Source organism: Grammomys surdaster, unplaced genomic scaffold, assembly GCF_004785775.1.
Source record: "Grammomys surdaster isolate TR1022 unplaced genomic scaffold, NIH_TR_1.0 332635, whole genome shotgun sequence".
NCBI classification, from domain to species: domain Eukaryota; kingdom Metazoa; phylum Chordata; class Mammalia; order Rodentia; family Muridae; genus Grammomys; species Grammomys surdaster.
Genome location: NW_021627860.1, coordinates 1 through 127,828, shown reverse-complemented (window position 1 = coordinate 127,828; position 127,828 = coordinate 1). Strand labels below are relative to the sequence as shown.

The following is a 127,828-nucleotide window of genomic DNA, read 5'->3' as shown; positions in this document are numbered from 1 at the left end:
GTGTTTACATGTGTATGTGTGTATATGTGTGTCTGCATGTGTATATGAGTGTGTGTGAGTGCAAATGTATGTGTATATGTGTGTTTGTATGTGTGTGTGTGTATGTTTATATGTATGTAATGCATGTGTGTGCATGTGTATGTGTGTACACGTGTGTTTACATATGTATGTGTGTATAGGTGTGTGCATGTGTGTATATGTGTATGTGTGTGTGGTATGTGTATATATGTGTGTATGTATATGTGTATATGTGTGTGTATGTGTATGTATGTGTATATGTGTGTATGTGTATATGTGTGTGTATGTACGTGTGTATATGAGTATATGTGTGTGTGAGTCTGTGGTATGTATATATGTATGTATGTGTGTGTTTACAATGTGTGTATGTATGTGTGAATATGTGTGTATATGTGCATTGTGTACACATGTGTGTATATATGTATGTGTATATGTATGTACATGTGTGTTTATAATGTATATTTGTATATGTGTGTATGCATGTGTATATGTGTGTATGCATGTGTATATGTGTATGTGTGTGTGTGTTCTCAGATTGTATCTTAAACCACAGAGCAGGGAAAGCAAGATGAGGAAGGCACCAGGGGTCTAAAACTCCTCTGTCTGATTCTCCCAGCTTAGTCCAGCTCTGGAAGGGTTGGAAAGAATTTCACAGAGGGGTTAACTAACTGCTTGGCAGATTGATTTATGACTGCTTAATGATGGAGAAAATGTGTGAGGGTGCATCTCACAAAACTACAACCCCCCAAAGTTTTTGTCTTACATGCTCCAATCAGGCATAGAAAAATGTCTGTCTAGCCGACAAGGAGCCGATGCCGACACCGATCCATGTGGCAGCTGCGCCAGGAAAGCCATTTATTAGTAAAGGGAGGACAGAGAACAGGCCTGGGTGTCTGGTACCAGCCTCCCCACCCAGTCCTGCTGGCCCAGCTCCAGGTGCTGACAGCCAGAGGCTGGGCAGTGAGGGAGTAGACACTGGCAGGCGTTCCCAGCCAGCAGCAATGCTGTTGAGATAAGCAGGCTGGGTGGCTGCCTGGGTCCCCTCTCTGTCTCCAGGAAGGCAGACGATGGCAGCCAGAGCAAGAGACTCCTGGTCCAGAAAGCCTGCTTTTGTCTACATTCATTGGCTGGACTCTCTGCATCCTTGGCTGTGCTGGCTTTCTACATGGTCAGCAAAGAGGATGTTAATAGAAACAACAGATATGTTTTGGCTCACCAGTTCCCATTACAAAGTGTGGAACTCTCCACCTCTAGCCAAGCAGTTGTTTTCAGTTCTTTTGCCCCCAGCTGCCCCTCTGAAGTCTCTTCTGTTTCTCCATACATCATAAATGAAGACTGAGTGCACAGAGTCAGCCTTAGCATTGGGAAGCCTGGTTTGGGCCCTGGTACTAAGGGTGTTTGCTATTTAGAGTATTGCAAGGTCTTTAAGGACATCCCTAATCTATCCACTAGGTTCCAGCAGTGTTCCCTCTAGCTGTGACCATCAGGAACCTTGTGAACTAACTAAATGTCCCCTTGACAGCAAAGCACCTGTCATTCATTCATTCATTCATTCATTCATTCATTCATTCATTCAGTGGTGCTGGGCTTAAACCCAAAGCTTCAAGTGAATGCTAGACAACCACTCTCCCACTGAACTACATACATGTCAAGCCCTCAGACTTAGGTTTTCCTTCCAACTACTCTGTTTCTGTCCTATTTTATTGCCACATGAAATATTTTCTATGGGGCTGGAAAGTGCCTGATATATAAGCATAAAAACTTGAGTTCGAGCCCTGGCTCGCATCTGAAAGCCAGGCCCTGTGGTGTTCATCTGTTAACCTAGTCACTGTAGAAGTGGAGACATATGGATTCCTGGACTCACTGGTCAGCCTGCAGGGCAAATACATAATCTATCTCCAGGTTCAGTGAGTCTACCTCAACGCATAAGGTGGGAAGATACCTGACATTGGTTTCTGTCCTCCACATATAGGCATACGTATGGGCACATGCTCTCATGAGCATGTACACACACACACACACACAGATGTCAATGTTTTCTTCAGTTGCTATAAAAACTGCAGAAAAGTTGATTACCTCCTGCTGTGGCATTCCTCCAACATCGCTCTTTACTTTTGTCATTTCAGGGTTCTGGTGACAGAATGGCTGGAGAAAGGTGACAGAACCGGCAGAAAGCTCCTTGGCTCTGTAGCCTGAGAGTTTAGTGATCACCTAAGGCATAGCCTGGGGCCTCTGTCTGGGAAAGCTACTGCTCTTCCCTTTCCTGAAGAATGGAGTCAGATGCCACAGGAGCAGGGAGAGGCTCTGCCCTTGCACTGTGGCTCTGAGGTTTGAATTTTGGCCTTCTTTCTTATGAGTAGTTGGATCACTCATGGTTTCCAAGGCCCAGATTTTAATTCTACAAACTTCTTGAGTCAGGATTTAGAGTGACTTCAAACTGACACAGCAGGAAAGTTCTCAATGGGTTGAGAGGAAGGATCATTTCTTAAGGAGATGTAACTTTGGAAAGACCAAAGTTTAAGGCCTTTCAGAGCTGTTGATCAGGCTTTAAGGAACTTCCATTCTTAGTGCCCATCTACCACATCTACCTGGTTCTCATCCTGAAAAATATCACACTGAAGTGTGTTCATCAAGCAATTAGTGTTCTCTTTTCGGTTTATAAAAATGGAAAACAGGAAGGAGCACATAAAGATGGGGTACGTTTTGAAGTTCATCAGAAGTATGAAGCGGTGCTCCAGATATGACTGAATGGTCAAGAGTTTCCTCTGTTCTTGCATAGGATCAGGGGGAAGTGTCCTCAAATTCACATAGTGGCTTATAACCATCTGTGACTCTAGTTCCAGGGGATCTGAGCCCTTCTTCTGACTTTCAAGCAGCATGTACTAACACTGTACACATGTATACGTGCAGGCAAAGCACTCATGCACACTGAATAAATCTTTTAAAAAGGAGTATAAAGTGGCACACCACCTTTCCCTTCTATGTTCCTCCCCGGCCTGTCCCTCCCTCCTCACCTGTCTCCATCCTTCTTCTAGGTCTCCTTTTGGTTACGATCTGCCACTCAGGACATCTCAGAGGGAAGACAAAATAGCAGAGAAAGCATGGAAGGGAGAACTTTTCCATTTCACTGGAACGAGCCATGTGTATGTCAGTTTTATAAAAAACGAGGTGAATGCTTTACTTTCTGAGAGGAATAAATGTTAAGTGCCCAGGATCCAAGAGTAAAGCAGATAGGAGAGGATATGCAAAAGAGCTGTGATGATTTAATTAGGAAATGAATGGATATTAAATTCAATTAGAAACTAATTAGAACAGTGCTCAGGTAGACAAAGTGGTCAACGAATTTCAGGAGAAAGGAAAGTGGAACGAAGGATTCTACAAGGGAGTAAATGTTCACTAAAAACACGAGAAGGAAAGATGACTCCTCAAGAATTCAGAGGCTCTTCCAGGCTTGGGTGAGTCAGAGGAAACTCTCTGAGGTAAACATGGAGAAGCATGTGCAATGTCTAGTTGAGTAGAAACAGAGACCTCAAGCCAGCCAATATTTAAGAACTCCTAAGAGACAGACACTCATGAGACAACGTCCCATTAAACACAACCTCTCGAATTGCTAGAATTTTTTTCTCAGCTCCTTAAACTCTCAGGATAGTGCAGGAAACAAGAGTCAGTGCTTCTTGTCTTAACTAGTGTATTTTTAGAATGTGGGAGCACAAGGCGTGCTTGTGAGATGTGTGTTCTCGAAGGCAAGCAGAGGAAGAAACCCAGCTGCCTTCTACAGGGAGACTGGAAGGAGGCACTCCCTGTCTCCCTACTCAGCCTGGCCAGGGCCCTCAGTGTGGTGTTAGATGTTCTTTAGTTGCTCCAGACAGGCAGGTTGTAAGTCCCTGTATCGTTCCTAATGATACCTGGTTTGGACTTATGGGTTGTATCTGAGTTCTTGAATATTCAATTTCTAATCCCTAAGTACACAGTTTCCCATAAGAGAATGAACAAATCCAACTCTGTGTTTTTCTTTGACCTGTTGGCCAGCACTGTTGATGTGTGCCCAAATATGGTCTTACAGTCACCTGATCAGTTCTTTATTACTGTTTAAGGCAGGACAGTCTAGATTCGGCTCATCTGTGGAAATGACACCTAGAAGCTCTGGACCCAGGCTGTGAGGCTTGGAAAAGGTGCATAACTTGTCTTTTCCTCCTTGGTCTATTTGTTTAGTCAGTGTTTTAAAAAAATGAGTAGGTATTGAAAAAAATTTAAAAGATTCTATTTACTTACTAGGTGTACAGTGTTCTGCCTGCATGTATGCCTGTACACCACAAGAGGGCACCAGATCTCGATAGAGATGGTTATGAACCACCATGTAGTTGCTGGGAATTGAACTTAAGACCTTTGGAACACCAGCCAGAACTTTTAACCTCTGAGCCATCTTTCCAGCCTCTGATTTTTTTTATATTAATGAAAGTTGCATACTTCTTTCTTAGTGCTCAAAATTAAGACTAAAGTACATGTTAAATATAAAGCCTTTTTAATTTATTTTTTGACATCTTTGTAGTTGTCTATAAATTTTCCTTTTCTGGTCTATTTACTGAGATGCATAGTAGAGTATCTGCAGATGATAAAATAATTGACTGACCAATTGTTCTTGGTAAATATGCTGTTCCCTCTGGTCTCAGAAAACTATAGTTGTCACTGGCTGCCCACTGGTTTGAACATCTGTATTGGATGGTCAGTGTTTGGGGTGCAATTATTTCTAAAATTTTCCTTGAATTATCTATTCTGTCAAAAGAGGGATCTATTTATACTTTAGCAGTGTGGTCTGTGCATTGTGTTCTGGATAGCAACAAACAAATCAGGCCCCATGTTTCAAATGTATCCTCTATAGCTGGAGGCATTATTATGCCATATACCTGGATGGCAAATCAGGCCACTGGCTCTGTAGGGCTCAGTGGCATCCATCTGCCTCTTGTCTCTAATTACTCACTGTATGGAGCTTGACCTCGAGTGACTGAACGTCTTAGTAACTTTTCCTGCTGAGGTAACAAAGCATCCTGCTGAAAGCAGCTTAAGGTTTGTGTCAGCTCATAGTTTAAGGGTACGATTGTCATATCAGGGAAGTCAAGCCAGCAGAAGCTTGAAGAGGTTCATCAAGTTATATCCACCAACAGGAAGCCAGGGACAATGCTTATGCTCAGCTAGCTTCTTCCTCTTTTGGTGAAGTCCTAGACTTAAGCCTAGGGGATGGTGCTGCCTTTTACTGTGAATCTTCTCATCTCAACTGATCTAATTAACATAATTCCCTCCAAGCACACCCAGAGGCTAACCTAATCCAAATAATCCCTTACAGGTGTATTGAGAGGTATCTCCTAGGTGACTCCAGACTCTTTCCAGTTGACAATGAGCACCAACCATCAACTGAAGGTCCAGAAGCTTCTCTGTGCAGATGTGAAATATAGCCTTGAGTGCACAATTAGTAGAAAGCAGTAGTTAAGCGTTGGAGAGAGATAATTGCACTCAGATCCTATGGTGTCTTCCATGGTTTACACATCCCAGGTAAATCTCCCCTTGTGCCACTTTCCTTTCAGGGCTTCTTTAGCCAACCATGCCTCTTTGGGGGTTGTTTCTCTTTCATGCATCGTGCTGTTGTTCTGTGGCCTGATTTATAATGTACAACAACTGGGTCTCTGTGGATGTGGGTACACTATAACTTCAGAAACAGAGACCTATTCAGTACCATCAGAGGTGTCCTGTGTGGTAGGCTGGGATGAGTCCTCTCTCTGATTTGGGGGTTGGCTTGTCCCTCCATTGCCTTCATGGCCTTTGTGTCACTACAGGCTATGCCTTGCTGGCTCGTTACTGGATTGCCCCTGCTATGATTCTGCCTCACTCTCTCTCACTCAAAATGAACTCCAGAGGCATCCATGCTCTTTCTTAAAGATTCCCATGCTTCGGGCTTTGGCTGGAATAACGCCTCAAGAATTCCACTTCCTTCTTTCTCTCCTTTCATTATCTTGTCTCATTGCCTACCTTTTGAAGTCTTTTCTAGTGTCTCCATCTGAGTCAGTTGCTGATGCTACTGGGACTTTTTGTTTACTTTTTTATTTAAATCACTCTTAGATGTTTCGGTACTTATTTATGTATTTGTGTCCATTACTCTAGTTAGAGCATAAATTCACAGGGGAGTGTGTTTATGTTTTTACGCTTTATGTTTTAGTTTTACTATTCTATGTCTTGAGTTCAAAAAAAGCATGTTTAGAGACACTATGAAGAACTATAACTTATATAGCAAGAAGCTACAGAGACAATTCAAGCAAGCCAATATTAATATAAATTCACAGCCACCAGCCCCGAGTTGGAGAAAAAGGAAGCTTGGTTCTCAAGGGCCTGTCTGTCTCTAGTTCCTTCTGATTCCTGGTATGTAGTCTAGGCTTAATCATATATATTTTGCATACATAGCTTAATATGTGAAATTAAGAGTCTGGACTAGACTTTTTCCGATGTCATTTCTAGTTCTAAAACTTTGAAATGTGACGAGTCCTAGAAATGTCATTAACATGGTAAAACAGGAAAAACAGCCCTTGGGATTCTTCTGAGCTCTTTGGCTAGGAGAATTCTGTTACTATCATTTTGACAAGAGGGAATGTTTAGGGAAGTAACAAGTCTGACATTGGTTGTTCCTTTTGCTAAAGAGAGTTGGGAAGACATACAGAAACAGAATGTTTCACTAGCAAGAACTGCACCGAATTCTGGCATATGTATACTCTGTCTTCCGGAGTAATCGTGGTGTGTGTGAGTACTAGCAGCCGTTGCCAGGGTCCCAGTAAAGCCACAGAGAAGGTCGGTCCTGCGCTCTGCGTTCCAAATCGCCCAGTTCTGAGTTCGCGTCTCACCCCATTTATTGTTCTCGAGCTATTGAGTTTTCTCCAGCTGTCATCTGCCTTCTAAACTCTCTCCTTTCCCTCCTTGCTCTACCCATGCACACAGAGACTTGCCTCATCTCTTTGCTGAGTTAATGTTGGGTCCCATGAGCTTTCGACTACTGCGATTGATTAAAACACACGTTAAAGGGTGAATAAGACCGGAGCAGGATTTGCAGTTTCGAAGAGGTCTAATGTCGTACCTGGTCTTCTAGGACCTGCAAAATGTAGACAGGAAGTCTCCCGTGTATATGAAGTCCCCTTTGTAAGCTAGGGGCTGCTACCTAAAGCCTTGCTTTTGTGGAAGTCACAATCATAGCTCTCTACGTGACGAGAATCTCGTGTACATTCCGAAGTCATGGTTTTGGAGGGACAATTGTTGATGATTTTCTAACCAGATCAAGTAGCAAACGATGGCTTTCAGACAAAGGGATTTCCTAACCACTGTGACTTTTTTTTTTTTTTTTTTTTTTTTTTTTTTGTGGTCTTGCAGTGCAGACTACAGAAAACGCATGCTGTGATTTAACAAAATAGTTAAATAATAAGAATTCCTTAGTCATCGTGACCAGAGCAGAGTCTCTCCTTAATTTTCCATTAGGGGATTTCATCCTCAATCCCAGGTCTCTGGGGGTAACTCAGAGAGCCCACTCTTCTGCCAAGCACTGACAGAGAGCTGGAGGGTTGCCTTTGCAAACGTCATCTCTCCCGCTAGAGGCCCAGGATTACCAAAAGGACAGGGCCCAAGACAAAGCATGGGTTTTCTGTTGGTTTGTCTCAGAGCCATCACAATTTTGTGAATAAATGATAGGAGTGATGTCATTTGTCTTTTGAGCTGCTTAACTGAGGAAAACAGTTGTTCTTCAAGAAGTGGGGGTTAGGGACCAACAGCAGTCTCAGACACTAGGGGGCGTGGAGCTTCAGCACACAGCCTTCCTTGCAGCAGTAACTTCAGATCTGACACAGAGGAGGTGTGAGTGAGCAAGGAACACAGGTCCCTGTGCTGCCTGGGATTGCATAATTCAGGTCAGAATTCCCAGGAATAGCACTCAGGAATCTGTATTTTCAGTATACCCATAAGTACTCTTTTAGGACAGCAGACAAGAGCTGAGGGATAGTGGGCTGGTCCTTAGTGTGCAAGAAGCAAGAAAGGCTAAGAGCTTTCAGCTGCTGATTATTTCACCAGGCAAGAGATCTATGCACATGCAAGAAAATGCATTTTGGTGTGGTTTGATGGATCTATCTATCTATCTATCTATCTATCTATCTATCTACTATTTATCTATCATCTATCTGTCTGTCTATCATCTATCTGTCTATCTTCTATCATCTATCTATCTATCTATCTATCTATCTATCTATCTATCTACTATTTATCTATCTACTACTTATCTATCTATCATCTATCTATCTATCTGTCTACTATTTATCTATCATCTATCTGTCTGTCTATCTATCTATCTACTATCACCTTCATCATTGATCATCTACAATTTACATCTGTGTAATAAAGAACCTACTCCACAGTACAGAAGATTTCCAGTTAACTTACAAATTCCCGCATCTTACTTTGTGGTGGATGTGCTACTGATCCTTTCCACATACTCAGTAACCTCTCCCTTCCCATTTTACAAACAGTATAGTCTTATCGGTTCTTGAAATATACACAAGGATATATGGTTTTGTGTCAGGCCCTGTTTGCTCAGAGTAATAGTTTTCAAATTATTCTATATTGCATATATCAGTAGTTTGGGTTTATCTTTTGTCTTGTTTCACTGTGTTTTCATGTCTCTTGAATTAATTAGTCCTTAGTAGAAGTTTTGGTGCATATGGTAGGTATATGTTCAACATAAAAATTATAAATTTTCTAAAGAGGCCATATTGTTTTATATCCCCACAACCATGCTGCGTATAAGTGAAGTACTTGATTCCTTTTGAAGTTTGTTCTGGTGACTAGATACAAATGTCTCATTGTCTTTTCATCTGTCATTTCTCCTAATAAATGATGATTGTGAATATTTTTTTTCAAAAATATGTTCACCATATGCATATTTTCATTTGCAAAGTACTGGCTCAAGTATTTTGCCTATATTTTGGAGGAAGAGTTTGGTTTGTAATTTTGACTTCTCAGATTGCCAATGTAAATTCTTTGCTAGAAATATACATTGTGGGTATTTTGTAAGGCATTTTATAAATTTAGGATTTGACTTTCAGTTTTTTTAGTGATGACTCTTAAAACCAATTTTTTAAATAACAGTGTTGCTTAAAATTATAAATTTTGTCTTTTATTGTAAAGACGTTATGGTTCCTGTCTAAAACAAAGTTTTGCTTATATCCAGTCACAATTATTTTTCTTCATGTTCTTTTATCCTATGTGTTTGGGTCGTCCAGCGAACTAGAGCCAACAGTGTGTGTGTGTGTGTGTGTGTGTGTGTAGTACAGAGAAGAGGAAGAGAGAGTGTGATAGTGAGTCTTTTAAAGATAATGGCTTATAGAATGAGACAGTTGGTGGTATGGTGAGCCTAAAATTTGCTGAGGTAAGCTAGTAGGCCAGAAATTCTAGGAAGAGTAGCAATTCAAGGTCGGGGGCAATCTACTAACGGAAGCACAGAATTTCTCTTTGTTTGGTGTTATACTCGGGACCTCAATGGATTGGGCAAGAGCCACTTCCATCGTGGAAGGCAATTTGCTTTACTTAAAGTTCACTGATATCATTTTAATCTCATATCACAAAGCACCACCTAGAATGTTTGATTAAACATCTGGAAATGGAGGCTCAGCTAAATTGACACAAAAGAAATAATGATACTCATGTAGACATCAGATTGTTCTAGGGCTCCCCACTAGAAAAAAAAAAACCACCATCAAAAAACACTTTCCCCCATGATTTACTTGGGAATGTTGTTAAAAATAGCAATTAGCCATATACAATTGGGTCTATTTCTGGAGTCTGTTCCATTGGTCATGTCTCTACCACATCATTTTTTGTTGCTTATGCCTTCCTCAGCTTTTCCCAACAATGTCTTGTTGTTTTCTATGAATAAATATTATACATATTTTTGTTAAATTTGCTTCTAAATTGTTTGTTTTGAGATATAACTAAAATATTTTAGAATATCATTTCTAGCTATTCATTGCTAGTTTATAGAGAGTCAATTCCTTTTTAAAATTAATCTTCCTGAGGACTTAAAAAGGTGACTATTAATTCTAGTTTATTTGTGAATTTTATAGGATTTGCTATAGCAATCTGTGAGTGAAAACAATTTTACTATCGTCCCCCAAACTAGCATCTTGCATCTCTTTGATTGCTTTGTCCTGCTATACTGTGTTGACTGGAACTTTCAGCACAACCTAAAGAATTATGAATATTTTTGCTACAAATGTTAATCTCAGGAAAGGCCGTGAGCCTTTTGTCATCACACAGGGTATTAACTTCATGCCTTTTCTAGACGTCCTTTACATGTTAACATTCCTTTCTCATTTACTAAAGGTCACAACATATCTTTTAAAAATAAATGAATGGGCCATGAGAGAGCTCTGGGGCACCGTGAAAATACTAAATCTTTGAATTATTGGCATTTATAAGAAGGAGAACATTTCACCAAAGGCATAGAAAATATATTCAATAAAATTATAGAAGAAAGATCCCAAAATATATAGAAAAATATTCCCAGTTTGGTACAAGAAGCCCAGAGAACATCAAATTCAAAGTCTATGACACATTATGCTAAAACAACACTAAAAACACAGAGAAAAGAAGGTGTATCAGAAGCTACAAAAGAGATGGGTCAGGTCACTAGTAGAGGAAGATGCATCAGAATATTGTCTGCTTATTCAACAGAAATTTAGAGCCAAAGATTTATTTTGAGTTCTGCTTAGAATTTATCCACAACTGCTATCCAAGACCACTATATGAAGCAAAACTATCTACCAAAACTTTGAAGAAGAAATAAAAATCTTTCCATGATATAAATAGACTAAAGAAAGTTATGACCACTAGACAAGATTTAAAGAGGATCCTGGAAGGATACTTAGATCTGAAGAGAAGGATAAACAATATGTCACTAGAATAAATAAACAATATGAGGACAATTAATCCTACGAGGACGAAGAAAACATTAGAAAATCGGCAAGATGACAGGAGCCAACACACATCCTTCAAAAGCAATCTAAACATCAGTGGTTTCAATTCCACATAAAGATACAGTCTGGCAAACTGGATTAGAGAATGGATTCTATTTATTTGCATTGCTTCCAAGAAACATACCTCAACCAACAAAGATAGATACCATTTTAGGGCAAGTGGATCAAGGGCCTGTAAGCCAGTCACAATAAAATGTTGTCCTTTATAAGAGTTACCTTGGTCATGGTGTCTCTTCATAGGAATGGAAATCCTAACTAAGTCAGAGGGTTAACCCAAAGAAAGAATATAAAAAGCCCCTAGTGGGCTGGGGTTTCTTACATCAACTAGCAATCAAGACAATGCCCCTATAGAGATACCTACAGGCCAATCTGACTTAAATAATTCTTTGAGGTTTCTCAACTCTTCCCAGCTGAATGTAGGTTGTGTTAAGTCGACAGCTAACATGACCTAGGGCATGTAAATACTTTGCTCATGCTCACCCTCTCCATTATCCGCGCTTGCTCTCCCACTCCTTGATTTCATCTCACCCACCTAAAAGTCCCCTTCCCTCCAACACATATATTTAAATCTAGATCCTGTAATGAGAGGAAACGTGGCCTTTATCTTTCTGAGTCAGGATTATTTTGCTTAGCACAATAATCTCCAGTTTCATCCACGTTTCTGCAGATGACACAATCAAATGTCACACATTTGTTCTTTATGGCTGACTTAACTCCACCGTGTGTGCATGTACATGAGTGTGTTGTGCACCACATCTTCCTCATCCGTCCTTCTGCTGATGGACAAGAGCTGGCTCTGTATCTTGGCTACTGTGAGTTGTATTTCAATAAACATGGATGTGGAGGTACCACTGTTGTATACTGACTTAAATTCCTTAGGGATCATCTAATAACAACAATTCTGCCAGCAGCATATCAGTGTTTCTTGGTTAACGTGCCTGGCTCTTGCCAACATCCCTTTAATCATAGCCATGCTGGCTAGGGTAAAGCACTGCTGTTCTTTTCTCAGCAACAAGAGAATGAAGTCAGCATAGACATCCATCAACAGAAATGGATAATGATACATGGTACATACCCACAATGCAATTTTTTTCAGATGAAAAGGAAAATGAAATTATTTGTAGGGAAATTGATGGAACTGGGAAAATGTTATTTTAAGTGAGATAACCCAGGCTTAGAAAGATGAATACTGTATATTCTTGCTCAAATGCAGATCCTAGCTTCTAACTGTTAAATGTACATATCTAGGTGGGAGAAATATGGGCCAAGGCCAGGAGACCAGAAAGGGGCCATGTAACTGATGTTTAATGTTTTAGTTCTTTGTTTATATTCTAGCTATAATCCCTGCAAGATGTAGGGCTGGCAAATGTTTCCGCTCACCCACAAGCTGTCATTTTACTCTCATGTCCTTTGCCATGCAGAAATGTGTTGTTTTTGTGCAACCCCATTGGTCAGTTCTTGATATTATTTATCATTTACGATTTTCAAAGGATTTCTCCCTTTCTTTCAGATGTTGTCCTCTTAGAATTGGTTACTATATTTTTGTTGTCTTTTTAATGGAATGATGATTTTCGTCTTTGACATTGATATTTTAGGTCTTTTCCTGATCTTGTGTTTGTTTTTTAATGCTGAGGATGCAACTCAGAGTCTTACATATGCAGGGCAGGCACTCTATCAACAGAATCACATCCCTAGCCCCCCCCCTCCTCTCTTTTCTATTTTTAAAAATTGAAAATAGATTTTTCATACAATATATTCTGTTTGTGGTTTCCCCTTCCTTATCTCTCCCCAGATTGTCCCCACGTCCCTACCCAGCCAACTCCAATCTTTCTTTGTCTGTCTCTTTAGAAAACAAACAAGAATAGAATAAAACAAACACTCAGAAAAAGCAAAAACAAGCCAACCTCCCTCCCCAACAACAACAAAAAGCAGGAACACATACACAGCAAAGACATGCACATATAGAAAACCCATAACAACACAACATCGGAAACCATAATATATAAGCAGGCTGTAAGGTTTAAAAAATGCCCAGATAAAGCATTATGAATCAAACCAAAACCAAAACAAACAAGAAAACCCCAAATCAAAAAAAAAAAGAAAAAGAAAAAGAAAAAGGAAAAGGAAAAAAAAAAAGAAAACCTCAAATCAACCAACCAAACAAAACCCAACCCAAACAAAAACCTTTCCAAATACACTGAGTTTGTTTTGTGTTGGCCATTTACTACAGGAGAAGGCCTGCCCTTGAATGTGGTTTGTATTTCCAGTGAAACTACATTGGATAACACTAATTTTTCCTTTGTGAGAGGTTGCTAATGGGGATAGCTTCTGGGTCAAGGATGGCAGATTATAATCACATGTTTTTTTATGGGGTTTAAGAGAAAAAGAAGTTTTGTTGTTAAGGGACACAGTATGGGTGGTTCTCTGTTTTGACTGACAGGCTTTTAAGTTATGTAACTTTCTCACTACTTGCCTTCCCACAATGCATTTTGATTTTAATCTTGTCCACTTCCAATACATAAGCAGGAGACAATGTCTTGGGTAATTTTTTTTTCCACTTGAGATAAGCCAGAGCTATCTGGAAAGGAGAAACTTAATTGAGAAAATGTCTCCACCATATTACCTGTAAAGGCAAGTGTGTAGGGCATTTAACTAATTAATGATTGGTGCTGGAGATACCACTGCTAGGCAGGTGGTCCTGGGTTGTATATGAAAGCAGGCTAACAAGGCAGGGGGATCAAAGCAGCAAGCTGTGTTCCTCCACAATCTCTGCTTCCGTTTCTGCCTCCAGGTTCCTGCCATGACATCCTTTCATGAAGAACTATAAACTGTGAGCTAAAACTGAACTCTTTGTTCCTCAAGTTGACTTTGGCCATGGTTGTTTATCACAGCGATATAAAGCAAACTAAGATGGTAAATAGGGGTTTCTCACTAAATCTTCATTTGGAGGACACAGTTTGTTTATTGGGCAGGGACCTAAAACCAGTCTAGACAGGATTTATCCTCCTTCCTGTTATATTTGGGATGTGGTTGAGTGGCAATTGTTCAAGGTTGATTGTCATCAGGGGCAGAGAAACTTAGCCATTGTTGGAGGAGGGTGTTTTAAGCAGCTCAGTGCAGATTGGGGCTCGAGGTTACCGCATGCATTGTCCAGAGTCAAGTGAATGTTCACAGTGTGTGTAGCTAAGGTCTCAGGCTGACAAGTGCATTACTAAAAGAGGTGTGTGTGTGTGTGTGTGTGTGTGTGTGTGTGTGTGTGTGTGTGTGCATAGCCCAAGGCAATTTCAGGTTGCTAAGCTAGTTGCACTGCCTGCCTCAATAGTGTCCTTGATTCTTCTACCTATTTGGGGTTGGTTCTTCTATGAAGGACAGCATCCTCACAGGAAAGCTCATAGTGTGTTAGCTTTTCTTCTTTCCTAGTAGAAGCAGTAAATAGCAGCCCACAGCCCTGTTATTGCGCCAGCTTGGGTGTATTTATCATTCGCTTCAAATTGTTTTCTGGTTTCCTTTATTTTTTTAACCTTTTATTCTAAGATATAATCATAAAAATATAAACACGTAAGAAAACAGAGAGATACATACTTGTAGCCCACTTCTTTCATTCTGACTTGTTAGCTATGAAATGACGTTTGGTAGTATCGTTGATAGCAAAGAGTCTTTGCACGCCTCTTGTGCAGACTGTACACAATGGACTCAAACCTAGCTCTGATTACTGCATAACTTAGTTATTTCTAGTGTTTTGGGAACAAACTGCTGTAATACATTCTTATATATTAATATGCTATAATCATGATTTTTAAAAATGTAATGTTATAAAGAAGAATGATTGGGTAAAGGTGTCTTCACTCAAGGGGGGTTTTAACCTAACTCTGAATTATTGGCCAGAGCCTATATACTTTTCATGGTTGACTAAATTCATTGACTTGGCAAAATTTCCATTTTATTTCCTTGAGGTCATTTTTGATTGTTGGTGGATGGTTTTTGCAGTATATTCTACTAAATATTAACACTGTATCTGATAAGAGTCCAAACATTTGTCCTCAATTTCTTGATAAGATTCCCTCGCCCTCACACACACTAAGCTTCTTGGCCTGTGAACTGCATAAATTCATAGGCATGAGTATCTGGCCTTCATATGTAGTTCAAATGTTAAACCATGGGCAGAAAGAATTTAGAGGTTATTACATATGGCTTTTTTTTTCTTATGCTGTTATGGCAAACAAAGTCTGGCAACCTTGGGCTGGCATTCCTATGTGGTAACAGTGACAGAGGGATGATTCCTTGTGTTCAGACAAGTCATAGTCTTGCCATTCTGCAAGATTTCTACTCATCCCGTGCCTCTGGGTGAAAATACAGTTGGACTCTTCCAGACACTGAATTCTCAACACTGTCACAGGAAGTGAGAATTCATTAGATGACTAATACCTGTGAATACATATTAGCCCCATCTCATCATCCCAAACCTTGGGACAATGGTTTCTACATATAGGCTTGATAACAACCCAGGGTTGTGGAATGACCTTCTGTTATGGCTCCTTTACTTTCCTTTACTTGAAAATTATAGATTCCACTAGGCAACATTCATTGTTCCAAAAGGGAACTTAACTGCTTAAGATATCGTGGTGTGTTTTTATAAATATGTTCCTCCAGTTAAACTTTTATTATTCTAAGACTATAATAATAGCATCATCCACATATTCCTGATATTTTTCATGTCTTAGTTTTGAGGTAAATTTGGTGTATGTTAGACAAGCACTCTAACATTGTTTTATATCCCAACCTAATCTTCACTTAGTTAAAAATTGTTTTAGATTTATTTCTTTTATGTGAATGAACATTTTGCATACATGTGTGTGCACTATGCCTAGTGCCCACTGAGGTCAGAATAGAACAATGTATTCTCGGAATTAGAGTTACAGGTGTTTGTGAGCCAACATGCGGGTCCTGAGAACTGAGCCCCCGTCTTCTGCAAGAGAAACAAACACTCTTAACCTCTGCACCATCTCTCCAACCCCTCTTTTGATAGTAATCTGCCTTGACTATTAAACATACATGTTGAGATCAAGCCATTAATACAGAATGTTTACCATCTATTTTCCTCTCTCCCCAGCTAAAGAAGAATTCTCTAATTACTGGATTAAATTCCTAATTCTGTAATTCTGTACTGTAAACAGAGATCCTTTCTTGCTAGGAAAGGCATGGGGTCTGTCTACATCATAAAGAGAACCAGGCTGAGAAAAGAACAGAGAACCATGGGCTGAGAGAAGTTATGGGAAGTCTGACTTGAAATGCTTGCTCTCATTGGCGGGGAATGAGAGTCAGGTGTGGAAGATGAAGTGGTTTAGATACTACTTGCTATGGGTTTTTAATTTGGATGTCTTTTATTAGTCCTAAGTAACAGATGTAAAGGGTGTGAGTGGCTTGAAAATTTCCTTGGCTATGGGAAGCTCTTCTTGACTAGAAACATTATATGAGACTAAACACTGTCTGTCCTCGGTTTATAAAGGTCCCAGAGGACTCTAGACGGAGAAACTTGAGCATGACCATCTTGGTTGTGCACCAAGATTATATGTATTTGTTCTTTCTGAGATAGCCAGTACTAGACACCTGTTTAAACAGACTTAAAGTTGTTCTTCATGTCCTGGGGTTTTGGTGTTTGGTGTGCACCCTCATCACAAAAATCCAATGTCTGGACAATTGGGACACATGTTTCTGTCTTCCTTTTGTTTACTTTTCGCATCCTATGGTTTTTCTAAGGTGGGGTGTCCGTGTAAAAGGTCATACTGCTTCTGGCTCAAGGATTTGATTTCTTAAACATATCCCAGGTCAACCAGAGTGCTAGAGTTTATTACTTTTCAAAAACCAAACTCCTGCCAAGTGAAAGGTGAGAAGGGCATGTTTAGATGAAAGTGTGTGATCTCCAAATCCCTTAGTTTGTTGACGTTTTATTGCTCGATGCGATTTCTCCTATCCTTCAGGGCATTTTGCTTAATGGTTTCCCAAGAACAGAACGATGAGGCTTCAAAGCAAACCCAGGTTTAAGCAACAATACTCTTATTACAGTTTATATGAGTCACATGTCTCAACCCTTGTATAAATCTAAAGTTTTTTTTCCCCATAAACACTTTTGCCTAGAAAGTATGGTGAGCTCTGTTAATAAGCCATATTATATATCAAGCACTAACATGGCAATAAACCAGGTAGATCCCACAGGCTAGGTCTCTGTGGGGGATAGAGGGAGGAGATGGAAGCCTAAACTAGATTTTAGATGTGCAGTACAAAAGTCACTCAACAATATCTATCTATAGTGGTGGACAGCACTAATGCTAGATATGAATTCCTCAATAACAGTTGACTGCCTCAAAGAGATGCCTTAAAACATTGAATTATTATAAATATACCCAAAGAAGGATGCATAACCCCCAAAAGTTTGACCTTCATGATTACCTACTTCATGGGTCAAAGGGAATATTAGCCATTTATTAGCTTTAAAGTGGTTTTCACATCACTGAACCACATATATATCAAGAAAACATGGCTTTATGAGGGAAATATATTTGAGTTCTTTTTATGGTTAAAAGACAGAGTGCCAATTTTTACACTTATAGAGCTATTCAATACTTCTTTTTATTATTTTCAGCTTCTAGACTTGACTTCCCCTGAACCCTTCTACATTTTGATTGAAGACTTGCCATGGCCAAGTGAGTCAGTCTACACAGGAACATTTCTGGGAATGCAGGCTCATGGAAATGGTGAGGCCTGAGGAAAGAGCTGCCTGAAATTCATGGTTGCAACAACCCAAAAGAGTTAGAGAGATAGAGATAGATAGATAGATAGATAGATAGATAGATAGAGAGAGAGAGAGAGAGAGAGAGAGAGAGAAAGGAGGAGGGGGATGAGGAGGGGAGGAAGAGAGGGAAGACAGAGACAGAAAGGAGAGGGAACAGGGAACAGGAAGGAGAAAGGAGAGAGAAACTTCATTGTCTGGTAGTTTCTTTAGACAAAGATGGTGAGTTCTGCCTGGAACCATGTGCAAGCGCTGGCTGCAGAAGGGTATCGGGAGGCCGCTGATCTCCAAGCCTCTGCCCAGTACACCACAGCTGCCTATGTGTTTATTACTGAAAAGCAGAAGAAAGGACTTCCTTGGCCTTTTAATAAGGACAGAGCACAAGCAGAGATGGAGCAGATTCACTGTTACCTTTATTGTTTAATAGGGTTGACTTCAAAGCCATCTTTAGCCCCAAATGCAACACATTAGGGATTGTGGGGGTGTGCATGGTCATTTGGGAAATTGCTAATATGTTTGTGAACCTTCATCTGACAGCTGTTGTACAAGTCTCGTTGCACACCAGCATTCTCAGTCCTGGTTTAAGTTTCTTTTCTTTTGTGGGCATGTGGACAGACCTCAGTGTTATTTTAACTTAGTTTCCCCCAGGCAAGGAGATTTACTTAATTGGGTAGATAATCAAGGAACCTTGTTACTGAACATTTTTGTATGGGGTAGGCCATGTGCTCCTTAGAGCTGTGGTATGTCTGGAAAACAAAAGAAGTTTAGGAGAGGAAGCCCAGACTTTTAAATGGCTCTGGAAGGAGGCTCAACACTGTTAAATAAGGTAACTATTTTTAAAATGTCCATTGGGCCAAAATAAATGCCAGCAAATAATCTAAAAGTTAGAGGCATGATCTTTCCTACTGGTGGCAGGTTTTAAGCCTGGGAAAGAACAGTGGTTGGGCATTCACCTGGACGGCTATTGTTACACACAAGGCGGAAAGATGGACTTCCTGTCTTCTGGTCCCTCCTAATCTCAAGATGATGGCTTTCAGGTGGGAGATGTCCCACAATCTGGCCATTGTTGGAAATGCAAATCCATGTCATTCTTGCTTCTAGATGTGTGTACAGACTCAGACAAACACAGTATTTTGTGTCCATGATTCTGGGACTCTAGTCATATGAGATGCATACAATGATTCCCTCTATAGGTTTTAGACATCGCTACAGACCGAAAGATATTCTGTACATGGGCTGGTAAAAACAGCTGCTATCAATAACATAATGGCTGGAACCTAATGAGACTAAGTTTAACATTCACTTTCTGTACCTGCTATTCATTGCCTATCATATTTAAAAAAAAGATTTAAATTTGTTTTTAATTATGTGTGTGCATGCATGGGTATATGCATATGAATTCAATTGTCCCTGGAGGCTGGGAGAGAACATTGGATCTGGAGCTGAACTTACTAGCAACTGTAAGCTGTCTGACATGGGCGCTGAAAACTCAACTTGGGTCCTCTGCAAGAGCAATGATTCCCCTTAACTGCTGGGCCATCTTTCCAGCCCTACTTATAATAAATAGTTTTATGATCAATTTAAGTATGATTATTTTTTTTAAAAAATGCATTTCTTCCAACAAAGATAAATATTAATAGTAAATGTTAACCAGCAACAGGAGATGAAAAGTTAATAATTTGCTTATGTGTTCTTTGGACTAAATTAGCATAAATGCAGAGATTAGTTATGTGAAGGAGAAATTCGAGGAGAGAGAATGGAAGAAATGTGAATGCATTTAATTCTCTTCTGCTTCTCGTTGAGAGTTTACTCTTTGAATTCAGGTAACATATCTTACCCATCTTGTAAGATACCATGTACCATGTCTTCTACCTTGGCTAAGTCTCCTACTCTTCTACTAAATTAAGATCTGGTGCTTAATCTCGGAATTTATGGGGCATTAAGGAATAGAATATAACTCGAGTTGGGAAAGAAAATAAAATCTTTCCATATAAGTTACAAGGTTCATATGTAGTTGCTCCGAGTTAACTTTTGCTGTGAAGCCTGCACCCTGACCTCCCTCCATTTGCAGAAATATAATCACCAGCTTTGATAGCCTCTGTCCATCTAACAGAGTAGGAAAGAAAACAGAGAGAAGAGCGGAACCGAAGCCAAATGTGTAACTCCAGGGTAGGCTGGTCCTGAGGATAGGATGTGGGAGAGCAAGAAGGGTATAGGAGCCAGGGTATCAGCTTGGCTCATCTGAGAAGCAGCCAGGCATCGGAGATACATAAGAGATTTCCTGGGAGATGTGAGGGAGTCAAAGGAAGATAGGAGGTGGGCAGAAACTCTCAGCAATGGAAGAGAGGAGGAAGGACCACTGGAGAGAGAGAGCCTCAGCGTGCAGCACAGCTACCAGCATAGAATGCACAGAATCCTACCTCTCCCACTGTCCTTTAAAGGAGACACTTGGTGGGAAGACTTGGCCTAGCTCTAGTAGCTCAATTGCGCTCAGCCACTGAGTCTTTGGAGTACAGATACAAGTGAAGATTTTGCTCAATGCAGGGTCTTTCCTAAAGCACACCGTAGGGGGAAAATCAAAGCCATTGGAAGAGCAGTGCCCTCTGCCTATGTTACAATGAAAATGCTCAGAATTTAGGACACTGGCCCTATCTTTGAGTCACAGCAAGGAGATAAGTGAATTACACAAGAAAGTCTTTCCTGTGTATCTGCTACCTGTCTGTGGGTGGGAAAAACATGATCAAAAAAAGGGCCGATTGAAAGTTTTGAAGCTTATATGAGTTTTGATAATATACTGGTAATGGTGTGCTGTGCACAGGTAATACTGTGTGTGTATCTGCGTTCCTCCTTGATCATAACACATACATGAGGCTACGGGAGTCCTGTGCATCTCTATATACTTTCTGCCTCTATTAAATGTTTACCTCAAAAGACATGTGCCTGGAGCCAGGCATGGTGGCTCCTGCTTTTAACCCAAGCACTTGAGGGGCAGAGTCAGATGAATCTCTGAGTTTGAGGTCAGCCTGGGCTATACAGTAAGTTCAGCAAGTTCCAGGACAACCAAAGCTATAAAGAGAAATTCTGTCTCAGAACAACAGCAACAACAACAACAACAACAACAACAACAACAACAACTCCATCAAAACAGTCATGTGCCTGTCTCAAACAAATCCAAGGTGATTTCTCCCCTCTTTTCAACAATAGTGACCTCCTCCATCACTACCCGCCTCCCCACCCACATCCCTACCCCTTGTATTATTCCTCCAGTCACACTAACAGCTGTCTTATATCTTGAACCAGCATTGACTTGAACAAAATTTAGGTTTCATCATCAGAAATAAAAGGAGCAGGGTTGGGTAGGTCAGGTAGGAAAAATGACAGGGAGATTTTTATTTCCACACTCAATTCAGAAGGTTTGAGGATGCTTATAGTAGAATTCACAGATACATCTCAACCATCAAGAAAGGTTGAGAGACTAAGAACAAAGGAAGGCGATGTGATTGGCAAGACAGGCATTCTAGAAAAACCTAGGCTAAGGATTGCTGCTTAGATTGAGTGCAAACTTCACTTTTAACCTTTTTCTGGCAGGCAAGAGGAAAAGGAAAACACAAGTCATATAAGGTTCTTATTAGCTAATAAAAAGCACCAGGCCAGGTTTTCTATGGAGGCAGATTTCCCCTCTAGTACTAACTCTAAGAGGAATTTATTTTTATGGCCCCTTATGGAGCTATTGGCTTTTAAAAACATATGATGGTTTCAAGAAGTTTTATAAAAATATATGGAAACTTTTTTCTACATGGCTATTTCTTATACTGATTTTTGATAAATGCTACAGTGTAGGAGTGATATTTGTTTAGAGACCCAAGATATAATTCAACCATCAGCAATGAAATGAGGTTGATGGATTGCATCTGGGATCATAGCCTGTGGAGGGATGCTAGGAATGGTGTATTTCAATAATCATGACCACAGGCTGCCATATTAAGTATCAATTTGGCATCATTAGTAAACAAATGAAATTATAGTCAAATAGAATATAATTTTGATTGAATTTTTAAAAACTTGTAACAGTCATGTTTTAGCATGCATATATTGGCTCTGAACATTCATGATGGTAGAACAATCTAAATTCCATATATTGGAACTGATTATAACATGTCTTAAGGGAAAACTACTCTGGAGGATATGAAATGTGTTCTTAAAACCATTTAGTATACCATTTGGATTAAGCATCAAATGTAGTTAGACAAGGTTCTTTTTGTACAAGTCTAGGATATGCTGACATGCTATCACAAATTGAATATCCTAGTAACTAGACAACCTCAAGATTAGTTGTGGAATATTTGTTTGAGATAGTTCTTGAGATCATTATCTACAGAGGGGTAGGAATTGGTTGGGGAAAGTGGCCAAATCTATGGTTTCCTCTGGAGTTGAGATGGCCTCTGGGAGTTTTCTGGAGCTGGGTGAAGAGCTGGGCCTGTGTACTTATCCACTGAGCATTTGTGAGGTTTCTAAGGAGGTACATGCTTTTCAGCAAGGGAAGCCTCCTCAGCCAAGAATGACCCCTGAAGCACAATACCTAGGGCCCTGGGTCAGCAGTACTGTCTGCAGGCAGCTGGGAAATATCTCTTTATAGCACAGTATCACAGTATGGTATTCAACTTGTACTATTTTCCAAATGAGCTAGCAAAACTGACTGATTCTGGAACACAAGTGGTGATTCAATGACCTGGTAGATAGAAAAATAAAATGTTGCTTTAGTCTAGTGATGTGCTGTGTACTCTGTTCTGTTAACTGAATACATCAGTTAGGATGTGTATTTAGTTTGTCCTACCAGGGACCAAACACCAGTGTGGTGGTTTGAATATGCTTGGCCCAGGGAGTGGCAATATTAGGAGGTGTAGTTTTGTTGGTATAGGTGTGGCCTTGTTGAAGAAAATGTATCACTGTGGGGGTGGGCAATGAGACACTCCTAACCGTGTGGGAGCCAGTCTTCTCCTAGCAGCCTTCAAACGGAGATGCAGAACTCTCAGCTCCTCCTACATGCTAGCCTGGATGCTGCCATACCCTCACCTTGATGATAATGGACTGAGCCTCTGAACATGTAAGTCAGCATCAATTAAATGTCCTTACAAGACTTGTCTTGGTCTTGATGTCTCTTCACAGCAGTAAAACCCTAAGACAACCAATATTTACTTAATTAAGCAAGTCTCTTCAATGAAATCATATGGGGTAATATTCAGAGATTGTGCTCTGAATTCAATTATTTGGATGCCTTCCTATTCTCTATCTCTGTCTCCTCCTTCCCCTCCTCCCCCTCCTTCTCCTCCTCCTCCTCCTCCTCCTCCTCCTCCTCCTCCTCCTCCTCCTCTTCCTTCTTCATGGAAACATTTGTCCTCGTAGCTAAAGAGGTGGTACTGTGCCTGGAGAGGAAGAAGAATTACATACAAAGGAAAAAATATGAGCGCCAGGTAAGCTGCTTCTTCAACAAAATTTCCCCAAACCCCTCGCTATGAACTTCATGTCCCTCTCTCATTGGCCAGTTTGAACCACATGTTTTAAGAGAAGCTAGAAGTCTGATCTTACTTCCATGATCTCAGACTAATGCTAACTTCTGGTTCTGTTTTATTTGAGGACATACTCACTGCACTGAATTCATAATCATGTAGAATTGCTCATCTGACACTTTTGACAAGAAGAGAACATCTTATTTTTTTTTACCACAAATCTGCACATATCTGCTCCCCAGAATTCCTTTGCTGACACCTTCAAATATAGTGTAATGGTTGATGATCCTGGTTGTCATCTGGCCTATGGAAGTGTTTGTCTAAGGTCAGCACATAGAAGCTGATAGAACTGTTGTCCACGGGAGTCAGGCTCCATCTTGATTGGTAGTAGAACTTGACAGTGTTATTCTCATGGTGTTGTTTTTACAGATATAAAAAGGGACAGGATTGAGGGGGTCAAGTAGTACTGCTCCATAGTTTCAGAAAGCAGTTCAGGCCAGGCTCAGTGTGGCTTGGTCAGGTCCCTTGTAAAGAGGTCCTGAGTCGTCATTGTTTTTAAGCTCTGAAGGTAAAGTCTAAGCTACAGTGAGGACCTCAGAATAGTTTTGATGCTAGGACCATGGAACATCCACTGAGGAAAGCCACATGCACAGAATGGAACTAGCAGAAGAGAAGGGTGATATTCACTCTAGGCAGCAGAAGTGGAGAACCTGAGCTACTAAGTCCTGTTGTAATCTCAAAACTACATCAGGAGCCCTAGATGCCAGATACAAAGCCATAGGGTTTAGTGTTTTCTCCAGTGGATTTTGTTCTTGATTTAGTCTAATCACTCTTTTCTATGCCATGATTCTTCCATTTTAAAGTGGGAACGGTTACTCTGTCATTATATGTTGAAATCGAACAACTTGTTTTTAATTTTTTTTAGCTCTTGTTTTAGAAATTGCTTTTATTCTCAGATGAGACAAGCACTTTGGACCTTGACACTGTGAGAACTGCTAACTCCTATGGGAGCTCTTGAAGTTTGGTCGGAGATTGCCATAAGACTTTGGGAACAAAGGTCATGATTTAAAGTGATGTGCTTGAATGTCAGATTGTCAAGGGTTAGGTTATTGTGATTGTATTTGTTGCCTTGATGGAATATAGAATCACCTGGGATACAAATTTCTGGTCATGTTTATTAGGGATTATCTTATTTTGGTTAGTTAGTATGGGAAGATATGTCTATTGTTGGTGGCATAATTCCCTGGGCTACAATCCTGGGCTGTGTAAATGAAGTTGGCTGAACACTAATACTCACCGATGTTTGCTTCCTGTCTGTGGATACAATATAACAAACTTCTTCATGCTCCCACTGTCTTGATTTCCTTGCTTTGATGAACCACACTTCAGGCTGTGAGCAAAAGAAATGCTTTCTTCCTTAAGTTGGTTTCATCAGGGTGTTTTTTACCTCAGCAACAAGAAAAGAATAAAATGTAAAGTTTCAAGGTATTATAAACAGTGGACAGAGAAGAATGAAACAAACAAATAAATTAAAAATAGAGAGAGATGATCATAAAGAGAGTTGGGAGGGAGGACAAAAAGAAAACAAAAAGAATGAGAGAAAGGGAAAGAAAAGGAGGGTGAGAAAGAGCCAGAAGAACAAAATGAGAAGAAAAGAAAGATGGATTTATGATATTGAAAGTAATCATCAGTATCCATTAGCCAAGATCTATAAGTCGATGCAGACATTTCTGTTAAGATTAATATATATTTATGGAAGACAGGAATCAATTCCTTGTAAAGTCACACAAAACTATGCACTAGTTAATGAGGGTAGGGGTATAGGGATGTCATAAAAGCAAACTCATCTGCAGAGAAGAGTCCTGGGCAGTGACAGGATACAGTCCATTTCATGAGGAAACAGCACAGTCTGTTGCTATGAATTCCTTATTCTCATTTGGCCTTTTCAGCATAACAGAAACCCACAGGAAGATGTGGAAAAAATAAGCATTTAACCCATTGTATCAAAGGTTCTGAGGGATTATAGCCATGTATCACTTTGCCCGGCTTGAGTTTTTACACTGAGGGAAAAGAATTCTTAAAACATTGGGGTGGGGGTGTATCTCAATGGTAGAGCTCTTACCTATGTATGTCTCTGAGTTTCATTCCATCTCATTAACACACACACACACACACACACACACACTTACTTGATAGCCTAGATAACTTCATTCCCACTTCTAAGCCCCTGATAAATACCTAGAACATTCTCCTTAGGAGTGAGGTCTTGACAACTGTTTAATACGAATAAGCAACAGGAACTCAATCTGTTGAGTGTGGTGAGAGCTTAGTGTCCCATTATTGTTTCTGAGAAACATTCTTAATTTGATGTCTTGAACTTTGGCAATACAGGTCCCTTTGGAGACGTAAAAGCAGCCAGTCTTTACAAGATGCTGACAGATGTTGTGATTGTTTTTTTACTGTGGAGCCAAGTTTCCTACTCTGCTGCATACCATTAGACATGCTGATAGAGCTTTGCTCATTTTACTAGCCCAATGGGAAGGTGCCCCAAAGGTTTGCTTACCAAAAGGCAGCACACTCCTTCCTTTAACATGCAAATGTGTCTCAATTCCTAGAGAAAAAATGTTTTTTGTTTTCAATTTTTGTATGTTGGTTTTCATTTTTTTATATGTTGCACAAAATTGTTCATGCTAAGAAAAAGTACTAGTTTCAAGCATCTTCAGTTTATCATTTCCTGAGGAACTTGGGCAATAAAGACATGCCCCTGTATGATTTTAGAACCAGCGTTTTTAGTGACCAGCAATGCCACCAGTAATTAGGGAATATATGGGTTTCAGGCTAGCTTCTAGGAATCTGCCCAACCTTCCTGTACTCCCCTTGATCTTCCATAGTCACTGCTGTGGGATCTAAATGTGACCTCTGCACAGTTGGATTGCAGAGTATTCTGGGTCAAAATTCATTCACTCAAACTCCTGACTTTCTTTGCTATGTTTTGCCTGTATGTCTGTCTGTGTACCACGTGCATGCCTGGTGCCTGCACAGGTCAGCAGAGGGCATTAGATCCCTTGGGCTGCAGTTATAGGTGGTTATGAGCCACTGGGAACTGAACTCTTGTCCTCTCTAAGAGCAGCCAGTATTCTTTTTTTTTAAATTAAATTTAATTTTTTATTCACTTTACATCCTGCTCTCTGCCCCCTCCTGGTCACCCTCTCCCACAATCTTTCCCTCCTCTCCACTCCCTTCTCCTCTGAGCAGGTGGGGGCCCCTAAGGTCCCCTACTCTGGAACTTCAAGTCTTTGTAAGGTTAGGTACTTCCTCTCCCATTGAGACCAGACAAGGCAGCGCAGCTAGAAGAACATGTCCATCATATAGGCAACAGCTTCTGGGATATCCCTTGTTCCAGTTGTTCGAGACACACATGAAGAACAAGCTGCACATCTGCTACATGTGTGCAGAGGCCAAGGTCCAGCCTATGTATATCTTTTGTTGGTGGTTCAGACTCTGAGAGCCCCAAGGGGGCTCTGTTGACTCTAGTTAATTCTGTTGGTCTTCCTGTGGAGTTCCTATGTCCTCCAGGGCCTGCAATCCTTCCTCTTCTTCTGTAAGAGTCCCCAAACTCCATCCACTGTTTGGCTATGGGTGTCTGCATCTACCTGAGTCAGCTGCTGGGTGGAGCCTGTCAGAGGGACAGCCATGCTCCTGTCTACAAGCATAACAGAGCATCATTAATAGTGTCAAGGATTGGTGCTTGCCCATGGGATAGGTCTCAAATTAGGCCAGTTGTTGGTTGGTTGTTGGTTGGCCATTCCCTCAGTCTCGAGCAGCTTAGTATTCATAACTGCTGAGACGTCTCTCCAGCCCTCCTTTGCTATGTTTAATTATTTTCATGTTTTAAAAATCTGCAAAGTGCTTCAACTCCTCACTTTTCACATTTAAAACCAGTTTCACAAGAAAAGTGAGACTTCCATAGACAGAGGGAACATTTTCTGGACCTCTGTCTTTGCAGGCCTCGTTTTGGGCCAAGAACCACGTGTTACTTCCTTCTGTGGCCTCTGCAGCCTCCTCTGGAGCAGGCAGGAAACTGGAAGGGCACATTTCACATGCACTTGCTTGTGTTCTCTGCTAGAATCTCGAACAAGAGTACAGAACAGTATGGAAGCAAACAAGTAAGTCAGAAGTGGTGAAGTCCCCAAACCAGACACAGGGTATCTCAGTACAGTTCATGGCAGCATGAAAAATGGCATCAGGCTGTACAGTATCAGCCATTCGCAGTGATGACACACTGAACATGCCAAAACTTACAGATGCGTTGCATCGTAAGCAGGAAGGAACCTTCTTTAGAGCTGTGTGTATAGATTAGCATATCATTTTCCTGGTTTCTCAAGAAGTCAGTGTTGCTTGTCTAAGATCAAAGAGCTGTCTATAGCTTTGTCCCAGGACATGAGGATAGTGGTGAGGGTCATGAACAGCTTTTACCAATGCCCTCCCTCTGGTATCAACTAGTTACATACATTTTGTGCATAGAACTTAAATGCCCCCAAAGTTAATTTCTCACCTATAAAATGAAAATAGTGATCTCAGCATGTAGTGGTTAGCTCATAAAAGACCTCAAATGTTAATCTCGTCTACAACTTATTGCGTCTCATTAAACCAAGCTGACTCCCATTTGCAAGCTAACTTTCCGATTCAGACATTTGGCATGCTATGTGCACCAGGACACACAGTGGCCCACATTAGATGGCAGGAACATTTGAGGAGAGTCACTATAGTATTATCTGTACTCACTCCTGTGGTAAGAATACATTCTGTTCTTAACAACTTGACAACCTCTCATAGGCCATGTCAACACTTTGAAAATAAAATGCTTGTAGTTTTATCAGAAATGTATTTTTTCTACAAAAAGATGAACCTTCTTGTAAGTTATTGCTTACATAGATTGGGAGAGCCATGTGAACAATAAGACGTAAGCTCCATACCGTCTCCCACAGAGATCAGACAAGCCTTGTGATGTGTTGAAGGCAGAAAAAAGTGACCCAAGAAAGGACTAAACCTTTAGTTATCACTTGTGTTTTCCCACGTCAATGCTGAGTTTTGAGGAGGCAGAAGGACCATTTGCTTTGCACACTTGTCTAATCTTCCTGGGCTTAATGAAGTCTAGAATGTTTTATTTGTCCCCTCCCCGTGGGAAACCACCTAAACAGCCCAGTTTGCTCTTAATATCAAGTATCAGCAATCAAAATATTTTCAAAGCCTTTTAGAAATCAGCACATCACAGGTTTATTAGAAAGTAGATGCCCCATGCCCAGAGTTGGCTGCTATAAATGTTTAATTTTCTTTATTAAAAAAGTAGAAATGACAGAAAAAACATTCTGGACAGAAAATAAAACCAGTGACCTAGCCTCACTGAGCTGAGCCTCAGGTGCCCTTGTTATGGAGAAAGTGAATATCTATCAACAATAGCAAATCCTCATGCAATTCACAAAACACTAGCAGTGCCAGGTGCTGGTGGATGTGCTTTGAGAAGGTTGAATCAACCAAGAGTCCAATGTTTCAATGCATACATTGCTCGATCATGTTTTCAAAAGCATATTGAAAAAACAAACAAGTTCTATATACAGATATGGTCCAAAATGTATCTTATAACCAGTCTTATATTATAAACTTAAGGCATCCAGATAATCTGCTCAGCTGGTGAGGTGTTGTTCTCATGGTCTGCTTGCCACAGCGGACAGTCCATTAACTTTCAATGATGGCCGGAGGACATATGTGAGACTCATGCTAAGAGTAATTTATAAGAAGAGTTCCTTCGGCTCTGGCTCAGCAATGTGCTTCATGTAGGGTTTCTTCGTGTTTCTTTTGATGTCATTATGCCTAAGCAGAAGAGAAACCACAGACCAAAATGAGAGAAAACTATGGTCAAGTTACAAGATGCTGCTGCTAAAGAGTTCACCAAAAATGGGAATCATCCCCAAACCATACTGAGGAGCCTTTCATTCCAGGAGGCAAATTATTTGCTTTTCCTATAAACCACTGTTTAAACGTAACAAAAGCAGTCATCATGTAAAAACGCACACTTACTTAACACATTTGAATTTGACTCCAGGAGCAATTTCTTAACCACATTGATTGGAATCCAGGCACTCTGTAGTCAAGGGGATTTTACCAGGGACAAACACGATAGGATGTATAGCATTGTTGATTAAATGAAAGCAAGAGGTTTTTGTTCTGTTTTTTTTTTGTTTTAAATAATTTCTTTACAAGGAATTATTGGTGACACTTTGAATACTGCAGTAACTTGGAACCCGGAGAGTTTGCAAAGAATGCTTTTAGGCATGATTGCTGAGTGACTTGTTGAAAGACTACAAATAGGTGAAGGTACAGAAACCAGAAAACTGAGAAACATGAGAGCTGTTTCCCCCAGTACTCACTGTTTACTAGGTCTGCAGAAGAAGACGACAAAGGAACAGATGTTCTTTTATAAGTGGATTTTCCTCTGGATAAGATGCATATTCTTTTTCATGGGCTGTTAGATGCATACCATTTTAAAGCTTGTGGAGAGGAGCTAGCCTTTGTTAGTGGACAAGCCTGTATACTACTAAGTTCTAACTGTTGGTACCTAAGATATTCTGGTAATGGTTCTTACATTTGGATGCAGGAAAAGCCCCAATGTGGCTTTCTGACCTCAAAAACCATGCTTGGTTAGTGCTATGGCTTGGACATAGTTGGAGTGTGTCCCCCAAGGGCATATGTGTGTACATTTCAAGAAACTATGGAACTTGGAGATCTTAGAATCCCCAACTGAGTCCTTGTGGCTTTATAAGGAGAAATTGTCTGGGGATGGAGTTCAGAGGTAGAGTGTTTGGCTAGAATGCATAAAGTCCTGTGTTCAATAGCCAACACTCAGAAAGAGAGAGAGAGAGAGAGAGAGAGAGAGAGAGAGAGAGAGAGAGAGAGAGAGGTAGAGGAAGGGAGAGGCTAAAAATGAACTTGCTGTTAATATGAACTCTTGAGCCAGACTGATCAAATTCAAATGCTGGCTCCACAGTTTATAACCGTCATTACTATATAATCTTGGGCAAGATGCATAATCATCTATGTCTTTTTCCAATGTGCAAAATATGGATAATAATAGGATCTGGCATATATATCATCGCGAAGATTAAGAGAGCAAAGATGTATGAAGCGTCTGGAATATTTGCTGGGCTATTTTAAGTGCGCTCATATTTTTACCATCTGTAGTGGCTGCCAGTAGCTGATAGGGATAATATCTGAAGCTGACAATTTCTATAAACATGGTATTTAGAAATACAGAATACTGAAGAAAATATGACAGAAAAGGGCATGGTAGACTCAGAAGAATATGAATAGTGAATGGATGGGGCGGTGCAGGAGATGGCAGATTTTTTTATTGATTAATTTTGTTCTTTGGCAATTTCATATATGTGTGTAATATATTCTGACCTTTCTCTCTCTCTCCCTTCTGAAATTCATGACTTTTGGTTTTGTGTTCTGATCCATTTAGTTTAGCTAGGACCACTGATGTGAGCATTGGCCAGGACTGTTGGCTTGGAGCGATCCACTGAAGCCTGTTGTAACCACTAATGGGTACCCATCTGAAGGCAGAGATTCTTCAATCTATCAGCAGCAAATAGCTTGTAGTAAAGAGTGGGGTCCCCTCAGCCCTTCTCCCATATATTCCTGACTGTGAACAGCCAGCTTTTGTTTTGCTATTATTACTCATATGTGTTCATATAGTTTTGATGGAAATTCGATTAAAATAAATAAGCTAAAGGGTTTCATTCTAGGTTAAAGATACCATAATTCACACTCTGAAAGGGCATTTTTACTTTGGTAGAATGGAATGTTGTTTTTATCATCCTCAGAAGAGCCCCATTTCTGCAGGAAAAACCTAGTTTGATTACAGAAAGTCAAGTCCAAACCAAGTAAACTGTTAATTTGAGACATTTAATATGATAATAAATCAGCCTTCCCTGAATCCTTCAATTACCCAACCTTCAACTGCCAGAATTCAAGAGAACAAAAGTGGGTAATTCTGGCTCAAATTATTCAGATAATTGTTGTGCCTCGACTTCACTCTTGGATATGAAACCGCATTCTGAGTGACCAAAATTAAAAAGGGGGAAAGCATTATGTTTAAATAACTGGTTTTCAAGTAATCCAGTGTGCTGAATCATCTAGGCACACACTCTGTATTTCCACAGCACGTGGCAATCCCACAGCAACAGACAGGATCAGTATGCCATGGCTCCTCGGCTGCCACACGATTACCCTGCTAACCAAAGGAAGAGGCCACTAAGTCTGCTCTCTTAGAGTTTGACTTGTAGCTTAGTTATATGGTTTATCTACTAAAAGATGGAATTCTGTTTCAAAATTAAATGAGTATTACTCAAATTGACACTGAAGAAGGGAGATGTGAGACTCAAATGTACTGATAGAACACAACCTCTTCCCCCAGACCCTCAGATAATACAGACAAGGTTTTCTTTCGCTTTCTTTCCCTGTCTCTTCCTCTTTTTCCTCTGTTAGGCTCTTTTTCTTCCAAGTATTTATAAAGCCTCTTCCATATGCAAGGCACAGTGCTAGACACTGAATGTACACAGGTGCTCTCAAGGCTGATTGATCTCATGAAGCTCTGGCAATAGTTTTTATTCCTATCCTCCTTTGAATCTGTCCACTGTGACCTGCCCAAGTTTGGAAACTCTGCCTTCCATTGGGGAAAATGTGTTGTTTGTGTGTAGGGGGAGTACACATGTTTATGTAAGTACAATTATGCGTGTGTATAGGTATACATGCACAGATACACGCATGTATGTGAAGGACAAAGGATATGATCAAATGCTGTCCCTCAAGTATTATCTAACTTCTTTTCTGAGCTTGATCTCTTGTGGGTTTGGAGTTCACTGATGTTTGGTTGTCTAATTGGCTATAGAACACCATGGGTAAACTCATTTCTGCTGACTCAGCACTGGAAGTACAAGCCCAACCACTATGACTAACACTTTTAATGTGTGTTCTGGGTTCAAGTCTTCATGTCTGCACAGCAAGTACTTTACTGGTTGAGTGATTTCCCCAGCTCCCCCAATTATATGCTTCTTGATGAAGATGTGGAAAAGAAAGGTGTGGCTACCCAGGGGTATGGCTCAGACAAGGTTCTATCTGTGCTGATTTCAATCAACCTATATATCTCTAAAATCCAGCCTTTAGAGAGCGTTGGGTAGGCTCTATTCTCATAATATCAAAAGATGCTCTTAGTAATGGTAGACTTATGGTATGGCTATGACACCATAAGGCATTATCTTTCTTGGGGTTGCTTCACAACTGTACCTTCAGAGTGAGGAAAACAGAGTAGAGAGGGGAAAAGGAGCTGCTTGTCTTAGGATTTCTGACTATCATTAAATTGGGCTGAGCACGCTAAAGAATATGTCCTGCTGGGGTAGTTTTAGTTTCTAAGGAAGAGTTCTCCTTTCTCCCCTCTATGAGCAACAGCAAACCATTGGGATAGATAGTTATATCATTCCCAGCCCTATGCCAAAAATATCATTCTCTTTGAGGTAGCATTGGATACCTTGAAATCTATGTAAAATATTTGACATTAGCTCTTGGCTTTGTATATATAATTCTTGATGTGGCTAATTCATAGATAATAAAAAGCATTCTAAGTTTTATTCGCTTTATGTCTTTTTAAGGAGTCCTATTATGCTGGTGCTAGGATTGGGGGTCTAAGCTTTCAAGAAAGAATGTCACAAGCTTAGAGAGGGTGCTGTTGGAGGTAGCCATATTTTGGAACAAGCTACCCTAGGCAGTCCCAAACTGGCAAATGGATGCTTCATTGGTATTTTTAAGACCAGTGATAGTAGACATTCCTTTGGTGTTATAAAAACTCAGTCAACTTATCCTCTTGGAAGAAAAAAGAAAAGATGAATCTGTTTCCTATAAATCAAGTCATCTTCTGGAGTTGTGAGGCTGAGAAAGCTGTTTAAAGCAATAAGGTTGGATCTAACTTTAAAGGCCACTGTAAAAAAATCCAAGACTCTTTGCTATCACCCTGTGATCAATTCAGAAAACTGAATAGCTGTCAGAAGCCTGGTAAAAAAACTGAATGATGTTCTTTAAAATGCTGCATTCATTGGTCCTTTATTCAAGAAAAACATTTAAAAAAAATTCTTATAAACTAGGTTGTGATTCCAGAGTCCTGGAGCTGATACCACACTTACATCTGTTGACAAGGGGAGTCAGTAGCAGGGAGCTGTCAACATCTCCACTCAAAGCCTAGGCATCCCTCCACTATTTCAGGAAGCCACTTGATGTACTAGCAAGTTCTCTGGTCAAGATCTGAAGTCACCACTGATAGGTGAACCTCTGTACTCAGCTCATATAGGTAAAGGCTGCAGGCACCAGAGTTAGTTCTGTCTTGTTCATTTAAACATCTCATTCTAGCCTTAGTTCTTCTGAGGAACCTTTATTTCAGGCAGAGAGGCATCCTTGATTTGTCTGTGGAGTGGACCAGGCTTGTGCTATCTGTGTGCAAGTGATGCAGAGAGGATAAAAATTTATTCTTTCCAATGTGAAAAACAAACAAACAAACAAACAAACAAACAAACAAGACTCCCTGTTTTAAATGGAAGCCCATGCCAAACTAAAACTGTAATAAAGTCTATATTAGGATATGGGGTAGTGAGATGAAATATGGATGTTCACTCAATACTGTGACTATATGTATTGTTTGGATTTTCTAAGCACTGGATTCTAATTTAGCATTGAATTCAAACGTTGTCACTCCACAAGGCCAGTGAATCTGTTATCTCAATAACTGAGTCTTCAGAAGGACTGTTTCCTAAATGGAGTAGGAAAGTGTTACAGCTGAGCTGTCTCAGACAGGTGAGTGGCCCTCTGACCTCATTTTGTGCTGACTCTTTGTAATCCTACTCAACTGAAATGCTCAGCTTTGTTCCTTTCCTTGTAAAAAGGCAGGTGAAACATTTATGGCAGGAAGGATCTGCTGTGACATTAATTATCTTGTTCCCAGTTGCTCTAGGAGTCTGGAAGGCATTTTTTTTTTCTGCTTCCAGGGAGTTTGCCAAGTCTTTGTGCTTCCTTGTCTCAGGCACAAAAGCATAAGTTTCCAGACACCAAGAAGACACATCCAACCCAAGACAGGCACAGGAAAGGGTGAAAGGATAGGGAACTAGGTTGAGATGAGCAGAAGCTGGATAGTATCAATGTTGGGAAGGACAAGGTTTTCCCATGTCACTTTCCCACCTCTAACACTGGCACTGAACAGGAGCCTCTGCCACAGGATGGCTGGAAGCAGTCCTGACTACATTTAGACCACCTGCTATCAGCTGCTCACTAGTGACTATTAAGAATCTGAGGCGTTCTTCCTTCAATGCACCGAATTAATGAGATCCCTGATGATATCCCGCTAACATGACAAAGACTTTGTTTTCCACCCAGACTGGACATAGACACAAGCAGACTAAATCCGATCTAGGGAAGGACAAAAAGAGAAAGATTTTCTGGAGGTTTTGTATTTTGAACTAAAATCTGTATGTATAGTACACAAATTCTTTGGAAGATTCTGGAGGAATGCTGAATACCATGTCATGGTTTTTAAATTTCTGAAATGTTTTAAAACCAACAGTTTGCTTTTAAAATGGGCTTCGAGGTTTAACGCTTCTCAAACAAACCAGTCAAGAGAAACTGATCACATTAACATTTCCTGTAGCTCCACCCACTTCCTGCCAGGTCAGGAAATACACACTGCATCCCAGAAGGGTTTTGCCCAAGGAGAAGTCCTAGTCTCTCACTAGTGACGGGGTCCTCTTTCTTGATCACGTACACAGATCATGCATTTGGACTTGTGAACATTTTGTTTGAGAAAGACTCTTAATTTAATCACTGGCTTTCATCAAGAACGGCTTCTGGGCCGGAAGTGGTTCACGGTGCTAAGTGGAAAAGCTTCCCACTGCAATGGCATGCTTCTGAGAGGCATGTTCCTCTTGTGATCAGCAGAATGATGCCAAAAGGCACCTTTAGTTTGTCAGTAGTGCTGAAGCAAAACCTCAGCTCACATTTGAAGTTCTGATTTCTGAAGGGCAGCTAACCCTTTCTCCCCATGACTGAACCTAATTTCTATACTTGGGCACTAAGCTCCCTTAAAATGCAAGCTGAAGGCCAAAGTCGACCGAGGAACATAGTGAGTTTGTGAACAGAGTAGACTCTCCCAACTGATTCTAGGATAAAGTGCCTCCAATGGGGTACCAGCTACCTTCCTAGGACCTAGCTGCCACCTGAAGCCATGTCTCTTTGGGAGAAGGGTTGTAAGATTCTTCTCCCTTGGTGCTATATCCTATGTCCCCTGCTTAAAAACATTGCAGCCGCATCATTTCAAAGGTCATGCAACGCTAAGCAAAGGCATGGCAGTGTTGCACAGCGCGTTCTACGCCACATACCGTGCGGAGTCATGTAGATGCTCCTCAACCAGCGCGTTAGAAGGAAGTTGGATACAGCTGCTGTACATCGCCTAGAGAAGTGCAATTAAGAATTATCTGACAACATGCAACAAGCTTATCACATGCAAAGGTCCCGGTTAATCCAAGGCATGCAGGAGATATTAGAGAAAAGGTGTATGGGAAACAGGGGAGATGATTTTAGTGTTATTGCTCATCAAGAGACTCTATTAAGTCATTTGGGAAAAAACAGATTTCAATTTTTAAAGTAAAAAAGTCTGGTGTCTTAGCCAGAGTATGCTGTTTCTAGATAAAACAAATACACGGTAAAGTCGTTTATAATAAGGGAGATGGTAGATAATTTAAAAATTGGTGATGAGGCTGTTGAAGAGATATTATGTAAAACTTGATTTGGTATCACCGCAAGAAATACAGATAGTTCTTAAGACTCTGTTGTAATAGAAACCCAACAAAGAATAAACGCTAAGCTTCTGACACTCTACTGGGTGGTTTAGTAAACAGAATAGTGAATGACCCAAGGCGTTCCTTCCACAGAGAGCTCTGTACTTTGGCTGCTACACTGTTTTGGATGGCATGATAAGTGCAGAACATGCAGGAATCACTGCCTGAAACGAAGGTCCTATCTCTTATTCTTAGAGACGGGTTTCCAAGAAATGCTTGTTATAAATGACTTCAATGCATTCTGCCTTCTCCTGTCCACTGGCAAGCCCTTCAGTCTCTCCAGTATCTAATCAACACTTAGAGATGTATGTGCTAACAGGCTATGTGGCAGTCCCTGGGGGATATTCATTTCAAAGGTTATTTGAGTTGAGTAGCTTAGAAGAAATAGAGTTTCTGTTTATGTGATTTTAAAATGGGCTTGAGTACCCAGTCCACAAGGAGAACAAACTCTTCCTGAGGCAGAATCAGTGCCAACAAAGGACCAATTGAATGCTGACGAGTGGTTTCATCTTGTATAAATGCCTCTTAGCTTACAACTCCAAATGCCCAAAGCGCAAGAAACTGGGATCAGACCTAATCTGTGATTTCTTTACCCACCTCTCTCTGCATTCTCCAAAGGAAGTGCAAGGGCATTTATTTTAAGCTGGCGTGTTTTCATTAAAAATATATGAATTTATGAATCTTGGGGTGACCTCCCCTTAAGGTGGCACAAGTCAGTAACCCAAGTTTTAACAATAACACAATCAATTAAAAGTAATACAAGCATAGTCTCCAGATAGCACTCACTGCCTTGTTCTTTCCTTTGCTGGCAGGGTTCACAGGATTCCCCTTGGCATCTGCTGTCTTCCTTCCAAGTGATGTCAAGGGTAGTGTGCAGGTCTTCAGCTGGCTAGCTGGCTGGTAGTTATTATTGTTGTTCTGATTCCCACTTAAACTCTCCATGATGGATCGGAAGGTTCCAAAAGGCCTTTTTATTTGTTCCCCTGATTCACTAGTCCTCTGTGGGGCCCTGCCCTTATCTTTGTCTTTTTCTCCATTTAGTTCAAGGCTAGTTTGCTCCATTTGCACAACAGGCTCCTCAAAGGTCACTCTGAGTTTTGAGTTTTGGGATGTACGGCGCTTGGATGATGGAGACTTGAGGGCACTCTTGGGGCTTGTGGCAACTTTCTGGGCAGTGGCACTGTCAGGACTCGACTGAGTAGCTTCTGTGGAAGGCTGGGTTGGAGGAGTCATCCCCAGGCCTGGGCAGTGGGAGTCCAAGTCTGGTTCACTGCTCTCTGAGGTGGGTGATGGGCTGTGGCCATCCATGGATTTGGAGGCCTTCATACCAAAAGGAAACCTGCGTCCTGATGCCAGAGAGTGTTTCTTTATCATCAGGTGTAAGCTTTCTGCGCTGTCCACATTCTCCACACTTTCCACAATGGGCTGTGGCCTCGGCCTGTCTGGTCTTTTCACAGGAGTATTTTTTGGGTCTTCAGAGTTGTTTGAGTCCGTGTCAGATTCACTCAACGATCTCTGCATCAGCTGCCTCAGTCTGGCTAGCTTCAGTTCCCTCTTCTCTAGAGGGATTTTTTTCAAATTCCTAGAGGATACCTGAGCATCCTGGAATTCCAATGACAACTTTTCCTGGGTGCAGACATTCTCTGATATTTCTTTCCCCAATAACTGACGTAAGATTTTATCAGAGTCTTCATCTTTTCCTTTGGTCCTAGTCCTGCTGGAGACTGACAAGCTCCCAAGGACTTGAATTCCCTCCTGGGCTCCCAGTTTGCTTTTGCCTGTAGACTCATCATCTGTATCTAAAATTTTCCACTGGGACTTTCTAGATGCTGGTGAGGAGGGTGAACTGGAAAGAAGATGAAGGAAATGTAAGATGGTTTCCTACTGCACTAAATGCATCCATAAGACCTCAAATGCCCTTTGATATGCTTAGTGATTCATAGAAAACAAGATTAGAATTACTTAATGTTTCTTCAGAACAATTAACAAAGACTCCATTCTATCAGCTGTAGCCAGAGCATAACATGTCCTAAACTTCATGGCTACAGAATTGGTCTGTTTTATTGTGTAAGCACCATTTTTGTATGAATTTCCTTACTTCTGTTTCTAACAATTTAATCACCCTATATATCCTTATCTCATTTCATGGGTCAGTACATGTGGCACAAAGACATAGAAAAGCTGGAAACTACCTCAGGTCCTGTGATTCCAGACACAGGCGTTTCATTACGATATCTTTTAATTTATGTTTGTAGGAGTAAAGTATTTTCTGTTGTAATTTTCTTGAAAAACATTAAACAGAATAAACAGAATACTAGAGGACTATTTAAAGATTTCATCAAATAACCAACAATTCAAATACCAGAATGACTGGGATTACCTGGGTGAAGAAGGGAGGGATTTTCCCTCTGACTTCTGGGCTTCTAGAAGTTGTTGGAGTTGACTCTGGAGTGTGACACGCTCCACTGTCTGCCTGTAGGAAACAACCAAGAAACACAATATCTGATGCATGGCCACTGGAAAACTAGAGGGAGAAGAGTCTTTATGAAAACTCAGCAAATGGCAATCCATTCAGAAGCCTTAAAAAGGGTTTAGTCTTCATCCTCATGGTTCAGAGATTTTCCCAAGGAAGCAATCAAAAGTATTGAAAAGGACAGTTATTGTTTACATTTGTGACAAACTGTGAAGTTAATAGCCCATTAATAAGAATGAAAGAATTTCAATCATTTCTACAATGACAACTATTAAAGCAATATTACTTTAATACCTATGGACATACAAAAATTGGCTAGTATTTGTGTGTATATATTATACTTTACTAGTCTTAAGTGAAAAAAGAATACTATAAATACTATATGTAATACATTCTAATTTGTGTGTGTATTTGTGTATATATGTATGAATGTGCACATGAAGACCAGGAATTGCTGTTACATCTCTTCCTCATTGCTCTGCATCTTAGATTTTTGAGAAAGATTTCTCATTGAACTTGGGGCTCATGGTTCAGCTAGAGTGGCTGGCCAGCAATCTTTAGGGGACTTCCTTGTCTCTGCCTAATAATACCAGGATTATGGGTGCAAGTCACTAAACCAGCTACTATTCTAGGAAATTTTCTCTCTCCCTTCCATCACCAGAACAAAGATCTAGAAGGATGTATTTCAAAATATAACTAATGGTTTCTAAACTATTGTATTTCTTTGTTTTTGAGACTGGGTCTCTCTCTGTGTAGCCCTAGATGGCTTGGAACTCACTGTGTAGACCAGGCTAGCCCACTGACTTCTGCTTATGTCTGCCTCCTTAGTGCTGGGATTAAAGGCATGGGGCACTTTTCTTAGAAATTTTAAAAAGTGTTTACAACAGTTACAAACAGTTTACTAATCATAAAAATATAAACACAATACAAGATAACTACTTGTACTTTGGGTAACAAAGAGTTTTATACTCTCTTATGAAAAACAAATAATGCACAGTTACAGTCTGTTTCCTCGGGACGTAAGAGTATGTGTAACAGAATGTGTTTTAAAGATAAAAGAAAAATAGGTTGAAAGTCACAGCTACAGGAAGAAAAATCATTTAGAAAATGTATATTAATTAGTATAGAAATTGTTATTAGTTAATCAACCTGACACTGTTTTAGTCATATATTTAGTTTTTGAGACAAGGTCTCACTCTATAGCCTTGTATGGCCTAGGGCTTACTATTTAGACTGGCCTGGCCTTGAACCCATAGAGCACCTTCTGCCTCAGCCTTCCAAATTCTGAGATTAAAGCAAACTAACTCTTATTCCACAGGAATGAGAAGTATTTATCGAATGCAATATGTAGTATTGATATAGTTCACCAAGAATGTCTATCTATGTCCAAATTCCAAGGAGGCATAAATATGCCATGTTAATAGCAGAAAGGAAGTAACATTGAATACAGCTGATGTAATATGAAGGTTTCACGTGGAGGCTACTTTACCCTACTCATATAAGCCTTTCGAAGTGAGAAAGAGGTTAGAAGAATGGGAAGGACTTGATCCTGCTGCTGATGTCATACCTAGAGAAAGGAGATTATGGGCTACAGGATGCAGCTGAGGTAACCCATCTAGCAGCCGGAAGGATAGCAGGAACCTAGTCATCCAAATGCAAGAAGCTACTTCTGCAGCAATCTGAAGGAGCAGAAAGTACACTCACCTACAGCCCATTTTCTAGGAAAGTACCTTGTAAACACCTAGATCTTAGCATTGCAACATGCCCACTGACCCCCCTAACCTACAAAACTGTAAAGCAGACATGTTTTCTGTTAAGTCAGTAATTTTGTGATAGTTTGTTATAAGCAACAGGAAACTAATATGGTTAGCATAAAAATTGTAAGATCTCTCATGGGCTGGGGCTTCAAACTAAATGGAGGGGTTGTAAGTATTACAATTGCTACCTTATCTTAGGTATAGACTAGAGGAAGCCTCCCATTCTTGTATGGTATTGCTGCATATATCCAACAACTATGTCTGTGTATTTCTATGTAGTCAGGTCCTGATAGTCTTTTGCAACTTGCAGTATCTTTGTATTTCTTAGAAGTGGTCAGCATTCTTTCTAACAATTCATCCTCCAAACCAAGCCAAGTCTGTAACCTTATTTCATCTCACCTATACTGCCAAACTCACTTATTCAAACTTAGTCATGGGGCTTGACAGATGACTCTGACACTAAGTGCATTTGCTGATTCCTAGTACCCACCCTGGGATACTCAGAACAACTTGTAATACCAGCTCCAGGCGACCCAATGCCTCTTCTGGTCTCCATGGTGACCTGTACACACATGGTACAGATATATTCTCAGGCCCACACACATATACATAAATTACAAATCAAGATAAATCTTAAGCAACAGCATAAAAACAAAATCCACAGTTTTTGAAAGCAGGACCTAGCAAATTCTTAACGAACCAGATAGCCCATATTTTAGGCTCAGGAGTCACCAAGCTTTCAGAATTGTCCTTGTAGCATGGCTTTAACCTTGCACATCACACAGATGAATGTGTGTGAATGTGTGTGGCTGTGTCCCAACCAAACTTCTTACAAAGATAGTTGATTAGAGAGCTTTGCCCTCTTTGCTATTTGCTGACACTGACTTAAGATTACAACCCCTGAATACATTCCACTGTGCTAGTTGGGATGCATGTCAAATGTGTGTGTGTGTGTGTGTGTGTGTGTGTGTGTGTGTGTGTTTTATTTTAAGAGAGCTGGAGGGATGGCTCTGTAGTTAAGAGCATTAACTGCTCTCCCAGAGGACCCAGGTTTGAATCATAACACCTACATAGTGGCTCATAACCATGTATAACTACAGTTCCAGGGGATCCAATGTCCTTTTCTTCAGACACCAGGCACATCCATGGTGCACAGACATGTACAAACAAAACACTCATACACAGAAAACAAAATAAAATGAAAAATTATAAAAAAAACAGAAACACAGACATTATTCAGAAAAAGAGACTACGCTGGGAACATGAGCAAGCTAGTGGGCTGATTAGAGGTGCACACTCTAAAGTCATGCCCAAGTTCTGGAGAAAACTACAGCAGGGGTTTGGGGTGGGAGGGTGGGTGCTAAGGTAGGTACAGGAAAATTATATATATAAAACTAGGTGTCTTTCAGTCATTATGACACAATTAAAAAAATCCCATTTGATATCAGTTGTGTTGACTGTTGACTGGAATTACCAGAACAATGGAGAACACTCTTATTCTTTAGATTTGAAGGAAGCTTCCAGAAAGACTCTATCAGCCTTAAACACAGAGAGAAAACTTTATTTTCATACCATGTCACTGTGCCAGGATGGCTATAAGAGTATCACAAACCTGATGCTTTAAACAACAAGAAATTTTTAAAATATTTTTTATTTTTATCCTATGTGTACATGTGAGTGCTTGCATATGTGCCTTGCAACCTCAGAGGTCAGAAGAAGGTGTCAGATCCCTTGACACTAGTGTTCTAGGTGGTTGTGAACCACATGATGTAGGTGTTGGGAATGATCTTTTGCCAAAGCAGCATGTGCTATTAACTGGCAAACCACCTCTTCATCCCCCGACCAAAGCAATGTATCACCCCACAGTTTGGGAGGCCTAAGTAATGTGAGATTAAAGTTAGCCATGTTGCTTCCTTCTGAGCATATGTTGATGTCTATCCTGTCCCTGTCCCCTAGGATCTACTTTTTACTGGCAAATGCTGGCTTCATGGTTTGTTGATATCCCCCGATGAACACTGCCTTCATGTTTACATGATGTACTCTCGGTGTATATGGCTGTCTCCATTTTTTATAGGGATACTTGACATTGGGTTAGAACTTCACCCTCATGACCCTACTTGGACTCAATATCTCCTGTAAATATCTGATTTCCAAATAAGGCTACACTGAAATATTAGGGCTTAGTATCTTCCTGGTGGAGGCAGAATTCAGTTTCAAATACCTCGGCTTGCTAAGAGGGACTTCAGAAGAGCTGAAGTTTGCCATTTTTAGACAATAGCAGTGGCTACAACCAATTGGTGACAACACTTGAAAAGAAGGAGGGAGGAGGAGGAAGAGGGGGAAGGAGAGAAGGAAGAGGAGGAAGGAAGAGAAGGAGAAGTAGGAAGAGGAGGAAGGAAGAGAAGGAGGAGGAGGAAGAGGAGGAGGAGGAGGAGGAAGAGGAGGAGGAGGAGGAAGAGGAGGAGGAAGAGGAGGAGGAGGAGGAGGAGGAGGAACAGAAGCAGCAGTGGCAACATTCAGGGCTATCTGGTCCCAGAGCTCACAATGGGCAAAGGTCAGGTGTTTTCCTCCCTTGTAAATTATTTCCCAACTGCCCCTGTTTGTTATTGATATCCCACAGCCTAAAAGACACATAACTCTGAGGCTGTATCTGGAATTTCTCCATATACACTTCTGGGTTTTCCTACTTTACTGAAGTACATAATACATGAACAATCAGTGCCCACAAGAGCCCTTTACGTATTTTATCTTGTCACTGGGCTAACAATGTTTGTCCATAATACTTGGATTTCAAGACAATTGATGACTATTGTCTGTCAGGGCTTAGGGATTGTTTATCTCAGAATAATTAACAGAGAGTGGTCAGGAACTTGATTTTGCAAAGTTCATTAATAAAACAGCAACCTATGAAAAAGAATCAGAGTTGGGTATAAAAGCTGAGATTTAAAGAAGTCTATTTTTCTGAGTGTGAAACTTCAGGAAAAACATTCTATTGGATGATTTTAAAGTTCCTCTTTGGATATATCCATTCATCACTGGAGGGAGTGGATGATGCTGTGACCTCTTTGGAAAGGCCTTGGGTAACATCTACTTATATCTCCATCATTTTAGGATTGAACCCAGGGACTCTGCATGTCCAGGAACTGCTCTACCACTGAGTTATAGTCCCAGCCCCTCTATTTATACTTTCAAAATGCATGCCTTCTATTCTAACTATTTGCTATCCAGGATTTATTTTCAGGAAGCTATGTAAGAACATAAAGACTTATGTAAGAGTCTGTTCACTGTGGAAAATAACTTAGTGAGTCATTAGGTTATTAACTAATATACAGTCTTTCTTCAACTACAGTCAGCTACAATGAGATCTTGATGTCTGCCCAGCTCACCTGTCATAGAGTTTTGTTTAACTGTGTAGTGGATTCTTATAGGTAATCCTTTATGTTTTAGGTTTAAATTTTTTTTAGAAAATAAAAAATTTACTTTAGACTACTTTAGAGGCCAGGAACACGAGGATGGAGAGGCATGTATCTCTGAAACAAGAGACAGCATGTAGAGAGAGAAGGGGATATCTGAGCTTAAGGAAGACACAGAGTCCAAGGCCACATCACAGTGTTACATGACTCATGTAACATGCCTGCAACCATTAAGGTAGGTTATCTATCCTGTCTTAACCCCAAGTAAGATGTATGTATATAGGATACATATCTTTCCCCTTACTAATGTCTGGTAGAGGCCTGTAGAGATGGGTTAGTGGCTAGAGGCTTTGGCTGCTCTTCCAGAGCAGTGATTCCCGGCACCCACAAAGTGGCTTACAATTGTCTGTAACACTAGTTCCCCGAGTTCTGGTGACATCATCTTTTGGCCCATGTGGACAACAGGCACACACACATAGTACACAGACAAATACTCAGGTAAAATACTCATGCACATAAAATAAAAACAATTTTTTAAAAACTAGAGTATATTTATCACCCATTATACTAATATTGTATTATACTATATTGTTCTATAGTACACAATAAATATCACTATTAAATGTATGTGAATCTTAAAAATTACATTTTATATTTTTCTTCTAAAATTTAGTTTAATGCTTAAAGGTTTTTCTCCTACTAATCTGTCAACTTGTTGGAATCATGATTCCAACTATCAAGAAAACTTCAATATGGGAGTTGCTATTTGTTCTGTAAGATCTCTAAGGGCTGAAGTTGGTTCTTCAGGCTAATTCCTTAGTTTCTAGAATCCTACCCAGTACACTTATATCCTTTCCTATTTCCTTCAAGTTTTTATTTTGTGGTCATCTTCCTGAATGCTCCCCTGACACCTGGTGGATAATGTATACCAGTTTGGTAATCAGTCAAGGAAAGACATGACTTTAAAAAGTCACACTTCCATTCTGAAAGCTAATTAACTCTCTGCTTCATTTTTTCCAATACATTTGCTGCTGCTGGGTATTAAGACACTTACCTGTTATTTCCCTTGTTGAGAAAATGGAAATGGGAGTTCTCTCTAGTCCTCTCCTTTCTTACACTCTTTCTGATTCCCTACATTAAGACTGAAAGGCCAGAGATGATGCCTGGGAGCTGCCCAAGTCACCCTGCATGTTCCTGAAGTACATGAATGCAGACAGATGCTTTCTCTCTACAAAGACTAATTCTCTACTGGCAAACTTGCTTTGCACCTCGTGGTTTAATACCATTTTGCCTCCTTAGAGCTGTTATGTTCAGTGTGAACACAAGCTGTGAGCACTTCGGATGGAGGAAGAAAAGATGAGAACGCCCAGACTCCCTTTATAGCAAGGATGAAGGAAGCTCTTTAGAGCCCTTGGCTGAGATCTAAGCACAAGAAATCCAAGTCAGAATGCAGGAATCAAGTGACCACTTACTCCTTCAGCTGCTTGGTCAACTTTACCACTTGTGAGGCCAGTGACATGCATGTCTCTACCACCACGAGGTACCGGGAGCATAGGGTGTGCCCGTGCCGCTCAGCACTCTGGGACGGCTTTTCCCCAGCGTGGTTCTGCATCGTGACATTTGCTCCATACTCCACCAGGGTCTGCCAGAAAATACAAAAACATGTGATTGTATCGGGACTTTCTTTTTATTAAACAGATTTGTGTGTGTGTGAGTGCGTGCATGCGTGTGTGCGTGCGCGCACGCGCGCGTGCGTCCTGCATAAAGAGTCCAGAAGAAGGCATCAGATCCCTAGAGCTGGAGTTGTTTGTTGATGGTTGTGAATTGCCTAGTGTAGGTGCTGGAAACTGTACTTGGAACCTTTGAAAGAACAGCAAGTATTCTTAAAGGTTGAACCATTTCTCTAGACCCAGGACTTCCCTCCAAACTTTTCTTTTTTTAATTTTTTAAAATTTAACAGAATGCTGGATAGAAATTTCTTATTATTCCAAAGCCAATTATCAGAAACCATGGTATTCGGTGGGAAACACCAATTCAGAGCAAAGCGTTGCTAGTGATCTTCCTAGCTGATGTTAGAGGCTTCTCCCTTCAGAGCCAACAAAGATAGGACCAAACTGATATTATTCCTTTCTTCCCTACCTGTAGCCTAGAGGGCAGATTCACCAAACCCTTTCTTCTATGAGATAAACAGTGCAATGTTTGTGGTATTTTGTCATTTTGATGGTTGGCGGTCCAAAAGAAAACATTCTTAAAGCCAGAGGTACCTGTAGGGTATGGAGAATGGAATTCCGTCTGTTCTTATTCTTTTGGGTAACTGGTTTGGGAATGACATTTGCTTAGGTCTTGCTAGGCCTACATGATGAAGAATAAAACAACTGGAAAGAAAGGAATGGTACAGGGCAGGGATTCTCTACCTGTGGATGACCCTGTAGAGACCCTATGAGGGTCAAACAACCCTTTCATAGAGTTGCCTAAGACCCTTAGAAAACAGATTTTACATTACAATTCAGTAGAAAATTAGTTATGAAGTAGCAATGAAAATAATTTTATGGTTGAGGGTCATCGCAACATGAGGAACCATATTAAAGAGCTTTTGGAAGGTTGAGAACCACTGCTATAGTGGAATGGAGGGACTGAGAAGAAGCAGGTTACTGGGGCCATGGGAAAGATACAGCTTGAGTAGATGTCATAGTAGAGAGCTTAGTGTGAACTTGACTCTTTCCCAAGGGAGAGGGTTCTCTAGGATAGTGGACAGTGGATGCATCATAGATGGAAGAAACTGTATGGGATAAAGGAGGCAAAGCAGGAGCTAGATCTCTCATGTCAAATACTAATGGAGAGACACAGGAGGATCCCTGAAATACCTCGAGGTTGCCATAGAACACGACACTGAGCAGAACCAGATGAAGAGGCCATGAAGCAATGACTTCCAAGGAAGCCATAGCCTTTCCCAGCTGAATAAGAGGACATTTGGATTTCTTTCTCAATGCCTTCTCTTTGTTTTTGACAATGCAGTTGGAATGGGGGAGGGTAGGGTCCCACAAGATATGTTAAAAGCTAGTCAAGCCTCATGTGTCTCTCTCATCTACGCTCTGAGTGTGGAGAAGAACAACAGTGTTTGAATCAGACCTAATATTGAGGTTTACAACTGTTCTGAAGTAAAATTTAACAGCCAAAAGCAAGTAGAGAAGTTATGGCATTTGGCCAATGTATTGTGAACAGAGGAGAGGGATATTTCACAGGGCATAGCTGAAAACAGTGGCTTTAAAACATGACAATGTTTTCGTAATAAGACTGTGATGTTGTTAGAGTCTGCAAGGAGGCTGTCACATGACTATTAGCACCTTGCTGATCCTGACATATTCTTTGATGACACAATGATACTGAAAACTCAGCTTATTTTGGTAGTGACGATTTCCAACCCCCCAAAAGAGTTGTGTTTACTATCATAAGCTGCTAGACTCAGAGATCATCAAAGAGATCATCAAAGGAGATCATTCTCCTTTTAATGATTGCTCGCCATGAAAGGCCAGCTTTCCATAAAGCCACTTCCTTCCCCTCTGGCCCCTTCTCAGGGTGTCACAGTGACCCTGTCAGCAAGCAGCTCCAAGAGACTCAGGATAAATATGCATTGTTATTCCTGCCCTTGACTGATCCCTGCAGTCGTGGTCCCCTTTCCACCCAGAAGACTTCTTACTTGCTCTAGTCTCTCATCATTATTATTTTTTAATCTCACACACGGTGTATAGATCCCATCTGAGTTATTCAAGTTTCCATGGCATCTAGTGCCAAAAACATCATCTGTGTGAAGTGGGATGATGGATGCCCAGGAAGGACCGACCACTTCTTTTCATATATTAAAAAGGAAATATCTAAAATTTAAATAGAAATAGTAATACGACCTGGGTTTCTTCGGGCTTCAGCCACTTAGTAGCTTATGAAATGTTGATTTCAGGATTCTTAAGCACCGTTTCATCAAATGAAAAGGATGCAACTTTTTTTTTTAAACAAAAATCTTCATTCATATGTCTTTCTTCCACAGAAAAGCACCACCATTCTTTTGAATAATTTTGCATGTATTGGTAAGAATTTTGACTTTCTCTCCACTCTACACTTTCCTACTTCTTATCACTCCTTTCCAAGTTGGTATCTTAAATTAGGAGATGAGTAATTGCCAACCCAGATGTGAGGACATACAGGTATTCGGAATATTCCCTCTTAGGTTAGCTCTCCCTCTTGGTGTGTGAATGCAGGTCCTCTTCCTGGGATTCTTGGCTTTTTTGCTTTTATTAATCTCCTCACTGTCATATCATGGTTTTGGCATACATTCTCAAGATTTTCTGAGCAGCTGGCTCTCGCTGTCCATTGTTTTGTCTCAGATGTAGTCTTCTCATCCTGTAGAGACCCTATGGCCACTCAGGGCTCACCTCGTGACTTAGGTCAGTGGCCACAATTCTCTCCCTTCCCCTGTGGCTCTGCTTAATAATCTCTAGCTATTACTGTGTACATGAGACTGTTTGGAAGGTGTGTTGGGCTAGAAGTCTGAGGCTATTTGAGGCTCTGCCTGGCCTGATGAAGGCCCAGGGGGTCAACTGCCTAGCTTTTCTAACTTTGGGCCTTTTGAGTGCATTTGTGAAGCCCAGTTCCACCACAGAGAAAGGAAATTATTGTCTAGCTTACCACTCCTAGTCGATAACACAAAAGCTGATTTAGTATTTTCCTAAAGAACAAAATTCTCCTCTTCCCACTATGGTTCCTTCCTTCCTTCCCTCCTATCCCCTTCCCATCTCCCTGTTTTGTTTCTCAAGATACCCCTTCCTGACTTTGAAACAGCAGGCTATGTACCTGTATGCATCCAAGGTAGCCATGTTGTGAGGCCACATGAACTGCGCTATTGCCTTCCTGGTCCACTTCATCCAATGAGATGCCTTGTTCTTGCATGAACTGAAGAAGCCACAGAAGAATCTTTTCCTATAAACATAAGAGTACTTGGAATGAGTGGACTGTTGTGCAGAGAAGTTGAATATAAAGACAGAAGGAAAGAGTATTTTTAACTCATGAGCAGTATATAACATCAAATATTGCTTATCATATTAAAAGAAGATTCCCATTTAGTGTGCATTGGAAAGTTAGGGGTCTAACTTAAAAGAGAAAGAGGATCACATAGAGGATTTTGAAAGTGGGAAGTCACTTTGGAAACGGTCTTGTTACTTACAACACCAAAGGAGAAAATATTCGCAGAAAGTCTCTGTCCTCACACTCACATACCTAGACAGATCTGAAGTTGGAACCCAAATCCAGGTCTTTTGAGTCAAGTCTCTTAAGGCAATACTTTCAATGCTGTTAAGCTGCTCATATGCTTCAAGCTGATTATCACAAGGTTTTAGACTACTAAACTCCATTTACTCTTACATTTACATTACAAATCCATGAGTCCTAATCCTGAACATCCTGAATCACTGAACACGAATCAACACACTAAGCTGTCGAGTACAAGATAGCCTTGCTGAGACAAAGCAGGAACTTCTTGTCTTTGTTTCTGACCAAAGGCAGGTAGTATTTTAAAAGTATTATGATTTCTTTTTCGTCACCCTAAATGGAAGGGACCAAAGGCTCAGAGACCAAATCTTTCAAAAGCAGAGGCCTAGAGCAAGTAGCCAGGATGTTTCATCATAATCTGTTTGTGGGTCACCCACCGAATGACATGTGGTATTTTCATGCCATGGCTTTTGGAGAAAGCAAGGAGATGGGGTTTCACTGTTTTAAAATAGAAGAATTAAATATAAAGTTTAAAGGAGTGGGAATGGTAAAAACAACAGCGTGAAGCTGAGTGGGTGGAACATAACATTTAAAAAGATGATCATGTGTTTGAAATAGCCTTGAACTTTTTTCTCCTTAACCTTTTAAAGGATTTTTGACCCCCTCTGGTTATTTGTTCAGATTGGTCATGAACTTTTTGTACTTTTGTTTTTTTGGATTACATTTGCCTTCATCTTTTGAACATGCCAGTTAATCTGCTAAAGGAATGTTGGATCCAAACAGCCAACTCCTTTCATGTTTTCCTCTCTGCTGGTTTAGGGCACTGTTTACTAAGGTATGTGAGACACAGAGGACAGACGAAATATTTGTGCTACACTCTGTCCAAGCAAACAAGCTGGAGTTAGACCCTTCAAAGACAAGACGAGGAAAGTGGAAGTGATTCCTACATCTGAGCAAGAATGCACCCAGGAAATCAGGATGAAATACTAGCTACATATGTAAATGAACTTTGTAGAGAGTCAAGGGTCTCCCCAAAAATGAAGTGAGGCTGAGCCTAGAGACTCAAGTTGAGATTTAGAAATTGGAGAAGAAAATCCTGATAGGCTTAACTCTCTTCTGCAAAGGCCAGCTCACAGAAAATTGGAACTGATGTTGGAACCAGAATGGATAATGTTTTCATGTGCTTGAGACAATGAATGGCTCAAAATGGTTCAAAAGAATGGCTGTCTTACTTTTTTCTAGCTAACTAGGGATAAAATACTGGATTTCTTTTACTTAGAAACAGGTTATTGTGTTATGCAATCTTAGCACTTTAAAAATGTCAACAATGGGACTAGGGAGGTAAGCTCAGGGTGACCACTGCTTTTTAAGACCCAAGCTCAGTTGCTAGCACCCGCATTTGCCTATAACTCTACCTCCAGGAGATCTGACCCCCTCGTCTTTGCTTCCATGGGTATCATTTAAAAACTGTCAGTGGGTTGAAGCTTGGGAGGCAGAGGCACGTGGATCTCTATGGCTTCATGACCAGACTGGTCTACATAGCAAGTTCCATGACAGCCAGGGTACATTGAGAGACCCTTTCTCCATAAACAAAACAAAAATGAAGGCTCAAAAGCAACAACAAAAACAAAGTCTCAACAAGTAGAAGTACATCAGGATTAAAGATAGTACTGACAGATGAAAAAGGCAGTCTCTCCAAACACAGAACAAGACCTCTTCAATAGGTCATTTTCAAGCTGGGGGTGACTTGGTTTGTTCCAGGATAATAAACCATGGATTCTTAAAACTGAATATTGGAAGAGATTTTAAGAAATCATCCAAATGAACCTTGTTTTATAAATTAAAAAACCAGAAGTGTCTTAATCAGAGTTACTATTGCTGAGATAAAACACTATGACCAAAAGCAAGTTGGGGATGCTTCCACATCATAGTCCATCACCGAGGAAATCAGAGCAGAGGCTGATGCTGAGGCCATGGAGAGGTGGCTGGTTACTGTTTTGCTCCCCATGATTTGCTCAGCATGCTTTCTTGTAGAATCCAGGACCATCAGCCCAGGGATGGCACCATCCACAATGGGCTGGGTCCTCCCCCATCAATCTCTAATTAAGAAAATGCCCTATACAGCCAGATACTACTGAGGTATTTTCTGAGTTAAGATTTCTTCTTCCCAGATGACTTTAAGCTTGTGTCAAGTTGACATAAAACTATCCAGGAGAGTAAGAAATATTGTCTAATTTCTACTGGCTTCCTTTAACAAGTAAAGCTCAAAAGAGTTCAAGATATTTTGAAATGTCTTATTTATAAAATGTCTTGTCATGGAATCTTTTCTATTTTTCAGATTCAATTGAATGTTCTAGTGTAGCTCATTCTTCCTGTACAAACACTAAAATCATACTGTTTTGACTTTTAGTAATGGGATTGTCTGCCATAGAGTATGACTTTTTTTTTTTTGAGTCTAGGAATTATCCCAGATGTGGTAATGTAGAGAAAAATGTAGGGCCCTTGGGAAAGGGTCAGGTAGAATAAGACAGGCAAGGGCTGTGTGAGAAAATAAAGTTTCCCTGGCTCCTGAGTATTCTGACCAGTACCAGCTAAACAGTTAAATAGCTACTTATCTTTTCTTGTAGTGGCTATTGGAGACCTTACCTAAGACTCACACAAGGCATGTGGTGGTGTGAATATGCTTGGCCCAGGGAGTGGCACTATTAGGACATGTGGCCTTGTTGGAGTAGGTGTGGTCTTGTTGGCGGAAGTGTATCATTGTGGATGTGGGCTTTAAGACCCTCCTCCTAGCTGCCTGGATGCAAGTCTTCTCTTACTGGCCTTTAGAAGATGTAGAACTCTCAGTTCCTACTCCAGCACCATATCTGCCTGGATACTGCCATGCTTCCTGCCTTGATGATAATGGACTGACCCTCTGAACCTATAAGCCAGCCACAATTAAATGTCCTGTATAAGAGTTGCCATGGTCATAGTCTCTTTTCTATAGTACAGTTCTTTCATAGGAAATTAGATAAAAGACCATGAGAATAGAACAAGAAGTACAAAGGAAAGGAGAGGGGGACAAAAGGTCAAAGAGTCACATGTGATATGAGAGTAGAAAGGAAGATACTGGGGTAAGTTGGCTTAAGGAAAAGATGGGGGATGGGAAATGGATGAGAAAACAAACAACAACAAAATATGTATTTGAAAAAGGTACCATATAAAATCTAATTGTTAAAAGCTTATAAAAACTAAAAATATATACAATATTAAGATAAGGCAATTGACCTTTATACTCTATCTTGTAAAGCAATAAAAACTTGCCTGTCACACCATTTCGATGGGCACTACCCAAAGGGACAATAGAAGTGATCTTCTGATTATGTGAATGGATTTCAAAATATATGTGAAGATAGCAGTTATCCTGGTTTTCACATAAAATCTTTCACACCCATTATTGGGCTCTGATTCTGGGGCACATAGAGATGCAGAGTCCTAGGATAAAATGGTGACTTATTTGACAAATGCATCAAAACATAAGCAGGAGAGATAATGGCCATTTATCCAACTATGAAGGCCTTCATTGATGGATATATGGACTAGATACACATTTATTGATGTCTACCACCCTCCTAGCCACCTTTTATCTCTTCCTCTCCCCATTCCCCCTTCCCTTCCTTCTGTCCCCCTACCCCTGTGTGTCTGTATGTCTATCTATTTGTGTTGTTTTTCCTCCTTCCTTGTAGGAAAACATGGTAGAAGAATGTAGTATCAGATCTTCATTTTTGGTAAGTATTGCTTTCAGAGAACATTAAAAGCAGTCACATAGATAAAGAAATTTGTCTGTATTGTTTCTGTTTTGAAGAATAACTCTCCAATATAAAGTCTGTCCATTGATCCATCAACCCGCCCACACATCCAGCCATCAACATATCTAAGTATGCATTCAACTTACATCTATGGACCAAGAACTTCTCTCATATACTGATTTCCTCTTGTGAGAATTTTCTGGTCTTTGGATAACCTGTTTTAACATTGCATTTTAAGTGTTCCCAAAGGCAATGCAAGCCCTTTAAAGAGGCAATTAATACATGCAATTTATAAGATGTGCTGAACAAAGTCTAATAAAAGTTTAATTGAAATGTATGTCACAGTTTTATTACTGGTATCAATAAAATCTCTACAGTTTGTGGTACAACCAGAAGGGGTCAGCTTTGTTTGAAACAGTAGATCATCAAACAAAATACAGTATCACTTTAGAGATTCAACCACAATCTATCCAGATATGAAGACGTAAAAAAAAGTCATTAATATTTTTACGATAATAATAATTATTAATCACTTATTGTAAAGTAGGATACAGGGACCAAGATGTATGTAATGAAACATACATGTAGGAATTGATTAAACATATCAAGGCTAAAATAATTCCTTGGTAAGTTTGTCTTATGCCTTACTTAAAGTAAAATAAGTAAACAAACTACACTGATAGTAATAAAATCAACAAATTGGAATATGTCCAGTTGCCATAGCAGCCAACATTTATTGAATGAGTAAACTGGGCTGGGCAGTGTGCTTTTCCTCATTAAGTCCTCAGATCACCTATGAGGAAAGTACCCTTTTCCTGTCTTATAGATAAAGACACAAAGGCACAGGAGACCCTCTTTTTTTTCTTCTCTTGTCTTGATTTGAATTCTTTCTTTTTATTCTTTCTACATACTTGCATGCAAAGCTAGGACTTGGTAGGATTAAACCCCAGACGCCTGGCACTAGGTTCAATAATCTCTGTGACTCTGTTTTCCATCTTCTGAGCACAGATTCCCACAATTGCTCATTTCCCTGACAGCCCTGATTCTAGCTGGCATGATTCTATAGTGACTTTAGGCTCAGAGTGAACTCTGGTTAACTGTCAGCCCGCAGGCTTTGGAGCTCTGAGTTAGTAATACCTTTTCATGATTAGTGCTTGGAGATTTATGCTCATGCTAATCAAAGGATTTTCTGCCAACTGTAATCCCAAGTTTTGGGGGAACTAAAATGCGAGGATCTCAAGTTCTCCATTAGCCTATGCTACATAGCAAGACTTACAAAAAAAAAAAAAAGCAAAACAGAAACAAAAATGAAACATGAATAGATTTTTCTACTTTTCCTTCATCTCCAACAACAGATCTTTCAGATTGTTTACTTATGTGTGCCCCGTTGACTGTGAAACAATGGCCAATGAAATAATAAAGTCCAGGAGGGAATATTTCTCTAATTAAAGTGAATCTCAGAACAGCGCCAGAGCATGTGGATACATCCTCCTCCTCAGCAGGCCTTTTGCTGCCTCGGATCATTTACAAGATTCTGTGAGCCTTTTCTCAATTCAAAAGGAGACTCTAAAAAACACCAAATTTTCTCCGGACCAATGTGTAAAATGAAGGCTAGGCACAGTGCACAGGTGTGCAGCATTACACAGGTAAGCTGCTTCTGTAGAACATTTTGACTACATGGCCCATGAAAGACTCAAAAACCAAATGGAGTCACAGATTTGATGTTGCATATCACACAGCCCCTTAGACCATGTACCAAGGCAGGACAGGCTGACATGCCCCATAGCAGCTGCAGGCAGGATATCTGCTTCAAGAGTCTGGGCACAGCGACCTGAATCTTCATGTTTGAATTAAATGTTCAAGCTATGCACAGAGGATGGCTTTGAATGAACACAGTTCTGTCTCAATTGTTCTGCCAGCAGCTTCCCTACTGGGGAGGGAGAGCAGGCCTCTGAAAGGACACCCCTGACTTGCTCCTCCAGTCCCCCCAGGCTTTCACCTTCATGCTCCCCTGTAGCTATTTCTGCTAGGGATAGCCAGACAGTGAAATAATTGCACCCTCCGAGACTTCAAGTGTCAAGATGAGGAAAATCAATTCCTATCACCTAACAATCTATCACTCCAGGAGTCCACTAAAACTGCTGGCCACCCCGTGGTATTGGAATCTTTAAAGGTAACTTTTACAAGAAAAAGGACACAAATTGGGAGTCAACCAGAGCCTGTTCTTTACAGATCTATAGGAGGGCAGAGAGCAAGCAGAGGAAGCAGAGAGCAATTTTCTTTGGTTAGTCCTATCCTTTCCAAAGGTATTTACTGAAGAAACAAAATCAGAACACACTCTAGTGCCTGCCCAGCAGAGAAAGACTTGCATGTGCTGAATCCATTAAAAAACTGTTCAATAGCAATCTTCCTTGTGGAAATATTAGCCTTGTAACGGTTCCAAGTTCAGCTACTCTGCAGGCTAGCTGTTACATAAGTGGCGGTGGCGGATGGAGGATGTCACTGGACAGAATTGGCAGATCAAATGTGCCTCTATATTTTCCACGGGGTAGGGGGTAGTCTGTTCTTTGAAGGGTACCACTGGATGGCTTCCCTCAAATCTGCATTTTATGTCATACAAATGCATCTTATCCCAGAACCACCTCAGGATGAATCCCAGCGTGAAGCTAATGGCTGAGAAGTCTCTTCGGATAGGTCACCAGATTAGATTCCACCTTTCCCCTGATTTTAGCTCAGTAAGCAGCAGCTCTTGCAGTCCTTTCACAAGGGGTATGTCCTTTGTTCTATTCCAACAGCTAAGAATTCTGAGAAACATGCTGTGAGACTTGAATAAAGAAACTGGCATCTAACTGACAATTTCCTGAGGAACGTTGAATGCCTAGTCATTTGCCCAGAGCCTCAGAACATGCCTGTGAGCTTTTATTCTCTCCCTTCCTGGACCCAGGTATGCAGTCTTTCTGCGAACACTGGAAAGAGCCAATTAGGCTTTGAATGAGCAAATGAAATCAGAGATGTAAAGCCATTGATCACACTGTTTAATACATTTTCTCAATACCAAAAATGACTTACGAAGGTTAGCAGTCGTCAGATACCAGAGAAATTTTGGAAAACTTTGATTCTCCTTTCTAGTAAAAGTACAACAGTAACACATTCTTGCTATTTGTGTAATAATTGTTTTTGGCTGTTTTTGTAACAGTGGGTGAGACAGTGCAAGCCATCTGATCCTGATATTTTAAAGACAGTGAATTATTGAAAATTTCAGTGTTCTTCCTGCTCTTTTTAAAAAATTTCATGCATTTAGACAGCTTCTTATTTCAATGGCCTGTGTGAGGTACTCCAGCTGTCACATGTTAAGTAAAATTATAGAAAGTCGTCTTCTGCTCTACCGATGGCATTCAATAATCTGTACAACCCATCAGTGCAGATACAGACAAAGCAACTCTGGTTCTGAAGACTGGAAAAAAAAGACAGGACTGGAAATTAGTTTTTATTCTTAATAGATATGAGACAATGTATAAACCATTTATTTAACTTTCCACCTTCAGTTTCTTCATCCACTGGAATAAGCAAGCTCTTATAGGATTGCTTTGAGTATTAAATAATTTACATAAAATCCAGTGGCCTGGAGTATGTCACGCAAAGGAAACATCTATATGTGTGTTTGACATACAAAGGGCATATATGTGCATATGTGTGTATGTGTGTGTGTCTATATACATATGCTCTATCTACTTTAGTTCATTGATGTGTTATATTAATTGATGATGCTCTGGTGCAGAACAAACTTTCAGCTAGTATGGTTACTACTAAAGAAAGACCAACTTAGGCATGATGGTACATACTTCTAATCTCAGAAAGCAGAGGTGGGAAGATCAGTGAGGCCTGCCTGTAATGAGTTCCTGGATAGTTGAGACTCCACACAGAGACCTCATCTCAAAAAGCAAGTAACAGCACAAAAGGGGAAGAAAGCCTATGGTAACATTTTCTAGCCTTTTAAGAAACGGGGTTGGCATGCTCAAACAAAGAGCATGATTTCTTATTGGCAACACCGCATTTACTGCCACTGGGAAAAGCCAAAGAGGGTCTGGTTAGATACACGAGAAGCAATTTGCTTTGCCACAATTTGATTAGATCTATTTTAATACTACACTGATTTCCTTGTTGTTTATTTAAAAGTTTGAGATTGACATTTTGCAGTCTCAGCATTTTTAAAAGATAATTTTAACTATCAACTTCAATGGGAGGTGGAGACAATCTGGGACTGAGCTCTGTGTACATTAACACATAATGGCAAGAGTTTTCTAATGGAGAAATTCAATTTTAGTTTATTATCAGTACGTGCGTGTGCGTGTGCGTGTATGCACTTGTGGGCTGGAAGACAACTTTCTGGAGTCAGCCCTTTTCTTCCACATGCACGTGGGCTCTGGGGACTGAAGTAGGCTTTTACCGAAGTCAGTGCTTTTACCCGTGGAGCATCTCACAGGCACCCATGCAGAGATTAGTCCTGAGAGTCTTGCATTTAATCTCCCTGCTCCTCCTTGTCCTGATGAGGCGTCCTTGATTGATGCCTTATAAAGACTTGGGGTTTGGTTTTGTGCTCAACAAATCATCACCATTTTTCTTTGTGATCAATGTTAAAAATATTCATTATAAAAAAATAGAAAAATGCAAAAAAATCTTTAAAAGCCAATTATAGTTTCATTATTCACAAAGATGACTGGAACTACGTTGAGCTGTATTTTTTTTTTTCTGGTCCTACTTTCCGTTTCTTTTCCTACAAAATTTAAAGTTGGTACCAAATTACATTGAAAGTTTTACATCATATATTTTTATTAGCATTGTGTAATTAACACTTCTCCATAAAATTCTACTCTATGAATATAATTACCTTCACTATTTATGCCTTGAGATCTCTGGGTGTTTTAAACACATCTTCATTATAAAATATTACAATAAATATCAATGTTCATAAAGTCTTTGAATTTATTTATGATGTTATGTTTTGATTTTGATGACCTAATAATAAAAACTAAGTAGACATGAAAGAGAAGATACATAGAAATTCCATACCTGCCCATAGCACCCTGCATAATGAATGAGGCTTGGGAAGTCCTTGGAACAGCTCAGTTCTGCGATAGCTTCTGTCTCACTTACCATCCAGCGTACACACTCCAGCTGACCATTCTAGATTTTAAGAAGACAAGAAGAAAGAAATTCAAGATTAACAAAGTTTAGCAAATATCACAAGGGTTGTAATTTTTACCCTGGGAAGATATGTGAATCTTGGTTTTGGTGTCTGGCTTGTATCTATTTACCTGAAATATAAAGATAAGGCCTGTTACAGTCATGCTTTGTGGTTTAGCTCTGAATCAGTGGGGAAATTTTTACTTGCATTCATCTAAATGATTCTAATCAGTTTTATTGAAAAATCATTCTGTTGAGCTTTGTGGTCGAGTACCTACCTAGTGTATGCAAGGTCCTGAGTTTGATCCCTAGCGCTGTAAACAATGAGTGAATAAAATCACTCTGTCGAGGCATAACTAACATACTGTAAAATATATTAATGTACTTGTCAGTACAAAGTTGATTATTTTTGCATATATATGCATGCACACACAAACACACACAGACACACACAGACACACAGACACACACACACACACACACACACACACACACATAGACACACAGACACACACACACACACACAACTCTAGCCCCAATCAACAACACTGCAACATTTCCAAAAGTTTCTAGCACCCCATGCCTTTCATCCTCCTTTTGGCCCTGAACATAGTAAGCTCAGATACTCTGAGCATTTTACTGTTTGTTTTCACTTAGCATAATACTCAGAGTTATCTAAAGTGCTACAAATATATTTTCTAATTTTTAAAATTAAAATATAATTATGTCTTTTTGGAAATGTTTTTATTTCTCTTGGATGGATACCTAGAATTAAACTTTCATTTATTCTCTTTCTTTTCTTTCTTTCTTTCTTTCTTCCTTTTCTTTCTTTCTTTCTTTCTTTCTTTCTTTCTTTCTTTCTTTCTTTCTGTCTGTCTATCTGTCTGTCTGTATCCATCACAGAATACTGAGTGTCATAATCTGATCAGCATCCACACAGACTAGATGAATTCGAGTCTCGCCGCTTAGCCAGAGTTACTTTAGCTTCAGGGTTTGCAACTGTCTCATATGCAGACAGCAGCAACAGCACCTTCCTAGCATCATAGCCAAGGTGAAACGAGATGCAGCACAGGCTTGATGAACCCAACGTTCACTACACTCTACCCTCTCAGATTTTCCTAGAGACTCTGTGAGGCCACTAATTGCCTGTCTAGTTTGCATACTCTGGGGTGTGAGCATAGAAAGGTTAGGGTTTATGGAGCCAGGGAGAGATTACAAATGAGCAGCATCTAACAATTATTTTCTCTTTAGTTCAGAATCTTAACCTGTTAGGATGAAAAAGTAAGAGGAAGGCAGGAGAGGCAATTCCTTCCTTCATCGTCTATTTGCATAACAGGATTCCAAGTCAAGAATTCCCAACTACACGCACACACACACACACACACACTCAAATAACATGCACACACACACTGACTCTGACACACATATGCACACACAAACTCACAATTTACACATACATGCACACACCCTCACACACATTGACTTATACACCCACACTCATATAACATACACACACACGCTGACTCTCTCACAGATTTACACACACACTGGCACGCTCTCTCATACACACACTCACACATATACTCTCACACACACTCTCTCACACATGCTCACTTTCACATACATACTTCATATACACTTACAAACACACTGATCTATCTCACACACATACACCAACTCTCTCACACACACTCACACACACACTTTCACACACTGACAAACATGTTACTTTGTCCTTGAAGCTACAGAGATATGCTATATGACTGCATAGTACGAAGGTCTCATAAAAATCATAATTACACTCGACAGCAAACATCTGTGGTACTGGTTTATGTGTTTACTGTACTAGGCTGCTTTTCATTCTTTTAGCCTGCAATCCTGCTTATGACAAAGAGTTTACCGTAAAGCAGGAGGCTGTGTTATGCCAGCCGTACCCACATTCGTTTCATGTTCACCATCTACTAACTGTGTTAACACCACACTGCAGACCTATATCATGTTTACGTAAACATTCTTTGTGGTGTTTGCACAAGGATAAAATCATGGAAAACCACATCTCAGCATGTGTCTTCATCATTACATGCACGTGCCTTTATTGGTATGACCAGGTAATGTGCTCCTTGCTGCCCTGGGGGCTGGCCTGTTTGCGGTGTCTGTCTGACATCCTGGCTTCTGTCTGGATTTGGGTAATGCACATTAGCAGCCAGAGACCAGAAAAAAAGAGCTAGTTTGAGGTCTCTTCTGTTCTTGACTCTTGAGCTGTAGCTAGCCCGCTCTGTTCTCTAGTCATGAGTCAGAGTGAGCCTTGCCTTTCAGCTCGCCACTTTGTGTCAGGTTCTTGTGACTACTCTTTCTCCAGGTTTCAGTAACTGTGCCCAGGCTGTCGTCCCATTAAACCATTCACTTCATTCTTTCTGAATGAAGAAAGAAATGGGAGCCATCTTGATCATACAAGAAGCAAGACAGTTTGCATAAATACTATATATGCAGCACACAGAAACGTGAGGCCATGCCTCTAGTTCTAGTAAACATAGATGCATCCCCTCCTCTTTATCTCTTTCTGGTTAGTCTAACTAAATTTAAGCTTTTTTCCTACCTTTGCATAAAGCCACATCTAGCTTTGCTAGTTTTCTTTTCTGTTGTTTTAGTCTCTGTTTCCCTCCTTTTTGTCCTGTTATTTCCTTTCTTTTGCTTGTTCTGGACTAAGTTTGTCTTACTTCTTTCTAGTTCCTAAAGTGTCTGACTGAAACGTTCCTCCTTGCCCTGCCCACTTGTCCTGTCCTGCCCTGTTCCCCCCCTCCCCCCCCACCTCCTTGACCCTCCTTCTTCCCTGCCTACCTGTAAGCAGAGCGATATAGACGCTTCCTGTGGAGGCAGCCGTAAGCTCTGGTTTCATTCCCATTCACCCCAATCATTCTCAATTTGGTCTGCTGACTGGTTTAGGATGGGTTAATTTCACGAACTTGTAAATATCCCAGTTTTTCGTTCTGTTGTTAGTTTCTAATTGTGTTTTTTAATGGATAAAGTGTGTAAGCTTGTATTTCAATCCTCTACAATTTATTGAATTTAAGTGGATAGCATTTAAACAAATAAAATACAATCCAAAGAATAGAAAGAAATATTATTTCTCTTTTCTGTGTTTGAAACCAAAATGACTTGCCTTAAATGCAAGTAACAAGAATATTAAAAAAAAAAAAACCAAAAAATCATTATTAAATTCCAACAGGATTCTGATTCTTTTGTCTGCTCAAGTCTGGGCTTGGAGTTATTTGAATGTTAATTATATATATGTAAGGGTGTGTGTGACATCATGTTATCACCTGACCACTTTGCCTTTAGGCTTAATCAGAATTACCAAATGAGAAGTTAAAACAAGCAAACAACAAACAAACAAACGATTTGATTCCATGTTTGTTCAGGTCCTAAAATAATTCCTTCTGCTAATTCTATTTTAGAGAACAGACTGTGCTAGAAACCAGACCCTTTAGAACTCTTTCTTCCTAATGACTTTGTTTAGCTATTTCCAAAGGGCACAAATACTTAGAGCAGTTACTCCTGAGTCCTCTGGAAAACACACAGTAAGGTCTGTAGTGTAATGTAATCTGTTTAAGGAGTCTGAGAATGAGAAAGTGGTGTTTGTAAGCACTGTTGGGACTTTAAAGTATGTGTGCTTATATGTGCACAGGCATCCTGAAGCTAGAGATAGATCCCCTGGAGCCCAAGTTACAGTGAGTTATCAGCCACTAAGTGGGTGATGGGAACTGAACCCAGGTCCTCTGCAAGTGCCCATAACTACTGAGTCACCTCTGCAGCTCCCTCTTAGAACTGCTTAATCAGATGCTTCGTGTGTTCAAAACAAGGTCCTAAAACAGAAGACTGGTGGCGTCTTAGGACCTCAGTTTCATCTCTGTGTTAACGAAAGGACACTGGATGAACTGCAGGTATCAGGTCACATTGTGAAGGGAGAGGTGCTTCCATGAAATACTTGTATTTACTGTTTATGTCAGTACAGATGGAATGATGGAGCAGAAAAATACATCTTCCAGCATTCGGAAGCCAAATCTAAAAGAGTTTTTCAGCCTTGTGGGTTTTAGATGTATTTTCTTATTTTTATCAAATTAAAACTCAAAGTGCCATGTAAGCTCGTGTCATGACTCCTTGGGGACAGCTGTGCTGTGTCGGTTGAAGTTTAGGGATAAGCCAACACCTCATGTTAGAGAAACTTCCAAGTGCTAGCCTCCCTTAATAGCACACCTTGATCTGATTCTCCTTGCTCCTTATTCCCGTGTTAGGAAAAACTGACACAGTCTCTGAGAGAGCCAGGTGGGGTAAGAATCCAAAATGCAATCACTATGAATAATGGGAAAATTCTGCAGGCAGTCACTGTCTTCTCTCTTTTGTGGACTGGTTTGGAGATTATTGTTGTCGGGTAACAAGCTGGAATGTCATCAGAATCTCAGAGTGGTAGTGACTGAGATGATTAACTTTTTATATATAGCACGTTTATTTGCTGTTTACTTAATACATCACTTTCTCCTCTCCTCCTTCCAATAGCTTAGCTCACAAGATATCTTTAAAAAAAAAAAAGAAGAAATGAAGGAGAACAAATTAAAAGACAAAGGCTAAGGCAGCTCAGCCCCCAGTGGTCACCTTGATGGCCAGGCCTGCCGGAGTCAGCTGTTCTGTGTTCCGCTCGTTCAGAGAGTCTTCGCCCATCAGCGACGTGAGGTGCTGCAGACACTCTGCATGGCCCTTGGATGCCGCAACGTGTAACAGATTGTTTCCGTTCTCGTCGTGAATTTTGTCCAGGTTGTCTGCAGCTAGGTGTGGCTGTACAGAGATGGAGAGAAGCTTCCATCAATAAGTCAGAACAAGACACTCAAGACACTATGGAGGGTCTCCTCTGGGCACAGGGAAGGGACAGTTCATGATCTAGTTAAGAGTCCCTTGCTTTTTGCCCTGCTCACAATATGTGTTAGAAGGGTGGTTCTCAACCTGTGGGTTGCCACCCATCTGGCCAACCTTTATCTCTAAAAATATTTACATTATGTTTCATAAGAGTAGCAAAATTCCAGTTATGAGGTAGCAGCAAAAATAAGGAGGAACTATACTAAAGGGTCACAACATTAGGAAGGTTGAGAACTCTTGCTTTAGAACATTCATTCTCAAGGGACAGCATGAGAGACGATCACCGAGCTAGGACAAATGAACTGCAAAGGTTTCCAGTTTGTTTTTTTTTTTAGGTACCCGAGAAGTGAAACTGATGATAAAGAACAGCTTCTCTATCTCTGTCACCACCCTGGTAAGTGCTCGAGGGATGGAGCTATGTTTTATTGACTGTTATAGGTTTGTTGAATGAATGCAGTACTTGTTTTGTGTGTTTGACTTGCCAGGCTGGCTCCCTTTGCGTGATACCTCATGGTTGTGGTCACTAGTGCTTACAAATGACCCTCTCCACACCAGTGACTCCCAGGGTATCTGGGGTATCTGGAGGAAACTTGGTTCTTTGTTGATATATTTTTTTCTCTGTCTCTCCTGGAATTCAGTCCTTTGAGTATGAAGTTTGGTAGAATATTTTGTGTAAACTTAGCTGAGTGGTCAGCTAAGCAGTATTAGCATTTGGGTCTTCTTAATATATGGGACAAAGGAAAGGATTGAACCAAAGAGAATTAGAGGAAACAGCCAGAAAAAAACAGAGAAGACATTTTCAAAAGAAAAATAGTTATGGCTTCATTTGGCAAAATTTTTCAGCCATAGTGTCCTGTTTGCAATAACAGAAGAAGCATATTCTAGTTTATCTGGGCACACTGAGCATTGTGGAGAATCACAATGCCATGAAGCAGTGATTTTCCTGAATGAGACTTTAAGAGCCCAAGCTTGCTACTATTTGATCAGTGTCTGGAAGCTAGAAAGTGCACCAGATGGAATGCTTTTTCAGCTGAGCTTTTCAATAGACATTTCTTATACTGAGTAACTCTGTGTCTGGAATCTTTGGAGACAATTCTTCATGTTCCCTAGACACACAGCCCTGGAACAAAGTAAAACCCCCCCTCGTGGGTCAGAGAACAATCAACCTCTAGGGGAAGCTGTATCTGCAAATGCTTTCCAAATCCCCTACTCCAACTCTTCTGAATAATGATCAGGGGGAAACAGAGAACTCTCTGTTCACAGATCTGGCAGGTCTGCCATCAGCTAAACTCTGACATCCTCACAGAACCGGAGGGAGAGCACGGGAACCATTTGAAAAACAGAGGGAAAAAAAAGGCATTCTGATTCAACTGGAAGTCAGTGCTGGGTCCTTTGTTTTGCTTTCCTTTTAGATTCAATGTCGTCTTTTTCCCAGCTGAGTTCAGACAATGATGTTAAACTGCACTAACAGTCTGCTGTGGCCATTTGTGTCCTCTGTTTTAACCTCCTAACCATAGAGTTTAAAACACACATCTCTCAAAGAAAGCCACAGGTAAAGATTTAGCAAGATACAAACCAAAGGAGGCAAATATGGTCAGAACATATTATAGGAAATTCTCAAAGAACTAATTAAAAAAACCTTTACAAGAAGATGTGAAAAAAGCCCCACTTCATCCTGTTATAAGATTGAGGCTATAGATCAGACAGACAGACAGACAGACAGACATATAATACTCACCAAGAGTGATATCTGTCCTTCGTTCACAATGTTCAGTATGCTTCTTACTTTCTTCAGGTACTCAGTCCTCTCTTCTGTGCCTTGGGCATTGGTCCAGTTCATGCCGTTGATCTGATCCTCTGGTTTGGCTCCTGCTGCTGAGGACTGCAGGTGGAAGGACCTGAGTTTGCAGTCTGGCCCAGACTTCTCAATTTTCCGACTATGGGGATCACTAAAGACCTTGTTTAAGAAGTCTTTACTATGGTTTTCTGATTCATATGCAGGACCACATTTACCCAGAGCAGGCAAGCTCTCAGATTCTTCTGTAGAGAGCTTGTGCTGGTCCCGGAGGACAGTTGGTGCTTTCCGTAAGTGAGGGCTTTTCACAGGAGAAAGAACACAAAATGGCGTCATGTTGGGTGTGGAGTTCTCAGTGCTTGCGATAGGGCAGGTTTTGGCAGAGAAGCCATTGACGGTTGTGCATAAACCTAGAATCCTTTTCTCTGAAGTCACCTTGCTGATGGGGGCCAACTGTTGACTGGATTTAATGTAAGGCACATCCAGAATCTCATCCATGTCAAGGTCATAATGCTCCAACTCGCCCAGTGCCTGGCTGGGCTCTGAGCCTTTGCCTGGCAACCCCCCGACTCCATCTTCAGGGCTGAGCTCCTCAGGCTGGGGTCCTTGGTCAGTCTCCCCTCCTTTCTGGCATTCCACTGTATTGTTCTTTTGGTCGTCATTTTCATTGTTCTCCAGAGTCTCTGGCTGGTGTTTCAATGGAGAAACTCGCTTCACAGGGCGGAACTTACTGTACACATCAGCGATTCCAGTGGGCTTTTGTGGGTTTGTAATGAGAGTTGAAACACCACAGTTCCAGCTAGAGCTAGAAACTGTTTAAAAAAAAATAACAGAGGATACTATTTAATTGGAATCTGAACGCAGTGTGGCCAGTAGGTAGACATGCTCACTTAGGTTATGCTCACAGTAGGTTCCCATGCAAGGGGATAATCCCAAGAGGATGAAAATATACTTACCACTGCAAGGCAGAGAATGATAAAAAAAAAGCTATGACATACTGACTCCAAATTAATTAAAGTAGCAATAGTGATAAAGGCAGAAAATTAAAATAAACAAACCCTGACAGATATTTTATTACTGGGCATTTCTGGTACTGTTTATATGTTTGCCACTACCCTAAAAAACAAACAAAAAACAAACAAAACAAAATAAAGAAAAACAAAAACAAAATAGGAACAGGCTTCCAAACTAGGCCAGTGGACAAATGATACATGTACACACACATACATGTATAAGCATGTACTTGCTTGTACACACATCTCTAATGTTTGAGACATCCATGGGAAGAACATAGCTTATCTTCAAACTCAAATTCCGTCCTGCTATGTGAGTTTCTATTAGATGGTAAGGGTAGGAGAAGGAAAACATAAGGTGGTCAGGTACTGATCTGTCCATGGGAGACAGACCATGGTTGAATCCATGCATCCTGTAATAAATATCCTAGTCAATCATGCAGGGTCATCTTATGATGCCTCCCAGATCACGATACAACCACAAAATTCATTTCCATTTGACAAAAGAGCATACTCTTTTTTTTAAAAAAAAACTTTGTATTGATTTTTTTTGTGTGAATTTCCCATCATGCACTTCAGTCCCACTCATCTCCCCATCCCCTCTGACCTATACCCTTGCAACAACCCCCCAGAGAAAATAAAAAAACACAAACAAAAAATTGACAAAACAAAACATGAAAACATCTCCAGTAGAAGCTGTAGTAGTTCAGTGTTCTACAGTATACCCTTCTGTTCACACATCTTCACTTGCTAATGTTCACTGCAGTGAGTCATTGGTTTGGTTTGATGTCTCTGGTGACACCATCAATATTGGATCTTCACCGAGACTCCTCCCGGTTATCCTGTTGTTGCCCTGTGTCATGGAGATCCTGAAGTTTTGGATCAGAAGCACTGGCCCTTTCACAGGCTCCAAGAGTTCACAGATGATGTAGATTTTGGCCATCAAGGCCAGCTCTGTTTTTGTGTTCCCCTGGTGAGGTACACGGCCCACTCTCCTGGGTACTGAAGCTGGAGAGATGCAGGGCCTGCTGCTAATGGTGAGGGGTAGGGCCAGCTCTCCAGAGCACCGCAGCTAGTGATGGGTGGGGCTAGTTTTGCACAGTTCCTGGACATCTGTGTGGTCCCTGGTGGCTGCCTCAACCAGGGACTTCCCCATGGTCTCTAGTGGTAATATGAGCCACAGTTAGCAACACTGCCCTCTGCCTCTGCATGGCTATGGGACCTAGACATGGCCCTCAGTGGCAGCACCGGCTGAGACTTCACCATGGCCTTGGGTGGTGGGGCTGGCTACTCACAACAGTGTACTTCTTTCTACCCTAGAGTCTCCAGTTCCATCTCTTGTCGTAATGCTCAAACTCTTCCATTTGTCTTTCTCTCCCATCTGTCCACCATATACTTGCGTATTGTAGTGGCTCCTGCTACAGGTGGGCCACTAGACTGGCAGGCCTCTGTCTGCGCTGTATGGAGGGGCAGCAAGCAGGCCTCTAGGTGTCCAGAGCCTGCCCATGTAGCATGCGGTGTTGGGTCTCTAGGGCACTCTTTAGAGTAACACTGCCCTCCATTTTGGGAACGGTAGGAAAAGACGGAGCAAGGAGAAATAATGAAGGGTAGATAGGGAAGCCAGACTAGTACTCAAAATAGGTTTTTTTTTGTACGGATAAAATAAAGACGACACACTGACCTACATTCAACTAAGTGTCTGGTTGAGATGGAGAATGAGGCAGCTGAGACATTTGGAGATAACAATCCCCACCTCTTTTAGTAAGCCTCAATGCAAGCAAGCTGCTTGGTAGCACACACCAGGGTGGGCTGATGAAGCTGCAGGGCTCTTGTTCATAGCAGAGCTGCATCCTCTCCGGACACTTATCTCCGAGAAGACAGATGACCCAGCACTCCCGGAGGCTACTTTACAGGCTTCTATTCTTCTGCCTGTGGTTTATATCATCTTACGTCAGACAGGTAAGGCTTCCTTCCAGATACTCTTTATCCCCCAAACAGGCGCAGTTGGGAAGGGTTTAATCCAGGGTAAGTAAACCTACATGTCTTTGCTGTTGGCTCAGGCAAAGACTGAGAGACCCTGAGGCAGTAGGTGTGCTCAGGTCTGTAACTTTTACAGTAGGCTTTGGTAATGACTAATTCTTACAGCTAAAAGGCTCCTTAATAGAGTTACCTAAATTGGTGCTACTAGCCATTGCTTATGCTGAGATGTGTCCTAAAAGCACCCAGAGAAGTTATCGAATAAAGCAAAGAGATAAGTGAGTGCCTTGAACCTGTCTATCATAAAATCATGAGTTCTGTTCTCCAAATGGACAAGTTAGTCTGAGTTCAAAAGGTCTGTACTACACAGCACGCCCTCAAGGCTCTTCTGGTTCTCGAAGAGAACACTAAAAGCTATGGGAGGAGGAATGGTTTCTTTCCAATGAGCAACATATATAGCAAGGGCTACCCAGAAGGGAAGGAAGGAATCTAGATGGCCTCAGACTCTTGACTCCCTTACCTTCACCGTTTTGTGGCTAGAATTCTGAGCCATACTCAATACTTGGCCTGGAGCACACAATTAACTGACACAAATATGTGAACTTCAATCTCTCTTTGCACAATTCATCAATCTTTTAACATGCATGAAAGGAATTCTTCTGAGGGATTTGCAGCTTCATTTCGCAGAAGGGAAATAAGTTCTGCTAATAAACCCACAGAAGTGATAATTGTCAGAAAAAGCTAGATTCTTGTTTATGAAATGTGGATACGTAAAGACAATGACTAATAATTCCAATCAGTTCCTTGTAAAAGTAAAAATTTTCTATCTTTAATATGTTCCTTTATTTTTTAAGGTGTTAAACTATGAGAAGTAATAATTTTCCAGAAATTTCTGCCAAGCCATTTTCTCTGCCTTAGGAACACAGAGTGCTTGATTCACATAAAGCAATAGGGACACAGAAAACATAGAGCTTGTAAGGTATAAATAGGCATTTGATTTTACTCACTATTTTCCCCCAAATCTATAAATATTGTGAGGAAACTTATTCAAAGACGTTATGAGACACATGCTTATTATTTGGAATGATATCTGATGATATTTTGTCAATAACCTGGATTTCTTTGGAGCTTCTAAAAACTATGAATTTCATAATGCATTAAAAATATTTAAAGCCATATGACTTAGTGGGTCAATACACCAAGTGTGCTTTACTGATATATTTATGTACTATATAAGGTCATGAGTTCAAAGGGCCATTCTTTTATGTTGGCTTTATTTACATGTGAACTTTTTTCCCAAGTGATACAGGGAAATGGGTACCATATGTTTCTCAGCTGTTTTATTCTGACAGGAGCCATTAAGAACACTCTATGTAAATGAATTCTGTCTGTGTTTTATGAAAACACTTCTTTCCCCAGAAAGGTCTAGAAACTGAAGGAGGAGTGTCAACATTTGGGCATGTTGTCTTTTTCCCTCATTCAAACCTATGGCTGTTTTGCAGCTGAGGGTGAAGTCTGTACCTGCTAGGCTTGACTACCAAGGAGAAAAGAAAACTGCTTATGAAAACGAAACTAATGGGTTTCATGAGAATGCTCAAATTTGTTTCTATGTCACATATTTGGATGAGCAAAAAATGCAACAAACAAAAGACAAACAGCCGTTTACCTCTCCTACGCTGAATAAATACACAGCATATGAAAAGGATTATTAATGGCAGGCAAGATTTTCTTTTCCAGTTCTTTAAGAGTACCAACAAATTCACTTTATTGTTGCTTTGCTCCTGTACCATCATAACATCCTTGTCATCCATGGGAACACATTTCTTAGTAGCAATAGCCACTTGGAACACTTTTGAGGCTAGATTTCCTCTCTAGAAATTATACACAAATACTTGATACATAAACATAATTTAAATCCCTGGAAATTTTTATCTCAGTCTTTACAAGTTTTATGAGAACAATATCTGTGTTTAATGTATCTCTCTGTCTTTCAAAACTCCCAGCAAATTGCTTACCTAAGTAGGTTTTTAATGATGCTTTGCTCTTAAATGAGCTCACTTTTAACACCTTAGGACAGTTAAGATGCCTATCATGCCTTCAATTTGTCTACCTGATGGAATCACAAATTTTCTTAAACCATCAGCAGTGAGGTGGATGTTTATGATGGTGATTTATAGACAGAACAATCTCCCATAATCTAGCTGGCATTTGAGATGCTCTGAGCACTAGTAAGAAATTGTCAGTTATCCCACAACCATCAAAAGCCAGACATTTTCCCAACAAGAATTAGCATCAATCTAGAATGTGCAAGCCTCCCTGGTTGGCTTTGCATCCTAATCCAGGGCTCTGACTTGCTACACCTCTGTCTGGTTCCCCTCCTCTCCTTCCTCAACCCCTTCCCCCCCAATCCTCTTAATCCTGGCTCAAACAACCACAGGATCATTTATATAGCCTCTCAAGTCATTCACCCCCAGGATATTGTCTACCATTTGTTGTCTTGACCTCTACCCCACATCCCTCTGACACCATCTTGTGGCTCTATCCTAAATCCCTCTTAAATCTGGGTCCTTTCTTTTATGTACCCTCACTGGGCTACACTGGAATCTTTTCCCACAACCACCACTAACTAGTTTTTCTCTCATTGGTTTCTCTTTTTAGCCCATTTAATTTCTCCTTGGGTAAGGTCGAATTTGTCAAATTAGTTGCCAAGCCTTAGGTGTCCCATACTTCCTAAAATGATATTGCCTTGGTATGGGATGGATACCCTGCTCTATCAGACACAGCCCAGGACTTATGATAAGCATCCCTCACTCACAGTGTAAGAGAACTATCCTCCTCATTCATTGAAGGAATCTTACTTTGGTGTTTGAATTTAATTTCTTCCCAAAATATAGAATACCCCTTAATAAACTGGCTGCAGACATCAGGGTCAGTGGCTTTCATAAGCAATCAATTAACAGGAGGATTTTTGAATATACACATGATGTAAAATGTCACTTAAGTTACAAGGTTTGTGGACACTGGCTTCTTTGTTCATAGCAAAATCTTCAGCATGACATGCAATAGTTTATTTTTTAATTCACTTTATAATTTACCTTCTTTTCTTAACACTCATGATTTCCACACCCATGCCTTCTCCCCCTCTCCTCTACTGGTAAATCAACTCTTTCTGGACACATGGCTATATAACATTGCTCTTGCCTTTGGGCCTATTCTGCCTTTCCTATAAAGTCTTTGCTGTTGTCCCTGCCTGAGACTCATGCTTATCACACAGGAGATATTCAGTGTTGCCCCCACTGAGCTGCTTCTTCCTATTCTCCCAGGGAATAGCTGCTCTTTGCTTCTCAGTTCCCAGATAACTCTTGAGCACAGCGGCAGGAAGTCTGAAGTCTCACTTTGTCCTGAGGGTGCTTCAAGGACAGATTCCCCAAGAAGCTCCTCTTGCTTGTAACCAGCTCACTGTCTACCAAAGCTCCTCAAAGACAATGGAGTTTGGTGACTTAATCTTTCCATGAGAGAGTGAAGAGAAGGGGGAAGGAAGGAATACATTGAGTCAAATAATGCAAAATATAGAAATAAGTTTTGTTATAATGAGTTAATTTTTTTTTAAGCTGAGCTGAGAATTTGAAAGATATTGAAGTGACTCAGACAACTAGAAGGTATGCTGCATAGTGATGTACTTTAATGCACTCTCTTAAGAAGTTCTTCCTGGGTGGTGGTGGTGGCACCTTTAATTCCAACACTCAGGAGGCAGAGGCTGGTGGATCTGTGAGTTTGAGGCTAGTCTGGCCTACAGAGTGAGTTCCAGGATATCTAGGGCTACACAGAGAAACCCTGTCTAGAACTGTCCCCACCCACAAAAAAAAAAGTTCATTACTTGAATTTCCTCATCTGGAAAATAACAAGGTTAGACAATATCATTGCTAAGATCTGATCCACTCTAAATATCTCTGATGATGTAGAAATGTGTACAAATAACAGGGTTCTTTCTTCTGACTCACAATGAAACACTATAATTCTTTTGGATTCATGCATTTTACCAGATCCTCCTAAATTTATAATTATGAGGCTGAGATGATTGCTGACACATAATTCTCTGGCTCCTAGGCTTGATAAATTGTTTTCTTTAAGAGGATAATGGACTGTTTGCTGTTGCCATGGTAGACCCAACTTTTAAGACTAAACATCAATGTTGGCTCCAAAAATGCCCATTTATTTTACTTCTAAATATGGAGACCTGTGTCCATATTAGAAAATAAGCATGTGACAGTGAGAAGAGAAAGAAAGAATTATGTCAAGTGAAATGGATTCTACTCTCCATGAGAAGAAATCTGGTCAAATTTATCTTAATTCCTTTAAATATAAATAGCAAACTACATATCCTTAACAGCCTTAATGCAGGCTGCTTTAGGGATACACCTTATGTATTCTCCAGCATTCCATTTCCTTTATTTTAATCTTTGCTTTTTAAATATAGGGTCTTCTGTAGCCCGGGATGTCCTTGCACTTGCTATGTAGCCAAGGATAACCCTGTGCTTCTGATTCTCCTGTTTTCACTTTTTGAATGCTGAAATGACAAGGCACCTAAATGTTGAGTTTATTTGGCACTAGGGATCAAACTGTGGGCTTGGTACATCCTAGGCAAGCACATTTCTAGCTCCACCCATAACAAAATATAGTGTGTGAAAGTCCTTTTGCTTTCACCTTAATGGGAGGTAAATTATGAACAACTGGGATTGTTAATGCTAGAGTCGTGAGTTTCCTTACCACTGATCAAGTGAAATCGGTAGTGGACCCATGGCATACAAGCACCTCAGGATCTCTAAGAAGTGATGACAGGTGTCTCCCTTTACCTTGCGACCACAGGAAGAAGGACATGAACCCAAGTGGGAAGTACTTTCTGGAGTGATCTGTGCTGCACTAATGGGTTAGTCTGGAGCCTGATCCAGGATGGCTGAGTGAACTCTGGCCTCAGAGAGTTGTGTCAGGAGTTTATGCTGGAAAGAGTGATGTGTGTAAAAGGAACACGTCTTTCTGGAATGTTCAGTGGGGTTGCTGGCTGATCCTTTTCACTGACATCACAGACCCTTGACTGAGGGTGTCCTGAGGTTGAAGGGGAAGTACGTATGATGTCATTGCTATAAATATTGCACTCATGGATCTGTTCCATTAGGATGTTCACATGTTGTGAGGAAAATGTCATCGATTTGGGTTTTCAACCTCCTGTCTTTAAAAGGCTACTGATACCAAGCAGCTGTTATTGAATACGTCAGGGTCATGTTTTATTACACCCAGCTCTGTCCACGGCTATGCAGACTCACTCAGATAACTCAGCAGACTATCTCTCCATGTTTCTTTGTTCTGAGAAAACTCACTGAATCACTCATGCCCTGTAAGCCAGGATAGAAGAGATACATCTTTACCAAAGAGGCATATTCTATCATGAAAACAGACTCAATAGTTGGACAAGTTCAAATCTTTAGCCTTCAAAGTACAATTTCCACAAAACAGTAATTGGTAGGCCTGGAGAAAACATACACTTTTCAGAGTTAGTCTGTCATGCAAAAAGTATGCTGTCCTTCATCATGACATTAGTATAAAACCTTGCGAGTGGATTAAGTTTTGTGTCCCTTCCAGGCACATTTACTAGTGCTAGGTTCCTTCTCTCTCTCTTCTCTCTCTCTTTCTCTCTCTCTCTCTATCTCTCTTCACCCCCTCTTTCTTTCACTCTGTCTAATTGTACAGAGAGACACAGCAGAAGGCCAGTGAAAAGACTCATCAAGCTGAGACACTTAAAAAGACAGCTTAGGCGTAAGCTAAGCATTCTTTCTACATATGCACACGTAACCTCTTTTAACTGAAGGTGGCGATGTTTTACAGTGCTGCTCTACAGCAAAGACAAAACAGAGAGTTATGGCTACTCCTGGATGGCTACTCCTGGGTAAGAGAGGCAAAGGGCAGACAGAGCAGGCAATGGGGTGAGTAAGAGGAGAGAGAGAGAGAGAGAGAGAGAGAGAGAGAGAGAGAGAGAGAGAGCTCATTTAAAAACTAGCTATATTAATATGTACTTCACAGCCATTATTATAACAAGGGAAAGAAGGTTAAAATGTTGTTTACTGGACTCCACAAAATGCTTTCTTCATTGGGATCTTCCTCTGCCTTGAACACTTTAAAACTGCCAATACATCCATGTCAGACTTTGTGTACTTCTGAGCACAGGCAAGTGTATGATTTCATCAGAGATCTTTTTATAACAGGTCATGAAGATGGATGGGATATTCCTATGCATTCTCACTTGAAAATAAATGGGAACTCAGGGAATTTTAAGAATTATGTGGAAAATCATGCAGTATTCTGATTTCTCAATCAGGAAGAAAGTTGCTTGACTAACTTTCCGTCGCACCAGAGGACCATTTCATCAAAACCTAAGCTACTCCCTAAACAGACAATTCACTGTCTCTCTCTATTTGGGTTACTTGTAGGTCACAGAGTCCCAGCAAACAATAGAGAAGCATACTTGGAGTCACTTCACAGTCCCTTTAACTAAAATCCCAACATGAGCTCTCCTTACAGTTGGGAAGCCCTCTAGTATCAAACTACAGTTTGGGAACAGAGTTAGGGAAATTGTTCTTAACAACTCTTCTAAAGACAGATGAGCAGACTCTCTACCTTGTTTATTATTGGGAGTGTTAAACATAAATTTAGATTTATCTTACCACTGAGAATCTATGTATCCAGCTGCTAATCCATTCCTGACTAAAGCTGTTGATCTTTTTTTGAATATGATCAAGGGATGCAAGGACATGACAAAGGGTGTTCAGGCATGTGACAGGTAGTCGGTGACAGACAGAGTGCTAAGATGTCCTTTCCAGACCCATTATTAAGTAAGCATTTGCTAAATGTCTTCTGTGCACAGAATTCCTTTATCCTCCCTGCAGGGGAGAATGGAATAGATACAGCCTTCTCTAGACAATAATAATGCCAGAGTAGAGGCAAATAAAAATGTAACAAAAGGCAAGTGCTTTTAATGGAAATAAGCCAGGGCAGGAGGGCATAGAACAGCTGAGAAATCCCATCTAGGAGGTAATATTTAAAACCAAAGCAGAGTAGAAAAAGCCAAATATCTGAGAATGGGGAAGTAAGAGAGAACAGGTAATTTGTGACAATCCGGGCAGAAGATAGCAAGCACACTGGCAGAGACGGAAAGCAGCAGAGGATCTGGCAGATTCTGTATGTTTCATTGCCGAAGCAGAAATAGCCCTGGAAAATGGCTGGAGATGAAAACAAGGAAGCCCATTTAGGGTCAATATACTGGGCCCTTTCAGAAGGTCATTAATCCCATTCAGGAGGTCTCCAACCTCATAACCTAATGGTCTCCCCTGAGAGTTCATCTGTATGTAAATTTTTTAAAAACGTTACATATCCCCCCTCATGTCTTAAGTTTATGATTTTGTGTAGACCTGAATTTGTAGCTATCACCTATTGAATGTAGCCCAGTTGAACACTCCTTGGAGCACAAAGATATTCTTTGGACATAGAGGACCCAGGACCTATTGATGGAATGAAGTGGGGAATAACTGAGAAAGAAAACTCTACCCTCAGCAACATAATGAGTTGTCTGATAAGCCAAGGGCTATCTAATGAGGTGCATACCTAGAGGTGTCTGTGTGTGTGTGTGTTCCTCTGAAAAACATGTTGTACATCAAGAATTCCTTTTGAAATTCTACGAGACATCTAATATAGATACTGAGTTGTTGAAAAGGAATCTGGAAATTAAGAGTAGCAGGTAGAAGGGATATGAAATCAAGGATAGGAGAGACTAGAAGACAGAAAGAACAGAGGGTGGCCCTAGTGAATATTTAGTCGCCCTTGACCATTTGCAGTTAAGTAAAGAATTTGTAAAGTAGAATCAGGGGCTGTCAATGTGTTAGGAAGGAAACCAAGAGGGAAGTTGCAGTGATCAATAAGTTCAAATACTTCTATGAGGCTAACAGTGATAAGATTATCAAAGTGTCAATAGATTTCATGGAAGGAAGCAATAATGCTCTCTAGTGAGGCAGCTCATACTAGAGATGCTCAAGGAGAATTGAAGTAGAGAACTAGAGGTGTGGTTTTCCCATAACTCTTTAAAGCATGTTGATTTCAGGACTGTTGCGACTGCAGCATGAGTTCAAGGCCAGCTTGCATAATCTAGAGTTTTACTCAAAATATTAAGGGAAATGAGGGCTGGAGATAAAAACCCAATGGCAGAGCAAGAGCCTAGCAAGTGGAAGGCCCTGCTTCCACTCCTCAGCACTGCAATGTGCTATCCCCACATTTGCACACACAAAGGGAGAAGAAAAAGAATCCTCAAAAATTTCAAGAGGAGAAAAGGAATAGGGAGCTAAGACATAATTTGGTTTGTCATGGGAGGTGCCAGTATAATTCAGATCTTCACTGTCTCACCTGGAAATGCTTGGTTATGAAGCACTTTGTAAGTAGTTGGTGGCACGTGTCTACATGATAATGGTTTTAAGATATTGAGTTAAACAGAACATTATGACATTAACCCATCTGTTTAGTGGTATGTAGTCCATGAGGCTACTAGAAAAAAAAATAAAGTTATGTTTGTGGCTCACTTTACAGTTCTACTAGGTATTAATGGTCCAGGGAGTCAGGTATAGGGACCTAAGGTTCCTTTGTTGGTGGAAGGAGAAACCCTGTAAACAGCCTGGTATATTTGAATGATTGATGTGGGAAGAAAGCCAAAGGCTGGAGGAGAGCCATCAGGGAAGCTTGCTGGTCTAGTAGCAAATTATTCTAGGTCTCCCATGGCCACAGAAAAATTCCCATTGCACAGCTCATGACCCAGGGAAGGACATAAATGGCAGATAATGAATTTTTGAGGAGACTGTTGTACCCAATTAAGAACAATGGGTTGGATTCCAAGTGTCTTAGGCAAACATTTCTTAAATTTGAATGCATAGATACACAGCCTGGGACCAAGTTTGTAAACTGTAGATTCAGAACCTGGGTCTGGGGTGAGGCTTGAGAGTCTGCACAGACTCAACACTAGATCGTTGATGCAAGTACTTACGTTTGTCCTGTACCACACTGAGAGGAGAGGATCAAGCTGAGCAGATGTCAAGAGCGGTCCTTCAACTATGTGATTCTAGGATTCTATTACCTGAATACTTCTTAGGTGCCCGAGTCTCTCTCCTCCTCCCTCTGTCTCAGGGAGGGAAGACTCAGAGCTTCACATATCCCAGCCTTGCTTGAATCTCTACTTCCTAAGGACTGGCTAGCATCACAAGCTTGTACTACCATTCCTGGTTTATTTTGCAAGGATAGAGCCCAGAACTTCATGCATGCTAGGCATGCACCCTACCAACTGAGTTATATTTCCATTCCCATCCCTACCCCCGTTTACAGGAGAAGCAGAGCAGAGAAAATATGCAGACACAGATTGAGATGGGAAGACAAACAGCATCTAACACTGGACCAAAGAGTAGGAGAAGTGGCGGATGCTAGAGATGTGCTGAGGCTTACAGAGAACATCTCTCAACATACACAGTTTTGAACTGGGTTAGGAAGGTGCGCTGGTGGTTGAGCCTCCCGAGAAGAAAGTCACTGCAAGGCCACACTCTTTTGTGAAGATTTCTGCACGTGCACAGCTTGTCCTGTCTGTGCTTTAGTTCCTGTCCCTCCCTACTGCCCAGTGATTTTCTTTGTCCTTCTGCTTTCTTGTCCTTCCTTGATGCTTATTTTTCTGCATTCATTTCTACCAAGAACTTCTTCTAATGACCAGTTTGGTGGATAGGAGGTCCTTAGACTCCAATAAAAATAAACCAAGTGATTTGGAGAGTGGGGGCAGCTCCACTTTTACAGGAACATTCTGTGGTCCACTCACAATGTTGGAATGGACTCAAACTGCAGCAACAAAAAAAGCATCAGGTGAAATTGTTTTTATAATATAATAGCAAAAGAGTCTGAGGAAAAAAAACTTGAAAAATACAATTGTTTTAATGGCAAGGTTAGTTATAGTTTTATTTAATTTTCATATGTTTTAAAAAGACAGTTCGTATCACAGTTATAATTTTGTATTTATGATTATAAATATTTAGTTTATAACTATACTATTATTAAAGAAACTATTTATTTATTTATTTATCTATTTATTTAAAAGGTCTCACTGTGGCCCAGGGTGACTCAAAGTCATGCTACCTCCTCCCTCAGCCTCCTGAGTCCTGGAATCATAGCCATGCCTGGCTAAGACCATTATTTGAGGTGAAGAGCACTCACTTACTTATAAAGCTTTACTGTGGTTAAATAAGCTGAGATTTTAAAACTATTTTGAGGTATATCATGTGAAAGTGTTCATTTCCCACTTTTAAAAGAATTTTAATGATTTTTAAAATGATGTATAGGTCTGTGTGTCTGTGGGGAGGGTATGTGCATATGAATATAGTTGCCCACAGAGGCCAAAAGAGGGCATTAATCCTTTGGAGCTGGAGTCATGGGCCACTCTGACTGGTGGCTGCTGCACACTGAACTCAGACCCTTTGCAAAGAAAAGTCCTTGATTTAACCATTGAGCCATCATTCCAGCCCTCAACGTGATCTTTTTTTTGATTGAGAGTTTAGAAAATTCATTCCTTTATTCTTTGGAGTCTACTTTATGTGACATCATGAGAAATGGATTAATCTGTAGGCTTTTTAAAATTAAAACTGCCAAGCTAACTTTCACTTTCATGCTTGTAGCATTAAACCTTAATATAAATTGAAAACAGGAGGTTTATATATTTAGCAACATTAACTATGTCATAGCAATGTCTGCAAGATCCATTTGATGCCAATTTATTATTTTAGGTGATGGCTAAACTTGAAAATCTTCAAACACCATGTAAGTGTTTGTTTTTATAGCTTCGGGATTTGTCATAAAACTTTGCAGAAACAGGGTCTAAAAATACAGCAAATTTGCAATGCTTTTAAATACAGACAAATGATTTTTACAAGAAACCAAGCTTTGGAAAGAGAGATTTCTCTTATTCAGTGTCACACAAGTGACAATTCATAGTATCTGAGCATTGGAAGTCTTTCAGAATCTTTTTTTCAGAGCTATTAGATGCATTTTTATCACTATCGCACAACTGAGGTTTCTAACCTGAGTGCATTTCAGTTTCTAACCTGAGTGCAAACCTGAATTAGTATTTATTTGTCTTCCTGCACAAGTAAAGTGTACAGATACATTTATCACAGAACATTTATAGCAGCATGTATTTGAAAGAAATGTGTATTTGGATATCTAATTAACTTTAAAAAAAACCCTCCAAGTCAATGAAATTGGATAATTTATTTGAATACCATATGCTGTCATTATGCATTTTTAGGCTCATTTGAAGACAACTGTAAAGCAACACTCGCTGCCTTGGAGTCGTAGATATCGGGCAGGAAATGCATGCACACATTCCCTTATTAGATGTGAACACTTCACACCCAACTTCCCTTGGTGCTAACCCTTGCCTTACACTACTAGATATCTGAGGTTTCTTGGATTAAATTATGTTTCAGTTGACTCAGGTTCATGGGGGCACCAGAGACAGGGGAGCTGGTTTCAGAGTCACTTGTTGACTCAAGGATTTTGGGCAAATTATTAATTATAAGCCTCTCTCCTCATCAATAGACTGGACATCATAATGGTTCTTTCTCAGAATTATTTTGTGGAGATGATAAGTGTCTACAGAAGATTTGGTACAATGCCTGGAACTAGGAATCTCTAAGGAGTAACTCAGAAGCCTTAGTAGCACCTGCATGGCTCCAGCCCACCACAGGTAGAATATGTTCTCGAGCTTTCCACTCCTCATTAATTTGTCTCCTTCCTACCTCCTGCTTATCTCCTTCACACTTTCTTCTTTTTAAACTTTCCTTTCTCACAAAAATTGAAGCCTAGCCATTGTGTAGTGCAATGAACGAATAATCACTTAATATATTATTCCTGTTAGGGAAAAAACAAGAGTCCAATAAGAATTGAGTCCTTTGACTGAGAGAAGAACATTCCTGGGGTGGACTCTCAGGTAGTGGTGAGCTGGGAAAAGGTGTTAAAACAGCTCAGAAGCCTCTGACAACTCTGGGCAGTTACCTTGTTTGCAGCCCACAGTGCATGCTGGCCCAGGTTCAGGGATGGAGGGAGACGAGCCTTGGGCTATGTGTCTGTTGAGTGCTTTAAAGGCTGTATCCAGGGCTACCATTATACACATCAGAATACTTAAAAACAGGTGGGAGTGCTTCAGGCTGGCTGAAAAACAAGAACTAAAACAACAGCTAAAATATAGAAAGCTCCACTCTCTCTAGCACTTTTGGTCCCAGGCCATTTGAGTAAATGACAGTCAGTCTGTGAGAGGATTTTTACAAAATCTGGAATCCTGTTATACTATAAACGGTGCTCCCTAGAGTCTGGCCTCACCACCTTCCATCCTCCTCTCCTGATGTTTCTTAGTTTGATCACCACTTAGCAGCCACACTGATTTTCTTCCCTTCTTGCTTCATCCTAATTGCTAAGCTTGGATCAATGAGTGGGCTTTGCTCATTCCTTCATTTTCAGCCATCTTTGCTGACTTTCACAAGGCTGGATCCCTCTAAGATTCTGTCTCAATTGCCAAGTTGATGTGATTTAGGGTAATCTGGGAACCAATCTCTGGCACATCTGGGAGGGAGTTTCCATGTTAGGTTAATTAAGGTCGGAAGGCTCCTCGTAACTGTGGGTGGCACCATGCCCCGGCCGAGGTCTTGGAATGAATGACAATGAGCAGCAAACCTGCACACCCACAGTCATCTCTCCCTACTTCCTCTTGGCGGACATCACGTGATCAGCTGCCCCAACTTCCGTGTCATGGTGGACTGTGCACTCAAACCTAGAACCAAAATACCCTACCCCTGCTGTTGTCAAGTATTTTGTCTTAGCAATAAGGAAAGTATCTAACATACTCCTTGGACTCCTAAACCCAAGCCCCACAAGTTGTTCTATCAGAGCAGTTCTCAACCTTCCTAATGCTGTGGCCCTTTATAATTGACTCATGTTGTGGTGACCACCAACCATAAACTATTTTGTTGCTACCTCATAACTGTAATTTTCCTGCTGTTATGAATCTTAGTGTAAATATCTGATATACAGGGTATCTGTTATGTGACCCCTGTGAAAGGGTATTTAGACCCCAAAGTGGTCTTAACCCACAGGTTGAGAGACTATTGCATCATCCTATGTTGTCTTATTGTTCTGTGATGCTCTTGCCTACTTGTATGTTTATGGGTCCTCTGATCCTCTGACTGTCACCCTATCTAGATATAACTTCTGTGTTTTGTTTGTTTGTTTGTTTGTTTGTTTGCCATATTCTCCATGCTTGAATCAAAGAACACTCAACACGCATTGTTGACTGAATAAATGCAAGGACCAAAGGGAATATTTGCTGAAGGACTTCTTAGCACAGAGATAGATGTGAGCATCTGACAATCTTCCCCAAACAGAAAATGCCTAGTAAACTCAACTAATGTTAAGAGAAATATGGAGTGTGTTTTAAATAGCAGAGGCTTTAGGAGGATTTTCCCAGTGGAAATCTCTATTCAAGATGATGTAGATTTTTCTCAGTGGCCATGGTAAATTTTTCTACTACCTGTTTGAAAAGGTAGATATTCGCTATAATTTACAAAGAAATTTCTTTGTGGTTGACAAAAGAAAGACTGAGTTGAAGGGTTAGTTCCACATGTGGCTGTCGAGGAAAGATTGAGAAAGTCTCCATTCTTTTACAAACTGGGTCTGGAAACTTTACCATGTACTGTGAGTCCACAGATAAGCCTATAGTTATCTGTGATAAGCCTAGAGTTATAGTTATGCTGTGCACCTGTGAACTTGTCCTTTTGTCCTTTTGTTAGAATCATTCTTCGTCTGTTAGAATTTGGATTCCAAGCCTCCTAGTGATCCTTCACATTGTGTATGTATGTATGTATGTATGTATGTGCGTATGTGTGTATGTGTGTATGTGTGTATGTGTGTATGTGTGTATGTGTGTATGTGTGTATGTGTGTGTTTGTGTGTTTGTGTGTCCGTGTGTGTGCATGTGTATGTGTGTGTGTGTGCATGTGTATTTGTGTGCCTGTGCATGTGATGATTCCATCAAAAGGTCTAGATTTCTTTTCTTTAGCTGCCTATCAACTCTAGTTATTGTTGACTGCCTGGATCACTGGTCAGGCCTTTGCTGTTGGTAGAGTCCAGAAGCCCATGCTGGGTGTTTCTTCTACCACAGGAGGAAAGTGCTACAAGTCAAAGACTCAAGGAGGATGGGATAAAGCAGGCCTAGGATAAAAATCCTCTGTTTCGGTAACTTGGTAAGACCAACTATTTAATAGAGAAAAGAAATTTACCATTTAATAGGTGAACATGCTGACTTGAAGCATTTTTAAAACATTAAGGTTACACTGTTGCTTCTTGGTCCAGCTACCTAAGAGGTCATGCAAAAGAAGATAGAATCTACAGCCTGACTTCCTGGGGTGGGATTTCTAGTTCCACAGCTTAAGTTCCATGTGATTCTGAGCAAGGCATTTGATTTTTCTGTCCTTAGGCTTGCCCATCGATGGCATGACCATCCTACCACGTAAGTGCTTACAGTAACACATCAGCAGCACTTAGTTCAGCACCAGTGAAGGGTTTGCTCTAGCTTGTCTCTTACTCCACACCTCCAATTAAAGAATGAAAGAAAAGTCTTCCATCTGCAAAGTGTCTACTGATAAAGTGCAGGATTTGACCCTAAAAATATCCTGCCATGATTGGTAGCAGTTTGTCCTTCGGTTACTGATGACTACTTACAGGTCAAGGTCATGTAGCTAATACATGGCTGACTTCTAACTGGAACCTAAGTCTTTGGACTCTGAGGCTGGTCCCTTCATTTTTGCAGTGTGTAGCTGGTACCCCTGAGCACAATCATTTTTCATATTTTTGAACAAAATTGTTGCTTTAAGGAGATAAATCCTTAGAGGCATTAGAGCCAAAAATCGCCTGTCTAACTCAGCACAAACGTGTGTCTTTTTAAAAATAACATCTTTGTGCATTCCTTGAAAATTTTATATATTTACAGAATATACTTCGGTCATATCCATCCACCATTACCTCCCTTCAAATTCTCATAAAGCGCTTTATCCCATCTCGCCTCCCCAAGCTCATGTCCTCTCTTTTTCAGTAGTTTAGAACAAAGGAAAATTTTCATTTGAATTTAAAGCAAATTCCTGTGATGTTTCTGACTCACTTTCATATATTTCCAATGTGAATGCGCACACACACATACACACACACATACACCCATAGAAATAAACAAACTCGTAAATGCATTATTGTTTGCTGCCTCTGCTAAGCAAAATGTCAAAGCAAGACAAATGGTCCAGTGGAGAAAGTTAGTTTTCCAAGTCCTTTCAGTTGGAAATTCAGAATTCTAGTAGCTGTATTGGAAAGATACTTCTATTTATTTTTAAACATCATGTCCACAATTTAAGGATTATCTTAAGTCTCCTGCCAAACATGTTTCTCAAGCCCTGGTGTTCCTATTAAGAGAGGTTCAGTTTGGCAAGGTTAATGGTGACGCCTTTGAGTAATTATGTAGAACAAAATAATGAACACCATTTCATAGTTTAATATCATCCCCCATCAATATACTTTTTATTTTCATTTTTTGCCCATCACAGAGAGAAAAAAATCAGAGATTTAATTTGATTTACAGGGAGAAAAACAACACTAAATGTACTTTTTTCAGTCGGGGGATGGGGCAAAGAGAAAAAGGCAGCCAGCTGGTTTTCATCTATCTGCCATAATTCTCTGTTTAGTTTACACTATTAAACTCCAGTGCCTTGCTTTCATCTTAACTGTTATAGTATGCCTTATTGCAGATTCTAGCATGTCGCATCCTGATAGGGTTTCAGACTTTGGCAAAGCACCATCCCTCACATTGGTCGTTGCCATATGGGTAGTAAATGCATCCAGCATTTTTTCGTTGGCGCCTGCATCATTATGTTTTGCCACCACTGCTTCTTGAGTTTTCAGCAAACCACTGTGGATACGATGGTTTGAAGATATCAGGAGGATCTGTGTTGATTTGTACACAGCCAGGTCCTTGTTAGGACCTTCTGGTCCTGTAGATGACCTAACATCTGCTTGTTGAAGGTGGCAAGGAGGTAGTGGGAGCAGAGAAACCATCAGGAGAAAGCAGCAGAATTCGAGGGCAACCAAAGCCAGGGAAGCTGCTTTTCAGGAGCCTCTCAACCCCGGGGGGCCAGAGGAGTGAACCGTCTGACCTACCTGATCTGTCTTCGTTCTGTGAGTCACATCTTCTGCACAGTGCTGGGATGGTCTTGAGAGATGTGACTGAATACTGAATGGGAAGAGAGAGGAAAGAGGGTGTAAAACAGACATTTGAAATAAAGGCGTTCATTCCAATCATCAAGAAAAAAATAAATAAAACAGAACAAAGCAATGAGACTTGAGTACAAGATGAACATACAGGAAGCAGAACTCATTGTAATCTGACGGCACCCAAAGATCTGCCTGCAAGCACCTCAGCAGACACAGTGAGAAGGAAGCCTGGCAGCTCTTATTAATGGACAGAGTCAGACACACCCAACAGATTCTGTCTCCCGTCATTTCTAACTGAATGATGTCAGAATTACTGAACCTTGAGCATTTCCAGAAGATACTATTTGTTTCCTCAACCCCCAGAGTTAGCTACAGGAGAGGAAAACCTGGAGGAGAAACTTTTGGCTTCCTCAACATCCAGGGACATTCCTGTGCTGGTGTGGACCACACTGCACAAAAATCCAAAGCTGGGACTGGAGAGATGGATCAGTGGTTAAGGGCACTTACTGCTCTTGCAGAGGAGGCTGGTTCAGTTGCCAGCTTTCATGGTGGACCACAGTTCCAGGGAATCCAATGCCCCCTTTTGGTCTCTGCAATGCATATCCTCACACACATGACACTAAACACATCTTTTTGTTTTAGGGTTCAACAGTTACGGTGTGCTGCAGATTTTACTGTGCCTATAGTCTCCGTGGCAAACACACTGAGATTGTCATAAAAAGCAAGAGGAGCATAGGTCTGTTTGAAAGCTCTTCTTTTCCAGAGACAGATTAGTGTGGATGGGAAGACACCACCTTTTAGTCTCTGTCCCTGCATCAGTCCAGGGCTGGCTATTAAGATAAAAAATTATGACACTGGAGGAGCAAAAATCAGGAGAACTAGAACAAATGTAAATCAATAGCCATGATTTATGGTGTCTCCATTTTGTACCTATCAATCTGTCTCGAGAGAGGGATGTTTTCAAACAAAATAAAGAGACCGAATAGAATAGGAAAGAATAGGATGAAGCCTTTCGTCGAAGCTTAAGTCAGAGACTATCTTCAGTCACATTCACATTTTAATCCATAAAATACAATTAGCTCAGAATATTTTGCTCTGTGTCTCTAGGAACAATGGACACATATCATGAATTACTTTTCCACTGAAAAATCTGAGGCGACTGACAAAAGAAAAATACTTTAATCTAAAAGAAAAATGGCCAGGGGAAAGCCATTAGGATTATTCTAGCATCACAAGTGAGTGCTGTATAATTAGAATTCATTTTTCAATGCAAAGGGACTTTAGTTGGTGTGATGTTGATAGATAGACCTCCAGGGCTCCCACAGAACATCAGCAAAGCAAGACAGAGGGAGTAGGCGCTTGCTGCCATTGTCAGTTTGCCAACTGCTTATCACAAACAAATTAAATTTCCAGTATTTCTAAATGAAAAATGAAATCTCAGAAGACTAATTAGAGAAATTATTCTTACCTGTCTGATGCAATAACATCCTGTTTATGCAGCCATTCCTCAGAGACTGCAGGTGCTTCAGCAAATATGCTACACACAGATGGAGGAGAGGAGGGCTCTTAAGCCAGTACTGAACCTCAAGACAGTTTTCCCTTCTACGACATCATGCTTCTGCAACGCACATGCATGTGTGTGTTTGTCTGCATGTATGTGTGTGTGTGTGTGAGTGTATGTGTGTGTGTGTGTAGGGGGGTCAGGGATAATTTAGATGGAGAAGCTTCATCTTGTTCATCTTGGTAGTAACAAGGTACCTTAGATTCCTGACCAAGCATGAGGTCTCAACGGAATCTGGTAGCTTTTTGAAGCCAGCTGGTGCAGGTTATATAATTACACAGTCTATAATTCAATTAAAATTAGGCCTTTGTTTAGGTTGCTGTACCCCATGAAACACCCTTTGGCAAAGTCTCACCATCTTTCCTGTTTTCCAGCCTTCCCTTAAACCCAAGTCTCTCTTTCTCTCCATCTCCCTCTCCTCCTCTCTCGCCCTCTCCTTCACCCCTTCTCTCCCCCTCTCTTTCTCCCTCTCCCTCCCTATTTCTCACTCCTCTTCCTCCCTTTTTGGCTCCTCCCCCCCAAGTCAACATTTTAGAAAAGAGAAAATTGATTGATTATATTTAAATATGGCAACAATACACTCAGCAAGGGTTTCTCATTGGGCTTAAAAGATATATACTCCATTAAAACAGGTGAACTGCTTTCTTCATCCCAGGCACATGTATCCCAACTGTCACCTAAAAGCCACGCGCACTCACATCTCAGCTTTATCAACTGCAGTTCCAGTTCTCCCTCTTTGGCTGCAAAGTGGAAAGTGAGCTTTAGTTTGCTTAGGCTGCTTGGCTGGAGTGTAGAGAGAGTATCCCCACAGAAGCTAGGCATGAGGTCACACGCCTGTAATCCTAGCACTTGGGTGTCAGAGGCAGGCAATATCCAAGTTTACAGCCAGGGTAATCTCTCTCTATAGCAAGTTCTAAACCAGCCAGGGTATGACACACTGAGCTCCTGCCTTGAAAGAAAATAGCAGCAGCAACAACAACAATAAAACCCCAAACAAACCAATCAAAACCCAAACAAGAAAACAAAGAGAAAACAGTCAGGGAGGGTGACATACAGGCTGTGGTTTTGCCCATGGTGAAAAAGGACTGTGTGTGTGTGTGTGGGGGGGTTGTATGTATGTATGTATGTATGTATGTATGTATGTGTGTGTTTGTGTGCTTGTGTGTATGTCTTTGTGTGTGTGTGTGTGTGTGTGTGTATGTGTATGGATGTGTATGTGTTTGTATTTGTGTGTGTGTGTATGTGTGTGTATGTGTGTGGATGTGTATGTGTTTGTATTTGTGTGTGTGTGTATGTGTTTGTATGTGTATGTATGTAGGCACACATTTGATTTCTTCACATCACAACCACTAAGAAATAATGACCCTGAAGACAGAGTGATGAGCTGCTTCTGGGAATAGAAATAAAAAACACAGAAAACTAAGAAAAAAAATTAGTGTCAGCTGGAAAATTATGTAGTTTGGGGGAATTCTCAGAATGCATGGAATGTCCTATTCAGCCGTGACATTGTCTATGCGTTCAACAAATCTTTCACTTTTTATAAAGACACAGTAAGAGAGTAATTTGAGGACTTATTTCTGTACATAACAACACTGCAAGGGGCGACTTAAAGCAATAGAGTGATTTAGGGATGGCTGCCTTGTGGTTGGAGGAGATGCACAGGATTTTGTGTAATTTACAAAAGCAACTTGCATTTTCATTCTTGCATATTTGAGAATGAGCCCATGACCCAGTATGTCTCTCTTACAAGAGTCCATTGTGCTACCATCTGGAAGCTGGAATGGAAAGCTTCCCAGACCAATGATGTCCCAATTCTCAGGACAGATGGCCTTCTATAAGGAACTGTCAGATGGCTAACCTAACTCATTCATATGGCAGTTACTAGTAGTAACTCCTGCCACTTTGGACTGAACAAACCAAGACCAATTCGTCCTCCATCTGCTTAGCCTCCAACCCAGATGTGTAGCCTGTTCTCTTGAAACTGTTGTTATCTATCCTTGAGTAATGCAAAGGGGAGAGGGCTTTCAGTTATCTGAGAGGCGTTTGCTTTCCTTTTACTATTTCTCCTAACATCTCCTTTTTCTTGAATCCTTCCAGAGGTTATTGGCTGGAGAAACAGCTCCTTCTATTAAATCTTTACTACTCCTCCATGTTTCAAGAATTTCTGGTAAGGCTGACCAATTTCCCCAACTGCTTCAATGCCCCTGTAGAACAAAGTCTATTCCTCTGTTCCTTTAATCCTGGAGTCCTTGTCTGCAATGCTTTCTCCTATGGAGTGCCACTGTCCCGTAAACTCAGCATATATTCTGCCTTCTCCAGGAAGCCCCAGGTCAGCCCTTATTAATGTTTCTCTTTCCTGCCCTCAGGAAATATCTGCAGTGTCTTTACCTTGGCTCTATTCTCTGTTGAACTAGCAGTTCCCATATGCAAAAGAGAGAAAGGACACTCCCTTTGACTTGAATATACACATGGCAGATAAGGGGGATTAACTGCCTGAAATATCAACATGTACACATCCTGGGCAGGATCGTGTAATGTTCAAAAGTTTAAAAGCTTTAAAGTTTCGGTAGTTAGTAGAAATTTCTTCTGAGCATTCATACTGGCGTTAGAATTGATCAGTTTTCTTTAGTTCAAATTTTACTTGAGCATGTCTCTGTTTCAAACCCTTCAGTGACTATGGAGGATGTACATAGGAGAGACCATGGCCTCAGTATGGCATAAGATCAGCCTCACCTTTTACTTGCATTCACTTCTCTTTGTGGCAACATTACATTTTTTATAGTTCCCATCTATTGGTTTTCCTGTGTCTTTATGAATGCTACTCTGTCTACCCAGAATGCCATTCCTCCATCCCATTTCAACAGAAAAACTCTCTTTAATTCTTCCAGCCTTCCCTGGGCATCATCTCCATAATATCCTATCGGACTCTCCCAGACAGAATGAATGTCAGCATTCAAAGCGTGCTCTCTGGAACAGTAGCATCATGCCTTCGAGGAATTCCTTGGACAATAGATTCTTGGGAACCTCTCTAAAGCTACTGAATTCGGCCCATTTATGTTGGGTCGATCCATTGGCCTTTAACAAGGCATCCAGATGATTCAACACACATCAGAATTCATGAAGGTTCATCTTAATTACACACATAGGATCTTGTCTCTGTATTTATGTAAATGCTTTCATTACTTCTTTTGGTGGTAGAAGATATTTTAGTTACCTAAGCTACTTGGTGTTTATTGAACTGTATTAAATGAATTCCTCTGAGTAGCCCATGACTTAGTAGCCATGATAACAGCAGTTAATATTTATATAAAAGTAATCTTAGGAAAATTTATAATTATAAATCTAGTGATGCAGTCACAGCACATTCAAAAGAACAAAATTCTCACACTATTAACATGACAGCTGGCAGTTGTTCTTCTGTGTACAGGACAAAGAGTTGGAGCCAGAAGATCAGAATTACTGCATGGCTTCAACACATTTATTATCTCTGTGGTTCTGGACAAATAAATTATTTCATATCTTCAGAACTTGGTTTTCTTATCTATAGAACTCAGGTACCTATTATAAGATAACGAAGCTGGACTTATTTTGAAAACTGATAAATACTCCTAAAATGCTTGTCTCTTCTTTCTAGCATGTTTTCTGTGAGACTTTCCTTCCTCCTCTTCATTACTCTCAGGACTCTAAATTCAGGACTACAAGAGAGAAGCAGGAATGAGCTGGGGCTGAAAATGCAAAGACCTATGCATCAGCCTATCTCTCTACCTTATGGGGCTCCTCTTAACTCTTTCCTCACTCAACAGAGTTCGTAGATGAGGGTGGACACTGAACCTTTGTTTCTCACACTGCAGTTGTTTGATGCCAACCTTATATGTGCCAGGTCACAGCAGTCAGTTTTATCCCTTTGCCATGTAGAACACATTGAACATGCATGGGATTCATAACGACAGAATATTACTTCTACATTGCTCTATGGGAATCTCTGACCAGCCTAGATATTGTTTAGGACGAAAAAACATTGGCCTTTTTAGTCCTGCAAACCAGAGCCAGTTAGGCGAGCAAGCAGACATTACTCAAGTGGTAATGAGCCACAGAAAACAAAAGAACATCCCAAGCACATTTTTCAAGCTAGAGATTTTTAAATAACCGAGGTTCTATTACGTTTCCAGAGAGGGGGATGGGAAATGAGCCATTCATTTAAACTCTCACAAGGTTCATGGCTTCTCAGAGCAACCCAGAATTCAGACAGGTACTTCAGGCAGCCACGTGGCAGAACCAGAGCCTTCTACATTAGCAAAGCTGCCTGCCAAAGCAGCCACATAGCTAAAGAGAGATTTTCTGAGCTTAACACTATTCTTTCTAAAATGTTGTCCTCTTCAAAGGTCTGCCTACCAACGGAGAAGCATGACTCCACAGAGCTCTGAAGATATGGCACAGAAGTCCATTCCTGTATCACTACTTTCTGCTCCCATTTCTCAGGGCTCTTGCCCTGCCAACTCCCCTGTTCCCCCCTTCCCACACAGGCTCTCTCCTCAGACCCTACAAAATGAATAAGCTTCCCCTCATATCAGGATTCTCTGCCTCCCTCAATGGACACCAGCTTTCCTACTTTTGGGCTCATCAGCCTCCTTCTCTGAAAGACTCGCTTTTGTTCTCGCCTCTGTTTCTTTATTTCTTCGTTTAGTGTTGTAGCTTCATGGAGTGGCTCTTATAGTGATAGGTGGCAAACTCTGTGGATACTGAACTTTACAGTGAACATTTTCTTGGGTTTTGTTTTAATTCCTAAATTCCTGATCTCTCTTGGGGCCTTCTTTTTCCTCCTTTATTTCTGAAAACTCCTTTTCAGCTCTTTTCTTTTTTCTTTTTTTCCTTTTCTTTCTCTTCCTTTTCCTTCCCTCCCTCCCTCCCTCCCTCCCTCCCTCCCTTCTTCTTTTTTTAGATTATACTAAATGCAGGCTTATTAGGAAGCTGCTCTTGGGTGGGTGAGTTCACTGGTCCCAAGGAAGAAAGCCAGGGAAGTCACCATGGGTGGCGGGGGAGAGGAACCATGCATGTACAGAGAGAAAAGGGGGGGGGGAGGAGGGAGAGAGAGGGAGAGAGAGTTCAGTTTCTTTGGTAGACGCTTTACTTTTCCAATCCTCACTTAGGATCAGTCCTTTCTGTGGGACAATCTGCTCTTTCAACACTACATTTCCTCAGGAGACTTAACCTATATCTCGGTTTTTGTCACTAACCCTCCCTAGAGTCATGGCAGACAGTCCACATCTTCCTGTAACTGCACCACTCTCTCTAATTATATTTCATTTTACCAATTAGGGTCCATTAACAAGAATTACTGCAATCAATTCTCTTCTCACATGCATACACTTGACTTTTTCCAATGGTTTCTTGTTTTTATTATATTTGTCAAGATTTGAAAAAAGTGACACAGTTCTTGTAAGCCTTTTATGCTAGATATTGTCTGTGGCTGGTATGGAAAAACTCAACAGCTCTTTCTGATCAGTATTAAGGGTAGACTAGGAATTGCTGTATTATACTATTTTATGTAATTAATTCAATATGTGGTTGGGCAACATTTGAAGGTCCACATTGGGAAAGGGAGTTTGGTAAGAATGCCGAAGGACCCCCTCCTACTGTGAGGACATGGATGTCAAGAGCCCTCAGTGGCATGTCTAAGGATGACTACCAGGCCCAGCAGAAGTCACCTTCAAAGAGATGGCTACACACGTGACTTCTGGAGGCAAACTACCCACATTATGTCCATTATGTTTTCATTATTTCTTGGTAATCTCAGTTCTTTAATCCCATTGGTAAAACTGAGTAATTTCAATGCCCAAATAGAGTGGGAATGTGAAGACCCTGAGCTGATACTGTAAAGCATGAGAATCCTATCTGGTGTCCAGTAAGTGTCCAACAAATGCTAAGTACCATGATTACTTACATTTAGAGTCTCAAAAAACGCTATAAACTTAAGTCTACATAATAATAAATATTGAAAAATTATGAATGATGAAACAGTTTAAATACACATTTATCTTGCAGTCGGGTAGCTGGCCAGTTGTGGACCTTGTGCGACATCAGTGCTTGTCTAGCATCAATTGTGAGTCACGAGACAATCATCACCAATACAGAGACAGCCAAGCATAGTGATGGTTATCTCGATGTGACTTCACATGAAGTTAACCTGACATTTCACAGGTATAATACATATATTACAGTCTATGAAACATAACAGTTTATTTGCTATTATAAACTCTCTGAGAGTACCAAGTTTATATTACTTTTCCAAACCTAGAACTGTGCCTGGAACACTGTTGATGTTTAATAAACACTTGCTGACTAGATTGGCAAAATAGTTATCTATGACCAAGTAGTTTGTATAAATAAGCTGCGTAGTCAGTCTAATAAATACTATGGCAGTCTGGCAAGATGAGGACTCTTAGGGCCAAGTTCAGAATAAGAGGAGGCAAATTAAAAATTAGTTGCTCTTTAAATTAAAATTAAAATCTAAACTTAAATTTAAAATTTGAGTGCTCTCTCTTCTTGGGAATTAATCTCTGCTTAATCTTCGTCTTTCCTATGGGTGTTTGGTCTAAGATAGAGAAGGTGAGCTTGATTCAAGTCTTGAGGCCCACTACATATAACTTCTGGATTCCATGGCTTCTGGATCAGACAATTGCTATTCAGTTTCTTGGGAGGTCCTTAGAAAACAACCGAGATATAAGGTATTTGGTGCTAAAACCAGGAATGTGTTCTTAATATCATGGAGCTAAAGAAGAGGAATAAGAGACAATTTGGACTTAAATGTAGGACACAGCAAATAAAACACTGCAAACAAACAAACACCCATAGTAGTATTCTGATGTCTGCTGAAGCCACATCATAGTGACCAAGAAAAGGCTTAAACATGGAAACAAGCAGGTTGACTTCTAGGAAGGGCAGGGCTTATAGGAACAAGTCCACATATGAAGGTCCTGGTCACCTTCAAGGGAAACTTTAGGTGAAATAAACGTTAGGGTCTTGCTTGCCTTCATTTTAGCTGACTGTATTTCTTTATACTGGGAACCAAGTACCTCACTGCCCAGAAGTAATTAAGAGTCCTTTAGTACCAAATGGAGATGATGGCACATAAGGTGACTGGTCTACAGTTATAGAGATGCTCCCACTCAGCTAAGTTTGCTTGTGAAAGTCACAGTACCCCTCAGAAATCTCACTTCTGTCGTTGGTGAAACAGGATGAAAGAAAAACCAGCATCTCACAGAGATGTGAGGCTTGAGCAAAACAGGCTTGACTTCAAAGGCGTCAATTCTGTGTGTGACAGAGCCTGTATCTGACAGATGGTGGCTGTATGTGACGCTTCACCTATCTGCGACTTGGTTTCTGCTTTAGTTTTCCAGGCCTGGGTAAATACTATTTTTGAGAACTAAAAATTGACTTTCCTTAATAAGATAAGTATACCATAGTTCAAAGCCCTGGAGGGTTTTGTTTTTGTTTTGATGATGGGGGGGGGGGCTGGTTCTCACACCAATAAATGGCTCTGTAAACCCATTTGCAGTGAGAGAAAGGTTTGAGCCTTTGTGTGAGCCCTCCCTCACAGGGTTACAGTTGTCCTCTCAGATGGCAGGATTATAGGGATGCACAGTTTAAGCTTTGCATTTTTTACAGAGGAAGCCCATTATTTTCAAGTCTGGGGAACTTCAAAATAAGTCGGTTGCCTTCTGTGTTTTGTCTTATTAGATAGAGACAGCAAGTTCTAGTTGTTTTTCTATACAAATATACAGCTTGTGTTTTAATTAAAACAAGAACCAGTTTCATGACCAGAGGGGAAAACCATGAAACAAAAAGCCAAACTACGTAACTGGGCTATAGTTGGAGGGTAAGAAGGGGAGTTTTAAACCCCAGCATGAGTTTTATAAACATCTTCTCCAAGTGCTGCCTGGACTCTCCACTTCCTCCTGCCTCTTCATCAGGAAAGAAGCAAAAGGCTAGGCAGAGATAGGGGTCTGTTCCATCCAAACACTAAAAGCACACTCATGGGAAACTTCATTTCTCGTTGTGTTAGTGAGTTAGCACTTGGGCAATGCTTTCCTTTCTGAGTACCAGATTTGAATCCTATTCAGTTACCCTGACTTTAGTAGCCTTGACAGCCAATGTTCCTCGTTTACCTAAACAGGGTGAGAACACTTGCTTCAAGATTTATTAGTTTGTCTTTACTTTTTTCTCCATAAAATCATTAATGAACAGTGACACTCTGTCATGGTTAGGATATTAAACTTGATTCATACTGAATTATGATAAAATAATCTATTAGGCTGGAGGGTTTGCTAAGTAGAGCTTCTTCAGTTTCAAGGGGGATTAGAACAACTTGGATTTCTCGCCTAGCCTACTATCAACATTTGGGGCTGGCTGATCCTCTGTGTAGGAGGCTGTCCTGTACATTGTACATTCCTGGTCTGTACCCACCAGAGCCAGTAGCATCTTCCTAGTAAGACCATGAAAACTCAGTATCACCAAATACTCACTGGTGGGAAAAAGGGGCAGAAAAATTGCGATTGGCTTGAATCACTGCAATAAACTATATTCATCTGAGAGGAGGCAGGAAAGTACTACAGTGAAATTGAGCACTCTGGAAACTGTGTTTCTGACTAACTTGGCAAGAGATAGGATCTCAATGCTTTAGTGTCCTCATCTATCAAAAGATGGCTATAGTACAGACTCCATAGAAACAGTATGAGGATGAAGAAGATGTTGCCTGGTTCATGGGAAGCAATAAGTGTTACTATTATTGTTTCATCAATGCTACACAATTCAGACCTGGTTTAAGTTTTAATCAGGCTGAAGAGCCAAACATTAGAATCCACTTAAAAGGGAAACTTTGGGTGACGGTACATTCTTACCAATGGAAATCTGAATTTATGGTTCAGAGTGGACAAGTAAGAAAGGCTCAACTCTTGTATAATCCTGTAACCCAATTTGCTAAACAGCTTCAGTTATTGCTTAATACATTTTATCTTTCAAGTAGAGCTTCCTAATTCATCAAAATTATGGGCTGCTGCCAGCTGATTCTTCTGTAAATACAACTGCTCTGTTGTACTTAAAAGAAAATCTTGACACCATGCCTGGTCTTTTCCCTTGAGTTCTTTCTCCACTATTGGTCAGATAAATATTATTGTATTATTCATTGAAACAATAACAAAGGCTACTATTTTAAAGAGTAACTTACTGTGTGCCAAGCTAAGTGTTTCACATATATTATCATTTCACCCAAACATTAAAACAATTTTAAAAGTTAGATGAGCATCTCAGGAAAGAAATTTATGTGCTTCAAATCATCCAGCCAATGAAGGGCAGAAGAAGCTAGAAGCCTAGGCTGATTGCCTTCAAAGACTGTTTTCTTAAAACACAACCTGGACAGTTGTGTAATGCCTGCCTCAGAGTTTGAAGCAGGAGACCATAAACTTAATGCCAGCCTGAGCTACATAATGACACTCTGTCTAGGAACCTAGCATGGCTGTCCTATGACAGGTTCTGCCAGCAGCTGATTGAGCCAAATAAAGATACTTGCAGATGACAGGGACCCCTATAGAAGAGTTGGGGAAAGATTGAAGGAACTAAAGGGGACAGCAACCCTATAGGAAAACCCCCTATAGGAAAACCAACAGTGTCAACTAACCTGGACACTGGGAACCTCCCAGAGACTAAGCCACCAACCAAAAAGCATACAAGGGCTAGTCCAAGGCTCACAGCACACAGCTAGCAGAGGAGCCTTGGGGGAGAGAATGGGCCTAATCCTGTAGAGACTTGATGCCCCACAAAAGTGGGATACCCGAGGAGGGACATCCTTACAGAGGCAAAGGGGTAGGGAAAGGGGTGAAGAACTCTGGGAGGGGGGACCAGGAGGGACCAACACTTGGGATGTAAGTAAATGAAATATTAAAAAATGACGCTGTCTAACAAAACCAAGGGTTGGGGATATAATTAAACTGTAGAACAGATGCCTAGAATATGTGATTCAGTTGGTTCTGTCTATAGCATGGGAAATATACAAAATAATGAACAAACTGCTTGAAACAAAACCAAAAATGAAAACACAAAAACATTAACTCTCAAACTACAACTTTGACATCAAACCTCAAGAGCTACCAAAAAACTGTTAATGATAATGCAACCTTTTTTTTCTTTTTTCCAACTTTTAAACAAATTTTATACTATCTCTACATTTTTTGGCTTTCATTCAAATCCAAATATCTTGAGAGGAATAGTTACAGAAGAATCACATTCTGAACACTTTCTTAAGTCAAGCACAGTGACTGACACACACATAAACACACAGATACACACACATACATACACAAACACACACACATGTGCCACACATACACCACACATGAACATACACATGCACACACATACACACAGACACACAAATACACATAAACACACATGCACACAGGCACAGACAGACACACAGACACACAAATACACATAAACACACATGCACACAGGCACAGACAGACACACACACGGACACACACATCCACCATGGAAAAAAGGACTTTTACTTCACATTAGTCTGAATAATGAGCAATAAAATTTACCTAGAAGCTAAAATAGGCTGAATAATGAAGTCATATTTTTCTAGTTCAAAACCAAAGTTGTATGAAAGAGGTGATTTATCATATCTATCCCTGCAATCTCACTGTCGTATACCGTGTGCCTGTTACACAGTGTGAATCGAGTACAGCACAGGAATAAACCTTCAGCCAGATGCTTGTAAAAGTAAGCCCACTGTCTGTGAGCAACATCATCCAGTGGTGACCCAAAGCTCCAGTCTCTGAGATAGCAAAGAAAATGAGATCCAAAGCTGTGAGCTCCTGGGGTGACAGTGCCAACACGCTGCTGGGTGACAACTGATTCCACGGCATGGGCATGTAAGGAATCACATGCAGCACTAGGCAAGTCTATGTAGACAGTTTGCTCAGGACAAAAGCTTTAATGAATGAAGAAGAAGCTGGGCATGAGTGTTGGAGGGATCTGAGGGACTCATCAGCCTAGAGCAGTACAGAATGATAGGACCTCAAGGTCAGCTGCTTTGGACTCCATCAAATGCCAATATTCCCATGTGGGCAATTTATGTTTTGATGCTTTCAATGATTGGGAAATTTCCCTTTATCTTAATATTTATTTTGGTTGTGTGTGTGTATGTATGTGTGTGTACGTGTATGCGCATATATGTGCAAATGAGTGCAGTGTCCATGGAGGTCAGAAGACACCAGCTGCCCTGGAGCTGGAGTTACACACAGTTGTGAGCCACCTGATATGGCTGCTGGGTACTGAACCAGATCATCTGGAAGGGCAGTACTTGTCCTTAAATGCTCAGCTATCTCTCCTGTATGCTCCCTTTATTTTTCATCAAATGTCAAGCTAGCTTCGGGGTATGTTCTTGTGAACTTGAGAGAATGCTCGTTGTGATATAGTCATGTAAGGAAACCAGGAATGGGTGTCCATAGGTTAAATAGTGAACAGGTGCTTAAGCTTTACAAATAGACTCATCACTAATTTTAAAACAACCTTGGAATAGATTAGGAATAGAATGCTAAGCAAGGCTGAATACCTGGCACCTCTTCCCCCAAAGCTCATACACAATTAGGCACTATTTTCTTTTAAACTCAGAGAGCCCCCAACCCAAACCACCCTGTGTCCATTACAGAGCTTGTTTTCAGTTCATAAATGTAGCTGAAAGAGGTGTGGAAATACAGATGATGCAAAGAAATTAGCTCACAAGGGTGAAGGTAGAACACTGTAAAAATTTCGCTTATAAGTAGTGATACTTACAGAAATGTCATCACTAAAGTCGATTTCATCCAAATCAAGGTATTCAGGGGCTTCCATTATTCTTCTTTGTACATTTTGAGTAAGGTCGAATATTTATAATTTCCTGGGTAAGGCAGAAGCAGAAAAAAAAGAGGGCTAAAGGTTAGCTATTTATAACTAAAAGTATTATCTCTACTTGAACAAATAAAACCAGAATAGGTAATTGGGAAATAGCATTGCCTGGAGGCACATTTCCTCCTGCCAAAGCCAGGCTTTGCAAACAGCCTTGAGCACAGCTCCTTTGGTCCACAGCACCACTCCCCAGGGAGCACCCATAATCCTTTGCTATACTTGATTTGCACTTATCTTCTCCTGGGCAGTAACTGAGGTCAGAGTTCCCCCCATGATCAATGTTACTTTTCAACAAAGCCCATAGCCTGCTCCCACCGCACCCTGCACCCTGGGTAAACATTTGAACTTTATGGAAAAAATCTCCTGCAACTGTTAGGGAAACTCTTCAGGTATTTTCTGTGGGTATATCTTTGGTTGCGGTGTACACAGCAACGAATATTACATTGTCATAGTAATCATGCCAGTTCAGGACAGATACCAACTGATCAACAAAACCAGCTATTTTAGAATCTAGAATTCAACAAGGGCGGTGAGGGAGACAAGGAAGGAGGTGGGGCTGTAAGTCTAGATTTGAATTGAGTCATCACGATGCCCTCTGCATTAAGCAGCATTGTCTGAGAGTGCAGAGTGACCTAATGCAGTCACTGGAATGTCCTCAGTCAGCATTTGCCTCGGGATTGCCTGTGGCAATTCTTTAAGTCTGTCAGGGCAAGATACATCACTTGCCACTTCCTTTCCTATCACTTATCATCACCATCGGCAGTGACAGAGGTACCTATGCACGCCAGGAACAGAAATGGAGATCTCCTGGTGGTGCCCTGGAGAGCCTTTATCCTCTGTCAGCTCTCAGATACTGAAAAAAGATTCTGTTTTCTGTAGTATGTCTCTCCTATTACACAAATTGAATGTGCATTCGCATGTGAGAATCGTAAATGGTTTGTACCTGGCTCTTTTGATTCTGTCAGGAAGATGTGCCTTGCTGAATGCAAAAATGACCAGACATTGAAAGTGCATCTAGACAGATGACAATGAGCTTCTTCATTCAAGATCAAGAGTCTAAGCAGGCTTTTAAGTTTATACTACTGAGAAAGTGTCACATTGTATAGCAATCGCTGGCCTGGAACAATAGGGACCAAGTTAGTCTCTATCTTACAATGATTCTCCTGCCTCTGCTTCTTAAGGTTATGGGCATATGCCATCACTCCTGGCTAGCTAGCTTATTTTCTTAAAAGGGAAGTCTTATTCTAAGCACATCTGTTTTAAATATTTTGATCCATCCCCCTTTTTAAGTCATGAAAATGGCATAGCTATGCTATTGAAAACACTTATACCTCAAACCTATGACCTAATTTATCCTTCCATGTTTCCTCTTCTCTTTCCACATGCATGTATCACCCAAAGTCTAAATCACTATACAGAATCACCCAGGGACAGATTAGGGTGTTGTTTCCAAACTCAAATGAAATGATCTATTTGTGATATTGGGATACAACTCTTCTGAAATTACAGTTTTAAAGAAAAAAAATGGCATCTATAAAAATAAAATGTAGAACTAGACATCTTGTTATTGATAAAAATCTAAAAAATAGTCATGAGACAAAGTGCTTTGATGTCAAAGCACATTCCTTTCCCTGTAACCTTCACAGAACATTTCAGAGGAAAACACACATCCTTGTGACTTTCTCTTCCATGCACTCACGGGTGCTGAGACAACCCAGACTGTGGATGTCACCTCACCAGCCGACAGCCTCCCTTCTAGCTTACATTCTTCCCCCTTGGTCTGCACCCCTAAGATGAACTGTGGATCCTCAGGCCATTTCCATGGCTTCAGTGAAAGATACATTGATAACAGTATGTCATGTCCAGGTAACACCAGCCAGTCACACCCTAACCCTTTCTTGGATGGATCATACCCGCTGTAATTAAAATGACACAAAATTATCCAGGAGAAAGAAATTGAGAGATTTGAGATAAGATTGTTTTTATGCTTATCATAATTATACCATTTTATAGCAAGATGGTCCAGAATGGGACAGTAAGGTACCAGCATCACAGAGAACACAGAAATATAAAGAAACCATGAAGAGAGACTACACTAGAGCTGGGAACTAGAGATCTTTAAGTGCACAGAAATACAAGACCAAACACAAATCGCAGATGAATATGCCTTAGGCAACCCAATTAGCATGTAGTTACTGAGTCCATCTTTGTGTCCTGACAGAAGAGCAATGTTCATGTAAATGTAACCAAGCCAGCAGAATGAAACTAGAGGATGATATGAATTGTCACATCAAAGCAAAAATACAACTTTTATATTTGTCTGTAGAGGGTAGACATGCAATTTTCGAAACTCCGTAGGTCAGAAGACAGTACAGCTCTGCATCTGGAACATTCCGTTGCTTCTTTCAGAGCCATCTCCCTTAAGAAGGCTTGTTTTGTCTGTAACCCAGTTCCGTTTGTGTGGCTTCACAACTCTCTCTCTCAAGAGGTCACTCCAAGTATATTTACATCATCACTGTTAATGTGTGGAAATCCCCAGTTTATCAGTCCTGGTCACATTTCCAGTGGTCTTTTTAGTTGTCCCTGTGGTCATTATTGACTCTCTCTCCTTTCCCACGTGCCTTTTTACTGTCTATCAGCATCCCCGCTTTGAGATGTTGGGGCTTGGGGATGATGCACTGTCTAGGCAGATTCTTCAAATGATGACACAAGAAAAGGTGAGCTGGAGTCTGGTTGATGCTTCTTTCCTATTCTGCTGCCTTCTTTCATTCACATAGCTTGGAACCCAGAGCCCCCTTTCCCAACTGATGATGTATATTCCCTAACAGAAAGTCCAACTACATGGGATACATATTGGAGATCCGTGAGCCAAGGGAAAGACTGTTTCACAGGTGGGATATGTTTGATTTCTAAAAAATATTGTGAGAGACTTACAGAAAAAAAAAAAAAGCAAAAAAATTGAGTAACAAATGAGTTGCCAACTTGTAGACCTTGGGTGACTTCCCATGAAATTATTTATTTTTGGCTTTGCTTTAATACTATTTAAAGTCTTGCCTTGGTTACATGGGTCCACATTCTCAGTAGCCATGGTGGAAATGGCAGATGCTCATGGGACCTACTAAGTTGTGTACCCCAGTTCAGCAGTCCCCTCCTAGGTTTCTCCACTCAGGCCTGGCATGTAGTATATTTAAATTTGGACCTTAGAAGACATATTGCAGAAAGGAATGGGGTTTTAAACAGTAGATATCACTACTACCTTCCTGTATTTTGTAGTTGGTGGCTCCTGCCAAGACTGTTGACTTCACTGGTATTCTAAGACAGAATGTGTTGTATTCCAATCATTTTGAAAGGCATGCCACAACAGCAACACAATTTTTAATTTAATAAATAAACGACTGGCAAATTACCATTTTTGTTTCACAGTCTCCAGTATTAGAGAAAGAAAAACCTTTGCAAACATAATAAAAAGTTACAAGGTACGGATTATGTTTCCTCCCCTTTGCAACTGGAGGATGGAAGGGTCTTGCTTTCTTATGACTGGTGTGGGTTTACATGGTGTGGGCAAAGGGGAAGGAAAGCAGGAAGCCATGCCAAGTGCAAGCACAGTAAAAGACTCCAAAGCTTTCCTCCCTGTGGTCTATAGTGGCAGCCCAGCTTGAAATGGGCTGCCCCTACCCAGTCTGCCAAGATCAGGCTTCTCCTTAAGTGAAAAATATGTTTCGGTTCTCCAGAAAGAACAGGTCAGCTTCAAACCTTTGTATATGATTTCAGTTACTGTGAATCACATTTGGACTCTTTAGGCCCCAGGAATTCTCAACCTGTGGGTCGCAATCCCCTTGGCAAACCTCTATCTCCAAAATTATTTATGAGTCACAACGGTTACAAAATTGCAGTTATGAAGTAGCAACGAAAATAATTTTATGGTTGAGGGCTCAGCACAACATGAGGGTCACAGCATCAGGAAGGTTGACAACTACTGACTGCTGCCTTAGGATCTCAGGGCTTCATCCCTTCTTTATTAATTATTTTATAGTACCAGACATCATCCTCCTCAACCCTGAAAGTTACTGTCATTCGATCACTTCTGGTTTCCTGGGGGCATTTGTTTGCATTGAAGCCCTCTTGTCCACAGCCCACATCTCTGTATATCTAGCTCCTTCAGTGGAGGATTGTCAAGTGACTGAAAGAGTCCCAGTTCAGACTCCACTGAGCTTTTAATCTCTCGTCACTGTATTGTTATCCATGCAGGCATGGCTGCTGCATGCATGAAAAGAATCATCTTTCTGAAGTTTAGGAGAGAAGATGCAAGTTGGACAGAGTAAAAAAGAAAGAAAATAAATTTGAATAGTTTAACTCTTCCACTTGGGTACAAAAATTGCTACAACAAGAAGAAAAATATTTGGATATGGGAGATATAGCCCCAGGTACTCAAGGCTTGCATGCTCGCTAGAAGCTGCTGGGGACATCCTGGTCCTCTTCTTTGGATGAGCCCAAGAGACTGGAAGACAACTTTACTCAAACCTCAAACTGAAGCTTGGCTTTGGAAGTGTAGAGTGAAATGAGAAGCCCACTGTGGGGAGGTCTGAGGGAGCCTGCTGCCTCTCAGAGTACCCTTAGCTGAGAAAACCTCTCCAGTGCTAAAGGATCTGTCAGTGGTCTGTCACTTTCCCATGAGGTCACCTCAGTGATGACACCACTACTCCCATAAGCTGGGGGAAATCTCAAAGTAGCAAGGAGTCAAATGTGACGATAAAAAGTAGGCAGGTCATTAGAATAGTACTCATCCTTGTTTTATGATTGGGGAAGTGTGTGTGTGTGTGTGTGTGTGTGTGTGTGTGTGTGTGTGTGTGTGACTTGCAGACAGACTCTGAAAAAGTCATTCCAAATGAAGACTTGCAAAAAATCTGGCGGATAACTGCATCAGTGGAAAAACCTCGGAGTGGCCAACAGAATCTCTTTGAGGAACTGCACTCGTGGTAATACATTCTGGTGTGCTTGGCTCATAAAAGGCGCATTGATTTGTGACTACACTCACACATCACATAAATTGCTCTACCAAAATTCTTTTGAAAATGTATTGCCTCACTCCATTTAGAAAGAGTTCGTGCGGAGTCATTCTGAGGGCTGGAATTACACACATTTCTTCTCTCCTGTCAAAGTCCCCATTCCGACTTTTATGCACATATATTATGAGGTAGGGTAATTAAGAATAAGCTGGGCCTGTCAACATATATGAGCGGAATACGCTGAGCAGTGAGGTAACTTCAGTTGATTTGCATGGAGGCTCACTTCTTTACCCTGTAATCCACTAACACTTGGGGAAAAAGATCACCGCTCCCTCCACTCCCCTCGCTCCTGCCAAATTTATACTCAGATACATTTTCAAGTTTCAAGCCTGCGTACAGACACTGTGTTTACTTTGTTCAATATAAGAACTAAATAAATATTACAAATGAAGACCTGGAAGGCTTGGGTAGAAATGTCCCCAGTTGGCTCTGTGGCTTGGCTGGCGGGGAAGCAACTGATTCCAAATGTTGGATTCAGTTTCTTTTTCATTCTTTGATTCAACAGGGGCCAGAAGCATGGCAGTTGCTAAATGCCTACTCTTGAAGCAGATAAATGATAGAGGCAAGACGTGTCTACTAGAAAGAGACAGTGCAAGGAGTGCCAGGAAGCACATCTGAGGAACAGAGGGAGAGCACAGATCTTGGGTCTCCACAGTTCTTCACTTACGGAACAGTCTGAATGTACATGCTGGATAGGACCACATGCTACACATGAAGATGAAACATACAGTTCAAGGGAAAGCAAGCAAGAAAGCAAGCCATCTCAGTCTACTGCGGTGCTTGCTGTGATAAATGAATGTACATGTACTGGAGTCTGAATCCTGGGGATGGAAAGGGCTGTCTGGTGCAGAAGAGAGTTAGGCAAGGATGAGGGAGTCTTGAAGGAGTCACAGGAGAATGGACACAAAGGCTTGCAAATGAGAACTGAGAAGGGAAATTCCCAAGAGAGGGTGAATCTCACACTAACCTCTGTAGTTTTCCTTTCCAGAAAGAGACTTGAAGGGTGAGAAAGAGACCTGGGTGATAGACAGGAGTGACTATGGGAGGATTTCCAAGCCCAGTGTGTTCTTAGGATATCAAGCTTTCTGGCATATTTGGAAAACTACAGTTGAGTATTTTGATAGCAAACAAAAGACATCCGTATAACAGACTAAGGATGCTGCAGGGGAGAGGGTACTGTAGGCTGCACTGGAAACAAGATGGGAAGAAAATTGTGCAGGGAGGTCTAGGACTGGGTTAGAGTGTGTGTGTGTGTGTGTGTGTGTGTGTGTGTGTGTGTGTGTATGTGTGTGTGTGTGTGTGAGTGTGGTGTGTGTGGTACATGTGTATGTGTGTGAATGTGTGTGAGTGTGGTGTGTGGTATGTGTGTGTGTATGCATGCACGAGTGCATGCACACAGAGGCTAGAAGAAGACATCAGGAATCCTACTCTCTTACTCTCTACTTTATTCTTCTGAGACAAAGTCTCTCACTGAGCTGATAGCTAGGCTGGTAGACAGCAAGCCCCAGGGATCCTGCTGTCTCCAGTCTCCATGGCACTGGGTTTACAGGCTTGCATCACCACACCAATCCTTTAATGTGGGCACTGGTGATCCAAAGTGAGGTTCTCTCACACTTGTGCAATAAGCTTTCTTACTTTCAAACCATCTCCAGAGCCTATAGGGTTGGATGATTTTTACATATATTCTCTAACACTTTGTCTCATAAAAGATCCTCCAAACATCTTTAAAAATTTCGTCATGTAGATAAAGAACCAGAAGTTTGGAACAGTTAGATAATGCCTCATAGGTACAGAGTCAAGAGTATGAATTTTAAGCCAAGCACCATGCTGTACCCTCCACACCCCTCATCAAACTCTCGCTAAAATGTAGACACTAAAGTAACCCTGCCTCTGCTTCAAACACTTTCTGCTTCCAAATCACCTTCAATATGTTTAATGTGACTTTATTTTTGATAGTTCTGTGAGGAAAGGAGACATCGTGAATTATGATCTGCATTTATGTATGCACTTCCAATTTTATAGATGACAAAACTCAGGAACATCATGGCCAAGGTATCATGAAGTCAAGAGAAGGGCAGTCAACACAAATCACTTCCTGCCAGAAGGTTCAGGTTCTCAACTGTCCTGGGCAGCCCTAAAACATGGCTATGCTTCGAGCTGTCTTGATTAGAATCTCATAACATAGTTCCATCCCTGGATTGTATTGCTCTGAGTGTTCAAGAACCATAACACCCAGTGAGTTAGTCATCTTTTCTATCCTAAGTAGAAAGCCAGATGTGATCATCACTGCCATCAAGAAGGACAGAAGTCTGTTGAACACCTTATACCCACTAGTATGTGAGACATCATACCCCACCATCATTCTGTTGGTTTAGTAGCTCAGCTTGATCTTAAAAAAAATGTTAGATTTATGGCAATCATTCTTTTTCACAATGGGTGAACTTAGAAAATTCATGGCTCACAAAAATATGTGCTTTACTAATGACATTGAGAATCTTATGAATATAGTTAACCTATAGAGCAAAATTCCAAGTTAGACCTAACATTAAGTGCTATAAAGTGTCACACTGAAGCCACTGGTGCACTTGCTAATGTGGTGACTTGGAAATAATTATTTCTGATTGCCAATGAATTACAATTTTATCACACAACTAAGATCTATTGGTTTTACAATGTATGAATATTTTATATTATGTCTTATCGAAAAGGTAATTAAGAGTACTGTAGTAGTAGAACTCTTGGTAGAGATCAGGATTTCTCTGATAAATCTCTGTAGATAATGGTGTTTTCTTCCTTTCTTTCTTTCTTTCTTTCTTTCTTTCTTTCTTTCTTTCTTTCTTCTTTTCTTTCTTTTTTTCCAGTTTTAACTCTTGACTTAACACTTTAAAATTGTTGCCTATGATCTGGCCATCAGTTTGTGGTTTCTGAAACAAAATACTGAGAATCAGCTAACTTACACTAAACCATTAGTGATTCGGAAAGACTAGTTTTAACTTTAGGGTAGATAAACTCTTTTGGATCTGTATTGTGTCTGCACATGGGAGGTAAGATGAGTATTATGTTTAAAATACCTTTTGAAGGTGGAAAGATCCCATGTTCACAGTATCTGAACCAGAGAACTTAAACAAACAAAAGCAAAGGCAAATACAAACCACCACCAACAACAAAAAATCCCACAGACTTACAGCAAAAGAAAAAAACATTTTTAGTTCCTGGGGTCACTTTTTGTGAAGATATAGGTTAGGATGAACTAAGACAAAATAAGGGAGGAAGAGGGCTTGTGGTTGGGCAATTCTTCTCTTCTGCAGCAGAACTAAGAGATATCTCAGACAAGGAAAACAAGCATGCACAACATCCTTGTCTCTTTCAAAAATCTAATGACCAGTACATAAGAAACATTTGACTTCCTGAGTATATCTTACCTTCCAAGAAGGAGCCTCTGAGAATCAAGGCTGAGAAAAGACTCGGTGTCTAATGACACACTGAATGAGCTAGAATAGGACAGGGTGCTTTGTGTGACCAAAGTGATCCTGGTAAGAAACTGGTCAGCCAGAAGTCTGATAGGAGCCATAAGAGAGATAGGATGAGAAACCTGCATTTAGTCAGAGAAAGATGCGGTGCGGTCAAAGGTGAAGTCAGGAAATACCTCCAAAGTTCTCACATCAGTCCTGACCCACTAAACATACTGCCTTGACAGTGTCTGCCAATTCTCTCTTGTCCTCATCCATGTAGTCTAGATCCCAGCAAGATTTTGACAGAACAAGGAGTGAACAAGAGTTTTAACATGAAAATTATTTTAAAGAGTAGACTATATAGGTCATTCAGGAAACACATGATTTTCCATTGTAGTTGAAATTTAACTCCACAAGGACATAACCATGATCAAATGAGGCCAAATCTAGATGAAAATACCCGGGAAAAGGGAAGAAGGAGGAGAAGGAAAAGAAGGAGAAGGAGAAGAGGATGAAGAGGAGGAGGAGTGGGAGGAGCAGGAAGAGCAAGAGGAGAAGCAGAAGGAGGAGGGGAGGAGGAAGGAGGAGGAGGAGGGGGAGGAGCAGGAAGAGCAAGAGGAGAAGCAGAAGGAGGGGAGGAGGAAGGAGGAGGAGGAGGGGGAGGAGGAAGGAGGAGGAGGAAGAGGAAGAGAAGCAGCAGCAGCGGCATTGCTAGCACTGAGAAGTTGAGCTGGGCCTAAGCCAGTCATGTTTTGTACTGGTTTCTGGACAGAACTGTGGAGTGATCTGGAAACTGGATCCTGAGAAACTATAAGAAACCATCCAAATCTAAGTTTGAAATTGTTTGCACACCTGAAGTTTCATGATTTATTCTCAATTTTGCAAAAATGACTTAATTTTTACAGTGGATTTAATTGTTTGGCAATTATTGTTGACAATGTATGGAACACAGATGGCAAACCTGATTGCTGTTTTCGAGGGAGGCAGACATGGCAGCAACACACACGAGAAGCATTGAAGAGGACATCTTGAGTCAGTTATCTTGGCTTTATTCTGACCATTTGTGAGGATTAAACTTTGGAGCAGCCATAGCCTAGTGGTTCTCAAGCTGCTCCATGCTTGAAAATCACCCAGAAGATTCATTAAAACATTGCTGTATTCAACCCAAACTTTCTGATTCAACAGGTCTGGAGCAAAGTCCCAGAATCTACATTTCTAACAAGTTCCTGGGTCATACTGTTTCTTCTGGTCCCAGAACCACATTTAAGAACCACTACTTAAGATCAATGGCTATTCCTAGCTCTGGCTACATCTGCATTTAATTAAAAGATGGCGACCTCTTCCCCACATCCTCCATTTCTCCAGATGTTAACTTCATTATCCAGGATACGTGCCTGGTGCCCTCTGATTAAACTGCCTCGGTGGACTCAACTAAGCGTTTCCCATGAAGACCACCCGGAAGTCTCAGAAGCTCTTAAGTCTGACTTTAAAAACATTTTCAGTGTCAAATAAGGGACACACAATGGTGCACAGTCCTTACAGAATTGTGGCTTTGGTTTCTTTAAAAATTACTTTCTCTACAGCACTGCCTAGCAACTATGATATTCTAAGACTCTTCTGTAAATGATATCCAGATTTATAATTGTGACGGTCTTTTTAGAGCAAGAATCCCAATTGTAAGAGAACTCTTCACTAGAACTGCAGAAAAATCCATAGGTATACTACTACTACAAGAAAGTTTAAAAAAAGAATTATTAAGAATTAGATTTAAACGTGCTGCTTTGTACACAAATTTATGCATAGATATTTAAGATAATTATGTACTGGACTCTAAGAGTTTAAGCAGCTACAATGACTACAAAAGTAAAAAATAAAAAGTAAAATAAAAACCTGCTCATCTAATTTTAATTGGAATTATAATGTGCTTTTAAAATTGAATCCAAATCTCGAAAGCAAATAATTGTGAGGATCCTTGTATTTTCCTTGTCTTTTGTGAATACACCTATTTAATGATTAAAAGAAGACATATATTATCTATAAACTCAATGTCCTTTTTTTTCTGAAGGAAAACCAAAATGTAGTTTTATGTTTATGTGATCAAGCAAGGAGAGTGGGTTATGTGCCAAAGGCGATTGGGTATCTGTACATCCTACACACTTGAGGATATGACTAAGCAGATATCAACACTTTAATTCAATACTTTTTAATCTAGCTGTATTTTACTAAAGACTTCTGTTAGGGATAATGAATCAAATCTGCTCCCAGCTTCCGTGAGATAGTATAATTAAACCTGTAAACACTGGACACTGAACACCTATCCCATGCACTTCCAGTATGTCTGGAGACCTTTCAGGAAAAACAAGGATAGAAACACAGCTTCCTCAGGAGCACTGAGAGGAATTCACCTAGGAATTGATGACCTCGGCTTCAACAACATCGCTTTTTAAAAATACAACATATTGCACAGAGTAAATACTTAACATGGTAGCCATGCTGAGCTCATTTACAGGCTGGTGATCACTGACCTTCTTTAGAAATTCTACATTAAAGAAGAAACTAGACACACACACACACACACACACACACACACACAGAGTATTATTCTAAACCAGTAGTCTCAACCTGTGGGTTGAAACCCAACAGGGGTCACCTATAAGATAAACTACATATCATATATTTATATTATGATTCATAACAGTAAAAATAGCTTACAGTTATAAAGTAGCAATGGAATGATATAGTTGGGGCGGGCACCACAACATGAGGAACTATATTAAAGGGTTGCAGCATTAGTAAATTTGGGAACCAGTGTCCTAAATAATTAATGTTTTAATGGCTGTTCTTCTTCAGTTTATAAAAGCATAGTATTTTTTTTTTATCTACTTGTAACGTCTTTCTTAGAGATCAGTTCTTAGAGGAATCAGCTTTCTAGCCATCTTTTTGGAAATTTGTTGAGGGCTTTGAAAGCTGCAGCTATGCCCTCCAGTGACAGGGCAAGCTTTCCCGAGCTTCGCTTGAGCCCATTCACTCAGTCATTAAGCATATGGAGACAGAATGACGTCTGCGGGCTGTGGTGTGGATTTTTCCTGTTGGGCTCTACAGAAGGACACCAGCTTCATTTTGTAATTAACCAACATAAGCAGGAAAGGACTGAGAGCAGAGAAGCCAGAGGAGAGGGCTGTGAGAACAGCTGGAATAAAGACACAGGCTGCCAAGTCCTTCAAAAAATAGACTAAGATAAAGTGAGCAACCCAAAGGGGCGTGATGAGCAACATTAACAAGATACTGAACTTGGCCCCTCGGAGGACCTCGGTTTCTGAGTCATCATCTCCTATCCAGATGTCGCCATATGTCATCTTCTTCTTCTCTAAAAGGAGGAGAGCCATCCAGAGACAGACAAACACTAAGATGGCTAGAGGAAGGATATCAATCAAAACTAAAAATATTTTCCCATAGTAAAACTCGACCTGCTCATTTGCAAAGCCAGTTAAGCAATCCATGTAAATTCTTTTAGTAGACAGGGAGCCCGTATCATTTCCAGAATTAACGTGCTCTGGTTTTCTAGTATATATCAACACTGGGATATACACCGCCACACCAGCCACCCAGAGTGCAGAAATCCCCTTCAAGGAGTACTTCTGTTGGTTCAGGTTTGCAACTCCGCTCAAGGGGTAGACAATTTGGTAAAGCTTACGGTGGTAGAACAATGCAAAGTGTAACATGAACCAGATGGTCAGGGAAGTTGTCAGGGCTGCAGTGAAGTGCAGAGCTTTGCAGCCAACGGAATCCAGCAAGATACCAGAAGAGTAAACAATCTTGAGGATGTTCACCACCAGGTTTTTAATAAGGTGGACAAACACCAGGCTGAAAATGAGGAGAAAAGATGTCTGCAGGCCCCCGGTGATGCACTTACTTGTGGAGTAAAATAAACATATGTTTCCTACGAAGCTCACGAATATGAAAACAGCACAGGCAATTATCTCAAGCACGTCTGCAGAGGGCTTCATGGTAGATGCTGAACTGTGCCTGCAGAAATCTTCTCTGTGACTCCAGTCATTGGGCTTTCAAACTGTTAAAAGTCTTTACTGACACCAGCTGAGGGTTTTCTATCCCCACTAGGTTGCCAAAATCTTGCCCTGGTACGCTGTCACTGTTCCAGCATACTGTGTAAGAGAATTCTGCTTGCTTCAGTAACCAGCTGTTGAAAACAGAACTGCTTCCCAAAAGAATTGCGTTTCATCCTCTCTGGGGACTTTTAACAGTGACCAAAAAGGTGTAGCTATTACCATGTAATTAACAATTCTCAGAAATGTATTTATAGTGTTGTCATACCTAAATATATAATTCCTATATAGGTATGATCAATGTCCAACGACCATAAAGGGGAGAATAAATTGATGACAGTAAAGAAAGGGTAGCCAAAGATCAAATTTATCACATTTCATCCATGAAAAAAAAAAATCTAAAGAACGAACAAAGCAGATTTCAAAATAAACAAGTGGCAAATTAACAACGGGATCAATAACTCGCAAGAGATCATACAGGAACACACCAGTTTTGAATTCTCTACCATTTATGCACATTTGCAAAGCAGGAATACATGGAAAGATGGGAGAAAATGTTGGTAAAGAAAACAATTGGAAAGGAAAATGGAAAGAAATCGGGAGAAGCAACTGAAGGAGAAGGGAAGACAAACGTGAGATTTATGCTATAACCAAGTCGCTCAAGTTGTTAACGGTTGGGCAATGATTAGTGAATCTTTCTTCTAGAGCACAAGGGATACAATGACTTGTCTCCTAAAGGTGATGGGAGAGCACGGATCAAGGGCAAGAACATGGCACACAGATATCCATCTGCCATCACTGCACATTTTGGATGAATACTTGTTTGTCAAGTATGTCATAATGATCCATTCTGGGAATGAACTACAGTCATGCGTCATTTGACAGAGGGGATGAGTTCTGAGAAATGCTGTTAGCTGTTTTTGTCCTTGCGAGTGCACGATAGGGTAATTGCACAAACCGAGGCAGATGTGATGGGATCCCTCCTAGAGCAAAACTGTCGTGCTGGAGTGTACAGCTGTACTTTACCTGTACTGAAATTGCTTGTGGGGTCTGTCATCAATCATCCTACCTTGAACTGTCAAAACGTGCTACTGCCTGATCAAGTGGTACACTAGAGCTGGCTGGTACAGGCTTGAGCACTTGTGTTCATTTCTTCCTAACTCCAAGCTCTGTGGCTTCTTGTTAAGAGCTTACAGTTAGCTAGGATGACTATATGTATATAATGAATAATATATTATACAATTATAATTATTGAACCCCTTGTTGAGAGCATAGATCCCATGTTTATTTGTCTCCTTTTTTTCCTCCCCCCAGTTGCTTCTCCCTGATTTCTTTCCATTTTCCTTCCCTGCTCTCTTTGCCAGTGTTTTCTCCCATCTTCCCTTGTATCCCATTAGGTCATCAGAACAGGGATGTGTTCCTGATTTACAAAGGTACACAAATTGTAGAGACATCAAAACACTGTGTTCCTATATAATCGCTCATGTTATTTTATGTAATATATATTATAATTATTATATGTAATAATAAATAAATGATATATTGTAGTGATATCAAAATAGAATGTACCACAAACCAAGGGCTTTTTCAAGGAAACATGCTATCTCTGTGTCTCTGTCAGTCTGTCTGTCTGTCTGTCTGTCTGTCTCTCTCTCTCTTTCTTTCTTTGTTTAACTTTGGCCAAGCCAGAAATGACAGATTAGAGGAAATTAGCTGATAGCTTATCTACATAATGACAAAGTATTTGGCATCTCCCAGGCTTTCCTCAAGGGTATAAGAAACTCCTAATGTACACATGATGAGAACATTTTTGACACTATAAGTGGATAGAAAATCTGGGCCCCACAATCCATTGGAATGGGAAAGATTAACTTCTTATTTCCTTAATGGACTGCTAAGATAAATAGAGAAGTTAGTGTTTGCAGTCAATTTTCTTTCCTTCGGAACACCAATCAGCTTCAGGCACAGGCATTTTCCCCTCTCTCTAATGATTGTAGCTATATTAGTAGCAACAACCATAAAGCCATAATGCTTATGCATTATTATGAACTATAAATTACTTATGACCAACTTAAACAAGTTATATTGTCTTGCTTTGCAAACTTAATATGATTTAAACCTTAATATAATTCTCATTTCAGTACCGAGGAAACAGGAGGCCAGAGAGCAAATTGCTCAGAGCTAGCAACTGATGAGATGAGAATCTAATGCTATGGTCTGAATAAGAAATGGCCCCACCTCTGACCCAATGGCTCGTTTTATTGAAGGCTTTGTCCCTAGATGCTGGTGCTAAGAGGAGGTAACTGGGAGAGACTTGGAAGATGGCTCAGTTGCCAATGTTTTTGCCTCACAGAGTTTGATCTTACAGAAAAGGCCCGACTTGGTGGTGCATGCTCACAATACCAGCACTGGGTCCCTGGAGCTCACTGTTCACCCAGGCTCGCCAAACCAGCAAGTTCCTGGCCCTAGTGAGATACTCTATGTAAAAAAACAAGGTAGATGGCTCCTCAAGAATGACTCGAGGTTGGGCTCTGGCTTCTACATGTGTACACACACATTTGTGTGTGCACCTGCATCCACACTTATATACACACCCACATTCAGAGACATCGTCAAGGGATGAGCCATTGATGAGTTCATAGCTGAATGGCCATATTAGGGGCAGAATCTTTGGCCATGGTCTGGAACCTCCAAATCTGAGAAGTACAGATTTAAGTTGTGTTCTGAGTTATTTTGATCTAGCATTGAGAAGCCAAGTAACACAGCCTTGCATGATTGGTTCCCACAGCTCCTCCACACACACACACACACACTGGCAAATATGGGTTTTCTGTTGACTACAAACTACGTCCCCTTATTGATTTACAATTGTTCTATCCAACAGACAATGCCTATAAATTTACTTCTTTGGGGCAGGGTCTGATTTATACAAGTCATGCAGATTTTTGAATGGCAATTAATATTTTCCTTTCTCTTTCAATATTAGTAAGCATAAATGTTTATGCTTTTGAACCTCATAAAAACCCTCATGCATCTATATACCAGTTTAGGATGCCTTACATAAAATTAAAAATAAAAAGGCTATATCCAACATTCATGAACTCCCACAGTGGCATAGGCATACAGATAAATCAAACATAGCCCAGTGGAAGGCCTCACCTCTAAGAATATTTAGGGTAGCAAAGATTAGCGTAAGTGGGAAAAATGGGACACAGAGTTTGACAGGAAAGGAAGGGGATGGATCTAGGAACAGCTTCGGGAAGGATAGTGAATATAATCAAGGTATGTATGAAATTACCAAAGATCATATCAAATATTTTTTTAAAAAAGAAGGAGTGGCCTTGATGAGTTTGAGATATCTGAGAAAACTCACAGTGGTCTTGCCAAGTAGCACATGGATTCTTTTTTTCCTTCCATAATAATCTTTCTGGAAGGTAAGGGAGTTTGTTTTCGAAAGTATACTTTCTTCCTTTCCCTGCCCATAGAGAACGATCCCATGTTACAGTCTGAATGTTTTACCATTCAGAGTTTTCCATCAAACATTATAGTTAATAACTCTTAAGTTTGGCCTTCAGTAAAGCTCTAGGGCAGGGATAGGATGTAACTAAAGTCTTTAAATAGTGTGACAAGGATGACCTGTATTTCAATTTCCAATAGAATCCTCATTTGTGTCTGATGAGTTCCTTGTCTTCTTGACTTGTAAGCCTTCATAAGAATTACCCTAATGTTCTCATTCCAAGGTTCCCCAAATTCTTCCAACCTCTGCAACTACTTTTACAAGAGCAAAATATTTGGTGGGGACAGGTAAGATGGTTCAGTGGGGGTACAGGTACTTGCTACTAACCTCAATGACCTGAGTTTGATCCCAGGATCCACACAGTGGAAGGAGAAACTCAACGCCAGCAAGCTGTCTTTTGACTTCCATGTGCTGACCACAGAAGACCTCCATTGGAAGGTTTAAAGAACCTTGGGGCTCTTCTTAACTAGAAACTACTGTTTATTTATGTGATATGGGGAAAGAAGAGGTAATATGGAACATACATACACACACACACACACACCAAACACACACATATAAATGTAATTTACTAAATTAAAAGAATTTAGAGAAGAAAGAGATCTATGTGGGAGACACTGGTTTTAATCCCCAGTTACAGACAAGGAATCCAAAGCCTAGCAAAACTATGGCAACTTGCTCTATCTGGCAGAGGAGGTGTCATTAAACTCCAGGCCACTTGCTTTGACTGCTTATGGTAGGGAAAAGGAAGAGGATGACATAAGGTGACTGAGTTCTGATGCCAGGTGCTGAGAAACCTGGATGCCACCCAGTGATCTTCAAGGACCACACCAATGGGTTTCTTTAGTAGCATATCCCAGAGCACAGAGGGGCCACGAGGCAATATTATAGCCTTTACCAAGGAAGGTAACTGTGGTTACTATAAAGGAGGAATGAAAAAAATATTCTTTTGAAACCCAAATGCTGGTTCTGCCAATCCAACTTCACTGAGGTCACATGAGAACTGAGGAGTTCAAAGGTTCTCTATGACTTCCATTTATTTTGGCATCAGATTTAACAGAAAGGGAACCAAAGGGGGATTTATATGGCCCAGGCTAGGTTCCAAATCTCAAACTGCTAAAAGTTATTTAGATTTTTTTTTTTAACTTTAACTCACAATCACATGGAAAGTGGTTCAGATGTAAATGCTTTCCGTGTGGCTTAAGGCAATCTAGGTTTCCTCAAAAGCACATGTGAAGTTCTAAAGATTTCGCCTGGAAGTTTCAAAAAAACCCTGGAGTCTTAACTAGAGACTGCTGTTCTTATGCGATACTGGAATGGGAGGAGATAAAACACATCACACTGCCTTCATTTGGGCATTATGGCCTCACAGTAGTGCTAAGATCAACTTCACAGGCCTAGGGAAGGGCATTTACTCCTTTAACCTGAGCATGTGATATAAATACCTTCTAAGGTGTCACACCTGAAGCCGGATTCTAAATCTGAATCTGTATGAAGATGCTTATTTTGATGAAAGTAGGAATGGAGCACACAGAGGGGGAGGATGCTCCTGAGTGGGGCTGGGCTACTTTTCCAGGATCATTCACTAAAGAAAGATGCTTCTCAAAACTGATTCAGAATCCTTTACCTTGTAACAGCCAGTGGCTGCCTCAAGTTATTTTTAATTCTCTGGAAGACTGTGAATGTGTCACCAGACAGGGTAGGGACTAAACTGCCTAACCCTAAATTAGAAGTGAATGGAGAGCAACTTCAGTCTGTATGGGGCCAGAGCAATTAAATGGTAATTGCCTTTTAGATACACTAATGTCACTAATTATATTACTGTGCTAAGTGCTGGGAAATGTGGGTAAGAGCTCCAGGCCACTCTGGTGGAGAAGGCAGCTAAGATTTATTAAGCCTGGCAAGGATACGGACTCTTCACATATATCATCTCCCCAAATCCTTACAATAACCCCTTGAGGCATTAGATTCAATAAGGAAGGCCGAGTGACCTGATCAGTTCCACTTGGTTCAGGACTGAGTCAAGAAGCCTGTCAGACTTGTGTGGCTCCAAAGAGCAGTGAGCCAGCAGGGCTCTGAATAGAAATAGAAATTGCTGACTTCTGGATATGCTGGATTCAGTAACGGGGACAGAAACATGGAAGCAGGGGAAGATGAGGGAATTCGAGAAAGACTATGACATCTCTAAGTGTGAGGACTCCAGAAGTGGAAAGGAAGCATCCCAGACAAGAGAGCTTTGTAGGTACACTCTGGGTCAGAATCATCAGAACACAAGAGGCTGGGAGGGGAGGAGTTTCCCACAGAAACTAGCGATCTCATGAGCTCATCTTCTTCAGTGGACACTTTGTATTGGGTGGGAGATTGGGGAATGTAGTTGGGGACTTCAGACTTCTGAGATTGCAAGGCCTGGTGAACTAGAAAGCAAAGTGGGGAGAGTAGTTGTATATACCTGAACCTTTCTAAGCTGGTGTATCAGACTGGCAGTCTGTTAAAGGATTGCCCTCAGAATCTAAATCTGGAAGATCTGGAGTAAAGTGCATGGACTAAAAGATTTTCTCAGTCTAGTCTACTTTGTTTCTTAGATGTCTAATGGGACTTTCTCAGAGACATTGGAACATGAACAGACATAAGTGTGTGCATATGTTTATATATCACATATACAACTCACATTCATGTGTGACTATATTCTCATAGTGCATGTTTACAAATGCAAAAGGTATGAGATGATTCTGGAAGTCAAACCAGACTCAATACCTAGTATAAATGGCGAAGAGTTTTTGGCTACTCCTTTTTTTTTGTTTTTCCGGTGTTACCCCTTAAAGATCACTTTCATAGTAACAGAAGGACTTTCTGTTTATGATGGGAAGGTTCTTCTTGGGCTCTTTGTTAAAGCCTAGAATTCCAAGTATTGTCTTTGAGCATAACTTCAGCCGCTTGACAAGCAATTGCAAAATCTCCACCCCAGCTTTTTAAAAACAGACTTCATCTGCCCTGAGAGCTTCTGATGACTGTGATGATTAATATTGAATGTCAGTTTGACAGAAGTTAAAATCACCTAGGAGACAAACCTCTGAGCATGTCTAGCGTGCATTTTCTAGATTGAGTTCACAGAGATAGAAACGCCCAGCTTAATGTGGACAGCACTGTTCCACCGGCTGAGGTCACACACTTAATAAGAAAGTGGAACCATGCTGAACATGAATTATGTATGTCTCTCTGTTCCTGGACTTTGAAGCAATGTGACCAGTTGTCCCCCATTTGTGTCAAAGTCCTTCTTTGCCATGGCAGACTATATCCTATAGAACCATAAAACGAACTGTGGACACTCCAAAATTGTAAACAAACCAAATGAAACTAACCCAAAGTCGGAGGAAGGCAAGAGGAATTATAAATTATTGTATTAATTTAAAATTAATTAATTAATTAATTAATTAGTGTGTGTGTGTGTATGTGTGTATGTAGAGGGGGTGGTCAGAGAATTACTCTCAGTAACCATTCTCCCCTGTCACCTTGTGGAATGCAAGGATTGAATTCAGGAAGTCAGTTCTGTGCATAAGTGCCTCCAATCACTAAGCTATTTTACTACCCTGGCAATAACACAATATAATATAACATATAACATAGAATATATTATATAATGTATAATATATAAAAATATAATACTATATAATATATTATATATATTGTATATACTATATAATATATTATGTATTATATTATATCATTATATATATTAGTATATAATATATATTTATATTATTTTTTTTCCTTGATACCCAAATCTTATTAGATCCTCAAATTAAACATGTATGTTTGATTTAGATTCAACACCCATTTTTTCTTCAGGACTTAACTCTCTCATCAAGTTTAGAACAGGTAGTGAGTACACACTCATACCAGGCCTTAGGAAAAAAAATCTCTGTTATCTCCAATCCAAGTTCTCTTCCATGGAGAAATGGCAGCTGGTGGAAATGGCAAGACAATACACAGATGAGATTACCTGAATGATTGGCATTGGGTGCCACCAAGTCAGTGAGAGAAATGAGAGCAGCTATACTACTTGGTGACACAGCTTAATGTTTTAGACATAGATGCTTTTCCTTCTTAGCTTCATCTTTTGTCTGGGGCTCAAATCCTTGCCAGTCTCCAGCGACAGGATTAGGCATGTTTAGAGTGGAATAATTCTAGACACCTTACAGAACTCTGTTTCCTAAGGCAAAGCAAGCTGAAGCAATGCTGCTTCCATATTTAACCCACTTATGTGCATTTATCATCATTACATCATTATGAAAAGGGCACTGCCAAAGCCATTGGGTGTGGCTCACGTGCACTTCAGGCTCATTGGACAATCTGGTTCATTCCATCAAACCCCAGCTGAGTTCTTGGCTCATTCCATCCTTGTTATCTAGTGAAAGGTAGATATTTTCCAGCTCACTCTCTCCCCTGGCTTAATCTGATTCTGAACTTGGTAACTGTTTTACATTCCTTTGAGTTTCCTGACTTGAAGAATTCCATTTCAACAGATAAGCCTTAAATTTCCCCTTCTAATCCTCTGCAATGCTGGTCCAGCTGGTGCTGCCATTCCTCACGAGAACTCCATGTTTCACAGAGTGGAAACGTGGCTTGTCGTCTTTATTTCTTTTACTCAGTTACCATCATCAAAAAGTGCTCAAGATTCTTAAGTCTCCAGTGCACCCTGTGAGCTGAGCCACAGAGAACTTTTGTGGTTTTAGCTTCTTTGTACATCAGTGGGCAACAGCACCTATATTTATCTCCTATTCTTGTCCGATTTCTACTCCGTCACCCATCCTTTCCCAGCATTTATGAGACAGAGTATCACTAGATTCCTAGAAAACAGAACTCCAAGAGTCCCGTGAAGATACTTGGAGGGTATCATGAAGATTAAGAGACTCACACTACTGGCTGGAACAAGTGCCTACTGTTATTACTATTCTCTTGCCCACCTGAACTATATACACAAAGTGACCCAACCACTCAGATCAGTGATGATTAAGAAATCATGACTTTCAGCGGGATTCCTTAATACTCACATACAACCCTCTCATTTTCATTCTTAAATAAGTCCAGCACCTCAAGCGTACAACATTAACAAAATCATGTTAATGGCCATTATTGCTAGCTGAGGTTTTTGCATTCATTTTTTCTTTAATTACATTTATTTAGCCAGTTTTCTACATGGTTAACTTTGATTTTGCTAATACAGGCGTAAATGATCTCTCTCCCCACCTCTCTCTGCTGTCACTAGAAACTAATGAGGTAGAAGGAGAGGATCAGATGATGCCGATGAAAGAGCTACTCTGGAAAGCCTAGGGAACAGGAGGGACAAACAGGCTGAAAAAGAATCACACTGGGGACCTTTAGGACATGATACGGTTCTTCACGAGGGGGTGACAATTATTCTACAGAGGGACTCTTAGTTATCCAGCTTCTACTGTGTCAAGGTCACAATAGGACATGAAAGGCATTATGACATGAAAACATTCATGAAGTAGTATTTTATTCTCCATCTCTGCTTATAATAAATAGCCCAGTGGTTCTCAACTTGTGGGTTACGACCCTCATAAGGATCACCTAAGACCACCAGAAAACACAGACATTTACACTGCATTTCATAATAGCAGCACAATTACAGGTATGGAGTAGCAACGAAAATACTTTTTGGTTTGGAGTCCCTGCAACATGAACTGCATTAGGAAGTCTGAGAACCATGGCAACTGCATCTCTCTGTATCCATTATTTTTATTTGTATTGTCATTTGATTTTAATCTCCACCAAGGTTAGACAAGCGAATAATAATACATCCAGACCATCAGTGATGAGGAAAGGAGGCCCTTCCAGCTGCAGTAAATCAACATCTTTGGAATCTTACTGATGCAGGAGAATTCAAACCATTCTTTAGTACAAAACAAATAAAATCTGAGTAGGTTGGAAGTGAAAATGCAAAGCTTGCCAAAGATGCAGGATTCACAAAGTCAGAGACCGTGATTCTGGGTAACTGAAACTCACAGCAAGCCGTTTCCAAAATACCTAAAGATTGATAGAAATATGAAAATGAAGATAAGGGGGCTAAGGTTTCATGGGCAAATGATCTGACTATCAAAGAACAAACACTGGTCAAGTAATGTGGATCAAGAACTTGGTCTATTAGGCAAAGGTGGCTCTGCCGTTTATCTACTGTAATATCAAACTTGATACAGGTTGTTACAGAATGTGGATGTATAGTGAACTGTCATCAAGTCTATTCCAAAGACTAGACATAAATTTTATTAAATACAGACCATGAAGACTTATTTTTGTAATTGCAAAAATATTTGCAATTTCAAGACAATCCCAGGTAGGTACTTGGCCTATTTGTTTATTTATATATTTATTTTTACGATTATTTCTAAAAGTTCAGCTCTATGTTACATCGGCTTTATTTTTTATGTGATCTATATTTCTTTCTTGATTATTCATGGATAATACAAAATATGGTACATATTTGTACATCTCCTTGAGTATATTTACAGACATTACAAAATAAAACTCAAGTGCTAAGTTACCACACCCCCCATAAACACTATCTTCGTTTCTAAGTACTGCTTTCACCTAATAAATATCCAGAAGCTAAAAAAACATTAGAGAACTACCGCATGGCAAGTGCATTACCTGTTTGGCTTCTAAACCTCACAGTTCTGCATTTTTAGGTCCAAGTATGCCCATTTTAAACATAGAAAAATGGAGGCACAGTTCAACATTTATTAATTCTCAGAACAATAACCGGCGAAGAAAGAATTACAATCCCCATGAGGAGAGAGCCTAATAGGATAATCCATGTAGTCCTGGATGCTGGAGTTGGTGAGAACCAGCCGTTTTTCAGCTCAGTTGCTAACACAACTCTGTCCACTTGTTGTTCCAGAGCCAGGTGTTACAGCGTGTCAGCTGGTACTCTTCCCAATTGGGATTGCTGTGGGCATCCAAAGCACATGCAAGCATTCTTACTGATCTGCTTGTTTGGGGGATGTTTCCAGCAGAAATGTAAAACATTTTGGTCTCAATGAGGCAAATGCAGTTCTCACATCAAAATGCAAGCCAGAGTGGTAGAAAGTGGTTTTGGGTACTCTGCAGAACAATGTTTTCCTACTTGTGTGTGAAAAACCTTGTAGCCAGCACAGATATCAACCCTGAAAGGCTTTAAAACAAACAAACAAACAAACAAACAAAACAAAACAAAAACCAACAACATCAGATTCTTGGGGCTCTCACTTGTCCAGAACAAAAGGAATCCTCCAGCACTGGACCCTTCTCTTGAGAAGCTGAAGGTGTTAGTATTTGTGGCTAGCAATACACATTCAGGAATAAAATCTTCTCTTCAAAGTCTGAAAATCCTTAGGCTGATTATCATTGAGCTTTGTGTGTGTGTATGTTGTGTTTGTGAGTGTGCTCATGCATGTGTGCACATATGTGAGCCTCAGATAGCTTTCTCAAGTGCTCTCTGCCTTATTTTGTTGTGATGGGGCCTCTCACTGAACTCAGTGTGCATCCATTTGTCTAGGCTAGCGAGCCAATGAGCTTCCTGGTTCCATCTGTCTCCATCTCCCCAAGGTTTTGATTATAGACCACAGCTACACCCATCTTTTTATGTAGGCAGTGAGGATCGAACTCAGGTCCTAATGCTTGCAGAGAAAGCGGTTTTCTGAATGAACTATCTCCTTAGCCCCGTCAGTGAGTTTTTATAGGTCAATTACATTTTACCTTTTCCAATTAAGAAAATTAATACAAGTTATTGATGACTATTATATTTCTCTCATAATTTCTGAATAAGTGAAAATGTTCACCAATTCATTAAAGTTTGTAGAGAGAGGAATAAAGAAACTTCACATTACAGTTATTTTATTCAAGGTCTAAAAATCTGTTCCTTGTGGAAATATGATATTGGATAAGAAACCTGCTCAATAATTTAAATGTCTTAACGTTATTTTGATAGTTCAGATCTAATAAATTTCTAGTGTCTAGACTTCACAGAAAGATTAAATGGATTATTTGGGGCTTAAATAAGTTCTCTTCCTAAAAACCAAATTGCAAATTATTATCCTTGAAACTATTATTTGAAAATAACTTTTGTATCCACCTCCATTAATTTTTTATTGAAACAATTTTATAGGAAAAATTGTTCTTTTAAAACCTCACATGAGGTTATATTTGCTTCAAATATTTTCAAACATTAAATTCTAAGAAACCATTAAAAAGCTAAAAATAAAACTTTTTTTTTAAAAAAAATCTACGTGATTTATTTCTTGAAAGACACACATGCTTGGCTTTAGATGACTCCTTTCTTCTAACATATAGCCAGAAGTTTCTCTGAGTTCAAAAGTTCAAGGGTGTTAGTTCTGGAGCATGCCAGAGGGCAAATGCTGCTTTCAATCAACAAGCAGCAACAATCCCTACACAGCAGCAGATCCCAGCAGTCCACCGTGGTACAGGGTGCCAGAGCTCAGGCACTGTTAATGGCACTTTTAAAATGTATGCTTGCAAGGCTGAGCTGAGCTGGGGACTTGGGGTGGATCTGGGAGAAATCAGGGGATATGATCGAAATACATTGTGTGAAATTCTTAAAGAATTAATAAAGACGTTTTTAAAGTTTGTTTTTTTCCCTCAAGGAGAATGCAGAAAAAGGGCGCTAGTAACTCACAGGAATAAGCATTCTGTATTCCCTTAGTGGATGCCAGCAAAAAACAAAAAACAAAACAAAAAAACAAAACAAAACAAAACAAAAAAACCCAAACATATATTACAAAGATAAAGGAAGAAAAATGATGTATCACGTTAAACAGGGACTTAGAGAAAAATGTACCTCTCTCCTGCATGTGATGCTGAGTTTGTCTGGAAGATTTTGTTGCCCAGAACGAGACTTCAAGGAGGCTATGTAAAAACTGGCATTGGAAGAGATTCTGTGCAAGGATTACACATTCCATACTGAGTAGCAAATTTTAATTTCTCCAATCCTGAAATTATAGCCCACTTAACGACCTGGCAAGACTGAAGGCAGATACTGATGAGCTATGGCTAAGAGCTCCTGCAAACTGTGAGGCTTCTGCTCCTCTACACCTGATTTCCCATTGTACAGCATCAGCTGAGCGTGTTGGATGTGGTCACTGGGCTCTCCACAGTGAGCAAGCCAACAAGCTTTGGTGACACATGGTGTACATATTGTTAGCATTCTGTCTAAACTCCACCTCCACAGTAACCTGGCTATCGCCAGGTATGCTCCTCCCCACAGTTACCTGGCAATGGGCAGGTAGGCCTGCCCACTATAAAAGGGGCTGCTTGCCCCTCCTCTCTCTCTTGCTCTCTTGGTCCCTTGACCCCGAGCCTGCAGGTTCGCTGTCCCCTCTCTCTTCCCCCGCTTCCCTTCCCCCTCTCTCCACGTGGTCATGGCCGGCCTCTACTCCTCTACTTCTGCTCTCTCTCTCTTCTCGCTATCTCTCTTAATAAACCTCCCCTTGTGGAACCGTCTGGTCTGCAGTGATCTGTCCAAGCTACGTGCAACAACCTTTCACATATATTTGTTTGCAAGGACGAAAAGAACACAGCTGAGGGAAACCCCAACGTCAGCTGAAGGGCTTACCCTCTGACTAACACCATCATCATCCTCACGAGGTGATTAGGGAGATACTGATCTAGGAGTGGAGGAAAGAAAAAGTGCCCAAAGTCCTGGAATCATTCAAACCAGGCAAAAGCCTTTAGAAAGTGTGTGTGTGTGTGTGTGTGTGTGTGCGTGTGAATAAACTACTAAGTGTTCCCTCTTTCCTGAGTGTGATCAAAAAGAACTGCTTTAACAAGAAGCGTACAACTGTGTCGATGGCCCTTTACAAAATCTCGTAGTTACTCTGCTATCACTGTGCTAAAACACCACTACCCAAGGAAGGGTTTCTTTTGGGGTTGTGGGTCCCAGAGAGATGAGAGTCCGTCAGTATCCGAGCAGAGAACTGGGGCCTCACCTCTCATAACCACATAGGAGGCAGAGAGAGTGATATACTTCTTCTCGGAAGGCCACACCTCCTACACAACCCCCAAAGCCACCAACTGAGCACCAAGTATTCAAATACCTGGACTGTCAGCAGGGTGGGGCATATCATTTAAACCACCCCATAAAGGAAAGCCAGCTATTCTTGTAACATTCTATAGCCTACTAGGTACACTTTAGGAGAGTGTTGAATACCCTCTACACATATCTAAACATACACCAGTGGCATTAGCCTTGAAAGTGCTATTCTACACCATAACCACGTGCATGCAGTAATAGGAGACCTGGGGTGCAGCTGACTTACCTTTCTCATTGTAAGTGTTTTTTCCTTGTTTTAAAACCCTGGATTCAATAAGGTATTTCCTGACATGTTCATTGGCAGAAAAGCCCCCGCTCCCCAGGGCTTCATACATGCAATAGTGTCACTATGTGTATGCATTTAGCTAGAAATAGAGGAAGGAGAAAGGCTAGTGACATAATACAGCTCTATTTATCATCCCCCTCAGAGTCTGGTAATGAACCTGGGAGACAAACAGCAAGACAACTGTTTAGCTCCCTGTTTGGTTCCTATTTATATCACGGTATGGGGTTGTTCCCGTGCTGGGGACTTTCCTAGCATTTAGAGAAACATATTTCTCACTACAAGATAGAAGTACCTCATCTGATACTGAAGACAGTGATTTTCTGACTCTACAGGAAAACTTGGCAGCTTTGAGTTTATATTAAGGTGGATTTTATGGGTAATTTAATAGGCTTTCAAGGGTCATTTTGACTAGACATAATGCTTTGCCTCATGTACTGAGTTTATAATGTAATAGCATCATAAGCTGGTGTCTCACTGTGTATCAATATTGAGAAAGTTGCTTCAGCATCTCTCAGAAAGAAAAAAGCAAAGGATCATATATGACTACATTTTAGTCTAGAAGAGCTTATAAATAAAGGTATCATTAAGTTTTTTCTTGGATGGGCACATCACTGTGTATATGAAAGATATTTACACACACACACACACACACACACACACACACACACAGAAACATACTTCTTTTTTTGAGTGGCCTTAACTCTTTGTTTAGGTCCATGAAGCAATGTTTTAAATTTAAATTCTGGTTCTTAAATCTTTGTTTATGTAACCCATGGACAAGAAAGGGAAGTTTTTGCATGGAATTTACTTTACCTCTCTAGACATGCCTGTAAAATGAAGCTAAGCTCTTGAACAAAGAACACACACACACCCTTTCACACATGGACCGCTTTCTACTTAAAGGCTGTATGATCTCAAAGCCTAAACATTCTTTTGGAACATAAAGCCAGAATTTATGCCTTGGCACTTGCAGATTTAGGAACGATGCCTAGAAAAACAAACATGTTTTCTTTAATTACTCCTTAAGGAAAAGAAATACAACTGGAGATTAATATTGTTGGTTAAAAATGCAATCAAAACCAGGGTTCCTATAGGCAGGAAGCCTGAATTTGCACTGTGTTTTAATGCAAATATAAAGCATAAAAATAAATAAAAGGCCACTTGATGTATTTTAAAAGGGTTGTTTCATTTACTGTTTTTGATTAGTCAGTGTTTTTTTTTCTTTTTCTTATGTTTAAACTCCTACTAGGCTGATCATTGAAAATATCATATAACTTGAATCACTTAATATTAGTGTGATTACTTCACTGTAAATCTGCTCCAAGACAATCAGCTCAGTCAGGGCAACTCTCCCTTCAATTGCATTTGTTGAAAAGTTTCATAAACATCTTGGGCCAGTTAATTCTTTCCACGGGCTTCAAGCCTCATTGACATGCAGATGAGAGTCCTATCAAATGACAAGCCTGGCGGCCAAGGCCAAGCACAGCCTACCCACCCAGAAATGATGGTACCGTAGCCCCCAGCCCAGGGGAGCCTTGCCAAGAATTTCCTTGTGCTCTTACACAAGCCTTCTGCAAGGCCAGGGTCTCTCATAAAACATCTCAGAGGATGCTCAATTCCCAGAACACCCTTCCCCAAATCCACTGAAATATGAGACAAGTTAAAAAAAAAAAAAGACTTGAAAAAGTCTGTGCCTTAACGGAAGTGAAATAAGAAGTGGTTTTCTGAAATACGAATCATGTGAACTAAGAAATGCAACAGACAGGTCATGTAAAAGGATCAGTTTGAAAACCTGAAGTCTAGACTCTGCATTCGGAGTCTGGCTGGATTAGTCTGCTTCCCAGTGTATCTCCATACCTTGTGTCACATCCAGAGCATGGGCATGTTGAATGTGCCCGTGTTTCATATCCTAGGAAGCATGGTCAACAAGCAGCTGTGAAATATTCTGCTGATCACAGCCTCCAAGAAGCACTGCTTTTCTGAGCTCTGAAATGTGGTGCTTGTCAGAGACGTATGGCTCTCATGATGGCGTACCTCCATGGCATCCTTCATGGCCCCCTCACACGTCCTGCTTTACCAAAGCAGCCATCTCTCTTCCTTCTCAATTATAACTATTATGTTAAGCATTTTGTTAAAAAGTATAATTGGATAGCTTAATGAACTTTACAAATTGAAGCCATTCCCTTCTTGTCCTTTATCAGCCACTATCTCCCCTCTCCTGCATGTCTTGAAGGTGACTACATCCAGAATCACATATAGGAGGGTTTGCCTTATCTACTTTACTGAGCGGGATCAAGAAGAATGTACTCCGTGCCTCTGATTCTCTCTTTCTTCAACATAATATTTAGAGACCCATTTATACTCTTGTGTGCACGCACTGTTGACTACTCTTACCTCCAAAATCCTGCTGATAATGAATTCCTAAATAAAAAAAAAAAAAACCTTCTGGAAACATCCAAGGCCATACCATGGAATCAGTCACACTAACAAATAGAGCACAGGCAAAGACCTGGGCAAGAGCCTTATTGTTTATGTGTACAGTGAGATTTTCTATGAAGGCAGCACTCTGTCTATCTAGGATGGTAATTGAAAGCCTATCATTCCAGAACATTCTAGCTAAAGTTCCAAGAGTTTCTGGTTCAAATGAAACATTTGGTTAGAGGTATGGCTTATCAACTCTAAATAATCAAAACTTTATATGTAAAACAAGGTAGTTTCAAGCACTCCAGCACCATCTCCATGAAAATAAAAAAAAAAAAATAAGTGTTTGTTCAGTGAAAAATTGAAAAGAGCCAAAAGCTGTCTTCTCACATTGTGTCATTTCCTATACAAGTCATGATTCTTTTTCTTGATTTGTAATGACAAGGGTTAAAAATAATAATACTTTCTAATTAGGTTCAAAGTAGAGAAGAAAATTCTAAAACTGAAACCAGTGAACAACAACAACACAAAACCCTCCAAACACCTTTGTAGTAAAGATCTATCTTCCCATTTTTAAATACAACTATTTTAAAATTGATTTCTATTGAGGATTCCTAATTCAGGAATCTTATATTTGCTATTTGTCCTTCAGCACAAGATACAGAAAACGCAGCATCCAGAGTAGAAAACTTAGCCAAAGAAATGAATTTAGAATCTGTAAATGAGACTCCAATAGAAACTGTGACCATATACATGAAGCTGTTGAAATCTATGGCACTTCTTATAGGAAGCTTGATAAGAATATAGTTCGAAACTTGGTGAAGCTTTTGAAGGGCCACTGTGGAGAGTATTTTATTTTGCCACAATGATGTGATCTCCTTGGATGACAATACAGAGTGGATAATATTGAGAACTGATTTTTTGGGAGGTGCTGGCTGAAATTTTGCTAAAAGGTGTAAAGACAGAAAGATAACTGACTTGCACTGAAAATTCCACACTGACCAATTTAAAGTGTGAGAAAACACCATTTAAAAACATTGAATGTCCAAGACTGGGAAAACTGCACTTGACTGATCAGATGTATTGCTTTTCCAACAGCTAGGAGATGAAAAGCTATGAAAGCAGTAAGAGGCTCTGTGTGTGTGTGTGTGTGTGTGTGTGTGTGTGTGTGTGTGTG

The 127,828-nt window shown here is 40.5% G+C and overlaps 2 protein-coding genes across 2 annotated transcripts; both read right to left on the bottom strand.

The window, feature by feature from the left end:
- Nucleotides 1–28,615: 28,615 nt before the first annotated feature.
- LOC114616594 (synphilin-1-like) lies at nucleotides 28,616–97,719 on the bottom strand. The gene is made up of 11 exons (XM_028762022.1): nucleotides 97,630–97,719; nucleotides 84,180–84,252; nucleotides 64,819–65,687; nucleotides 62,823–63,002; nucleotides 58,059–58,172; nucleotides 48,784–48,909; nucleotides 45,411–45,580; nucleotides 38,676–38,768; nucleotides 37,082–38,141; nucleotides 35,837–35,907; nucleotides 28,616–29,234 (listed from the first exon to the last, which is right to left on the bottom strand). Exons 1-11 carry the CDS (start codon nucleotides 97,684–97,686, stop codon nucleotides 29,153–29,155), a joined length of 2,895 nt encoding a protein of 964 aa, XP_028617855.1. The 5' UTR covers nucleotides 97,687–97,719; the 3' UTR covers nucleotides 28,616–29,152.
- Nucleotides 97,720–109,293: 11,574 nt separating this feature from the next.
- Nucleotides 109,294–110,265, bottom strand: LOC114616592. Its single transcript, XM_028762021.1, has one exon. It carries the CDS (start codon nucleotides 110,263–110,265, stop codon nucleotides 109,294–109,296), a length of 972 nt encoding a protein of 323 aa, XP_028617854.1.
- Between the last annotated feature and the right edge of the window lie 17,563 nt (nucleotides 110,266–127,828).

What these genes read in the sequence shown, in the direction of transcription:
- LOC114616594 (XM_028762022.1), bottom strand. Translation starts at nt 97,686, where the DNA reads ATGGAAGCCCCTGAATACCTTGATTTGGATGAAATCGACTTTAGTGAT. An exon ending in ATGCAGGGTGCTATGGGCAG is followed by an intron (nt 48,910 to 58,058) that starts GTATGGAATTTC and finishes TTATGTTTATAG; the next exon opens with GAAAAGATTCTTCTGTGGCT. An exon ending in GCTACCTTGGATGCATACAG is followed by an intron (nt 45,581 to 48,783) that starts GTACATAGCCTG and finishes ATTTTCTGGCAG; the next exon opens with ACCCTGGTGGAGTATGGAGC.
- LOC114616592 (XM_028762021.1), bottom strand. Translation starts at nt 110,265, where the DNA reads ATGAAGCCCTCTGCAGACGTGCTTGAGATAATTGCCTGTGCTGTTTTC.